This window comes from Ranitomeya variabilis, chromosome 4 (genome assembly GCF_051348905.1).
Source record: "Ranitomeya variabilis isolate aRanVar5 chromosome 4, aRanVar5.hap1, whole genome shotgun sequence".
Lineage (NCBI taxonomy): Eukaryota > Metazoa > Chordata > Amphibia > Anura > Dendrobatidae > Ranitomeya > Ranitomeya variabilis.
The window spans coordinates 194,338,752-194,482,930 of NC_135235.1; the positions used below are offsets into that span (position 1 = coordinate 194,338,752).

Here is a 144,179-nt window from a genome sequence, read left to right on the forward strand (position 1 = left end):
GCGTTGCAGTCCTGTCCGGGGCCTCCCATCTTCTTACGATGACGTCCTCTTCTTGTCTTCAAGCTGCGGCTCTGGTGCAAGCGTACTGTTATGATCCGGTGACCTTGGAGCCGCATGAGAGACTTTCTCAGGAGTAGGTGGTACCTGTACTGACCGCAAACCCTAAACTAACACCGCAACTAGAAGTAGCCGTGGGATGTACCTAACACGTTCTAGACACCTCGACACAGCCGGAGGACTAAATACCCCTATAGATGGAAATGGGAATTCTATCTTGCCTCAGAGCAGAACCCCAAAGGATAGGCAGCCCCCCACAAATATTGACTGTGAGTATAAGAGGAAAGACACACACAGGCAGAAAAACAGGATTTAGCAAAAGAGGCACTTCTAGCTAAATAGAAAAGGATAGGACAGAATTCTAAGCGGTCAGTATAAAAATCCTAAAAATATCCACAGCAGATAATACAAATATTCTACATCTAACTAAAGACATAGAAAGTATATCTGCATCTCCTGAGAATCCAGCATGACTGAAAAATCCAAAGTCTAAGCTGGACAAAAACACAATGAATTGCACTGAATTGCAAAGCACACTGCATGTGTGCACAGAGACAAAAAACAGACACTTATCTTAGCTGAATTTGGCAGCAGGGCATGAGGAACCAGAGAGAGATGCAATCCCTCCAAGTACAATGGACAACTGGCACGGACTCATGGATCCTGCACACCTAAATACCTAATAGAGCTGCAATCAGCAGAAACACCTGCCCTGGATTACAACCCCAAGACAACTGCACTACCACCAACAACCACCGGAGGGAGCCCAAGAGCAGAATTCACAACAGCGTACTTTGTCTGCCCTGTTGAGGGCAGAGCAAAATACTGCAGTGCGCAGGCGCCGGGCCTCTCTGACTCTGATTCTCAGAAGAGGCAATTTGCATATTTAATTTCCCAGAGGAGCATTGCACAGCGAATAAGCCTCCTTACCTTGACAAGCCAGCTGGTATGTCACTCTCCATAAGGAGAAACGTTATCCCTTAGACCCCAGTCCAGAGCCTCTCACCTAGCCAAATCAGTTCTCATGCTTCGCACTGACGAGGGCCAACAGCCCGAAACACTGTGTCTGCGAATTGAGATACTGATTTGGCCTTTATCCTAAGTCATATTGCACGACTCGTGAAAGGGTTGATAATGACTTGTAGGATCGCTACTTCCAACAGGTGGCGCTATAGAGTTTAAGTCCTCTTTTTCTCTGAAGAGGCAATTTGCATATTTAATTTCCCAGAGGAGCATTGCACGGTAAATAAGCCTCCTTACCTTGACAAGCCAGCTGGTATGTCACTCTCCATAAGGAGACACATTACCCCTTAGACCCCAGTCCAGAGCCTCTCACCTAGCCAAATCAGTTCTCATGCTTCGCACTGACGAGGGCCAACAGCCTGAAACACTGTGTCTGCGAATTGAGATACTGATTTGGCTTTTATCCTAAGTCATATTGCACGACTCGTTAAAGGGTTGATTGTGACTTGTAGGATCGCTACTTCCAACAGGTGGCGCTATAGAGTTTAAGTCCTCTTTTTCTCTGAAGAGGCAATTTGCATATATAATTCTTGTACTTCTCCCTTCTTTCTTTTGAGTAAAGATCGTTAATGTTAGCAGTTACAGACTTTTTTTTACTGTTTAGAGAACAATTTATTACGACGATTTTTTATTTCCTGGATTTATACTGACTGTCTAGAAGTTTTTTCAGGGCACAAATAGTTTATCAGGGCATTATCTCCTTAAAGTCCTCCTGAGTAAGTCTTTGATCTGCTCCAGTTGCATGTAGGACACCTAGGATGGAGGTTGGGCCACCCAGGGATTTAAGGATATTAGCCTTCTCCCTAATGCCATTTGCAGACCAAGTTGCTAGAACAAGAGAGGAGTTGACTAACCACAGAAGAGGATTTGATAATTACAGAGGGAGGTGACATTAGAAATGCAGCAAATCAGATTTTAAATTCCTTTGAATGTCATTTCTCTCCTAAGAGGGACAATTGAAGCACGGGAAGACAGAGAGCCAGTCAGAAAGGACTATACTTTCACCTTCTCCAAAAACTGATATATTCCTCAGATAAAATGAAGCTTTTCTCACTTTTAGTTTTACTTAATGTTTTTCTCATACAAATTTGCATGGGAGAATATTCTCTTCCAAAATTTGTTTGCACCCCAATGCCTTTAGATATGGACTGCCAGCCAAACGTGCAGCGTCATAGTCCAAGTGGTGGAGGGCACTTTGTGGGCATGCAAGAAGAAGCAAAGGAAACCATTCTACATCTTCGTGAGACAGTTGTTCATCAGAAGGAAACAATCCTAGATCAGAGAGAAACTATCAGAGAGCTAACTGTGAAACTTAGTCGTTGTGAAGGTTATCCTCATAATAAAGGACATGAAGAAGGCTATGGTCATTCTTCTGAGCATGGACAAGAAAGAGAACATGGATATAATGAAAAATTTGGACATGAAAGCGCTCATGGGCATGAAAGTCCCCATGGACATGAAAGTGGACATGGACATGAAAGAGAAAATGGTCATAAAAGGGAACATGGTCATGAGTGGGAAGAAGGGCATGACAGAGAACATGGGCATGAATGGGAGCATGGCAAAGAGAAAGAACATGGAAACAAAAGAGAACATGGACATGAATGGGAAGAGGGTCACGAAAGAGACTATGGACATGAGAGGGATCATGGACATGAGCAAGTACATAGCTATGACAGAGAGCATCCTCATAGTTTTGATGATGTACATGGACATGTCAGAGATCATGATTATCATCATGTCAACCATCGGGCTTACCGGGAACAGCCTGCTCATGTTTCTAATTATCGCAAATCAAGTTTTCCACCAAACACGATGGAGGACCCCCCAGAAGTAACCCCACCTGGTGCTCCTCAAATGGAGAGAATGCTGGAATCACTGAAGGACAGACTGGATCATTTACAGGTAGCATATCTAGATTTTGCGTACATATTTTTAAACCTAAGGCATAATTTCTAAAATTGTTTAGTATTTGTTTTTAATATAGAAAAATCAAAACAGTAATGTATTTCTTGTCCTGATAGTTCTTCATGGTACCTAATACATGATAGGTCTAACCGCGTTTGATTTAAAACCAAAGAAAAATAATAATCCTTTTCACTAGGAGTCGTATTGCCAAAACTGATGCGTTTCTGGCATGGCAGACACGCCCTTTGTCCTAAGACTAAGTTATTAGCCCTGTGACTATGGGCACATGTGTCATGCCAGGAACACATCAGGTTTCTTTAATTCCCTGATTTGAATGGTTTTCTAATATATTTATTTTAACCTGGTTGGTTGTGCTGGATCATTTCCACGATTTCTCTACTTTGGTTTTGCTCACCAGCGGGATCGTCACCCACCGTTGGCATTCCTACCTCAACCTATTCATCATGCATCGTGGTGAGCTTCCAACCTACCTCCTTCTTCCTCCCATACACATGAAATCTCAATCAAGTGTTCTTGTGTTCTTTGTGTAAAGGCCATTTTCAGACTCCTTTGCCAGTGGTTTATCTCCAACCTGAACAAAAGGATCGGCAGCTGAAATTCAACAGGTTAGAGCCCCAACCTCAACTATTGGGGAAAGTTGAATGCCCCCATACATATTAGACTCTTGGCCAATCCAACTGGTTTAGACAACTTTAATCTATGGGAGCATTAAGCTCTATAGGTCATATTTATGAATACATTGAGAATAATGTAACTAGTACAGTGTAGCGTACACCGTATTCCTGAAGACTGCATACACTGATAAATATTAAAAAAAGTGATGAGGGACTTGATAAACATATAATAATTAATGGAATTTCTTTGATAGATAGGCTTGTCTTCTGTGTTTTAAAAGTGTTATTGTCTAGGATTGAACTCAAACTGCAAAAGTTTTTGTCTTCCTTTGTCTGCTTTTCTTCTAAGTGCTAGTTCTCAAGCAGTTCTTTAGGAGTAAAAAAAAAAGTTTGCAATTTTCAGTCCTTATGTCCAGACAAAGAAATCTCTTGTGACCTCTCGTGCCTTTTGTTTAAGCCTAGTTCACAGCTGTTAATCCACAACGAGCCCTTTTCCGTAAAAGAACTGTATCACCAAGGTGCAGACGATTTTATCTGTGTAAATAGCAGACATTAGTCTATGTTATTAAATTACATAAAATATAAACTTTTGAATACCAAGCACTAAAAATACAATTTCAGAAAAAAAAACAGGAAATTCCTAAGGGAAGAACTGCGTTTAGCAGCATCCATACCAAGAAACTTCCTTTCTACTCTCTTTGCATTAAGCTTCTGGGACAGATTTACTATTCCTGGGTTAAAAGTTAGACAGCCTAAGCTTGGACTTAAAATGCACTAAATTTATCACAGTGGATCATGCTGGGTGATAAATCTTATGTCTAGTGTAAGTTTTTACCACCTATTAGTGGACAACTTTTTAAGCCAAAAATAAAACCCGGAGGAAACCTTTAATAAATTTGCTGTATTTTAGAAAAAAAACCACTTAGCAACACTCGATAAGAACGGTTGACTATCCTCCAATGGTAGGTGTCACAGAAAAGAGCTTTTGGTCATGTTTGATTTGAACATAACTGGTTCCTCAAAATAATAGAAAGCTATTGGATGTGTTTCACCAGATTTTCTGTGCCCAGTCTCTTTGTGAATACATCAACGTACCAGGTTGACCTGGCAGATAAGAGACGTGCTTTAATATAAACTGATGGGGAAAAAATACCCTTGTGCAAAATGGCCATCTACTGGTTGACTACCTGCAGAAAAGAAGACAACAAGACTTTTTCAGCAGTCATATGGTGGGTTGCAAAATCTTGAAACGGTGATTACCGGTGGCTAAGATGGTTGAAAAAGTAATTATTTTTATAAAATGACTTTTAAAGCAGATCTGCGAGAGGAACCCCAGACAATATGAAAATCATCCTTAGACTGGACGAAGTTGGCGAATTTTAAAATTGTCATCCTCATAAAAAATAAGTCTTTTTACGAGTTCATAAAATGTTCATTTTAAAATTAAAGGGAACCTGTCACACCCCCCCCCCCCCAGTCATTTCAAACTAAAAGAGCCACCTTGTGCAGCAGTAATGCTGCATTCTGACAAGATGGCTCTTTTAGTTCTGGGTGCTGTAACTAGAGAAATAATCAGTTTTATAATTTGTCAGAAATACCTGGTCTTCAGTCGAGGAGGCCGGCCTTTCCCCCCTGCTTCAGACGCCACACAGCTGTCACTCACATCTTCTTGGCGCCAGGCGCCGCCTCCTCCTCACCGCTGTTTTGAAAATAGCCAGCGCCTGCGCTCTTTTCCCCTGCCTGGTGCAGGCGCAGTGAGCGCTGCCTGTCTTTCCTCATATGCAGTCTCGGTGACTGCGCCTGCGCGGCTGCCCTGCTTGTGATTCCCAGCCCCGCAGTGACTTCTGATTTATTCACATTGCGGGGCTGGGATTCACAGGCAGGGCGGCCGCACGGGCGCAGTCACCGAGACTGCATATGAGGAAAGACAGGCAGCGCTCACTGCGCCTGCACCAGGCAGGGGAAAAGAGCGCAGGCGCCGGCTATTTTCAAAACAGCGGTGAGGAGGAGGCGGCGCCTGCGCCAAGAAGATGTGAGTCACAGCTGTGTGGCGTCTAAAGCAGGGGGGAAAGGCCTGCCTCCAGGACTGAAGACAAGGTATCTCTGACAAATTATAAAACTGATTATTTCCGCAGTTACAGCACCCAGAACTAAAAGAGCCACCTTGTCAGAATGCTGCATTACTGCTGCACAAGGTGGCTCTTTTAGTTTGAAACGACTTGGGGGGGGGGTGACAGGTTCCCTTTAAGAAAGAAAACTTTTAAAAGTGATTTTACAGTCATTCTGTCATAGAATTTCAAAGTAAAAGCACCAAACCCATAATGTCTAAGAGACCTATTTATTAATGTACTACAGTTTGGATTGTGAAATCTTGTGACAGATCAACTTAAGGTAGAACGTTAGAAATGGCCTTCAAGCTAAAATATTTCTTCTTTACCGTCATCACCTTATCTGATGTTTCCTATGTGGTGCAACTCACTTGAAGAAATTTTGGTAAAAAATAAGAGCTGGGGAAGATTTATACAAGCTCGATGTGTCAAATAACATCCTCTGATAATTCACAAATTCACTTATGAATTGACTCGTCCTAGCAGTACTGATTCCATGTAGCATATATTAGGGGGCACGTGGAATATTGGGGTGTTACATTACAGCACCCCATTTTTGGTTTAGTAAATTAATTAGGGATTAATTACCCATACACTAATAATGATTGGATTGTCAGGTTTTGATGCAATTTAAAAAAAGTAATCCTAAAGCGATTTCCTCAACTTCAGACCTAGGCGCAATGGAAGTCAACAACGTTAGAATTTTTTAATATGGTTTTAGGCCCTTTAATTCTGTTCAGGTCGGTGAGGATCAGGATCCCAAAACCCACACGGCTGCTTGAAAGACAGCTTAGAAGTGCCCAGATCAGGATTCAGCTCTTGTCTGAGAACTCGGAGAAAGCGGAGTACTGACTCAATAGAGAGTCATAGGCTGTGCACTTCTAAGAGATCTTTTAGTGATCAGTGGGGGTCTCATTACCTTGATATTCACCAGACTGCCCAGATATACATGGCCTACAATATATACAATATTCCTCGATGAGACCACTTCCTTCGCGATACCTATATTTATGCTTAAAATTGGTTTCAAAGGTGAACTTAGTAGGAGATCCAACAGTGTCCAAACCAATTGGAAAACCTTTATATAAGTTGGATAGTAGAAGCAGTATTAGAGCATCACTCAGATACCTGGGCACAATTTATATGGCTTTTATACTATAAAATTATACCTGGTGATCAGACAGGGATATCAGTAACCAAGATTCTGGTGAATTTGGATTTCACCGTCTCTAAAAGGATGGTGGATCCGGCTTCTTTCACTTCCGTCACCAGCGCATACTGAACGTGGATTACAAGTGCTATCTTAAAAAATAACCACGCATCTTTAATCAAATGCCCACTGGCAGAAGTTGTCATCTGCTATCTCTTCTTTCTAACAGAGGACCAGAAACTCCAGTCTCTTTTCGACATCTTTAAGAGATACCCTCCAAAAGAAGATCAGTATCTTGGAGCATCAACTCCACGAAAGTCATAACACAACAGAGCACAATGAGAAAAACCATGATCATGAAGACCACGTAAGGCACAAGATGGATAATGTTCTTCATGGAAGCGAAAAAGGTAAGACCCCAAATTAAGACAGTTTGATCTGATTACATATAGGACCATAAAAATCACAAAGGTCGTAAATTGCATTAGTGTATATAGAAATCATAGGGCCCCATAGCAAAAGACTCAAGTGGTCCAAACTCATGCCGCTCCACCCAAATAAAACTATTCTTTTGGTGGGGTCACTATTAGCCCCAACAGATACCCTATAGAATCCCCTCATAGTTCAATTGCCCATTCATTGCATCTGGACAGTAGGATGTCTACTGATGCAGTCTGACATTTCCCCTATGCCCCTTCTCACAGTATGCCCCACAAATTGCCACCAACAGAGTATGATATCCCCATAGAGAATTACCTAAATATAGTGCCCCCACATGCATACTATAATACCCCCGTAGTGCATTCCCCACACACTTTATAATGTTCCAAGTGCCCCCAGAACATCATCATGCCATCACAAGGCACCAATACAGTATGATTCCCCCAGTGTGCTTCCCAAACCAGTATGATGTCCCAAAAGCAGCCCCAATACAGTAGAGAGTCACCACTGCACCCCGCAATACAGTAACGATGCTCCCAGAGTGGCCCCCAATACAATATGGTGAACGTACTCCCCTTGCAGAGAAATGCACTCACACAATAGAAAAAATACAAACATTGCCCGTTCCCAAGATTAGCCGATCTGGTCTCTGGTGTGTGTAGACTGACTGAGGCTCCGAGCAGCAGGCGAGATCTAGTGACTTCATTGCTCCTGCTGCTCATGGAGCTGACGGCTTCCAGCTCCACCATTGCATTCATTGAAATTCATTACATTGCAATGAAATAGGGGGAAACAATTAAAGGAATTTTCCAGGCCAATATTGATGGGTTATATATGGATGCAGATATCAGTAAACAATATTTTCCCATTTAAACCATCAACCAACGACAAGGTGGTCTCAAAACTGATGGGTCCTAATGTGTCTAATGTGAATACCTCTCTAAGACTGAAATCTGAATTCCTGGGTAGATGTGACTACCTCTCTTCCAAGTCTGTTTTTTGGGGTAAGTAGGACTCTACTGCAATTAAAATCCACCACATGCTGAAGGGTGGAGTGCTCTGTCAGAGAACTAATATACAATGATAAAAAGACTGACTGGCACTTCCAAGCTAATGTGAACAGGTGCCAACTAGGAGCAGCTACCTCTATATACAATAAACAAAAAAAAGTTAAACTCTGTAGTGCTAAAGCATGTCAATGTGAAATATATGAAATATGAATAGAAATACTGCTTCTGGATACTAGGAAAAAATGAGATGCTTAGAACATAATTTGGCCAATTAATGCCTGCCCATCAACCAACGACAAGGTGGACTCAAAACTAGATTCTACGTTCTTGCATATAGCTTGAATATTACAATTTACATTTTCACCTGAAACATTACATTATTTAAATTATATTCTTTGTCCAAATTGGAGTATTTGAAGATAAACAGAAAACAATCCTGAAGAGGAAAACTTGATAATGTACATGGGGTATCACATCCTTTCTATAGCTGCATAGGAAGATTACCTTACAATACAAGAATATGCTGCACAAGCAAGATAAAATTACACTTCCACACAGTAATGCACACTGTAAGGCTGGGTTTATACCTAACTCCGTCTTGGCCTTCCGTTTGAATCCCATAAAAATGGGATACAGATTTTCCCCTGACAAAGCCGTATGGTTTGATTCACTATTGCATTTTTGTTTTGTTGAGATTTTGGCGTTTTGTGCCTTTATTGTTGCACATTCACCTTTCTCTTTGTATCTTTTTAAGTCTATTTTACGTATTCTCCTTTTTCACCACTCTGGACGTGGTTTTAGGTTTTCAGATGTTTCCTCCTAATTGATCATTTGCAACTTTTCAAAAAGTTGCAAAATTTATTGTAAATGTTCTACGGTTCCTCCTGAGTGATTCTACATATGACAGAACTTTTTACACAATTTTTGCCACATTTCGAGAAATATGTGACTTTTTGCTTTAAAAACTCGCAAAAACAGTTAAAGGTGACCTGTCATGTCCCCAAATGCTATTAACATACACATGTTAATCAACAGGTTAATAGTGTTACAATGCTGTCCGGTCACCTTACTGAAAGTGCAGATGGGACAAAATGAACTTTAGACCTTCTGGGAACAGCCGGCTTTCAGTGATAGAGGTGTTCCCGATGTGGCTACAGTCAACGCTCAGTACATACCGAGTGGTGGCTGTGAGCACTCACTGACACTGATTGACAGCAGGCTCAGAGCAGATGTGCTGCAGAGCGAGCTGTCAAAGTGCTTATAGCTGCCACTCACTATATGACTGAAAGCCGGCGGCTCCCGGAAGGAATAAAGTTTATTTGCTCCTGGTAGCAATACTTTCAGTATGGACAGCATCATAACACTTTTATCCTACAGGTTAACCCCTTGTTGTTTGATGTGGTCTGAGCCCAGCTTATTTGTTCCAGAAGCCATGTAACGACATTCTATATACTGCTTGTCATACATCCCATACGCTTAATCATTAACTATAGGATGAGTTTTATACATGTTAAGCAAATATTAAACAAGGGCTTTTTGGCCTCGATGTTTGACTATCATGTTTATTTAAGACTAAATGGCAAACTCATTCTTCCTCATTTCTTATCACATTTCAATAGGACATAAAACGGAGAAAAAGTCAAATGATTTCAGAGTCAGTTTCCCTCTCAGAACAAATTATATGTATGCCAAGGTGAAAAGGACTCTCTACCACGAGATCTTCGCATTTACCATCTGCTTGTGGTTGAAGTCCACCTCGTCCCCGGGAGTGGGCACACCTTTTTCATATTCTGTCCCAGGCCAGGCCAATGAAATAGTGCTGATCGAGTGGGGAAAAAATCCCATGGAATTGCTTATTAATGACAAGGTAATTGATCACATACATCTATTATATTTATGATGTTTAATTGTCTGGGATTTATTGTATTTTGAACCTTTAACTACAAAATTGACTTACGAAATTTAACTCTAAGACCTGAGTTTTTTTTAATTAAACGGCATTGAAGCAAAGTTAATGTTATGACTTTAATTTGCATTTCAGATTTTTCAAATAACTTAAAAGCAAAATTTTATTACTATGTTGAGTTGGTTTTAATGATGTGGTAACTTGTGGGTTGTGTAGTATCTGTCCAGTGAGTTTAAAAATGTTTGGGGCCTTTAGAAAACCGTCTCTGACTAGGAGCTCATTCAGACGTCTGATTTTTCCACATATGAGAAAACAGACCGATTATTCTGATCAGACTCTGATCATAGTTTGAGTGATCCAGTGTCATTATATTTTATCGTATGCAGAGAAATTAAAAAAATGTTTTTCCACTTTCTCCATTCTGACAGTCAGTGAAAATCAGACTGTACTCAGATGTCATCTTGCGTTGTCGATTTTGATCCTTGAAAATCATGGATAGCAGTGGTGTGCAAAAATTGCATGCCTGAATAAGCCCTTTAACCCCTTCCCGACATGTGACGGTATAGTACGTCACATGTCGGGACCCCCGCTTTGATGTGCGCTCCGGCGGTGAGCGCACATCAAAGTCGCGACATGTCAGCTGTTTTCTACAGCTGACATGTGCGCGCAATAGCGGCGGGTGAAATCGCGATCACCCGCCGCTATTAACTAGTTAAATGCCGCTGTCAAGCGCAGACAGCGGCATTTAACTACCGCATCCGGCCGTGCGGCCGGATATGAGCGCATCGCCGACCCCTGTCACATGATCGGGGGTCGGCGATGCTCCTCCATTGTAACCATAGAGGTCCTTGAGACCTCTATGGTTACTGATTGCCGGTGGCTGTGAGCGCCCCCCTGTGGTCGGCGCTCATAGCACACCTGCATTTTAGCTACATAACAGCGATCTGATGATCGCTGTTATGTAGCAGAGCCGATCGGGCTGTGCCTGCTTCTAGCCTCCCATGGAGGCTATAGAAGCATGGCAAAAGTAAAAAAAAAAAGTTTTTAAAAATGTGAAAAAAATAAAAAAAACATAAAAGTTTAAATCACCCCCCTTTCGCCCCAATCAAAATAAATCAATAAAAAAAACCAAAAACCTACACATATTTGGTATCGCCGCGTTCAGAATCGCCCGATCTATCAATTAAAAAAAAGCATTAACCTGATCGCTAAATGGCGTAATGAGAAAAAAATTCGAAACGCCAGATTTACGTTTTTTTGGTCGCCACGACATTGCATTAAAATGCAATAACGGGCGATCAAAAGAACGTATCTACACCAAAATGCTATCATTAAAAACGCCAGCTCGGCACGCAAAAAATAAGCCCTCACCTGACCCCAGATCACGAAAAATGGAGACGCTACGAGTATCGGAAAATGGCGCAATTTTGTTTTGTTTTGTTTTTTGCAAAGTTTGGAATTTTTTTTCACCACTTAGGTGAAAAATAACCTAGTCATGTTAGGTGTCTATGAACTCGTAGTGACCTGGAGAATCATAATGGCAGGTCAGTTTTAGCATTTAGTGAACCTAGCAAAATAGGCAAGCAAAAAACAAGTGTGGGATTGCACTTTTTTTGCAATTTCACTGCACTTGGAATTTTTTTCCCGTTTTCTAGTACACGACATGCTAAAACCAATGATGTCGTTCAAAAGTACAACTCGTCCCGCAAAAAATAAGCCCTCACATGGCCAAATTGACGGAAAAATAAAAAAGTTATGGCTCTGGGAAGGAGGGTAGCGAAAAACGAAAACGGAAAAACGGAAAAAGCTCCGGGGGTGAAGGGGTTAAGGGAACTGTCACCAGGTTTCCCCAATGTAAACTAATTTACCCCTTTAACTGCTTTATTACCACTGTCCACCAACCTGTATATAAGTTACTAATCCCCCTTGCATATCCAAAAAATACTTTTAATACGACTCCCGCACTATATGCTATTCAGCACTGTGCTGTCCAATGGGCGGTGCTGGTCTGTGGTCTGTGATGCTTCTATCTGCAAAAATGCCATTCTCCTGCCTTGATGTGGATGATGTGTCCTATATCATCCACAGATCGATCAAAATCTTGCGCCTGCGCAGTCTCACTTTTCGTTGGCATCTATCAACTGGAAGTGAAGTTGGCACCGTTGCCAGCGCGTTACTGAACTTTTCTCTGCCCTTAGTACAGCGCCCCTCAACTCTAGTCCTCAAGAGCCACCAACGGATCATGTTTTCAGGATTTCTTTGGTGATAATTGCAGAAACTGCACAGGCATAATTCTATCACCCAAGCAGTGCTAAGGAAATCTTGAAAACATGACCTGTTGGAGGCTCTTGAAAACTGGAGTTGGGGAGCACTGCCTTAGTAGGACAGAGGAAAGCACACCCGTGCAGGTGCAAGATTCCCGGTGATCTGTGGAAGACATCGGACTAGTGATGGGCGAGCACTAAAATGCTTGGGTGCTTGTTACTCGAATCAAGCAAAACGTTATGCTCGGGGGCTCATTTTGAATGGGAAACTCAAGCATTTTTCTGATAGATCCTACCTGGAGGTCTGGGTGGGGTGAAAAATTGATGAAATGGATGGAAACACCACTGAAATGGCATGGGAACAGCATGGGTAAGACCCCTGGATGCATCTCTGATTCCCAGGTTGCTGTTGGGAACAATTTTAGAATACTACGCCACGTTTACGCACTGCCAATAAAATATACAAAACGAAGATTAAATGGACTTTACAGGACAAAAAAGTTTAGGAAACATTCTTTCCTGTACAATGACTTGTAAATAAGGCAAAAGAAAAAGAGAAGGAAAAAAATGCCATCTCTCACCTTATTTCCTTGTCATTTTTAGCAATAAGTAAATAAATAATTTTAAAAAATGATGTGGGGTCCCTCCTATTATTAATAACCAGCTAAGGTAAATCAGACAGGCTGGTAAGGTCTATGGTTATTGGCCTCTTCCCAGCCTAAAAATACACACCAGCAGTAGCCACAGAACTGGCACATCACATTAGATGCCCCAATTCTGGCTCCCTTTCTCAGCTCTTGCCGATTGACCTGGTGGAAATCTGGGTAATGGGATTTGTCAAAAATCACAACTGGAATCAACCCCTGCAGTTAGTAATGGAGAGGTGTAGAGATGTCTGTCAAACACCCCCATTAATAAACGAATAAGAAAAAGGGAAAAAACAGACACAAAAATCTCTTATTTACAAAAACACTCCCGACAAATGCCCTTGTTCTCCCACTTAATAAAAAAAATCCCATGCAGTTCCAAACTAGTCCAACAATCCTGCGATGTCCCACATCATCTGAAATGTATAGAGTGACGTAACGAGGCTCCATAGGCTTTCGCAGTTGCCACTGCCAGGCACTCTGCTCCGTGAGACTGGCTGGCTATGAAGTAATGTAACCTCAGTGACATTAGTGAAGTTACATCAGTTCACAACCACGAAACACCATGACCGGCAGTCCAGCAATCATCGTGTCCTGCGAGAATCGCTGTAGTCTGTCGGACTTCCAGACTGTGCTGCTGCTGGGTCCTGCAGACTACCAGACTGCGCTCTTCATGACCCAGTGACTGTGAGGCCCGATAACCTTAAGGGAACCTTTAAGGGAGACTAAGGTTACTGAAGTTCCCAGCTGCTAAAACACCTCTAAGCTGTAAACACTAGTAACCTTAGTTCACAGCCTTCAGGTGTACCAGCAGCTTGGAGGCTCCTTTAACGTTTCCGGGCCTCACAGCTGCCAGGAGACTCAGTGGCTGTGAACTCTGGTACCCTAAGGCCATGTGCACACGTTCAGGATTTTTAGCGTTTTTTTCGCGTTTTTTCGCTATAAAAACGTGATAAAAACGCGAAAAAAACGCTAACATATGCCTCCTATTATTTACAGTGTATTCCGCATTTTTTGTGCAAATGTTGCGATTTTTTCCGCGAAAAAATCGCATCGCGGAAAAAAAAGCAACATGTTCATTAAAAATGCGGAATTGCGAGGATTCCGCACACCTAGGAGTGCATTGATCTGCTTACTTCCCGCACGGGGCTGTGCACACCATGCGGGAAGTAAGCAGATTATGTGCGGTTGGTACCCAGGGTGGAGGAGAGGAGATTCTCCTCCACGGACTGGGCACCATATAATTGGTAAAAAAAAAAGAATTAAAATAAAAAATAGTCCTATACTCACCCTCGATGTCTTCCCGCCTCACCGCTGCATGCTGCCGCTTCGGTTCCTATAGCTGCTGTGCGGTGAAGGACCTGCCGATGACGTCACTGTCTTGTGATTGGTCGTGAGCGGTCATGTGACCGCTCACGTGACCGCTCACGTGACCGCTCACATGACCGCGACGTCATGGAAGGTCCTGCGCGCACACACCAGCTATAGGAAGAGGAACGGACGCCGCTGATGAGATGTCTGGGTGAGTATAACCATTTTTTTAATTATTTTTAAACATTCTATCTTTTACTATAGATGCTGCATAAGCTGCATCTATGGTAAAAAGTTGGTCACACTTGTCAAACAGTATGTTTGACAAGTGTGACTGTAGCAATATGTTATATCTTCATGTGGCCTCTAGGGGTCTCACTACTTTTATGTGTGTTCTATATTCTTTGTTTGGAACTTGTTGGATGTTGTTGTTCACTTGATTCATGTAATGGAGGTTGAGGCATGATGTGAATAAAGAGCCTGGAGATACTCAAAGAGTGTGATTCATGACAGAATTCGTCAAACAGAACATGGTGGCAGCCGGGCACAGAACTACAAATTCTCAGAGCTTATATGAGGCTGGAACTGCACAGATCACTGCAACTGTAAGTACAGATTCCCTGACAGTACAGCAAAATGGAGACTGGTCTGAAGCCCCCTCAGAGACTGGATGTCACTTCATGTAATCTGTCCCAGACCTGGAGACATTGGAAGGAAGAATTTACACTGTATGTGGATCTGACTGTGGGCCCCACTGATGACAAACGGAAAGTAAAGCTGTTTTATTACCTAATTGGGGAAAATGGCAGAGAATTAGCCCACACCTTGCTCCCATACACAGACAACCTCCTCCTAGCAGACATTGTGCAGGCATTTGATAAACACTGTGACCCAAAGAAGAATGAGACAGTGGAAAGAGTTTTTCACAAGACATCAGGAGGATGGTGAAAATGTGGACAGATATCTGACAGAGCTGAGGAGACTTGCAGAAACATGTGTAACTACCTTGCAGTGTCAAAAGAAAAGGTCAAGCAAATCCAGACTTCTACAGAGAAGGATAAAAGTCTCCAGAGTTTAAAGACTGTCATCTTGCAGGGCTGGCCAAAATACAAGCAGCATGCTCCGAGGGAAGTCTCACCATTCTTCCACATAAGAGATGAATTGTCAGTGCAGCAAGGAATCATCTTTAAAGGAGACAGGGCTGTTATACCTGAAGTTCTCAGAAGAGACATATTGAAAACATTGCACTCTTCTCACTTAGGCATGGAAGGATGCCTACGTCGTGCACGAGAATCAGTTTATTGGCCAGGAATGAATGACCACATAAAAATTTACATAGCACAATGTGAAATATGTGCATCCTGCAATGATAAGCAACCAAAGGAGACATTGCAACCTCATGAAATTCCACATAGGCCTTGGTCAAAAATAGGAACAGACTTGTTCACATGGAATGACAAAGAATACTTGATTACAGTGGACTATTTCTCTAACTTCTGGGAGGTTGATTTGGTGCAGGACACAAGGGCGAGAACAGTGATTAAAAAACTCAAGGCCCATTTTGCCAGGTATGGCATTCCAGATATCGTTTTCTCTGACAATGCGGCACAGTTTACGTCGGAAGAATTCAAAACTTTCAGTAAGAAGTGGGAATTTGAACACCAGACGTCTTCTCCGAGATATCCTCAGAGTAATGGGAAAGCAGAGTCAGCAGTAAAAATGGCCAAAAGACTCATGCAGAAAGCAAACCAGGCGGGTGCTGATGTATATCTGTCTATACTGGATCATAGAAACACACCCACCCAAGGCCTAGACAGCAGTCCGGCACAGAGGCTCATGAGTAGGCGTACAAAGACACTCGTACCAACTGCGTGTCATCTGTTAGAGCCAAAGCTGCTGGGAAACATCAAAGCTAAATTACAGAAGAATCAAGCGAGGCAAGCTTTCTATTACAATAAATCGGCAAAGGATCTGCCTGAGCTCCAGAGAAATTACAACATTCGGCTGCAGCCAAGCAGCACATTTGACAAACACTGGCAAAAGGCAAAGGTTGTCCAGAAACTGGGACCTCGGTCCTACGAAATTCTAACAGACGACGGAAGAAGACTAAGGAGGAATCGGAGATATTTGAGGAAAACGCAAGAAAGAGATGATTCATGGCCTTTTGAACAGTATCCAGACACCCAAGACAACGAGGCAGAAAGTACAAGTCAGGCACCAACAGTGACAGCTGATCATCAGGATGAGGACTCTGGCCAGAGACAGACAATATCAGAAGAACTACCAGATGTACCAGATGTAGAAAGTGACACATCGTATATTACCAGAGCTGGCAGAATTAGCAAAAAGCCGGCGCACCTCAAAGATTATATCTAACTGGACGGACTAGGTTAATTTCTAACTTTGTCATAGTATACTTTAGTTTAGTATCTTTTATTGTTCCTCCAGTTAAAAGAGAAAGGATGTAGCAATATGTTATATGTTCATGTGGCCTCTAGGGGTCTCACTACTTTTATGTGTGTTCTATATTCTTTGTTTGGAACTTGTTGGATGTTGTTGTTCACTTGATTCATGTAATGGAGGTTGAGGCATGATGTGAATAAAGAGCCTGGAGATACACAAAGAGTGTGATTCATGACAGAATTCGTCAAACAGAACAGTGACCAACCTGTCAGTCAGTTTTCCAAGTGATGCTACAGATCGCTTGGAAAACTTTAGCATTCTGCAAGCTAATTACGCTTGCAGAATGCTAAAAAAAACGTGAAAAAAACGGAAAAAAAACGCAAAAAAAAAATGCGGATTTCTTGCAGAAAATTTCCAGTTTTCTTCAGGAAATTTCTGCAAGAAATCCGGACGTGTGCACATACCCTAAAGGTTAAGAAATTGCATAGCAAAAAAGGGATAAACAGCCTGAAAATACCAGCTCTCCGCCGCCCCAGAATTGGCACATTAGATGTGCAAATTCTGGTACCCCATCTTAGCTCTTCTCGACTGCCCTGATGCGGTGGCAATCAGGGTAATAAGATTAGGGGTTGATGTCAGCAGCTGGTGCTGACATCAAGCCTTGGGGTTGGTAATGGAGAGGTGTAAGTTAGACACCCTCATTACTAACCCTGTAAGTAAAAATCAATAAACACACACAAAAAGAAAAGTTCTTTATTTAAAAAAAACAGACACTTTCTTTCACCAATTTATTCCCCCCCAAAAATCCCACGCTGGTCAGCTGTAGTCCAATGGATCCACTGTAATCCACATCGATCTCCCACAACACGCCCAGTCCAAAATTCCTGCAAATGGAGCCCCGTTCACCAGCACACACTGCCAAATCTCATAGCATTTCATGATAGCCAGCAGTGTCTGTGACCAGTGGTGACATCACTAAGATTACCGCCGATCACAGATGCTGCTTCCCCGCTGTCAGTGTCTGTGAATGGTGCTAACCTTCCTGACGTTACCGCCGGTCACAGCTGCCATCTCTCCCTCTACCCTCAGTAGAGAACCGGCAGCTGCTACTAGAGCATATCAAGCTTTGTTCTGTGAACAAGGTACCATATGCTGCAGACGTCGGGGCGGTGATCAAGGTGCCGTGGACTATGTGAGACTTGTGCGGTACCTATACTTTCTAATAAATGGCTAAATGAGGGGATTTTTTTGGCGAGTGTTTTTTAAATAAAGGACTTTTGTATCTGTTTAACTGCTTTTAAATAACTCATCTGCCAGTTAAGCAGATGTTAAATACTTAATGAATATTCACTGCTTCCCCCTCCTCTCTCTCCATGCCAAGAGTTGGGAGGGGGAAGCAGTGAATATGCAATTTATTCTCTGATTTCAGAGATCAGTGGGTTGAGCATCGGGTCTCCACGTCTTAGATACCAGATGACGCGATGCAGCCAGCCAATCACAGTAATGCCAGAAGCTAACATGGCTACTGCATACTGTGTATGGCAGGCAATCCCCATGTGTTGATTGGCTAACAGCCACAAAACATGACAGACAAGGACTTGAACATTGTGCTCGAGCATTCCTGATCCTCAGCCAAGTAATGAGCATGCCAGAGCACACTAATGCTCGATCGAGTAACAAGCAGTGCCGAGCACGATCACTCAACACTACTCTAGGATGCATCATCCACATCAATCAAGGCAGGAGGAGAGTGATTCTGCTGATAGAGGAGGTGCAGACCACAGACCAGAGATGCCAATCGGACTAGTCTGTTCTGATTAGCGTACAGATCGGGAGATGAACTGTGGTAGCACGGTGGCTCAGTGGTTAGCACTGCAGCCTTGCAGCGCTGGGGTCCTGGGTTCAAATTCCACCAAGAACAACATCGGCAAGGAGTCTGTATGTTCTCCCCATGTTTGCGTGGGTTTCCTCCCACACCCCGAAGACATACTGATCTAGATGGTGAGCCCCAATGGGGACAGTGATGATAATGTCTGTAGTACGCACCACAATATGATAGCGCTATATAAGCAATGCATATTAAAAATAAATGACTGCAGTACAAGAGTAGTTAAAGATGGCGGCTTTTGCTTACGGTATATTGCAAAAAACAGGTAATATGTTCCCTTTAGAATTAAAAAAAAGTTAAGGTAATTTATCCTAATAGCTTTTTACCATAAGTGGCAATTTTCTTAGTAAAAATACTTTAGGAAATTTCTCTATAATGGCGTATTGAAGCAATAGGGAGATTTCTGTTAAACGTCTATTAGGTCACCTTTCAAAACAACTTTTATTTATACTTAAATCCATGTATTTTGGGATAAGTATTAGGTTTCATTACAAATTTTGTGCTATTTGCTTTTTATAGTCTCAGTATTTCACTGTCCATTGCTGGCTGCATAATGCATTAATTGAGAATTTGGCGCAAAGACGTCCCTATGGAGAGTGTATAATTCTTTTATCTGTCTTTTTCCGAGCTCCCCTCTGCTGATTTTTGACCGCAGACCACATTAAAGTTGAATGTGTAGTGAAATAAAGAGCAATAAATCAATAAAGAGCAGCATGCAATAGCCAAATGGTGCAACATTTTTAATGAAACCCAACAGTAAAAATTATTTTTCGCCCCAATTATATAAAATGTGCATTTTAGTAAAAAAATATATATATATAGTTCCCAAAGGTGTATAATCCCTTTAAGCTAATGTAGGGTCACATGAGTTTGTACGTTACATTGATTCGCATTGATTTGAGTGGTTGTCTGTGATTACCTACATGATTGGAAACTTGTCAGTAAGATCAACCCCCCAAACCTCATATAGAGGCATAGAGGTCATTGAAATGTAAATCCATCAACACCTATAGGTCTTCAATCTGTTGCTGCATTCCAGAGGAATGTGCATTTTAATCCATATGTAAATGGACGTGACATAGCACTTAACTAGCCTTTTCCTCCTGAGGTTGTCTCTCCGCTCAGCACCAACCTCTATAGCTTTATTAATAGCTCACTGTCTGAGTGATATCTGGCTCTGGGTAAATAAATCAGAAGTGAATTATCAATCAAGCTATAGAGGCTGCTGCTGGCAGTGAAAGCAAATGCATGGTAAGTGCTCTGTCACCTCCAGAGCACTTAATGCATCATTTGCTTATGACTAAAGATCAAGACCAGACTGCCCCCTAGGTATGATAAAAGCTATTTTTTGTGTTATGCAGAGCACATTGGGGACATATATAATTCTAGAATGCTGTATATAAGGGCGTACATATGCTGGCCCTACTTTATATGGGAGAACCCTGGTGACAGGTTCCCTTTAGGACTAAATCTTCCCATAGTGGTGGCAAAGTCTTGCAAACCTACTTTTTATCTATACTGTACATATAATAAAAATACATATTTTTGTGATACAGGCTGTGACTCTCCCACTAGCCATTAATGATGCTAAATGGCACCATGTCTGCGTCACCTGGTCTTCCAGGGATGGATTATGGGAGTCATATCTGGATGGCGTGAGGCGTGGAAACGGTGAAAACTTGGCACCTTGGCACCCAATAAAACCCGGAGGAATATTCATTTTGGGACAAGAACAGGTAAAATAAAAATTATTATTTTAGAATTTATTACAAGAATGTCTGTAAGGAACATAACATAATATGTTAATTTTCAGAGAATGCGAAAAAAAAAATTTTCATGTTTTTTTCAGCCATAAATATTTTTCTCATTTAGTTCTTTTTCAAAGCTGTACAGATTTTGATGACCTTGCTTATAAAGTATCTTTATGCAAAGTAATTCATATTTGATGATCATGATTGAATTGTGTTTCCAACAATTAGGACACCTTGGGAGGAAGATTTGATTCCACGCAAGCCTTTGTGGGAGAAATCTCTGACTTTGATATGTGGAGCCACGTCTTAACTTCTGGTGAGATTTACAAGCTGGCGACCTGCGCTGCCCACTCCACTGGTGATGTCATAGAGTGGACCGAGTCATCCCTGGAGCTCCACGGTGGTGTGACCAAACTACCATTCAACTCTTGCCAATGACATGACGAGTCCCTCCACGGGCAGCATGCTCTGATATGGAGCCCAGACATGGAATGGTTTCTCCATACCCCAATGACTTATTCTTCTAATGGAGTTAGACATCATTGTCTACCATTGTTTCCTCAACAACCTGGTGACACTCATTTATTGTATATTTATTCTTGATCCTAATCCAATGCTTTCTTTACAATAAAGTATTTTATAGATGTTATGCGGTTTGCATAGTATCCACTCGCATTTTTGTACTGCAAGTCTAACACTGGAATAATTTTTTTTATACACGGTGTTCAAAACACTGAAGATTGATCTCTGAAGGATCTTCTGGAAGTATCCGAGAAATGCTCTTCTTGTGACTTCTTTGAGATCGATGTGGCATATTCTGAATTGATGCCTGATATAGAGATAAGTTGGATGAGGTTGACCATACACATTTCATGTTTACTAGTCAATCCCACCCGATATCCTTAGGGCTCTCATGGGCCTTCCGACTCTTGACTCTTCCCTCAATGGCAACCAGATTGGACAGTTGGAGTTCACCTGCCTGATTGGATTATCACTCAGAGAACAAAACAATAACAGATGTTCCTGGCAGTGATTTACTCCACTCTGCCCTTTCAATACATATTCATGCCCCACCCATGCGGAGTATGCATGTGTACCTGGTGTGTTTGGAGAGATAGTTTTCACCGAAATGAGTATTCAGTTGACAGCCTTAAGGTATGTGCACACAACATCTTTTTCAGGCGGCAGATTCCCACTGTAACCTGCCTGAAAAAGTGCTAAAAAGAATGAACACATGCGCCGCAATATCAAAACGACGTGTTGTGCAGATAATCCATCTTTTTTAACCGCTTTAGGCTTCAAAAGCAACTTGAAAGCTGCTACTGTCTTATATATAAAAATTTAAAAGAAAACATTGGCAGCAAACAAGATATAAAACAACAGAAAAGAAGGCAAAGACGACACTTCAGGAAAAATACCATAAGCATTTTCCTGAAGTGTTTTCTGCTACAAGAATAATATGGGTAAGCCGGCATTCAAAAAACACAGGCCCAAATTAGTCAAAACCAGTAATCTTCATGCTGCTCCTAACCAGAGGTCGAGGTGGAGTGCGAGGCTCTTGCCTCCTAATGAATCAGGAGCGTCCAACAACTGGCGGCGCCTCAACACAAATCTTACTCCATTCCCTGTTGGGGTAAGATATGAGGAGTAGTGAATATCACCGCTCATCATGATTTTGACTAGCAGCATTGTTCCACCCCAGCTCCATCAATTAGATGGCGTGAGAACGCCAAATATCGCAAAATTTAGGTGCAGATTTGAGTTGTGCCAAAACTTTGAGACCTTTCAAAGCTTTTACACTAGAATTTTGGCATAAAAGCTTCGATGAATGGAGCTCACAGTGGGCATATACCTGAAATGTGACTCATTTTAAAGTTGCAAGCCCTCACTCCTGTGTTCTTTATGTCAGTCGTTGTCAGACTATCTCACTGAGAAGAAAAGAATCAGTTGTCCAATATCGGATATGCTGGATCTTTGACTCTTCTGAAATCATTTGTCGGGGAAATGTCGGGAGGCCCTATACAATTGACAGCTGATATGGTTTTGGCTAAAGTTAGTCTAATATACATGGGTGCTTTAAAGGGGTTGTCCAGCCCTGATTGGCAAGTCTGCAGTCACTCTATGTCATTACAGACTTGTGAATCCTCACAGCATGCAGTGTGCGGGCTCCGAAATCAAGTGGGCTTCTGACATCAAAAATAACATTGTCACATGCCAACTAGACGTGCACGGCCTCGCTCAATGCTAGTGAATTGATCAAGGCCAGACAAGTCTAGTTGTAATATGGCCCAAAATATGCAACTCCCATTCTTGTAGTCACAAGACAGTCTGCTCCCAGAATCAGCACTGGAGATTCCTGACAGCGTGCACACTACACGCCGAAAGTTTTCACAATTCTGCAGTCACAGAGTGACTTCAGACTTGCTGCCGAAATCTGAACAATCCGTTTAAAAGAAACAAAATGAGACATTTGATGTTTAAGAGAGGAGTGGAATAAATTTGTCTTGAAAGCGGTTGCATGGTTACCCAATCACCAATGAGCACCGATATATTGACGATGTATTTTCGCAGCAAAGTATCTGCTTCTCACAATGAGACAAAAGTATTAACCACATGACTTCTGTGGTTGTATTGTCTTTGCATGGTTTGCACCTGGCCTTTAATTAGATGGTGTGATGTCGTTTGGTTTCCGATTGCTTTATTCATGTACATATCTTTTAAGTGGGTGTGCTGTGTGTGATATTGCTTGTATTTTGGGGATTTCAGAATATAATGTATTATAAGACAAACGTCAGATCAACAACGACTGGTGACCATTTTCCTATATTTGTTGAATGTGGAGGATCATGTCCGTGAGTTGTATACTGTGTACATATTTGTGAATTGTGATTCTTCTCCACCATCCTGTATTGCCATGTATGTGTTTACATCATATATGCTGAGAACTTTTAACTTGGTGTCTTTCTCAATGTGATGAAAGCGTTGACTTTTCTAATTTCACCATGCTTAATATGGAATGATGCAAAGTGTAGCTCGTGTTTTCACAATAGAATTGCTCTGGTTTGCACAGAGCTGAGATCTACTTGACTGTCTTGTTTTTTTTTTTTTTTTTCTGGAAGGCAAAGGAAGTCCTAAAGATTTATAATAATGACTACAGAAAAAAATCTACCTTGAGATAGAAATAATAATTAAAAAAAAAGATTAATAAGTCGCCCTCATGAAAATTTGACATATCTGTGCTATATGAAAACATTATTATGGTGCCTATGGAAATCTAGGTCCCTTATGTACAGTCTTGTGCCTTTGATTACATAGAGGCTCGAAGAAATGTATCTCATGTATTTAAAATGAATCTGTCAGTAGGATCAATTTACTAAGTCGTCTATATGACATGTAGGTCATAGGAAGCTGAATAAAAGGATACCTTGATATCTTTCATCCAATGTCTTATTCCAGAGAAATCCACATTTTTCTTAACATGTAAATGAGCAGTTAAGATCTGAGGGCCGGACATAGATCTCCCTGAGAATCTGCTCCAGATATTTTAATTAAGAGCGGACATTACAATTGTGAGACATGTAAAGACTGACAGTTTGCTTTTCTGTAAAGCAGTACAACTGAGCTGAACTTTGTTTCATTACAAACACATCTGCAATAGTTTTCCGGATTAGGGAAAGGGGCCCTGAACCATCCCTAGGACTGGGGCTCTAACTATCCTTGCTCCCAAAGGTACCTCTGAAGGTGAGGAGGTTTGGGTCTCCAGCCTTACTGTTCTTACTGTTATTCCCTAAGACTTCTTTCACACTTGCGTCGGTACGGGTCCGTCGCTAAGTGTCGGTGCGATGTACCAACGCACGTTGTGAAAATTATACACAACATGGGCAGCTTATGCAGTTTTTCAACGCATCCGCTGCCCATTCTAAAGTCCGGGGAGGAGGGGACGGAGTTCCGGCCGCGCATGCGCGGTAGAAAATGGCAGACGCGAACATTCCATTGAACCATTTTTTCATGCCAACAGTCCGCCAAAACACGACGCATCCAGTGCATGGCGGACGTGATGTATAACCATACGTCGAGATCCGTCGGCAATACAAGTCTATGGGGAAAAAAAACGCATCCTGCGGGCACATTTGCAAGATCCGTTTTTTTCCCAAAAATGACGGATTGCGACTTGCGTCGTGAAAGAAGCCTAAGCTGTCACTTCTCGCTCCTCTAGAAGGCCTGGGACAGGAAGGCTAGTGTATTAACAAGCAAGACAGACAGGGATAACAGAAAGCAACAGATATACAAAAACACTCACCAATGGTAGAACGGTATAAAGGGAGTGATAGGAATGTACCAACCAAATGGGAATAGGACAATGAGGAAAGCTTACACCCAGAAACAACACCAACAATCTCCAGTAGCAACAACGATCTCCAATTCAACACAGCATTTCCAAGGAGCTAGGAAGCAAAGGTTTCACTGGCAAGGCAGAGAAGGTCTGACCAGATTTTATAGGGTGAGGAAATTACCAGGTCAGGAACAACTTGAGAAACAAAATCCATTTAATATGAAACAAAAACACAGGCTAAAAGGAAAATCTGCAATTCACAATACATAGTGACTTTCTAACCCCAAATCTCTCAGGAGGACATGACCCGCTCGTGACTCAACACAGTACAGCAGAGTTGAATCTTGTCTCATTACAAACATATTTGCAGCAGCAGTTGTCTTCTCACAGTGCTGTCATCTCTGCTGTACCTTCGCCCTGCTGACGGTCTTGAGATGCAAGCTAAAGCACTGTGAGAGGACAACTGCAGCTGCAGATGTGTTTATAATAAAAAAAAGTTCCCATATGCTGTCCTGAATTAGATAGATCGTGAGAGTAGGCTGTCAATCATTACATGGTTCTCACTGGTAACACCCCATTTAATTTAAAATAATCTGAAGGAAGATTCTTGGGGAGATCTATGTCTGGGCCATAGATCTTAACAGCTCATTTACAATTTTTTTTTTAAATACGGATTTTTCCTGGAATAAGACATTGGATTGCAGAGATCAAGGTATCATTTTATTCAGCTTCCTATGACCTGCATGCCCATATAGACGGCTTAGGAGGGTAGATCCTACTGACAGATTTCCTTTAAAAGAGTACGCTAGCAAAAAAAATAAGAATAAAAAAGGTTTGTTTACAAACTATAGCATAGACATTATTACATAATACCACATTTCCTTTGATGATCCGTCTTTGCATGTCAGAAATTACATGACACCACTGCTCATAAAGAGGAGGAGAATGTATGGCTGCAACTAAGCTGGGATGGTAAAAATTACACTAGAATATTACTGGTAAATTAAGATTAAAAGTGCACGAGAAAAGAATGGTATGTGCCAATAGACCATATATTGGGGCAGTATTCTGTCTCCAAACATTTCTTCTGGGGTAAATTAATGGATGGTCATTATTTAAGGAATTTTAACAAGCTATGTACAGTTGTTCTCCAAAGTTTACATACCCCGGCAGAATTTTTGCTTTCTTGGCCTTTTTTCAGAGAATATGAATGAGAACACCAAATCTTTTTCACCACTCATGGGCAGTGGTTGGGTGAAGCCATTTATTGTCAAACTACTGTGTTTTCTCTTTTTAAATCATGAGAACCCAAATCCTCCAAATGACTGATAAAGTTCACACACCCTGGTGATTTTGGCCTGATAACATGCACAGAAGTTGACACAAATGGGTATGAATGGCTATTAAAGGTAACATCTTCACCTGTGACCTGTTTGCTTGTAATCAGTGTGTGTGCATAAAAGCTGAGTGAGTTTCTGGGATCCAGACAGACTCTTGCATTTTTCATCCAGCCACTGCCGTTTTTGTATCGTGAGTCATGGGGAACGCAAAAGAATTGTCAACGGATCTACAGGAAAAAGTAGCTGAACTGTATAAAACAGGAAAGGGATACAAAAATATATCCAAGGAATTGATGATGCCAGTCAGCAGCGTTCAAACTGTGATTAACAAATGGAAAATCAGGGGTCTGTAAGAACGAAACCATGGTCACGTAGACCAACAAAAATGTTGTCCACAACTGCCAGGAAAATTGTTCAGGATGCAAAGAAATACCCACAAATAACATCAGCTGAAATACAGGACTCTCTAAAAACTAGCGGTGTGGCTGTTTCAAGATGCACCATAAGGAGGGACTTGAAGCAAAATGTGAGAGTCACCAGAAGAAAGCCATTACTGCCCAAATGCTACAAAGTATCTCGCCTACAATACGCAAAACAGCACAGAGACATGCCTCAAAACTTCTGGAACACGGTAATTTGGAGTGTTGATACCAAAAATGAACGTTTTGTCCACAACCATAAATGTTACATTTGGAGAGAGGTCAACAAGGCCTATGATGTAAGGAACACCATTCCTACTGAAAAGCACTAAGGTGGATCGCTGATGTTTTGGGGATGTGTGAGCTACAAAGGCACAGGAAACTTGGTCAAAGTTGAAGGAAAGATGAATGCAGCACGTTATAGCAAATACTGGAGGCAAATTTGCAATCATCAGCCTGGAAGCTGCACATGGGACGTATTTGGATGTTCCAACATGACAACGATCCAAAACACAAGGCCAAATCGACCTGTCATTGGCTACAGCAGAACAAAGTGAAGTTTCTGTAGTGGCCACCTCAGTCTCCTGACCTCAATATCATTGAGCCACTCTGGGGAGATCTCAAGCATGCAGTTCATGCTAGACAGACCAGGAATTAGCAGGAACTGGAGGCTTTTTACCAAGAAGAGTGAGAAGCTTTACCATCTGAGAAAATAAAGAACCTCATCTACAACTACCACAAAAGACTTCAAGCTGTCATTGATGTTAGAGGGGGCAATACATGGTGTTAAGAAATGGGGTATATGAACCTTTGATCAGGGTTATTTGGATGTTTTGGGTTGTCATTATGATTTAAAAAGAGAAAACACAGTAGTTTGACAATAAATGGCTTCACCCAACCACTAACCATGAGTTGAGAGACAGTTATGGTGTTATCATTCACATTCTCTGAAAGAAGGCCAAGAAAGCAAAAATTCTGCCAGGGTATGTAAACTTTTGAGCACAACTGTATCTGGTAGTAACTAATAAAGTTCCCATAGAATGACTGCAAGTATAGAAATTGTACAAATGTACATTACAAATAAGCTTAAATTGCTGATACCATTCTGCCCCGAGTCCAAATGCTTAAAACAAGAGAAGGCAGTCAGACTAGCAAGCGTGTGCCAGATTGTCACCGTAGTAATGACGTCCTAGTAATAAATCCTTCATTGTAAGTAAACATCACACAGCCTGACATGTGACACATCGCTGATTTCAGTGTTTTAACCCCTGAATCATGCAGTCCTCAGATTACATCGCAAAAACCTGCTAACCAATTCCATTTAAGAGGACAGTAATATTTATCTATTGATCCGCCCACACAGTTTCCGAGGAGGTGACTACAAGGGGCTGGAATTGTTCTTCTGTGACCTATCCTGACATCTGCTTGCACATTATTAACGAGGTTTGTCATCGCCTCTGTTGGATTCTCATTCCCCTGCCATTTCTTCATCTAAGAAAAAAAAAACATTTTGTAGTGTTTATGACTCATCAGGAAGTCTATAAAGTATTTATATTAATGTAATGTTTGGTTCTTGTAGACAAAAACCTCTATATGCGGTTTCCGGTTTGTGTATAATTCCAGGAACATAAGACCCAGAAACCACAAATGTTCCAACCACATGTAACACTGGACGGCGGCCGGTGGAACATGTGAAAGCGGTGTCTGCATGTGTGTCTATGTCTCAGGGTCATCTTCACAAAGAATAGCTGTCCATGACTGGTTTACCTAGCACAACCTTATTGCTATTCGATACCTTGGCATTGAAGCTTCTACATCTTAGATGGCGGTCCTGGACTTTAGTTTTTGCATGGGGCCATTGACTTACATTGGAAGTCTGATTCTCCAGATGGAAAAAAAAGAAGAAAAAAATATGGCAAATGAGTTCCATACATTTTAATGGCATTCCTATGCATGACCCATTGGGACGAGTGTCTCCGAAATGTCTGCCCAAAATCTGTCAGCAGATTCCTTCTTCCCGTGGTTTGGGCAGCATGTATCTAATTTTTCTTCTCTAAAACGCGCTGGAATTTCAGAGAAAGCATGGGCCCAGATTCATCAAAGTCATTACACCAGAATTCTTGTGTAAATTGCTTTGAAAAGTGGCAAACATTATAACTTTTGGCATTTTGATGCCAGTTTTGCTCAGATACGGCAAAATGGGCAGAGCTGGGGTGTGGACAGCTCGTCTAAGTCATGAGGAGCTGTGGTGTTTCTTATGACAAATCTTACTCCGGTCATCGACTGGAGTAAGATATGTGATGAGGCGCACACCACTTCTCAGACACTCCCGAGTCATTACAAAGCATGCGACTCTGAATGAATAGGGAGTGTCTAATACACCCCCTTATCAAGACTGGCGCAAAAATGTCAAGTCTTGACGAATCAAGGCCTTATAGATCTGGCTGGTGACCATAGCTGGAGACCAGACAAGTCTGGCACTGCTGCAAATGATTAATAGGTCTCTATATTCTATAGAGAGAAACCTGACAATCATCTTCTAAAGCGCTGTGAAGAGCCGGCCAAGGGCAGAGAAGGACTAGTCTAGAGTCAGGCTATGCTCCTCAGACAGATTACTAAATTATGTTTTCTCTAAAATGCTGGAGTATTTCAGAGGGGGGGAATACCAGGAAAAAATGATACAGCCAGACTCCAATTCATGCTGCACATGTCAGCAGAAATCAGGTGACAAGTTCCCCTTAAAATCATTAACTATACAAAACCATTAGCAACCGAGATTGATTCCGTAGATCCAAGATCCCTTCCTAGTCAATAAAATGAAAATGGTGTTTATTATTATTCCTCCCTTGTCACCCAAGATTCATAGTTTTTTTTAAACTACCGCATCCTTTTTTTGTTTATTAACAATAATTTTTTTAAAAAGTGAAAACTTTACAAAAAGAAATTTGTTTTGTATCACCGTCTTCTCAGATCCTTCACTTATTTATTTTTCCATCAATGGAGCTACATCAGGGTAGTTTTTTTTATCTGGCAACTGGTATTATTTTAGGCACATATCACGTTTTTATTGCATTTTTGGGGAAGGTGTGGAGAAACAATAAAATAGGAATTATGGCGTTTTAATTTTTTAAGGATTTAAATAGTTTTATATCTTAGTTAAACTTTTACAGACATAGCAATAACACTTTTTATTTCTCAATTTTTGGACAGTTATTTTTTTCATTCTTGTATTTGACTTCTTGTTACGTATTTCTTTTAGTCTTTGTAGGAAACTTGAACCTTCAATTGCTTGTACTATATGTATGGAGCAGGCTCAGCACCTGAGGTTGCTCCTTACACTTGCTCCTGATGTGTAACCTACATGTCCAGTGCATGAGAAGGGTGAAGGTGCCCATACCCTTCCCAAGCTGTCAGCCGATGGAGCTGGGAGAGGTAGCACTGATACACATGCACGCTCGATCACCAGTTTGTGTGTTCTCTATGGGGATTAGATTTAACCAATATTAATAAAAATCATAACTTAAGGGTATTTTTTTGTAAATGGTATGTACTATGCCCCTACTTCATAGAATTTTGTACGAGATAAGTGATATCGAAGACCACGGCAGGGTTCCGGTCAGGGACAATTAACACCGACTCATGGCTGAATTATGCCAATCTAGAGGAAAATCCGACAGGAACAACTGGCATATCCATCCTGAAGAACCTCTACAAGGAGCTCAATAATTGTTACAAAAACTAACTAAAATCCTGGTGGGAAACAAAAGCCTTAGAAAACTATATTAATAGTATAGTACCAAAAGGCCTGCGTATACGTAATTGTCCCTCCCCGCTGAGAGCAAGTAGCCCCAAACTCCTAAAGGCCTGGCATGAGGAGTCTATAGCCTCTTCACTCAGATTTATGAAAATTCTGTTAGAGGAGGAAAAACACATTCAGGGCAACAACTAATAAATTAAACAACATTATTGACAAATCCTTAAAATTAAGTTAGATCCAGAATTTGAGAGACGGGAGAGTTTGCTCCAAGTCTCCTTTGGAAGATATCAAATAACTGAAGGAAAGAAAACAAGGGCAATTTTGACATGATATGGGGGAGTTTAGGGAGAATAAAGTATTTGACTTCCTCAATAATCCGATTAGGACTTGTGAACAATCCTTCTCAGAGGAAGATACATCAGTTAAGGAAAAATCAAGGTGTCAAAACAGCTGGAGAAAGAAGGAGAAAGGGATAATCATAGAGGGGGAGATGGAGAGGTCAGAGATGAATGCAGGAAAGAAGTCTCAGATTTACAGGACCAAAGAGAAGGGATTTTTCAGCATCACACCAAGTAGATGCTTACTCCTCTACAACATCTTTTTTTAAACCAAAGGGTCCCGGTAGGATACGACCGGAGAAAGAGTAATCAAGAAATGGTTTATATAGAAACCAAATCATTAATTTGAGCTCCCACAATTTTACAAAAGGAAGAACTTTAAGTATTAGAGAAAGGACTTCCGTTTGTACCAACAACCCCCTATAATAATTTTAAATAAGTGAAAAACATTAACCTATTCTGCCGTACGCTGAAATGGAGAAAACATTTTTAAGGGGAACGACCGGGAACAATGCCTGAGATAGGGATTATCGGAAAAAGAGTTGGAAGGAGAAGATATTAGAAGAGGATGAAAAAGACAGAGGGTTGAGACCATTAACTGAATTAAAGAGTAAATGTACTAATTTCCCACACACAGGGGACTTTAGTAACTGATATTTTCCTGTAAGTAGTAAAGGAGGATTTAAAAAAACAAAACTGAGGATAGTGAACGATAGACGAAACCCCAATTTATCTACTGAGGAGTGGGAGACCTACAAAGGGTTAGAGAGTAACTCGGGAATTATACTGAAAACCTCTGATAATGTGTATGTCCCTCCTTAAGGACACCGAGACATACAGCCTGTTGAGCTCTGATTCCACGACCATTTTCCAAGAAGCGCTTAGATCAATATACAGAGGGGTTGTAGAAAAAAAAACTTTTATCAGAGAATTAATTTAAATTTATGGAACCCACCCATCCCACAATCGATCCCTACCTTCTACACACTCCCCAAGATACACAAAAGGTCCGAGTCCCCTAAAGGTTTCGGGTAGGATCCATCAGTCAGAATTGTAGGGATCTATCTTGATAACGTATTATGTACCTTTGTGACGGCATTGCTGTCGTACATCAGGGATACATCTGACCTCCTCCTAAAACTGGATGGTGTAACAATGGAAAATGAAACCTTTCTGGCCTCTATAGTTGTGGAAGCACTCAATAGCAGTATTCCACACAAGATGGGACTCAGATCTATCAAGTATTACCTATCCATGAGAGAAAGTCATTTTAGGAGGCATAATAGGTTTGTTTTGGGTCTGATGGACTTCATGCTGACACATGACTACTTTATCTTCAATTCAAAGTAATACCACCAGTGCAGGGGAATGGCCATGGGGTGCCATGTGCTCCCTCATACGCCAATCTCCTCCTGGGCTGGTGGGAAGAAACAATTGTGCTCAGAGGCAGGATAAAATAGCCTTCTGGGCAAGGTTTATTGATGACATCCTAATCTTATGGACAGGGTATTCTATTAATGCTTGAGATAAGCGATAGCATGTAATTATGGTTGTTTTCATCATCCTTTTCTGTGCATGAATTATCAGTTAACTGTGTTATTACATATATATGAAAACTAATTTGCAACATTACAGTTGGGATATAAATCTATATTTTTTTATTTGGTGATTCACATATGTGATATGACCTATTAGTCCAAGGAGAAGTGTATTAACACATACCTACACCATCCGTGGTCATAGAGGGTAAACCAGGGATAGTGAGCATGAGCCGCTGTAGAGAAGGGGCACCAATTCGTGTCCCCTAGGGAGCTAACCTCCACTGGTAGGTAGGGGGAAGACATTGAGAGCGTATCCCCGAGTGTTCATAAACATTGAATTTATGTTATTGAGGTTATGATACCATATCTGGTCCTATTTGGTGGCTTGACTGTCCTATATACAGTCCTCTATGCTTTCTGATGGTATTGATAGGTCTACTGAACAGTATCAGTGAAATCCCGCTCGGTGACAGACAGGGTTAATATCCCTCCTTAGTTGTGCCTATATTTATTAAACTTTGGCACTAAGGGTGTCTAACTATCCCAAATTTTAGTCTTACAATTAGAATATTGATAACATACCTATAATTTTCCCAAATGTATAGGGTAAATTAGGCGTAATGAGGGTGGAACGGTGGCACCATTTCGAGTCTCCAAAGGGGCCAACTTCCACTGGTAAGCAGGGATTCATCTTTAGTCCAGCATAGAGAAGAAATCCCTGTGTATATATGTAATTATCCATGAATGCCAAATTTAGATAATTTCATATTTAATGTGTGCAAATTGTTGTCATGGGAATTCGATTTAAATCTATATTAATAAAGTTATAACTCTTGGGGGTAGTTTTTGTAAATCATATGTATTATCACCCTACTTCATATAATTTTGTAAGAAATAAGTGCTCTATGGGAAGGGAATAGAACGCTGCTGCTGGGCTCCTCCGACAGCTGCTCATCTCCCCAGGAGAACAAAATGATCAACTGCTTCAATTAAAATTGCCCCAACATTCGCTCCTCCAACAAAAGGCCCCCATATACAATAGATGGTGGGCTGGAATCGGTGGGTTCAGATGACTTTAGTGAGCATTTGATGGTCTCCATGTAACTAAACTGCCATAAAACAGGACTAAACATTTAACGCCTATCCATCAAGGACTGAGAAAGTGCAGAGAAGTTTATTTGTAGGATCACTGGCCACTTAAGAAGCCAGTTTTAGCTTCTGCTGATCATCTCATTAGTGAGAGGATCAGTACTGATGTCATCTCCTACCAAAGACAAGGTCAAGACGATGAATACAGGTAAGCCCTGTGTATGTCAAATAAACCATGTACTAGTGCAATCCTTCTAGAATGGATACAAGATAAAGTACCAACTGAAGAACATAGAGGCCTTTGTAATCGCCAAGTTGTGTGCAAACTGCATTACTGCTATATAGGATATACTTGTAAGCATGTAGTGTACACATTGGCCACCAGGCATGACGTGTACTTTTCTCTAACGGACCCTAACCACTTCTAGTCTAAGAGTATCACAGGATCACATTTTATTGAAGTCTTCTTGAGTTAAAGGAGTTGACCAGTACTTTTATATTGATGGCCTATACTTAGGATATGTCATTAATAGTAGATTAGCAGGGGTGCAACAGCCAACACTCCAGCCAATCAGCTGCTCCCAGTACCTGAACATCACATCTTCAACTGCCTCCTCGATGGTACGCCCTTGGGGAGGGAAGTGCCATGGCTGAATGTCTGCGGCCACCCAGCATCTTACTCCGGCCGCAGACATTCAGCACTCCGACATTCCTCACTAACCTGCACCCCAGCTGTCGCTACCTCCCTGCACTCAATTGTATTTGCGTCTATCAAATTGTGCAATACCCAGCCGCGAACCATCCTAGCATTACAACCTGAATATAAAAGTAATGGGCAACCCATGTTAAGAGTAAGTGTGGGGGCACTGAAGGAGTGAACTGGTCTTAGAAAGCCATGATGTAAAACCACGTTAGACACCAATTGTCTATTGAAGTCTTGTTAATCAGTTTAGCGGAGGTGGATTCCTGCAGTTATACAGGTGTGCTCCAGCCTTGTAGGGTATATTGATAAAACCAAACCAGGACAAAAATGATGTGGGGCACTGGGCATACAGATGGAACAAAAGGTCTGTTTCCATACATTGATCTATAAAATAAACTCAATGGCCAACTACAGAATCATTTGTTACCCCCCAGCTGCCCCAATAGTGCTCCACTCTTATTGGTAGCCATATACTGTACAACAGGATCCCTCCATTAATTTCTCTGAGCTCTGGGGATTGTACACCGAAACCACCATAAACTAACCCTGTAAGGGTACATCCATTCATAAGATGGACCACACACAGACCCAATGTAAGCTTGTGCACATAGGGTTTGTGTGAAATCTAGCCTATTTGCCCCTAGGGTTTACACTATGTTCCAAATTATTATGCAAATGACATTTTTATCGGATTTTCCTAAATGGTCAGTGTAAATGACAGTCAGTCTAATAAAAGTCATCACCCCTTAGAGTATACATCGAATTTTATTGAAGAAACCTCCCAATGATAACAGTATAATCTCCAAAATGAATAAAAACTCATAATGCACTGTTCCAAATTATTAGGCACAGTAGTATTTCTAAACATTTGATATGCTTTAAAGAACTGAAAATGCTCATTTGTGGAATTTGCAGCATTAGGAGGTCACATTCACTGAACAAAAAAGCTATTTAACTCCAAAACATCCTAACAGGCCAAGTTACATGTTAACATAGGACCCCTTCTTTGATATCACCTTCACAATTCTTGCATCCATTGAACTTGTGAGTTTTTGGAGAGTTTCTGCTTGTATTTCTTTGCATGAAGTCAGAATAGCCTCCCAGAGCTGCTGTTTTGATGTGAACTGCCTCCCACCCTCATAGATCTTTTGTTTGATGATACTCCAAAGGTTCTCTATAGGGTTGAGGTCAGGGGAAGATGGTGACGACACCATGAGATTATCTCCTTTTATGCCCATAGCAGCCAATTACTCAGAGGTACTCATTGTCATGCATGAAGATGATTTTGTTCCTGAAGGCACGTTTCTGCTTTTTAGACCATGAAAGAAAGTTGTCAGTCAGAAACTCTATTTACTTTGCTGAGGTCATTTTCACACCTTCAGGAACCTTAAAGGGCTCTACCAGCTGGTTCCCCATGATTCCAGCCCAAAACATGACTCCTCCACCTCCTTGCTGACATTGCAGTCTTGTTGGGACATGGTGGCCATCCACCAACCATCCACTACTCCATCCATCTGGCCGGCCAGGGTTGCTCGACACTCATCAGTAAACAAGACTGTTTGAAAATTAGTCTTCATGTATGTCTGGGCCCACTGCAACCGTTTCTGCTTGTGAACACTGTTTAGGAGTGGCCGAATAGTAGGTTTATGCACCACAGCAAGCCTTTGAAGGATCCTACACCTTGAGGTTCGAGGGACTCCAGACGCACCAGCAGCTTCAAATAACTGTTTGCTGCTTTGTAATGGTATTTTGGCAGCTGGTCTCTTAATCCAATGAATTTGTCTGGCAGAAAACTTCCTCATTATGCCTTTATTTGCATGAACTCTGTCTGTGCTCTGTTTCAGTCACAAATCTCATCAGAGTTAGATGATCACTCTGAAGTTTTCGTGAAATATCTAATTTTTTCATACCTTGTCCAAGGCATTGCACTATTTAACGCTTTTCAGCAGTAGAGAGATCCTTTTTATTTCCCATATTGCTTGAAACCTGTGACCTGCATAATAATGTGGAACATCATTTTTGATTTTTGAGTTTTCCTTTAACCCCTTCCCGACCTGTGACACAGCGTATGCGTCATGAAAGTCGGTGCCAATCCGACCTGTGACGCATATGCTGTGTCACAGAATGATCGCGTCCCTGCAGATCGGGTGAAAGGGTTAACTCCTATTTCACCCGATCTGCAGGGAGAGGGGGAGTTGTACTTCAGCCCAGGGGGGGGTGGCTTTGCCCCCACGTGGCTACAATCGCTCTGATTGGCTGTTGAAAGTGCAATAGCCAATCAGAGCAATTTGCAATATTTCACGTATGAAAATGGTGAAATATTGCAATCCAGCCATGGCCGATGCTGCAATAGCATCTGCCATGGCTGTAAATCATGTTCTGCCCCCCCCACCGCCCCCCGATCTCCTCCCCAGTCCTCCGTGCTGTCCGGTACCCCCCTCCGTCCCCCTGTCCGCTCCCCCGTGCTCCTGTCCGCTCCCCCCATCCTCCGATCCCCCCCCCCTGTGCTCCGATCCACCCCCCTGTGCTCTGATCCACCCCCCCACCACCCCCTCATACTTACCGAGCCTCCCGAAGTCGGTCCGTCTTCTCCCTGGGCGCCGCCATCTTCCAATATGGCGGGCGCATGCTCAGTCCTCCCGCCGAATCTGCCGGCCGATGCGTTCCATGTACATTTTGATCACTGTGGTAAACTTATCACAGTGATCAAAATAAAAAAATAGTAAATGACCCCCCCCCCCCCCTCCTTTATCACCCCCATAGGTAGGGACAATAATAAAATAAAGAAAATATTTTTTTTTCCCACTAGGGTTAGAACTAGGGTTAGGGTTTTAGGGGTAGGGTTAGGGGTAGGGTTAGCGTTAGAATTAGGCTATGTGCACACTGTGCGGATTTGGCTGCGGATCCGCAGCGGATTGGCCGCTGCAGATTCATAGCAGTGTTCCATCAGGTTTACAGTACCATGTAAACCTATGGAAAACCAAATCCGCTGTGCCCATGGTGCGGAAAATACCGCGCGGAAATGCTGCGCTGTATTTTCAGCAGTATGTCAATTCTTTGTGTGGATTTCGCAGTGTTTTACAGCTGTTCCTCAATAGGAATCCGCATAAAAAACACTGGAAATCCGCAGGTAAAACGCAGTGCCTTTTACCTGCGGATTTTTCAAAAATGGTGCGGAAAAATCTCACACGAATCCGCAACGTGGGCACATAGCCTTAGGGTTGGAATTAGAGTTAGGGTTGGAATTAGGGCTAGGGTTGGAAATAGGATTAAGAATAGGCTTGTGGTTAGGGTTATGGTTAGGGTTATGGGTGTGTTGGGGTTAAAGTTGTGGTTGGGATTAGGGTTAGGGTTGGGATTAGGGTTAGGGGTGTGTTGGGGTTGGGTTGTGATTAGGGTTATGGCTAGAGTTGGGATTAGGGTTAGGGGTGTGTTGGGGTTAGGGTTGGGATTAGGGTTGTGTTGGGGTTAGTGTTGGAGTTAGAATTGAGGGGTTTCCACTGTTTAGGCACATCAGGGGTCTCCAAACGCAACGTGGCTCCACCATTGATTCCAGCCAATCTTGCGTTCAAAAAGTCAAATGGTGCTCCCTCCCTTCCGAGCCCCGACGTGTGCCCAAACAGTGGTTTACCCCAACATATGGGGTACCAGCATACTCAGGACAAACTGGGCAACAATTATCGGGGTCCAATTTCTCCTGTTACCCTTGCGAAAATAAAACATTGCTTGCTAAAACATAATTTTAGAGGAATGAAAAATGATTTTTTATTTTCACGGCTCTGCGTTATAAACTTCTGTGAAGCACTTGGGGGTTCAAAGTGCTCACTATACATCTAGATAAGTTCCTTGGGGGGGTCTAGTTTCCAAAATGGGGTCACTTGTGGGGGTTTCTACTGTTTAGGCACATCAGGGGCTCTGGAAATGGAATGTGACGCACGCAGACCACTCCATCAAAGCCTGCATTTCAAAACATCACTACCTCCCTTCCGAGCCCCGACTTGTGCCCAAACAGTGGTTTACCCCCACATATGGGGTATCAGCGTACTCAGGAGAAACTGGACAACAACTTTTGGGGTCCAATTTCTCCTGCTACCCTTGGGAAAATAAAAAATTGTGGGCTAAAAAATCATTTTTGAGAAAAGAAAAATTATTTTTTATTTTCATGGCTCTGCGTTATAAACTTCTGTGAAGCACTTGGGGGTTCAAAGTGCTCACCACACATCTAGATTAGTTCCTTGGGAGGTCTAGTTTCCAAAATGGGGTCACTTGTGGGGGAGCTCCAATGTTTAGGCACACAGGGGCTCTCCAAACGCGACATGGTGTCCGCTAATGATTGAAGCTAATCTTCCATTCAAAAAGTCAAATGGCGCTCCTTCCCTTCCGAGCCTTACCATGTGCCCAAACAGTGGTTTACCCCCACATGTGAGGTATCGGTGTACTCAGGAGAAATTGCCCAACAAATTTTAGGATCCATTTTATCCTGTTGCCCATGTGAAAATGAAAAAATTGAGGCTAAAATAATTTTTTTGTGAAAAAGAAGTACTTTTTCATTTTTACGGATCAATTTGTGAAGCACCTGGGGGTTTAAAGTGCTCACTATGCTTCTAGATAAGTTCCTTGGGGGGTCTAGTTTCCAAAATGGGGTCACTTGTGGGGAAGCTCCAATGTTTAGGCACACGGGGGCTCTCCAAACGCGACATGGTGTCCGCTAAAGATTGGAGCCAATTTTTCATTCAAAAAGTCAAATGGCGCTCCTTTCCTTCCGAGCCCTGCCGTGCACCCAAACAGTGGTTTACCCCCACATATGAGGCATCAGCGTACTCAGGACAAATTGGACAACAACGTTCGTGGTCCAGTTTCTCCTTTTACCCTTGGGAAAATAAAAAAATTGTTGCTAAAAGATCATTTTTGTGACTAAAAAGTTAAATGTTCATTTTTTACTTCCATGTTGCTTCTGCTGCTGTGAAACACCTGAAGGGTTAATAAACTTCTTGAATGTGGTTTTGAGCACCTTGAGGGGTGCAGTTTTTAGATCCCTAAAAAAATGGTTTTGTAAATTTTGTTGTAAAAATGAGAAATCACTGGTCAAATTTTAACCCTTATAACTTCCTAGCAAAAAAAAAAAATTGTTTCCAAAATTGTGCTGATGTAAAGTAGACATGTGGGAAATGTTATTTATTAACTATTTTGTGTCACATAACTCTCTGGTTTAACAGAATAAAAATTCAAAATGTGAAAATTGCGAAATTTTCAAAATTTTCGCCAAATTTCCGTTTTTTTCACAAATAAACTCAGAAATTATCGACCTAAATTTACCACTAACATGAAGCCCAATATGTCACGAAAAAACAATCTCAGAATCACTGGGATCAGTTGAAGCGTTCCTGAGTTATTACCTCATAAAGGGACACTGGTCAGAATTGCAAAAAACGGCAAGGTCTTAAGGCCAAAATAGGCTGGGTCATGAAGGGGTTAATTAGAATCAACTGGAAAACTAATTATCACGTGTTTAAGATTGTTTTCAGTGATTCATTGAACCCTGAGACACAATACCATCCACGAGTTTATTTGAAAAACAAAACAAATCTTTATGACACTTAAATCCAATTTGCATAATAATTTGGAACACAGTGTATTTGCTAAGCAGCCATCGCTTGTACTGCACTAAATGTAGAAAATCATGAAGACGTGTCAAAACTTTTTTTTTATGCTCATCTATATTATTAAAAAGTTGTCCATCACTGGTGAAATCTTGGGCAAACCCTGCAGCTTGCTGAATCCTAATGGTGTGTAAGGTGCACACTGTTAACCTCTTCACCCAAGCCTGTTTTCACGTTCCCGACCGGGGCAATTTTTGTAATTCTAACCACTGTCACTTTATGAGGTCATAACTCTGGAACACTTCAACGGATCCCGGTGATTCTGAGACTGGTGTTTCGTGATATAGTGTGCTTCGTGATAGTGATAAAATTTGTTCAATATGACTTGTGTTTATTTGTGAAAATATCAGAAATCTGGTGAAGAATTTAGAAATGTTCACAATTTTGTCAAACTTAATTGTTAGATCAGACATATGTCACACAAAAAAGTTAATAAATAACATTTCCCACATGTCTAATTTACATCAGAACAATTTTTGAAACCATTTTCTTGTTAGGAAGTTCTAAGTGTTAAAAGTTTGTTTTTGATTTTTTTAAGGACCACCTCACATTTTCACTTTGAGGGGTCTATATGACAGAAAATACCCAAAAGTGACACCATTCTAAAAACGGCACCCTTCAAGGTGCTCAAAACCACATTCAAGATGTTTATTAACCCTTCAAGTGCTTCACAGGAATTTTACAAACTACACCTCAATTACATTTTTACCACTAAAATCTTGTTTTAGCCCCTAATGTTATTAAGGGCCAATAGGAAAACATGGACCTCACAGTTTGTTGTGCAATTTCCCCCGAGTGGGCCAATATCCTACATGTAAATCAGGAAAAAGTTTTCAGGCACAGTGCAAAGCTCAGAAGGCAAGGAGCACCAGATTTTACTGTTATAGATTGCCGATGCCATGACCCACTAGGAGAGCCCATGAGGTGCCAGAACAGCAGAACCCCCCATAAGTGACCCCAATTTACAAACTACACCTCTCAATGAATTCATCTAGGGGTGCAGTGATCATATTGACACCATGGGTGTGTCACAGAATTTTTATACCATTGGGCAGTGAAGAAAAAATAACTACAGGGCATGTTAGGTTAGGCTATGGGTTGAACTAGATGGTCTTGAACTGTCTTCTCACCTCTCCTCCTGCTCCCTCTTTGATCGATTACAATCTGGCTTCCGTTCCCATCACTCAACTGAAACTGCCCTAACTAAAGTCACCAATGACCTACTAACTGCCAGGAGCAAGCGACACTACTCGGTCCTCCTTCTCCTGGACCTGTATTCTGCCTTTGACACTGTGGACCACTCCCTTCTGCTACAAATCATCTCATCTCTTGGCATCACAGACTTGGCCCTTTCCTGGATCTCATCATATCTGACAGATCGGACATTCAGTGTCTCCCTCCGCCATACCACCTCCTCACCTCGCCCCTTGTCAGTCGGTGTTCCTCAAGGCTCTGTTCTAGGACCCCTACTCTTCTCCATCTACACCTTCGGTCTGGGACAGCTCATAGAATCCCACGGTATGCAGTACCATCTCTATGCTGATGACACGCAGATCTACCTATCCGGACCTGACCTCACCTCCTTACTTACCAAAATCCCGCACTGTCTGTCTGCCATTTCAGCCTTCTTTTCTGCTCGCTTTCTACAACTGAACATGGACAAAACAGAATTCATCATCTTTCCCCCATCTCACTCTACCCCTCCACCAGACCTATCCATCAATGTCAATGGCTGCTCACTTTCCCCAGTCCCACACGCCCGGTGCCTCGGGGTGATCCTCGACTCTGCCCTTTCTTTCAAGCCACATTTCCAAGCCCTTGCCTCCTCCTGCCGCCTCAAACTCAAAAACATTGCCCGGATCCGCACATTCCTTGACCGCGACACTGCAAAAACACTAGTGCATGCCCTTATCATCTCCCGCCTCGACTACTGCAACCTCCTACTCTCAGGACTCACCGCTAGCACTCTGGCACCACTCCAATCCATCCTACACTCTGCTGCTCGACTAATCTACCTGTCTCCCCGCTATTCCCCAGCCTCTCCCCTATGCCAAGCCCTTCACTGGCTTCCTATCGCCCAGAGACTCCAGTTCAAAACCCTCACAATGACCTACAAAGCCATCCACAACCTATCTCCTCCATACATCTGTGACATGATCTCCCGGTACCTACCAACACGCAACCTCCGATTCTCTCAAGACCTCCTTCTCTACTCCCCTCTCATCTCTTCTTCTCACAACCGCATCCAAGACTTCTCCCGTGCTTCCCCCAGACTCTGAAACTCTCTACCCCAGCACATCAGACTCTCGCCTACCATAGAAACCTTCAAAAAGAACCTGAAGACTCACCTCTTCCGACAAGCCTACAGCCTGCAGTGATCCTGAACCTACTGAACTGCCGCACAACCAGCTCTACCCTCTCCTAGTGTATCATCACCCACCCCCTGCAGACTGTGAGCCCTCGCGGGCAGGGTCCTCCCTCCTTATGTACCCGTGTGCCTTGTTTTTGCTCATGTTTAATGTATTTGTCTATATTTGCCCCGTATTTCACATGTAAAGCACCATGGAATAAATGGCGCTATAAAAATGAATAATAATAATAAACTTAAAGTCTTCCTTCAACCTTAATAACTATGTTACTATGTTACATTTTAACAGCCAAAATATTGTTTTGGCCCCAGATTTTACATCTCCATACAAGGAAACTGGAAAAAAAAAAAATGGTAGCCAAAATGGGTCCCACAAATTCTGCTGAATGTAGAAATACCCCATATGTGGCTGTCCTGGATTGCTTAGCCATACGGAAAGACTTGGGAGGGAAGGAGCGCTACTTGCTTCCTGGTACGCAGATTTTCCTAGAATTGTTTGCGAACTCCACATACACAGTCCCCAAGTGCTAGAAGAGCAAAATCCTCCCTCAAGAGACCCCACTTTGGAAATTATACCCCTTTGGGAATATCTACAGGTGCAGTGACGATTTTGACTCCATGGATGTTTTCCAGAAACAAGCAGCAGTTGATGTTGCAGAGTGAAGATTGCAAACTGTCGTTGTAGTGCTTAGCATGTTGTAGTGACCAGTACATTGGGCCCAGCTCATGCTTCTGGAGTCATGCACCCGGAAATTAGGCGGGCTCTCATCATTACAGAAATGCCAAAACATGGCACTAAATGTGGTTTAGACACACTGGAGCTCAGAAGGATTTGGAAGCAAGAGTGCAGAATTCACAGAATTTCCTTTGAGGAGCGAGGAGCCATTTTGCTTTTCCAGGCCTTTGTGCTACCAGTAATGTGGAAGTCCCCTATATTTCCATTGACAGATGATGGACCTGAGTGGGGGCTAGGGTTTTTTTGTGGATCGAGTTGAAGCTTTTGTTAGGAATATTTTACATAACATTTGTGTTGACATTTATCCTGTGCTCTATGTTGAGCACTTACATCAGGATTTACATCTAAATCTCTGAGTGATGTGATTTAGATGAATCCCCCAAAGGATCCATTCACTATAATGAGGCATCAGAGTTAGTCTGAACTCAGTCAGGCCTGTGTTAAGAATTGTCTTTATTTTTGGGGCACTGATAGGAGGGGAGAGGGAGCAAAATGTTGCCAGCGCGTTGCTATGCCAGCGCGATCGTCAGAACGTATCCGTAAGTCCAAGGTTGGCAACCACTTCCCAGGCAGGATGTATGTATAAGTCTAAGGTTGTGAAGGAGTTGAAATACAAAACTACAATGAAAACTAATTAGGTTACAATTTTGAAACAATCAGAAATAATTGCGCAAAATAAAAAAATATATATACTCCTATTAACAGTTTGTTTTTTTATTAACGTGTGTACAGTATATTAAATAGAAAAAAATGTTTACAAACAAAATTCCAACCCAATAATCCCAAGTCTTACCCCTTCAAAGATGAGGTATTCACTCCTGAATCATTTTCACAGCATTTGAGCGAATGTAACGGACAGGCACGGTGCAGCGGGGGGACAGGAGGCGGCACCCCGCTTTGGCACAACAAATACACAACCTGCCAAATATGTCACATTACAAAACGGAATCATGGTTAATGCCCCTGAAACGTCTCCAAAAATCAAGATGTGCTTTCAGTTCCTCCAGATTGTCTCATGACGAGGATAGATGCATGCACGGTCAGTGTTATTACGAGGCACGGCCACTTTCATCCCATTGTAGTGTTTTCTTACCTATTGACAATGGCGCATAGTAGGTGTAAAGGTGGTTTCAACATGTTCCCAAAAAAAAGAAGTAACCACCAAAGAACCTGAAAATTTCAGGTCAAGTCTTATTTTTTTTTCTTAAAAGAGCTACCAAACCTATAGTGCAGCCAATAAAAAAAATCTGCTAATAACAATCACACATGAATGTAAGGATTTTTAGAGGTTTTCGACTGTAAAAACATGAAGACTTCCTGCGACTTATCCCAATTCTCACAGTGAACAATTAATGAGCAAGCAGAAATAGACTTCAGCTTCTAGAGGATCAAACTAGAAGAACATTGCCTAACGGGGCTCTCCGGTGGGGGGGGGGGGGAGTTATCACTGCTACAGTGTATGGGTAAATGTTATTGTTGGGGGTCCGACTGTTGGGACCTGCGCTGATAAGTAGAAGTGGTGGTAATGCACCTGCTCAACCGCAGCTCTAGTCATTCCCCATGGGGCTGGCGGAAAAAAGCAGAGGGCGGCGTTCAGCAACCCCATAGAGGATGAGAGCAGCGTCCATTCTAATGGGGAGAAAAATTCCCCGTTCTGCTAATCGGTGCGGGTCCCACGGGCCAAACCACGGATCAATAACTCGTCAGTTATCCTGTAGATAAGCGGTAACATGTTTTCACTGGACAACGCCATAAAGTTGCCATACACGGACTAAATTCTGCTGAACCCACTGATATCAACCGACAGTCTAAAGTGTACAACACTCCGACAGATGATGTCAAGGGGACAAGAAGGATTTGTCTTATGGAGTTTTATGGCTGATCCCTTTATTTAGGGAGGAGATAAGCCACTGCCGGAAGACTGAATCGAATGATCATTCAGCCGACCGCTACGCAATGTATGGGAGCCTTTATGGACAACAATATATCAAGAAGAATGTATTCATTTCTGTCCACAAAAATGGAGCACTGGTGTTTTATACCCCGTAAGATAGAAAGAAGCAGCTGCATCCGGGTTCTAAAAAGAACATGTGCATAACAATAGTAAAGGTCAATGCCATAAGTAATAACGTAGAGAAAACCAAAATGATTTATCAGTAGCACTCAGGACCTCGCTCCATACTCCAGTACTTGTGGTGCAAGGATTTCTGAAATCTAGAAAAGCCTAAAAAAAGGTTATACTATATTGACCATAGCACAAGTCTGATGATATGAAAAAAAAAAAAAATTAGCAAAGTATAAAAATAAGAAAAAAAAAAAATCTTATAATGTTAAGTTTAGAAATAAATATATAATGAAGTGCAGCTACATAAAAAAAACAACAAAACACAAAACAGTTCTGCTTTATGACAACCTAGAAAAGATATGTTGGTTAGTGCTTCTTTCCTATTTTTGCAGATAATGCAGGTATCCAGGCATTGGGTGATGTATAATGCATTCTGTGAGGTTCCCGCACATTATTATACGACTGTGGGCCCATACCAATAAATAACGTGTTGCTCTGCACCAGCTGGGAAGGAGTTTTAGCTAAAGATGTAAAGCTGATCGGAGTACTCACCCTCACCGATCTTCCACAGCTCTTGTTCTGATGCTCACCTTGTCCTTGAAGGTCTCCATTTCTTGATGCCAACCCGACCCACCAGCCAGGACACCTTTGCCAATCACTAGCTGAGGCAGGTCACTGCTTTGGCCAATGATTGGCTTTTTTGATGTTCAGACAGGACCAAGAAGTAGAGACCGTCAGGGAGCAGAAACGCAATAAGAAGGGACCATGCCACCAAATAAGCCTCAGTTAATTGCTTGCTACATGGTGAGCCGTCTCCGCTCTCGGTCACTTTAGAGCTTCAACATAGACCAACAAGGAGCCTTCTACCCCCTCCACCGACCGGATGGTTGATTCAGTAACATGGTTGTACTATACTATGGGCACAGCGATTTCTATCAACACTAGTGCAGTCCGAACGATGCCGGAAACTAGATGACAATGTGCCATCATTGCCTCCAGCCAAGACTGTCTTATTACATCCGCTGTGCGACGGCAGACGGACACTGAACATTCTAGCTGATACATAAAGAAAAATCGAAAAATTGGTGCTTCACCCCCCCCCCCCATCCCATAAATCAATAGCACCAATGAAAAGAAGAATCCTTGTGATATCTGATCAGAGAAACCGGCTTTCTCCCCCAGGACTGATCTTTCATTCTCAAAATTTCTCAATTCTTGGATAAAAATCTGTATGCAGCGAAGACAGATTTTCTCATTGACAAAGTTGCTTATTTTCACGTGTGCTAATGATTTATACAATTAAGTATCAGAAGGAATAAACCAAGATGCTTCTTCAGGGTCCGTTTTTGCCCACAGACCATATGATGCCAACGCAAGGAATAAGCAGAGCCCTTAAGGCGCACTCACCCCAACATGGTAGAAGATTATGAAAAAAATGAAATGTTTCTATTAGGAGCCAGATACTGGAAAAATAATGTGAATCTGACTTTGTGCAGTGGCAACAGAAATGTTTTGGGTCGTATTGCTTTGTCATGCACATTTTCACACCACATGTAAGTCTAATAGGCTTAGAGTTCTAAAAAAAAATTACAAAAAGGGAACAAAAAAAAAAAGAAGTCAAAATCCAACAGAGTCCTCGATGCAGCTGTACTCGGTGAACAAAGCCCTAGGAGCTCCGCTGAGGACAGGCTGGAAGTGTCGGAGGCTGGATGAAGTTCGGCTATGCTCTAGTATAACCAGGCGTCCAGTGCAGGGCAGTTCTTCGTTTCCATCATACACTGCCCATCAGCAGCGGCAATCGTCACCATCCTCATCTGGCAATGGAGGGCTCAGGAGTGGTTGCCAGCTAGGAGAGGCTCGTATCCCAAAGCGACACACGTCCTCTAAGACTGTTCTTGGTCCTGCTGCTGCATCTGTTTTTTCTTGACGGAGATCCTTTTCTTCCTGGCAGCCAACATCTCATAGAAGGGGTCCACGCTCACTGCAGCCCTACGGAGGGAGGGGGACAAGGCACGTGAGAGGCTTTCCTTCAGGTTACACTGTGCAAAACAAACCATAAACTACTGCACCCAAAATGGAATAGCGCAGCTAAACGGCACGATGTGAGGGTCACCACCCTGGGGTCCTCGCCTCCTACTCACATCATAAATCCACACGTGTTGAATTAGCCAGACTAGTCGCAGCCACAATATGGTGGCGGGCACTGGATCCGTGTGCACAGCGGACGTTTGCAGGTTAATAGTGTTCCAAACCTGCCTGATGCCGGCACTTAGACCCCAGCAGCGGAGAGGAAATTAAGGAGGTATTCCCAAGAGCCTGTCCCAATAGGTAGTAAGTCTAATATTAATATTAGCAAATATCTCCACTTAGAAATGTAGCATAGTTTTTCTGATTTGCTGTCTCTTTCCTCATGAGCAGGCATTGCAGGACCTTAGGTATCCATGGTTACGACCACGGATATAGTGGCAGTTAGCTAGTTGCTAGTGGTTGTAACCATGGATACCTAAGGTCCTGCAATGCCTGCTCATGAGGAAAGAAACATAGCGAATCAGAAAAACTATATTTTTAATTGGAGGAATTTGCTACTACTACTATACTCCTCCTCCACCTCCTACTACTACTATCCACTACTATCCTCCTCCTACTACTACTACCACCACCATCTACTACTATCCTCCTCCTCCTACTACTACTACTATCCTCCCCCTACTATCCTCTTACTACTACCCTCCTCCTCCTACTACTCTCCTGATACTACTACTACCCTCCTCCTCCTACTATCCTCCTCCTACTACTACTACTATCCTCCTCCTCCTATCCTCCTCCTCCTCCTACTACTACCCTCCTCCTCCTACTATCCTCCTCCTACTACTACCATCATCCTCCTACTACTACCACCCTCCTACTACTATCCTCCTACTACTCCCCTCCTCCTACTCCTACTCCTACTACCCTCCTCCTCCTACTACCCTCCTCCTCCTACCCTCCTCCTACTACTACCACCATCCTCCTACTACTACTACCCTCCTCCTCCTACTACCCTCCTACTACTACTACCCTCCTCCTCCTACTACTACCACCATCCTCCTCCTACTACTACCCTCCTCCTACTACTATCCTCCTCCTACTATCCTCCTCCTACTACTACTATCCTCCTCCTACTACTACTACTATCCTCCTCCTCCTCCTCCTACTATCCTCCTCCTCCTACTATCCTCCTCCTACTACTACCCTCCTCCTACTATCCTGATACTACTACTATCCTCCTCCTCCTACCACTATCCTCCTACTACTACTATCCTCCTCCTCCTACCCTCCTCCTACTACTACCACCCTCTTCCTCCTACCACTCTCCTCCTCCTACTATCCTCCTCCTCCCCTCCTCCTCCTACTACTACTACCCTCCTCCTCCTTTTACTACTATCCTCCTCCTCCTACTATCCTCCTCCTCCTATCCTCCTCCTGCTACTACCCTCCTCCTCCTACTATCCTCCTCCTTCTCCGCTCCTCCTACTACTACTATCCTCCTCCTACCCTCCTCCTACTACTACCCTCCTACTACTACCCTCCTACTACTACTATCCTCCTCCTCCTCCTACTATCCTCCTCCTACTATCCTCCTCCTACTATCCTCCTCCTACTATCCTCCTCCTATCCTCCTACCCTCCTCCTACTATCCTCCTCCTGCTACTACCCTCCTCCTCCTACTATCCTCCTCCTCCCCTCCTCCTCCTACCACTATCATCCTCCTACCACTATCATCCTCCTCCTCCTCCCCCTACTACTCTCTTACTATCCTCCTCCTACTACTATCCTCCTCCTACTACTAGTATCCTCCTCCTCCCCTCCTACAATCCTCCTCCTACTATCCTCCTCCTCCTACTATCATCCTCCTACCCTCCTCCTACTACTACTATCCTCCTCCTCCTACTACTACTACTATCCTCCTCCTACTACTACTATCCTCCTCCTACTACTACTACTACTATCACTACTACTACTATCCTCCTCCTGCTACTACCCTCCTCCTACTACTACTCTCCTACTACTACTACTATCCTCCTCCTGCTACTACCCTCCTCCTACTACTACCCTCCTCCTACTACTACTATCACTACTACTACTATCCTCCTCCTGCTACTACCCTCCTCCTACTACTACCCTTCTACTACTACTACCCTCCTCCTACTACTAATATCCTCCTACTACCCTCCTCCTCCTACTACTACTACTATCCTCCTCCTACTACTATCCTCCTCCTCCTACTACTACCCTCCTCCTGCTACTACTACTATCCTCCTCCTACTACTACCCTCCTCCTACTACTACCCTCCTCCTGCTACTACTACTATCCTCCTCCTACTATTACCCTCCTCCTACTACTACCCTCCTCCTACTACCCTCCTCCTACTACTACTACTACTACCCTCCTCCTCCTACTACTACTGTCCTCATACTACTACTACCCTCCTCCTACTATCCTCCTCCTACTACTAATATCCTCCTACTACTACTATCCTCCTACTATCCTCCTCCTACTACTACTACTATCCTCCTCCTACTACTACTACTATCCTCCTCCTACTATCCTCCTCCTCCTCCTACCCTCCTCCTGCTACTACTACTATCCTCCTCCTATTACCCTCCTCCTACTACTACCCTCCTCCTACTACTATCCTCCTACTACTACTACCCTCCTCCTCCTACTACTGTCCTCATACTACTACTACCCTCCTCCTACTATCCTCCTCCTACTACTATTACCCTCCTACTACTACTACTATCCTCCTCCTACCCTCCTCCTACTACTACTGTCCTCCTCCTCCTACTACTGTCCTCATACTACTACTACCCTCCTCCTACTACTACTACTACTATCCTCCTACTACTACTACTACTATCCTCCTACTACTACTACTACTATCCTCCTACTACTACTATCCTCCTACTACTACTACTACTATCCTCCTCCTACTACTACTACTATCCTCCTACTACTACTACTACTATCCTCCTACTACTACTACTACTATCCTCCTACTACTACTATCCTCCTACTACTACTACTACTATCCTCCTACTACTACTACTATCCTCCTACTACTATCCTCCTACTACTACTACTACTATCCTCCTACTACTACTACTACTACTATCCTCCTACTACTACTACTACTATCCTCCTACTACTACTACTATCCTCCTACTACTCCTCCTACTATCCTCCTACTACTACTATCCTCCTCCTACTACTATCCTCCTCCTACTACTATTACCCTCCTACTACTACTACTATCCTCCTCCTACCCTCCTCCTACTACTACTGTCCTCCTCCTCCTACTACTGTCCTCATACTACTACTACCCTCCTCCTACTACTATCCTCCTACTACTACTACTACTACTATCCTCCTACTACTACTACTACTATCCTACTACTACTACTACTACTATCCTCCTCCTACTACTACTACTATCCTCCTACTACTACTACTACTATCCTCCTCCTACTACTACTACTATCCTCCTACTACTACTACTACCCTCCTACTACTACTATCCTCCTACTACTACTACTACTATCCTCCTACTACTACTACTATCCTCCTACTACTATCCTCCTACTACTACTACTACTATCCTCCTACTACTACTACTACTATCCTCCTACTACTACTACTATCCTCCTACTACTCCTCCTACTATCCTCCTACTACTACTATCCTCCTCCTACTACTATCCTCCTACTACTACTACTATCCTCCTACTACTACTACTACTATCCTCCTACTACTACTACTACTATCCTCCTACTACTACTACTACTATCCTCCTACTACTACTACTACTATCCTCCTACTACTACTATCCTCCTCCTACTCCTCCTACTATCCTCCTCCTACTACTATCCTCCTCCTACTATCCTCCGCCTACTACTATCCTCCGCCTACTACTATCCTCCGCCTACTACTATCCTCCGCCTACTACTATCCTCCGCCTACTACTATCCTCCGCCTACTACTATCCTCCGCCTACTACTATCCTCCGCCTACTACTATCCTCCGCCTACTACTATCCTCCGCCTACTCCACTTTATATATTTTGGGATAGGATCTCGGAGAGGGGAGTACCTCTCTAACTTTATTCCTTCTGGTAGCGTTCTAGCCTCAGTAACGGGATGGCGCTGGCACAGTCTCCGCTCAGTGTGTAGAGAGCGGTGGTTGTCACCGCGCCTCCGGCAATGACTGACAGCTGCGCATTAGGGCCGGGTGTCAAGTAATGGGAGCGCGGTATATTAGCACTCCACATTTAGTAACGACATTACTAATCTTCAACACATGAACCTTCTTTGGCGGCTGGTGAAAACGGTACAGAACCCCAGGAGGAAGCAATAATGTACGTGGTAACGTGTTGTCCGCTTCCTTTTTTTTTTTTCTTTGCTTGTCCAATACTATACGTGTAGAATGGGTCTTTACTTTATAGATTTGATCCATTCTTCTTTCTCCTCTGGAGTTGGGGCAGAGATTTTGTAGACATTATGGTTGCCTTCAACTACTCTCCCATCAGCCTCCGTTTTGCACGCTTTAATTAGCTGTCCCTTGTTGTTTGGTATATAAAGCTCAAAGCAGTTCTGTAACAGAAGGAGAAAATTACTTTGTCAACATATTGGTACCAATCAGGTTATTATTTGGGTTGTTTTTTTTTTTGGAACATGTGCGGGTTTTTGTTTTTCAATAGATCATCGACATATTACAATTCATCTGCCCTTCCAAAAAGGTCCTTTTTTGCAGACTAATTGATATTAGCATTTTACATTTCATTGAAGGTCCACAGGGATCTTCAGAGCGTGGTCATGCCCTCTCCTGCATGCTTATCAAAGCTAAGCTGCACTGCAATCCGACTGTGAGATCAATGAGGATGGAGTGTGGCGGGCGGCTGTACAGTTAGGCAGGGTCATTAGGTGCATTTGCAGCTAGTATCAGTGTGATCATCTTCCTCCTGTAGACATTTCAGAGCCGAGATGTGCTGCAACCTGCCAGTCATATCAATGAGGATGGAGTGTGGCGGGTGGCTGTACTGTTAGGCAGGGTCAGTAGGTGAATCTGCAGCTTGTATCAATGTGATCAAACTGTGATCATCTCCCTCCTGCTGACACTGCACAGCTGAGCTGTGCTGCAATCTGGCAGTCATATCAATGAGGATGGAGAGTGGCGGGCAGCTGTACTGTAGGGCAGGGTCATTAGGTGCATCTGCAGCTAGTATCAGTGTGATCATCTTCCTCCTGTAGACATTTCAGAGCTGAGATGTGCTGCAACCTGCCAGTCATATCAATGAGGATGGAGAGTGGCGGGCGGCTGTACTGTTAGGCAGGGTTAGTAGGTGCATCTGCAGCTTGTATCAATGTGATCAAAGTGTGATCATCTCCCTCCTGCTGACACTGCACAGCTGAGCTGCAATCTGGCAGTCATATCAATGAGGATGGAGAGTGGCGGGCGGCTGTACTGTTAGGCAGGGTTAGTAGGTGCATCTGCAGCTTGTATCAATGTGATCAAAGTGTGATCATCTCCCTCCTGCTGACACTGCACAGCTGAGCTGTGCTGCAATCTGGCAGTCATATCAATGAGGATGGAGTGTGGCGGGCGGCTGTAAGGTTTGACAGGGTCATTAGGTGCATCTGCAGCTGGAATCTGTAGGATCAGAGCATGATCATCTCCCTCCTGCCGACACTGCACAGCTGAAATGCACAAATGGATCCAGCACAGAAAAGAAACTGGCCGATACGTGAAACCACAACGTACCGGTTTCCTGGGATCTTCAACTTCTCGAATGCTGAGGTTCTCCAGAGGGATGATACCTCTGGGCTCTTTATCCTGAGTAACAAGAATGGGGCAGAATTTAGCTGAAATTAAAACGATATATTGCATAGACAGGACATGGGATGAGCTTACCGTGGTGTACTCAAAATAATACAGACAGTTGTCAGTGAGGATGAACCAGCGCCTCTTCCATGTTTTCACCCGGCCACCTGGAAAAAGGGGGAGTGGGAATTATTGGAGAGGACTTCAGTCTTTGCAAATCTTAGTGGGGAGCCAAGCAGACGTCACACAGCCGTCCAAAGAAAACCACAGAAACACCATAGGAACGTCTACGGTCAATGATGGAGGTGCAAGGAAGGCCTCATTCAGACGTCCCATTTTCACAGACAGAACATGTACCCATTATATTCAATGTGGATGATTACATGACTGTTTTGCAGACACAGACACGTTCATTTTTAATGTCTCTTGGTATTTGACATTTTTTGCATCGAATTCTTAAAAATGGCGCACTCCGTTCTTGAACTTGGCGCAAAATAAAAAAATGCTCTTTATTTTGGTCTTTTACCGATATCCTTTGAATAGTGACATGGTTTTTTTCTAAAAATGCTCCAAACTGGAGTAATGTATGCCAAAAAATAAAAATAAAATAAAACAATTCTGACTTATCAAATGTTGCACTTCATAAATATGTGTAAGGATAATATTAAAGAGCAATGATGGATCGTGAAAACCACGAACACATTAATGCCATCGGTATGCAATCTGTGTGCGGTCGGTTTTAAAATGGTAAAAAAATAGAAATAAAATAGATGAAGCTTAGCAATTTTTTTTTTAATTTAGCTATGAGAAAATTGATGACAAAAATGGACACTGATGAAAATTATAAAAAGGACCCATTTTCTATAGGTACAGGAAAAACAAAAACGGACGTCTGAATGAGGTCTAAAAAGCCCCAATATCTGATTGGAAATCCTAGGAGAAAACGAACATCGTGGAATGAGATGTGAACACTTATTTTAGTCATTTGCTGTCAATGAATTAAGATTCTGAGATTTGAAATTAGTCCACATGGAAGCAAATAAAAAAACAAAAAACACATGAGTGTGAGAACTAAAGGGGAGCCATCACCAAAACTAAGCACATGGTATTCCCAGCTATATGGGGTTGTCCTAAATGGGACCACGCTGCTAGTGGGGTGCATGTGAAAAAGTCCCATTTTGCTGACAGGAAGCACAGGCATGGCCCCAGGGAAGGGCAGTAATGCAGTTTTTCGCATTCACTTGTGTGCACGAGACCTTACTGACATTTCATTATATAGAAGCAGATATTTAGTCTGGAGATTACATTATATAAAGGACTAGCAGACCCCCCCCCAGAGCTGCCCTGTGTTACTGCAGCCGGTGACTACCATTACATCAGGATACACCCTGCCATTTAGGGACATTTATAGGGAATGTCATCAGAAAACTACCCAAAGTAATATATAAAAAAAAAAAAAGGTTTGTGTTACCTGTCATTTTAATCCTGCCTCTGATGATTGTGAGAATGCTGAAAACTCTTCCTGGAAGGACAGGAAGTACGAGTCTAAAATAGCCCCATTGGCCAGTGTGAAAATGGCCTTACACTATAAAATTTAATAGGGTTCTAGAAGGAAAACATAACCCTGGAGGATCGAAAATACGATCTCTCCTTTACCAGAAAGCATGCCTCCTCTTTGCAGCACAGTAGATGTGACTGGGGGACCCTAACTGACTGTGTCCATGTGCTCCAATAGGGCACAGACATGGGTCACCCTGACGTTTGAACCTATAGAATGGCACAGAAGTGGTTTTTCAGCTATTGACAATCTATTTTTACGACGTATAGTTCCTATTAACAACCCTAAGTAGGGGTCTAAGAGACATCCGTCACTTGAAAAAGCACTCCCATCAACGTTTTTATCCTCTTCATAGCACTGCGCACTTACAATTGCTCAATTTACCTTTCTACCCAATTAATTCTTCTCTTTTCTCTGCTCTATGTAGAAACAGGAGGTCTCTTTTCCCTGCAGAGATCATTCCCCTCTTCACCTCCTGTTTCTACATAAAGCTTAGAGGGATTAGCTAGCCAGTTGAGGTCCTAGACAAAACAATTAACTGGGTAGAAAAGCAAAATGAGCAATTGTAAGTAAACAGTGCTGTATAATACGACAACTGCAATATATTACGAAGATAAAAAGGTTGATGGGAGGAGGAGGGCTTCTTTATTAACATGAAGGTCCAGAGAGCTCATCATCTAAGTAGGCCAACTGCTCGTGTGAACGCCGCAATTATCGATTTTCACTGTGGAAGGTGCCACTCGGACATTACAGGCTTAGTTGAAACGATAGACCCCCGTCAGGCACATAAAATAAAACATGTGATCATCCGATGATTGCTGCACGCACAGATCTTCTAAACACACAACTATGATGACGGAAGAAGAAATGCCGAGCTCTACCTACCTCCTGGGGAGTTATTGTGAGAAGACGAGAGCAAATGTCATCAGCGGCCGAGTACACAAGGTACAGAAGAATAAAAAAAGAAAAAGCGGGGGACAAAGAAAGAGGGATACACGATGAGGAGAGGGAGAGAGGGCAGGCAGGCGGGCGAGTCAGGAGAAAGAGAAAAGGAAAAATAAGTTACATAAACGGAAGGTGGAAATCAAGGCACATACAAATCCTCTAGGCACAGTCAGCACTACAGCAAGGAACCTGGCGAAGAGCCCGCCGTGGGGACCAGGCAAGGAGCGCATGTATCGCCAGGCCCCGGAGAAGAGGATCCTCCGCCATATGTCACACACTGCGTGCACATCGGAGGTCCAGGCTGGAAGGACGGGCCCTAGCAATACCTACGCATATTGGAATCCATACACTGACGGTTTTGGTTTTATGGGAACAATCTTCACGTCTGTGCCCCCCTCCCATCAGCTTGTGCTATACGCAGCCCCTGCACAGAATAGAACATTATTACGCGTAGGGGTCGGATCTGACAAATTAGGAAATCTGTCTTTAATCTGCCCCAATTCACACTCCATGCATGTGATCGGCTTCCCACAGTCCATGCTACATATACATAAAATTTGGGGTGAATTTCTCAAGTTACTCCACTATGTGATCGAAGCAGGGCAGCTCAAACTGAAAATCCGCTGCAGAAAGTAGAGTCTGCCGCCAGTTTAACAAAACGCCACAGACCAAAATTACAATAAGAAGTCAGGTAAATGTGATTTCATTTTTTATTAGGTTATAACTTATCCTATGTTCCCAATACATTTATGTACCCACCAGAGGAAGCGCTACCTCCCAGGACGCCATTATCCCCCAGGGCCGCATACGCACCACGCTGCGGTAAGACTACACAGATTTGGAAAGAGGACTGCATTTCAGGTTACGTGGCTCCAGAGGAACGGGGCAGGAGGGCAATAGAGGACGCCGGAGAGCACAGAGGAGCAGAGCGGACACAGTTAATTGTCTTACCCAATTTAAGAAGCCAGCCTTCTCGGTCAGGATTGAAGAAGGTGTGAGTCAGGTCGTTCCCATCGTCTTCTGGGATCTTAAATGGCTCATTTCTGATACTATCATACAAGTTCTATATAAAAAATAAATAAATATAATAGTAATACTACAGTGGAAGCCTCAAAAATCAGTGTAAAAGGGTAGACCACCTTTGTGGTCCATTTTTTTTTTAACACTTAAATACAAGTATTTGGGGTTAAAAATTATTTTGTGCGATTTGGTGTAATTAAAAACTTAGCACCATTTACCTTCTATAGCCTCTGTGCTGCACTGTCTATTACTGGCTGCAGAATGAGCAAACTGAAAATCCATCAGAGAGCCTATTCATTCAGATTTATTAAGAAATGCATTGCATCTGCAAAAGGAGGACAACCCCCTTGATGAATGACAGTTCTGGACAAGTGCATTTTATTGTAAGTGTAATTAAAGGGACGAGCCGGGCTGCATGATTGCGGTCAGGTATATTTTCAGAGAAAGCACAGCTTGAAAATCCGCCTGGGAACCATAGGGAGAGGCGACACTAGTCCGGTGCTGCCCCCTGCTGGCTTCTCCTTGCACCGCTCCAGCTGATTGACAGGTCCCTCCGGTGTGTACATAGGGAGACACCTAACCACTACCTGGAGAGGATTGGGGAGAAGCCGGCAAGGGCCCCGGACTGATCAGATCTCTCCTTTTAGAGCTTCAAACTAGGGTTTATCTGAAACGCCTCAACGTTTCCGCGTTAAGCCCATCTGTAATAGCGGAGTCAGGCCCAGATCCGTGCTGCGGTTGGTTTGCGGCAGCGTGAATCTAGTAACAGGATCCCTTTCCATATTTCGGTAAGACTTAACAGTTAACGAGTCTTACCCGAAGCAGTTCCTCGGGAAGGTCACCTCCGTCATTAATGCCCCTGTTCATAGAGATGAATCTTTCCACGCTGGGTTTGTCTCGAACATTGGGATTATGCAGACTAGTGTTCAACATGATGACCGCAAAAGACAAGACGTAGCAGGTGTCTGTGCAGGAAACAAGCAAAAACACAGCAAATAAATAATCGAGTATTTAACTAATCAGGTCAGCGCTGTGCGGTGATTATCACACGCTTTGTTATCACACATTGCTACGGGTCTATTATAATTGACTAGTAGACTAAAGGAATGGTAGTAATACATAGAGCAACCCTGGTCACACCCGGCAATATGGCCAACATCATGTCAGGGTAAGAAGACCTTTCACCACATTTTTCATGCTGAACTGGACACAGGACATAATTCGCCTCTCAGTTGTGGAGATATTAGCAAAGTATTTGGCATTTACTGAGTTAACATCCACTTGGATTAAAAAAGAAAAAGGTACCAGACAATTTTCACTGGGGCGTGTCCTACTTCTCCCTGTATGATGATGACCAACCATAATGAGACAGCAAAAATCAGGAGTAAAAGAACATGCCCCCATCCTAGCTTAGAGCAGGTTTCTCAGTCTGAGGTCTATTGATCTTCTGGGCTGACCTCCTGCATTAGTTAGTGTGGGGAGAGAAACTGTGCAACCGAGTTTAGCTGTGTCACATTACAAGCCCTTCTATCAGAGCGCATGATTACAGCTCAGGTAATTCATACTTGCTCTCCAGGGACAGCAGACTTTCACTATGTCTCACACAGGAGTAACCTGCCTGTTCTGCTCTACTCCTGTGTGAGACATAACACTGCAGAGTGATTACAAGATGATCAGAGAATACACAAATGTGATTTCTGAAACATCTCCAGATGGGGCTGTACAATTACTAGTGCTGTCAGACAGATGCCTACTATCTAACACAGCTGGCACCTGCAGGGTATGAGCCTGCACCACACATGGGGACCAAACAGCACGTAATAGCATGTGCAATATGTGCAGATGGTTAAAAGACAGATACTGAAATATTTTTTCTATTTTCTGTACAGGATTTCAGCGTCGGCCATCATGTCTGAACAGCCATTACCAGAACATGAAAGATCTTCTCTACAGCAGTTTCAGCAGACTTTGGAGGTGAATACTTATATTTACTTTTTTCCTCAATATATTTTTTTTTATATAGAAAAGCAAGTCAAAAGTCCATCCATCATCCATCCATACCTGTGGACTGAAACACCCCTGGATTACACATACAATATCTTTGAGCAAAAGCCTCCATCATGCGGTCAATCTTCTGAGCTTCTCCCGGCAGACGAAAACTCCACAGAAATTGCCTGAACATATGAAAGAAAAAACAAAAGCAAAATGAAATTCTGCCACATTTGCTGCAGACATTAAGATAAGATATTAATTGTGCACAGGGGGTCTCAAATGTATTTGAAAATAGGTTGTCTGAAAAGTAAAAAAACAAACAAAATGTGTTGGGCAGGAGTAGCAGAACATATAACTATCTGCACATACTTGCACAAACCCACATCTGAAGAGGAAAGGCGAGCCTGCTGCACTATACGTGTAGGGTGCGATCAGTACGCGCCATCAGGCGGCCACTGCGGCCTTCACTGCTTCCTGAATAAGACTTTTGCTTATGCTGTGGTCCGATGACCGCTTCCTCTTTCACACAAACGTTCCCGTTTCTTTGCACAGGGCTAACAATAAGAAGCAGCTCCGTGGCTCGGCGGCAACATATGAGCTTTAATAATGGCAGTCACTGACCTGAGCGCTTGGACAAGGTTTAAATCTGTAAATTCATGGAGATCCACGAAGGCGTGAAGAACAGAAATATTAAAATCCTCCCTAAAAAGCATAAAAAGAGAAAGTTTTAAACAGATGCAAAGCAGTGCTAACATAAGAATATGGGGGTGATAGATGAAGAATTAGCAGGGGAAATCTGTGCTGACCATTAGGTGCACAATCAGATTTGCAGAAGACAATATATTTATGCTGACTGTCGAAAGCCTTGGTCAAGTCGACAAAAGGTAATGAAAAGGTTCCTACGTTACTCCTGGCACTTTTCCTGGAGGTGATGCGCCGTAAACACCATATCTGCCATCCCACGTTCAGCACAGAAGCCACATTGGCTTTCAGGTAGTAGAGTTTGCTCAAGGTGGTGGAGGAGGCGGTTGAGCAAGAGGTGGGCCAGAATCTTCCCAGCAGTGGACAGAAGGGAGATGACTCAATGGCCGTCACAAGATTGAAAGTTGCCTTTTTTCCTTGTAGATGTGGATTATGCTGGATGTGGATTATCTTTAAACTGTTGTGGAACCTGTTCCTTTTCCCATATGGACTGGAGTAGTTTAGTCATCATATGTATCAGGATAGAGCTCCTGCCTTGTATAACTCGGCAGGTATAGGATCGTTTCCAGGAGCTTTGTCACAGGAGAATGGTTTTACCGCCTTCCTGACTTCATTTTCACTGGGAAGAACAGCAAGGTCCTTGTTAATTTCTACATGCGACAGGCGAGCAATAGCCTCGTCGTTTGTAATGGCAGAACAATTAAGGACACTGCTGAAGTGCTCAACCCACCGTTCCAGAATCTGTTTCTTTTCTGTCAGCAGCTTGGTTCTATCCACGTTGAGGAGAGATAAGGAGTTGGATGATTGGGGTCCATATACAGCCTTTAGCACATCATAGAAGCGCTTGAGGTCACCACACATGGCTCTCAATCAAAGTCCATCCTATCCCACTTCCTGGCAATGAAGTAGTCAATGATGCCAGTGCCTCAAGTGTGGGTGCATCCACAATGTCTTCTTGACAGTGGGTAGACGGAACAGCGTGTTGGTGATGAGAAGGTCATGTGTGGCACACGTCTTGAGGACCAGAAGGCCATTGCTGTTACACTTTGCCAATGCAGTATCTCCTAAGGACTCCTCAGTTTTGATAGTCTGTTCCCACTCTAGCATTAAAGTTTCTGAGTATAATGAGCTTTTCTGACTGTGGGAATACCGAGATAAATGTGTCAAGTTCATCATAGAACTTATCCTTAATGTCACTTAGATTAGTCATGGTGGAAGCACTAATCAGTGTAGCACGCCTCTTGTTTGGAAGTGGGAATTGAAGAGTTGATCGTTGATGCCCTTCTGAAGCTGGATAAGAACAAGGCGAGATTTGATGGCAAATACCAGAACTTCTTCTCGTCTTTCAGCATTGCCTCGACCACTCCAGAAAAGTGTGTATCCACCACTATGCTCTGTCAGTTCGCCCTTATCTGCTGAGCATGTTTCGCTGAGAGCTGCTATGTCCACGTTGTAGAGCGTTAGCTCCTTAGCAACCAGTGCCGATCTTCTCTCAGGTCTGTCTGCCTTGAAATTTTCTAGCAGAGTTCTTGCATTCCATGTGCCAAGGTTGAGCACCATCATTTTCTTCTTTGTGTGTAAACCGCTATGAGCCTACCCTAGCTGTGGTAGGCTGGCCAGGGCAAGGTGAAGTAGACTAGGAGGCACATTTTCTAGCTCTTCCTCAACGGAGGTGAGCAGAGTGATCTTAAAGAGGACTGTTCTGACACTCTGGGCTGCCAAACTCCACTGCAGCTTCGGCCCCTATGCCCTGGGCGGCCTCTGTGCAGGTTCATGACTATAGCTTACAGTGATTCCACACCTGCTGCTTTGCCACTTCCCCCTCGCCACAGGACTTTGAATTACTTAGATTAAAGTGAGGAAGAGTTGTGCAGGTCGTTAGGCTCACTGTGTCGTCCGTGCCTATTGAGTCCCAGTGGCAAGAGCTAGTCGAGACAAATGGAAATAGGTGGGCATTAAATAGCTGGCCAGCTGTATCCTATACGTGCCTCGCTGCGATCGCTCAGTGCTCCATAACGCTTTGCTGGGAATCGCTTTTCTGTCTGTTGAATCTTATATAGTTTCTTCGGTACAATCTGCGGAATCCATCCTTCACATGCACGGGTACGCAAACCATCGCCTCAAAACCATCGGCTACCCTCACCTGGTTTGGCCCACCCGCCAAGGCGATGTTCCATTGTGTACCCACTGCCGCATACTAGCAGCTACTTGGAGGTACAGGTGAGAGTTGAGTACCAAAGATGTGCGAGCGGTCCTAAGAGAACACGGCAAGCCCTCCACCAGAGGTGCTACCTCTTATCTGGACACTCCATACACACAACAACTAATTTGGTCACAGCACGTCCCTCAAAAAATGCGATTTAAACATTGTTTATATCCAAAAAAGGGTATCATTAAAAATTATTATTTTATTTATACAGATGCATTTCCTACTATGGTGGTGGTGCACAAAAAGAAAAACAAAAAAAAAAATCTTAGAACTCTTGGAAAGCGGGGAGACGTAAACGAAAGTACAAAAATGAAAACTGGCTGCTACAGGAAAGAGTTAATAGAGTACATCCAATATATTATATTGCATAATATGATATTAGTGAACATGAAAAGCATGGATTGTCTTCCTCCAATTTCCACGAAGCTCAGGGTTACCTCTCTCCTAAGTAGTCCCCAATAGCGGTCTTGTTCAGCCCTTCCCCTTTGTACAAGAAGCGCGCTATGTCTTCTGCAGTGTTCCTCAGTAACTCATTCTCCTGGAGATAGACGATGCCCTAAAAAGTAGACAAAAAAATTAATAAAAATCTTAAGGCCAATGTTCCCAAGTCCAACAACGCTTGCTGATTTTTTTCCTGATGTCTACATGAAATTATGCAACGGCGATCTGCTTTGATTATCACATTTTTCTATACATTCCTGGCGGAGAAACACAGGGATTTTGCACTTAATCCAGCACTTTTTATTTTAAACTATGAGCCAACTACCTGCCTGGTCTACCCAGCACCGGCTCAGAGTGGTCACCAACGGCTCCTGCCAGAGTTTCAGCTGCTCTACATTAACAAAGCAGCTCTTCCCCTTCCACTCCGACTGCTGGCTCCCTGCAGTTACACAGTGGGGAGCCGGCTGTCAATTATGACTTCGGCAGTCATGCTCCATCCAACAGAGCAGAAGAGTGGAGACATGGCCTCATAGTCTTAAGACGCTGGTTTTCCTAGTTCGTGAATATAGATATCAAAGGAAAACAGCTGATAAAGTGTAGCGAGAGCCGTGCATTTCCTGGTGAATTGGCCATCTGACTCCAGGGGTATAAATGCTGGGAGTGGTGGCATAATGTAGCGTGTTTACTGCCTGACATGTACCGTTCAGCTACACTTTACAGGTCGGATAAAGTGCAGCCATCATTATAATCAGGAACACAAATCAATGGATAACCACTGTAACATGGTCCCTTAATCAGTCCGGCCGGCTTCACGACACCGCAGCTCTATGGAGGTGCTGTACTGCAAGAAGAAGCTTGAGACCAGTCAAAAGATAATTTTACCTTTTTAGGATCCATATTAAACTTTTTTCTGCCCATCCCTATTTTACGGTTTCTTTGCAAAGTTTTGCTGAGAAAAAAAAAAGAGAAAAGATATTAGTATATGTATACTTTTCACACTTGCTTATATAATGCTATTAAATACAGAAAGAATTCATGGAGAACTTTATTGTGGGATCCAACTTGGAGGAGGTCAATCTTAATATTGACATTTATTAGAGTTCACCTTGTGTGTAAGACTATTAGAGCCATAGATACCTTCCCTCGTTGGCCTCCAGGCCTTCCACCTCATTCATAGCCTCGCTCAGCTCATCGCGCAGCCTCTGGATCTCCTCCAGAAGCTCCTGCTTCCTGCGGCGGATGTTCTCCAGCTCGATACGTTCTTCTGGAGTCAGGTCAGCAGGGACTACAGAGGAAGTCACAACACAAACATACTCAGGACCTATTATGGTCAGCTGCCAAGTATTTGTAGCGGAGAGAAAAAAAAAAGTAGTATAGTTAGTGGGAAAGCAGCTCCGTTCTGACAAGTCACCCCACCAGTCTTCCCGAGAATTAGTTCCCATCTCCAAGGAGTGTGCGGGGAGCTGCAGGACAAGTATGTGCAGGTATGACTGCACGATCTGACGTTACCGACGACCTCAGGCTGGACTCGTGCACAGAGAAGAAACTCCCTGGGGTCTACAGAGGGTGTACTTATAAATAAACTGCACTGGGACGCTCATTCCGGGCAGGCCTGATATCACCGAAAGGATGCTGCATCTTTCACGATCCCAGTATAAAACAAATAAATTGACTATTAATGCAGATGTGCACAACCTGTTGCCCGGGGGCCACATTCTGAATGGCTAGCACACAACGCTGTACGGTAAGTTGCAAGCCAGCTGAGCTTCCCCGGCCAGCAGAGGCACAGTTCACAATTAGAACATGTTCTCCGTCAGACAAAGCCCCTAAATGGAGGCAAGCAGGAAGCCCGCTCCTAGGGAGTTCGGTTTTTATGGCTGGTACTGTCTTCCTTGATCATTTTGCCGCTTACCACATACAATGCCATGTATTCAGCAGACTCTGATTTGCCACTATTATTACAGACTGAATTTGCATTGTTAGTGAAAAAGCGAGAGAATCAAATCTAAAAGCTCGGGTCATAGATTTCCAACCATTTATTAGAGACCCAAGAACTGGCTCTTTGTACACTGATATAAATATTTCACAGCTGCTACGAAAAACACAGAAGTCATTGTGCTTTTTGTTTTATGGAAGCAAAAAAATAAATAAATAAATAAATCCCCTCTATAACCAGACAATTCTCATCATACAGTAAAACAAAGTCCTATTTGATACGATAAGGCTACATTTAATACATGTTCTCATTTATACCAATAATTACAATATTATGCTCCATGCTGATGGAATTAGCTGTATGTATGTAGAATGTGAATTAGCTGTAATCACTGGTGAACTGTAAACAAAGGACGATCATCGCACCTTGTAGGAGGTTCGAGAGTACTCGTCATCATAGGCGAAGGCAATCTGGGCTACCACCTGGGGCCCGGGGCTCCAGGACAGCATGGCCGGATTGACTCATCATAATGCACATGGCACACATCTTCGGGAAGGGAACTTTCCCGCAATGCAATATCGCAGAGCAGTTCGAGGGGAGCTCCTGTCGCCTCTTCTGACACATGCCTCCCCGATGTCATCAGTCAGCACCATCATGTACGTACCAGCCACAAGAAAAAAAATGGAGCCCCAGAGACTGTAGCAGAGCGCTGAGGGAATGGGAGTGAGGGTAGTATGTGTTTTGTCTTTTTTAAATACATGTATGGGTGCCTACATATGCGCGGGGAGCTCGCCCTGTACATGTCGGGAGGCCGCGCGGGAAGCTTGTCCTGTATATAGGGTGCAGCGCAAGAAGCTCACCCTGTATATAGGGGGCAGCGCTAGAAGCTCACCCTATATATAGGGGGCAGCGCAAGAAGCTCCCCCTATATATACGGGGCAGCGCAAGAAGCTCCCCCTATATATACGGGGCAGCGCAAGAAGCTAATCCTGTATATAGGGGACTGATATAGTATCAGTCAGCATACTTCATTCTGCTCAATATTCAGAAATATTCATATAAAATTAGAATATCAATAATATTTAACAGAATTAATTTCAGCCTATTGATTCGGCCCTCCACAACAGTCACATTCTCCATTCTGCTAGTCCATGAAAAATCGGACCACACGGATTTCTTTTTTCAAATAGACCCATACACTTGCCTAAGATAAGATTTCGATCCAACACTCAAATCAAAATTAGACATGTCTGTTTTTCCGAGGAAGAGAAAAGTAAACACAGACATGTCTGATTGTTTTTCCGAGGAAGAGGAAAAAAAAAACAACAATTGGACATGTGCACATCCCAACAGAATAGGATAGGTATAAGTGCCATCTGCGTAAACCATGGATAGCATTTAAATGAGAAAAATCTGCTGTATGCACCAGCTGTTTAGGTTATCGGCCACCTCTGCAATCCATCAGCGGTGGTAGGTCTCATAGGCAGTAAGCGCTGCTCTGAATCTTCCATGATCCTTGTGGCCCCGATAGCACACAAGTTCAGTTGTGATGATGCTGCTGCTCCAAACCATTAATCATTTAGGAGTGCACCGCCCCGGGCGAGCAGGAGGCCAAAAGGTAGGATAGCGGTGCTCCCCTGAAAATCAATCATGAGACAACTTCTTTGAGCCTACACGAAAAAAGGGTGACCAGCTGATCAGTTTTACTTCATCGTTTCATGCCTGTGGAGATCTCCTAAACATTTTATAGACATGCTTATATGTAATTCTTGGGTCACTAGCTGCTCACTGTGGTGACAGATGTCCTAAGGACCATTGTTCTCCAGAACAAAACGATCAGATATCAGATTTCTATCTCAGCCAATTCTTAGCAAAACCTAACATGAATAGCCACCAGCAGACAGGTCCTTCCACTGTGGGAAGGAAAAGCCCGGCGCCTGTGCCTCCTCAGATGATGACGTACTTGGGTAGCTGAGGGTTTTAGCTGTGGACTAAAATTATTTGTCCGACATCAGATTCCTATGATCAGCTTATGCAAAACACGGAAACAGCACACGTAACTCTACATCCAGAAAAACTGCCCGGCAGAAAACAGGAAGGACGTCTGAAAGTTACGTGTCCTGAGGGAAAGCACAAGGTTCTCAAATCAAAAAGCGAAGCTGTTAGGAGCTTCAGGGTCACTAATTACTCTGCTTGGTAGGTAGGGTATTAAAAACCTTGGAAAAACAGATCTCCCTGACTGCAAATAGAGAAAATTAACTTTGAATGCATTTGTATGTGAGGCAGATTCATGGCTAGCCTGCATTATCCCTCAGCAAGCACCATCACAGCTCATTGACTTGACCGTCACCTCCAATACATTATTTTACTCACTTGTATAGCTCCATTAATTCCATAGCGCCTTACAGACATCATCACTGTCCCTATTGGGGCTCACAATCTAGATTGCCTATCAGTATGTCTTTGGAGTGTGGGAGGAAACCGGAGAACCTGGAGGAAACCCACGCAAACACGGGGCGAACATACAAGATCCTTGCAGATTGTGTCCGTGGTGGGATTTTAACCCAAGACCCCAGTGGTGCAAGTCTACAGTGTTAACCACTGAGCCATTATGTTATCTATAGCCCATGAAACTAGTGACTTTCAAGTACATGCACAGCACTCTCCATTCTGTATGTCAAGACACCGCTAAATACTTGGGAAAGTAGTGGAGACTTCAAGGGCGAAACCATTGATGTACTGTCACAGAAGAGATGTTAATCAAGCACATGAGGGTGACACTCGATGATACATAATGAGGAGGATCCCGTGCACTGATCAGAGACCTGCCGCCACATTCACACAAATCCATTAACCTTAGTGGGGCCACTACAAGTAAACGCGGTAAGTTCTCAATTCCCTCGTCTGTACAACAAAGTTCAACCCTGGGCTATAAAAGAATGCCAAAGTTCGGCACTTGGAACTTGCTTTCCCTGGATGATAAAACGCTGATGTTTCACATCAAGCTTTGGCATTATTTTTATAACTTGGTGTTGAAGTGACACAGACTGTATGAACCTTGTAACATTTCCATAAAAAAATATTTCATTTTCTGTGAAAGCAAATCCATGTGTGGCCAGGAAGGCGATTTTGAGCTAGTCTTCTACTACACAGTAATGAGATAAAAGCTTTAAATAGTGACCAAACTTAACAGGATCCCTTTAAAAATAAAAAAAGAACATCTTGGGAGATTTATATTTATGGGGGCTTAGGTTTGTTCTCAACCCAGACCCCACCAATAAAGCACTTAGAGGCCCCAACACTATAAATTTCGGTTTCACAAACCCTCAGATTTTGTCGGAAGTTGACAGCCATGTAACGTATATGGTGGCCTTCAGACACTTCCCCAGAAGATACTTCTAGGGGGAGATCAGGAACGGGTGGCTTGAATTCACACCAGATCCTTTTGCTCTTCCAGGCAGATAAGTCATTGCCAGTTGTCCGGTAGCGGCTCCTCTCCTTTCCCAATGGAGAGCTTTCAGCAGAGCAGTCGTGTCTATGGCGAGCGAAGAGGGAAAGATGTTGACTGTCGGCCAACAGTTGGCCAAGTATGTATGGACATCGGAAGTCTTCATAACACAGTCTACTGCAGCAAATGTATTAAAATGCCACCTGTGCACTTTGTTATAAGAAGAAGCAGAACGCTTCGTGTTACTCTGATTTCCTTTCTTCCCTACTTGACTCCAGTCCGGCCAGTTGGAGCCACCAGTCCAGGAATGGATGTAATATATTTACTAGCTTTGTCTGCGATATCACCATATCACACGAGAACGTGCAGTTCCTCCTTCTCTCATGACAAAGAGGTTTTATACCAATAAGGACTTGTAGACGGTCTGCAGAAGAGTACAAGGTATTCTCCCACTAACCATCTCAGAAAAAAACAACGACATTTCAGGATGGATGCCAAACTTCAGGCTGATTACCCCTTTGACATTTGGTAAACGAGAGGGCTAAATAAGAGGAGCCATTGTGTCCAGACACGCTGGATGGGTAACCGCGAAGTCAAGATGCAAATTATCTGCGGATACTTCAGATACCAAAGCGGTGCATGCCCTCGACAAAGCAATCTTTATCCTGAAATCCAGATCCTGGCACCGCGCTGACGAACACTTTGCCGGATTTTGTGGGGGGTTTCACGTAATAAAAGTGGCCTTTCTGCACATTATCTCCAGATTACAGCTTGTGTAACCTTACTATTAAGTCATAGGCAGGAAATGTGAGGAATGGAGGGCACACTAAACACAATGGAGGAACATGCGTCATATCCACAGCAGACCAATATCAGAGGGTGCTTTCACTTTGCGCTTTTCTCCACGCTCGCGGGTCCCATCAGGGCCTGAGTGCCTTCTTCCCTCAAAACGGGATCTGGACGTATGACTGGGCCATAGACTATAATGGTGCCGGCAGAGAGGAGAACATGCGCTGTCGTGCATCATTTTTAGGGTCGCATACGCCAACTGGAGGCGGACACCCTGACGCGGTATACTATCCCTTTAACTTAAGGGAGGCTTCTGTCCCATACAAAGAGGTCACAGGTCACTTCCAATCTGTTAGGGGATACACAGAAGCCATGAAACATTAACAGACACTACAACCACATCCTGTTTTCTAGGGTTACAATATAGAAGCCACATCTATGGATTTCTCAAGGGTCCCTATGTAGGTTCCCAGCCGCCCACAGGGGGCGCTGTGCGTGAGGGCTGGTACCATGCAGAGCTGGACATATGGCAGTCAGTGATGGATACTATATTAGCTGATGGTTTCGGTGCTGTATGGAGGACACCCGGCCTAAGCAGAGATTATGTATTACAGATAAGCCGGGGGCTAATGAAGCAATAAGTAGCCATCACTGGGATGATTATCGCTGGCATTATATCCTTTCCATCTGATGCTAGAAAGGCTGGGATACTAATCTTTTGCATGAGCACAGTCATAGTTTATAGACATGTGGAAAAACACGCACAACAAAATATCAAGATAACAGAAAGCGAAATATAAAGTATCAAGAAGGTGTTTTACAGTTCAGAGGGAAAAATGGGCATCTAACGATTCCTGCACAAGATATTTATTTTTAACGATTTATCTGGCAGGCAGAATTGAGGGGATGGCTTTGTATACCTGCCCATTATAACAGAACAGTGGGGGGAGGCTCCTGCTGCAGCTACCAGCCTTACTGAACATGGCCTATTTTCCATCAGTATCTGTAAGCCAAAGCCAGGAATGGGTGATAAATACAAAGGTGGTGACGTGTTTCTACTATACTTTTCCTCTGATTGTTCCATTCCTGATTTCGGCTTACAAATACTGAACATGTGAACACGGCCTTACAGCCAGGCAGGTATGACATTTCATCCTTTAGGAAATCAACTGAATGGTTACGTCTACATGGCTGTATAGAGCGCAGTACTCGGGCGCCAAGGGCCCACCAGTAACGAACTCCTGGGCCCCACTTTTCAGCTATATGCAAATATGACATTATCTTCAATCACAAATTAATATAACAATGATCTGGGTAGATTGGTAAATGAATAAGATGCTGCCTCTGTCTATACAAAGTGATTCCAGTATATTGTGCCAAGTACTGCTCATATGAGAGGGTGGTGGCCCACCGGAGGATTCTCCTGTGAGCCAGTCAAAACCAATCTGTAAATTGACAGATTGTGGGCAGACTCAAACTGGGGATACGCATAGAATTTGGCCACGACACCTGTCACGTGGCTAGAGTTGGCCATGTGTCGCTGCTCCATCACAGTGCAATACAAGTGAGCAGAGTCACACTGTGACATGAAGTCTTAGTGCGTTGGATTTTGTGTGACTTGACTGTTATGGTACCCTCAGGGGTTGCAATGTGACCCCATTATCTTTTATTGACCTGTGATGTAGCAGAACCCACCAAGTATCCCCAGCCTTATTCTCGCAGTTTCGATCGATTGCTGTGAAGGTCTGTGCACACAAGGATGGCCCATCACTGGGCTTAATACAGAAACCAGCATCATCAACAAGATTGCTCATCTGAGGGCACACTGGTGAAAGATTTGGCGTTGACTGATGGCCGTCAATAACTAAGCAAGGACTCTTAGATACTCTTCTGTCAGCTGCTCCTGCTGAGGATGTCGTGTTCAATTTGACGAGTTCATATTAAGTAGATTCTTTCTGTTCTATAAAATGCAACCGGTAGAGAGAACAGCAACTTCAACATGACAGGTTCTCTTTAAGGAAGTGGTGTGTGGAAAAAGCTACAGACAGGAAAACTAGCAGTAAAAAGTCTGAGGGGGAAAACCTACTCACATATAAATAGAAGAAGTAGTGAAAACATTGACTACCAAAAGGTTCTAAAGAACAATGCCCAGAGACCAAAGGGTACCACAACAGTAAAATACGTTTTCCGACTGAAACTAGAAGACTCTGGAGCCTGATCTGCTTCCAAACTGCTCATCTTCAGACAGCAGGTAGTAACATACCATCTCCAAGAAGCCACCATGCCCCCACCTGACATTGTGCTGTACTCTGAGGAAAGGTGGCAAGGGGTAGAGCACCCCATCATTTGGTTGGTACAGCAGTCTTAGAACCAGATCAGCCGCATTTGTATTTTTTCTTTATTTTCTGGTCTTACGCCCACATCTCTGAAACATATTTAGGGTGACTAGTTAAGCAGTCCAACACACAAGGCGGGGACCACATGTACTTCCTCTGTGAACCACTGTGACGCAGTCCCCGACACAATGGGTTTTTAATTCAGCCACATTTGCATCATTTCTAGTCAGTCAAAGTTGCTGGACACAGCGTCCGTACTACCCTCCCTATATATGATGGAGCAAGTATGGCGTTCTCCACCAAAGAGCAGAAAGTTCAGCATTCATGCTTTCCTGCAACTAAAGAACGTGGAAAAAAAATATTTTGAAATTCTTTCATTTTCCAGTTTGTTCCAGTTGGTGGCTTAAATCTGAAAAATAAGAAGTTCTGACTGAGTTACATGAACAGCTTAGCTGAGAATTATTGAGCCAGGAACACCAAAGAGACTTTTATCACAAAAGAAGTTTATATAAATTTATACGACCCAAACCTGACCTGGTGGAAGTGCAGAAAAGGAGAGCCAAGTATGTGACAACCCACTCATGTCTGTGATTGGGTTTCCGAACCCGGATTCACAGTCAGTAACGCAATCCCATAGCCACCTTCCCATTGTTACGCCCGAGGCCAAGGAGGAGGCCACGGCCGACCAAGGCCAAGGAGGAGGCCACGGCCGCCCGAGGCCAAGGAGGAGGCCACGGCCGCCCGAGGCCAAGGAGGAGGCCACGGCCGCCCGAGGCCAAAAGGAGCCCGCCGAGGCCAAGTAGTCCTGTTCTTGTTGCAAATTTCAGCAGAATTATTGTGGGAACATGAACTTGTAGTAATGGGTCGCGTATTTCTTAGCATGGAGGATTATAAGGGAAATTGATACAAACGTGATTGATAGGTCATACAATACAGCACCTACTAACAATTAACACCTTCCTATTAATACCTCCACAACATAAGTCTGCAGCTGTTGTACACTCCAACAGTTGTTAGGATTGGCTGAGTATCAACCATTGCAGGAATTCCCTATTAAGTTGGATAGGAAAATCAAAAAGGCACAAGATACCCTGGAGTTACTGCTCTTGCTGCAGATCATCCACAGAACTAAACAAAGGTCGATGAGTTGTGTTAACGAAAAACACACTTTCCTTAAAGGGGTTGTCCAGGCTTGGTGTTAAAGTACGGGGTACAAAATACGCATTCAGCATTCACAAGTCTGCAGTCACAGAGTAACAGCAGACTCGAGAATCCTCAAAGCGTATTTTCATGCAGAAAAAACACAGCATATTACGCGTTTCATTTTTTTTTTGCAGCAGAAATGCTGCTTTTTACATTACCAGTAAAGCAAATAAGATTGCAAAGATATTCACGCTCCTTTTCCCTTGCGATTTTTATGAGCTGATGTGAACTTCTTGAAAGAAGCAATATGTCAATTCTTCAAGCGTTTTTCATCCGTTCAAATAAATGGAAAAAAAAAAAATGCATATGCAATATGCATCACAAGTGAGAACATACTCCGTGTCTTCCAAAACAAAGCTGCAGCGGTTTTCTGACTTCCGAATAGTGCGGGTATAGCTTCTGGAGCAGCCGGTGCTGGATCCAAGGCCAATTAGGTCTTAAAATAAATAAAACCAAGCCCATCTATGCATGAAAAGTGTCAGTCACCTTTGCAGCACCTCCACTGATGGTATAGGAGTGGCGCACTCTATGCCAGGCTATTCCTGACAACTCTTCCACACCGTATGATAGCAGATTCCCTGTAGACAGTTGTCAGCCATACCTACATTCCTTCTGCCGTGCTTCCAACGTGAGGCAGTCATTTTTGTGATTCACGACGATTATTTTGTAATCTCTATTTTGTACAGCCCCAGGGGAGATTATGCAAAGTGCTATTATAATAATGGCGATGTACTTTGCTTCTTAGTAATCTGCAGTCCGTGCCGCGGTGACAGTTTGGAGGAATTGATTAGTGGTTTATGGCACAAGTTATGTGGTATATGGCAAACTTCTGAAGGGAGCCGTTATGTCTCCGGACAGGTCTATGGTAAGGCGTCTCAGCTCGGGAGACTTCTCATAACTCTGCAACGTACCGATCCTATGTTATTGCTCTAAGAAATGTATAAAAACAATGACAACCGAGTGGCACGACGAACAGAAACAAGCAAGCCCACAGACCTACAGAGGATGTCATCAGGTTCTACACAGTGGTGCATCCGCTGTGTGCAGAGCAATTATTCCTATCAAAAAGGATAGAGAAAAACTCACACCACACGCATCGAATTGGATTGGTTGGATTACTCTGAAACGATGCGGCACTTCAGAGATAACATACTTTTCTTAGCCAAGTGGGGATGATGTTGCTCTGAGGACTAGTCCGAGGAGAGGGCCGGGAACCCTGCGGGCATCCCCTCAACTGAGGACTACTCCGAGAGGGCCAGGCGCCCGGCAGCCATCACTTTGGCTCTGAGAACTACTCCAAGAGGGCCAGGCGCCCGGCAGAATCCCCTCGGCTCTGAGGACTACTCCGAGAGGGCCAAGTGGCATCCCCTCAGCTCTGAGGACTACTCCGAGAGGGCCAGGCGCCCAGCAGCCATCACTTTGGCTCTGAGAACTACTCCGAGAGGGCCAGGTGCCCCGCAGAATCCCCTCGGCTCTGAGGACTACTCCGAGAGGGCCAGGTGCCCCGCAGAATCCCCTCGGCTCTGAGGACTACTCCGAGAGGGCCAGGTGCCCCGCAGAATCCCCTCGGCTCTGAGGACTACTCCGAGAGGGCCAGGTGCCCCGCAGAATCCCCTCGGCTCTGAGGACTACTCCGAGAGGGCCAGGTGCCCCGCAGAATCCCCTCGGCTCTGAGGACTACTCCGAGAGGGCCAGGTGCCCCGCAGAATCCCCTCGGCTCTGAGGACTACTCCGAGAGGGCCAGGTGCCCCGCAGAATCCCCTCGGCTCTGAGGACTACTCCGAGAGGGCCGGGAGCCCAGTGGCTTCTCCTTGACTCTGACTAATCAGAGAGGCCCAGGCGGCATCCCCTCGGCTCTGAGGACTACTTGTAGAGGGCAGGCGCACGGTGGAATCCCCTCGGCTCTGAGGAATAGTCTGACAGGGCCGTTGCCCGGTGGCTTCTTCTCTCCCTGCTCCCCATGAGTGTACAGAAAGACCGATCTGACTAGGTGCCCGGGGTAAAGAGAAGACCAGCTTTTGCGAGTACTCATCCTAGTCTCAACATCACTGGCCAACTTTTAAGAGTGCACTGCTGCGGAATGAAATACAAAAAAGGCTGCGACGGGGGAGCCAGTGTCAGATTCATGCGACGGGGGAGCCAGTGTCAGATTCATGCGACGGGGGAGCCAGTGTCAGATTCATGCGACGGGGGAGCCAGTGTCAGATTCATGCGACGGGGGAGCCAGTGTCAGATTCATGCGACGGGGGAGCCAGTGTCAGATTCATGCGACGGGGGAGCCAGTGTCAGATTCATGCGACGGGGGAGCCAGTGTCAGATTCATGCGACGGGGGAGCCAGTGTCAGATTCATGCGACGGGGGAGCCAGTGTCAGATTCATGCGACGGGGGAGCCAGTGTTGGATTAATCCCGTCGTGGGGCCGCATGAATCAGTTGTCATGTTCCCTTTAACTGTTCCATCAGTGATAGCTGCGGTCCCACATGGCTGTCATGTGACCACTGCCACCGATCACCAGCCTCGGGGCCACCGCTCATGTCTGGCGCATACTGAACCTAGCGATTGTCCAACGCTGCCACCAGACAGACTGTCAGGACCCTCCAGAGCGGCGCTGGTGCACATGACTTTTACACGGTCACCATGGTTACACAAATTATCAATATATCCGTCCAATAGGGATGCAGCTTGTTAAAGGGCCACACTGCAATAAAATATGGGAACCCTGCGCCCCGATACGTCCTGGTCATTATCGCGGTGTAATGGGGGCGGAGTACAGGGGCTATTACCAGCTTACAGCCGGACACCAGAGGGCCACAGGCCGCCATGAGCACCTGTGTGCGGAGAGTCACCCTCATAACAAAAGCCTCCGCTTCCCTGTCAGATGTGAGGCCGATAACAGTCTGCACAGCACAGGCCCGGTCACCAGCACAGCACAGGCCCGGTCACCAGCACAGCACAGGCCCGGTCACCAGCTCGTCTGTCCGGCCTCCCCCCACACCGACAACATGGACCGCTCTCCACACACAATACACCCCCCATCCTAGGACATGAAATGGAGCATCCTGTCCTCTCCCGGTTGACGCCAATACACAGGAAAGAACCAAAGAGACCGAAAGAGGGTCCGTCTGAATGAGAGCGCACACGCCGATCACTGCCCCTAACTGCGGGCGCACTCACTTACTGTAAATGGTATCGTCCATGATCAGGAAGGTGACAAGTCCGAGGGCCGCAAATCGCGACTTCACGTCAGTCTCGTCCTCCGTCCAGCGCTACACACACGGCGCTGATCAGCGGCTATCCCACCGAGCGCTCACCGGCTCGCCACCCCCGACACCAGGCTCCTCTAAGCCCCACCCACTGCCTCCATAGCAGCCTCCCGCTACCGTCGCCGCCCACTTTAGCAACCGACAGTAGCGTTATCCAATCACGTCGCGATTGTAACTCAGGGTCAGGTATTTTTGGGCGGGATCATTGAGCCTCTTTGTTTCGAGGATGCGCATTCCTTCTTGATTGACAGGCAGGTTGGCCAGTCCTAGACTCGGACTGTGGCAGGAGGGCGGGAGAACGCCGACCACTGACCAATAGGATGCAGAGGTATGCCCGGAGCGGAGCCGCACTGAGCCTGATAAGGGCGGGGAATCCGGGGAGATCCTGAGAGGAAATGCTGAGGGGGTTAATCATCAGTGCGATGTCTGCAGCTTCTGTGTACGGGAAAGCCCTCACACCGAGACCCTCCCCGTCACACCGCGACCCCCCTCACGCACCGAGACCCCCCCCGTCACACCGCGACCCCCCTCACACACCGAGACCCCCCCCGTCACACCGAGACCCCCCTCCCACACCGAGACCCCCCTCACACCGATACCCCCCTCACACCACGACCCCTCACACCGAGACCCCCTTCACACCGAGACCCCCTTCACACCGAGACCCCCTCACACCGAGACCCCCTCCCACACCGAGACCCCCTCCCACACCGAGACCCCCTCCCACACCGAGACTCCCTCCCACACCGAGACCCCCCCTCACACCGAGACCCCCCTCCCACACCGAGACCCCCCTCCCACACCGAGACCCCCCCTCACACCGAGACCCCCCTCCCACACCGAGACCCCCCCTCACACCGAGACCCCCCTCCCACACCGAGATCCCCCCTCACACCGAGACCCCCCTCACACCGCAACCCCCCTCATACCGAGACCCCCCTGTCACACCGAGACCCCTTCTCACACTGAGACCCCCCTGACATCTAGACCCTCCCACACCGAGACCCCCCTGTCACACCGAGACCCCCTTCACACCGTGAACCCTCACACTGAGACCCCCCTGACACCGAGACCCTCCCGTCACACCGAGACCCCCGTCATACTGAGACACATCCCTCACACCGAGACCCCCCTCACACCGAGAGCCCCCCCCCCCCGTCACACCGAGACCCCCGTCATACTGAGACACCCCTGTCATACTGGGACCCCCCTCCCGTCACACCGAGGCCCCCCCTGACACACTGAGCCTTCTCACACCGAGACCCCTTCTGCTGTCTTGTCTTTTTCAGTTGATACTTGTAAATCTATGAATAAAACTGACAAATGACTAGAGGGTATGTTCAGACGATCAGTAATGCTGCCGGTCTAAGGCTACGTTCACATTAGCGGCGGGCGCCGCAGTGGCGCCGCATGCGTCATGCGCCCCTATATTTAACATGGGGGCGCATGGACATGCGTCGCACTTGCGTTTTGCGTCGCTGCGGCGCCCGGCCGCAGAGGACGCAGCAAGTTGCATTTTTGCTGCGTCCAACTTTCGGCCAAAAAGGACGCATGCGGCGCAAAACGCAGCGTTTTAGCGTGCGTTTTGCCGCGTTTTTGTTTGCGTTGTGCGCTGCGGCGCCGACGCTGCGGTGCACAACGCAAATGTGAACGTAGCCTTACGCTGTGTACTTGTGCACGAAGCTGCAGTTGGTTTCTTATTCTCACTTTCTTATTCAGCAATTTTTTCTTTTCTGTTTTTTATAGGTTTAAAGCAAACCTGTCACCCCCAAAATCGATGGTGAGGTAAGCTCACCGGCATCGGGGGCTTATCTACAGCATTCTGGAATGCTGTAGATAAGCTGCCAATGTTACCTGAAAGAGGAGAAAAAGAGGTTATATTATACTCACCCAGGGGCGGTCCCGCTCCGATGGGCGTCTCAGGTCCGGGGCCTCCCATCTTCATTCCATGACGTCCTCTTCTTGTCTTCACGCCGCGGCTCCGGTGCAGGCGTACTTTGCCCTGAAGTGCGCAGGCGCCGGAAAGGTCAGAGAGGCCCAGCGCCTGCGCACTGCAGTACTTTGCTCTGCCCTCATCAGGACAGACAAAGTACGCCTGCCCCGGAGCCGCGGTGTGAAGACCAGAAGAGGACGTCATGGAATGAAGATAGGAGGCGCCGGACCGGACCTGAGACACCCATTTCACCTGACTGCCGCTGGGTGAGTATAATATATTGTAACCTCTTTTTCTCCTCTTTCAGGTTACATCAGGGGCTTATCTACAGCATTACAGAATGCTGAACAACCCAAACAACCAGAAAATAGATCCACGGAGAAACATCAAACAGGGAATAAATTATAAAATGCCTTTATTATATAAAACTGGCAACAATATTAATCAATCATATGTGCGTATAATAGGACTAGGAGCCGACTTATATGCTCCAATATGCAATGTAATGGCAAACCTGTTTACATATGATAAATCCCTCAAAAATGCAAGTAAAAAAAAGTGCAGCTGTGCAAAATTATGAAGATCCTAAATCCAAAGTGCTGCTGTGCAAAAATATAAAAATACTAGATACACAGAGTGTGTTTTTTGTATATAGGCCAAAGTGCCTTGTGCCTCAACACATTTTAGTGTAACCGAAACAATCATATACCAGGGTTAAAATAAAGTGCAGAGTGCAATCAAAAGAGAGAGGGTGTAAACCAGGGAATATATCCAAAGTATTCCCTTACAAGGTCGCCACGTCCTATTTAACCCCTTCACCCCCAAGGGTGGTTTGCACGTTATGGACCGGGCCAATTTTTACAATTCTGACCACTGTCCCTTTATGAGGTTATAACTCTGGAACGCTTTAACGGATCCTGGTGATTCTGACACTGTTTTCTCGTGACATATTGTACTTCATGATAGTGGTAAAATTTCTTTGATATTACCTGCGTTTATTTGTGAAAAAAAATGGAAGTTTGGCGAAAATTTTGAAAATTTCGCAATTTTCCAAATTTGAAATTTTATGCAATTAAATCACAGTGATATGTCACACAAAATACTTAATAAGTAACATTTCCCACATGTCTACTTTACAGCAGCACCATTTTGGAACCAAAATTTTTTTTTGTTAGGGAGTTATAAGGGTTAAAAGTTGACCAGCAATTTCTCATTTTTACAACACCATTTTTTTTTAGGGACCACATCTCATTTGAAGTCATTTTGAGGGGTCTATATGATAGAAAATACCCAAGTGTGACACCATTCTAAAAACTACACCCCTCAAGGTGCTCAAAACCACATTCAAAAAGTTTATTAACCCTTCAGGTGTTTCACAGGAATTTTTGGAATGTTTAAATAAAAATGAACATTTAACTTTTTTTCACACAAAATTTACTTCAGCTCCAATTTGTTTTATTTTACCAAGGGTAACAGGAAAAAATGGACCCCAAAAGATGTTATACAATTTGTCCTGAGTACGCCGATACTCCATATGTGGGGGTAAACCACTGTTTGGGCGCATGACAGAGCTCGGAAGCGAAGGAGCGCCGTTTGACTTTTCACTGCAAAATTGACAGGAATTGAGATGGGACGCCATGTTGCGTTTGGAGAGCCACTGATGTGCCTAAACATTGAAACCCCCCACAAGTGACACCATTTTGGAAAGTAGACCCCTAAGGAACTTATCTAGATGTGTGGTGAGCACTTTGACCCACCAAGTGCTTCACAGAAGTTTATAATGCAGAACCGTAAAAATAAAAAATCATATTTTTTCACAAAAATGATATTTTCGCCCCCAATTTTTTATTTTCCCAAGGGTAAGAGAAGAAATTGGACCCCAAAAGTTGTTGTACAATTTGTCCTGAGTGCGCCGATACCCCATATGTTGGGGTAAACCACTGTTTGGGCGCATGACAGAGCTCGGAAGCGAAGGAGCGCCGTTTGACTTTTCACTGCAAAATTGACAGGAATTGAGATGGGACGCCATGTTGCGTTTGGAGAGCCACTGATGTGCCTAAACATTGAAGCCCCCCCACAAGTGACACCATTTTGGAAAGTAGACCCCCTAAGGAACTTATCTAGATGTGTGGTGAGCACTTTGACCCACCAAGTGCTTCACAGAAGTTTATAATGCAGAGCCGTAAAAATAAAACAAAATTTTTTTCCCACAAAAATTATTTTTTAGCCCCCAGTTTTGTATTTTCCCGAGGGTAACAGGAGAAATTGGACCCCAATAGTTGTTGTCCAATTTGTCCTGAGTACGCTGATACCCCATATGTGGGGGGGAACCACCGTTTGGGCACATGGGAGGGCTCGGAAGGGATGGAGCGCCATTTGGAATGCAGACTTAGATGGAATGGTCTGCAGGCATCACATTGCGTTTGCAGAGCCCCTAATGTACCTAAACAGTAAACCCCCCCAAAAGTGACACCATTTTGGAAAGTAGACCCCCTAAGGAACTCATCTAGATGTGTTGTGAGAGCTTTGAACCCCCAAGTGTTTCACTACAGTTTATAACGCAGAGCCGTGCAAATAAAAAATATTTTTTTTCCACAAAAATTATTTTTTAGCCCCCAGTTTTGTATTTTTCCAAGGGTAACAGGAGAAATTGGACCCTATATATTGTTGTCCAATTTGTCCTGAGTACGCTGATACCTGATATCTGGGGGGGAACCACCGTTTGAGCGCATGGCAGAGCTCGGAAGGGAAGGATCATCATTTGCAATGCAGACTTAGATGGATTGGTCTACAGGCGTCACATTGCGTTTGCAGAGCCCCTAATGTACCTAAACAGTATAAACCCCCCACAAGTGACCCAATATTGGAAACTAGACCCCCCAAGGAACTTATCTAGTTGTGTTGTGAGAACTTTGAACCCCCAAGTGTTTCACTACAGTTTATAACGCAGAGCGGTGAAGATAAAAAAAATAAAAAATTTCCCCAAAAAATTATTTTTTAGCCCCCAGTTTTGTATTTTCCCAATGGTAACAGGAGAAATTGGACCCCAAAAGTTGTTGTCCAATTTGTCTTGAGTACGCTGATACCCCATATGTGGGGGGGAACCACCGTTTGGGCGCATGGGAGGGCTCGGAAAGGAAGGAGCGCCATTTGGAATGCAGACTTAGATGGAATGGTCTGCAGGCGTCACATTGCGTTTGCAGAGCCCCTAATGTACCTAAACAGTAGAAACCCCCCACAAGTGACACCATTTTGGAAAGTAGAACCCCTAAGGAACTCATCTAGATGTGTTGTGAGAGCTTTGAACCCCCAAGTGTTTCACTACAGTTTATAACGCAGATCCATGCAAATAAAAAAAAAAAATTTTTCCACAAAAATTATTTTTTAGCCCCTAGTTTTGTATTTTCCCAAGGGTAACAGGAGAAATTGGACCCCAAAAGTTGTTCTCCAATGTGTTCCGAGTACGCTGATGCCCCATATGTTGGGGTAAACCCCTGTTTGGGCGCACGGGAGAGCTTGGAAGGGAAGAAGCACTGTTTTACTTTTTCAACGCAGAATTGGCTGGAATTGAAATCGGACGCCATGTCACGTTTGGAGAGCCCCTGATTTGCCTAAACAGTGGAAACCCCCCAATTATAACTGAAACCCTAATCCAAACACACCCCTAACCCTAATCCCAACGGTAACCCTAACCACACCTCTAACCCAGACACACCCCTAACCCTAATCCCAACCCTATTCCCAACCGTAAATGTAATCCAAACCCTAACCCTAACTTTAGCCCCAGCTCTAGCCCTAATCCTAACCCTAGCCCTTACCCTATTGGGAAAATGGAAATAAATACATTTTTTACATTTTTTTAATTTTTCCCTAACTAAGCGGGTGATGAAGGGGGGTTTGATTTACTATCATAGCGGGTTTTTTAGCGGATTTTTATGATTGGCAGCTGTCACACACTGAAAGACGCTTTTTATTACAAAAAATATTTTTTGCGTTACCACATTTTGAGAGCTATAATTTTTCCATATTTGAGACCACAGAGTCATGTGAGGTCTTTTTTTTTGTGGGACGAGTTGACGTTTTTATTGGTAACATTTTCGGACACGTGACATTTTTTGATCGCTTTTTATTCCGATTTTTGTGAGGCAGAATGACCAAAAACCAGCTATTCATGAATTTCTTTTGGGGGAGGCGTTTATACCGTTCCACATTTGGTAAAATTGATAAAGCAGTTTTATTCGTCGGGTCAGTACGATTACAGCGATATCTCATTTATATAATTTTTTTTTGTTTTGGCGCTTTTATACGATAAAAGCTATTTTATAGAAAAAATAATTATTTTGGCATCGCTTTATTCTGAGGACTATAACTTTTTTATTATTTCGCTCATGATGGTGTATGGCGGCTCGTTTTTTGCGGGACAAGATGACGTTTTCAGCGGTACCATGGTTATTTATATCCATCTTTTTGATCGCGTGTTATTCCACTTTTTGTTTGGCGGTATGAGAATAAAGCGTTGTTTTTTGCCTCGTTTTTTTTTTTTTTTTTTTTACGGTGTTCACTGAAGGGGTTAACTAGTGATATAGTTTTATAGGTGGGGTCGTTACGGACGCGGCGATACTAAATATGTGTACTTTTATTGTTTCATTTTTTTTTTATTTAGATAAAGAAATGTATTTATGGGAATATTTTTTTTTTATTATTTATTTATTTAGGAATTTTTTTTTTATTTTTTTTTTACACATGTGGACGTTTTTTTTTTACTTTTTTACTTTGTCCCAGGGGGGGACATCACAGATTGATGATCTGGCAGTGTGCACAGCACTCTGCCAGATCTGCGATCTGCTGTGCAGGGCTGCAGGCTTACCAAGTGTCTGCACTGAGCAGACACTCGGTAAGCCACCTCTGTTGTGAAATTGGATTTTGGGCTCCCCCGGTGGCCACTGGTGGAATTGAACTGGTGTGCATCATCCCCTCTGTTCACCTGTTTCCATCAGGATGTGGGAGTCGCTATTTAACCTTGCTCCTCTGTCACTTCCATGCCGGTCAACATTGTAATCAGAAGCCTTTCTGTGCATGTTCCTGCTGCTAGACAACTCCCAGCTAAGTTGGACTTTAGTCCTCGTTTGTTTTTGCATTTTGTTCCAGTTCACAGCTGTAGTGTCGTTTCTGTGTCTGGAAAGCTCTTGTGATCTGAAATTGCCACTCTGATGTTATGAGTTAATACTAGAGTCTTAAAGTAATTTCAGGATGGTATTTTGATAGGGTTTTCAGCTGACCATGAAAGTGCCCTTTCTGTCTTCCTGCTATCTAGTAAGCGGACCTCAATTTTGCTAAACCTATTTTCATACTACGTTTGTCATTTCATCTAAAATCACCGCCAATATATGTGGGGGCCTCTGTCTGCCTATCGGGGAAATTTCTCTAGAGGTGAGCCAGGACTATATTTTCCTCTGCCAGGATTAGTTAGTCCTCCGGCCGGCGCTGGGCGTCTAGGGATAAAAACGTAGGCAACGCTACCCGGCTACTGTTAGTTGTGCGGCAGGTTTAGTTCATGGTCAGTTTAGTTTCCATCCTTCCAAGAGCTAGTACTTATGTTTGCTGGGCTATGTTCTCTTGCCATTGAGAACCATAACAGGTTGACCGGCCAAAAAAGGGTTAAATTAATTGATAGAGAAAGGAGAGAAAAGAGAAGTCTGCTGAAGATTTTTTTTTTTTTTTTTTCCCTTCCCTTCAGTTCTGAGTGTGCTTGTAATTGAATCTCTTGCAAGTCTGCCTATATTGCAGCCTTTCTCTCTCTCTCTCTCCTTCTAATCCTGGAATGGCTCTGTGTTCACCTGTTTAAAATGGATATTCAGAGTTTAGCTGCAGGTTTGAATAATCTCACCACGAAAGTTCAAAATTTACAAGATTTTGTTGTTCATGTTCCTATATCTGAACCTAGAATTCCTTTGCCTGAATTTTTCTCGGGGAATAGATCTTGCTTTCAAAATTTCAAAAATAATTGCAAGTTGTTTTTGTCCCTGAAATCTCGCTCTGCTGGAGATCCTGCTCAGCAGGTCAGGATTGTGATTTCCTTGCTCTGGGGCGACCCTCAGGATTGGGCTTTTGCATTGGCTCCAGGGGATCCTGCGTTGCTCAATGTGGATGCGTTTTTTCTGGCCTTGGGGTTGCTTTATGAGGAACCTCACTTAGAGCTTCAGGCGGAAAAGGCCTTGATGTCCCTATCTCAGGGGCAAGACGAAGCTGAAATATACTGCCAGAAATTCCGTAAATGGGCTGTGCTTACTCAGTGGAATGAGTGCGCCCTGGCGGCGAATTTCAGAGAGGGTCTCTCTGATGCCATTAAGGATGTTATGGTGGGGTTCCCTGTGCCTGCGGGTCTGAATGAGTCCATAACAATGGCTATCCAGATCGATAGGCGTCTGCGGGAGCGCAAACCTGTGCACCATTTGGCGGTGTCTACTGAGAAGACGCCAGAGAATATGCAATGTGATAGAATTCTGTCCAGAAGTGAACGGCAGAATTTAAGACGAAAAAATGGGTTGTGCTTCTATTGCGGTGATTCAACTCATGTTATATCAGCATGCTCTAAGCGTACTAAGAAGCTTGATAAGTCTGTTTCAATTGGCACTTTACAGTCTAAGTTTATTCTATCTGTGACCCTGATTTGTTCTTTATCATCTATTACCGCGGATGCCTATGTCGACTCTGGCGCCGCTTTGAGTCTTATGGATTGGTCCTTTGCCAAACGCTGTGGGTATGATTTGGAGCCTCTTGAAACTCCTATACCCCTGAAGGGGATTGACTCCACCCCATTGGCTAGTAATAAACCACAATACTGGACACAAGTAACTATGCGGATTAATCCGGATCATCAGGAGATTATTCGCTTTCTTGTGCTGTATAACCTACATGATGTGTTGGTGCTTGGATTGCCATGGCTGCAATCTCATAACCCAGTCCTTGACTGGAAAGCTATGTCTGTGTTAAGCTGGGGATGTAAGGGGACGCATGGGGACGTACCTGTGGTTTCCATTTCATCATCTATTCCCTCTGAGATTCCTGAATTCTTGACTGAATATCGTGACGTTTTTGAAGAACCTAAGCTTGGTTCATTACCTCCGCACCGGGAGTGCGATTGTGCCATAGATTTGATTCCGGGTAGTAAATACCCTAAGGGTCGTTTATTTAATCTGTCTGTGCCTGAACATGCTGCTATGCGAGAATATATAAAGGAGTCCTTGGAAAAGGGACATATTCGTCCTTCGTCATCTCCCTTAGGAGCCGTTTTTTTCTTTGTGGCTAAGAAAGATGGCTCTTTGAGACCGTGTATTGATTATCGGCTTTTGAATAAAATCACGGTTAAATATCAATATCCGTTGCCACTGCTGACTGATTTGTTTGCTCGCATAAAGGGGGCCAAGTGGTTCTCTAAGATAGATCTCCGTGGGGCGTATAATTTGGTGCGAATTAAGCAGGGGGATGAGTGGAAGACCGCATTTAATACGCCCGAGGGCCACTTTGAGTATTTGGTGATGCCTTTTGGTCTTTCAAATGCCCCTTCAGTCTTTCAGTCCTTTATGCATGACATTTTCCGTGATTATTTGGATAAATTTATGATTGTGTATCTGGATGATATTTTGATTTTTTCGGATGACTGGGACTCTCATGTCCAGCAGGTCAGGAGGGTTTTTTAGGTTTTGCGGTCTAATTCCTTGTGTGTGAAGGGTTCTAAGTGCGTTTTTGGGGTTCAAAAGATTTCCTTTTTGGGATATATTTTTTCCCCCTCTTCCATCGAGATGGATCCTGTCAAGGTTCAGGCTATTTGTGATTGGACGCAACCCTCTTCTCTTAAGAGTCTTCAGAAATTTTTGGGCTTTGCTAACTTTTATCGTCGATTTATTGCTGGTTTTTCTGATGTTGTTAAACCATTGACTGATTTGACTAAGAAGGGTGCTGATGTTGCTGATTGGTCCCCTGCTGCTGTGGAGGCCTTTCGGGAGCTTAAGCGCCGCTTTTCTTCCGCCCCTGTGTTGCGTCAGCCTGATGTTGCTCTTCCTTTTCAGGTTGAGGTCGACGCTTCTGAAATCGGAGCTGGGGCAGTTTTGTCGCAGAGAAGTTCCGATTGTTCCGTGATGAGACCTTGTGCCTTTTTCTCGCGTAAATTTTCGCCCGCCGAGCGGAATTATGATGTTGGGAATCGGGAGCTTTTGGCCATGAAGTGGGCTTTTGAGGAGTGGCGTCATTGGCTTGAGGGGGCTAGACATCAGGTGGTGGTATTGACTGACCACAAAAATCTAATTTATCTTGAGTCCGCCAGACGCCTGAATCCTAGACAGGCGCGCTGGTCGTTGTTTTTCTCTCGGTTTAATTTTGTGGTGTCCTACCTGCCGGGTTCTAAGAATGTTAAGGCGGATGCCCTTTCTAGGAGTTTTGAGCCTGACTCCCCTGGTAACTCTGAACCTACAGGTATCCTTAAGGATGGAGTGATATTGTCTGCCGTTTCTCCAGACCTGCGGCGGGCCTTGCAGGAGTTTCAGGCGGATAGACCTGATCGTTGCCCACCTGGTAGACTGTTTGTTCCTGATGATTGGACCAGTAAAGTCATTTCTGAGGTTCATTCTTCTGCGTTGACAGGTCATCCTGGAATCTTTGGTACCAGGGATTTGGTGGCAAGGTCCTTCTGGTGGCCTTCCCTGTCTCGAGATGTGCGAGGCTTTGTGCAGTCTTGTGACGTTTGTGCTCGGGCCAAGCCTTGTTGTTCTCGGGCTAGTGGATTGTTGTTGCCCTTGCCTATCCTGAAGAGGCCCTGGACGCACATCTCGATGGATTTTATTTCGGATCTTCCTGTTTCTCAGAAGATGTCTGTCATCTGGGTGGTGTGTGACCGTTTCTCTAAGATGGTCCATTTGGTTCCCCTGCCTAAGTTGCCTTCTTCTTCCGAGTTGGTTCCTCTGTTTTTTCAAAATGTGGTCCGTTTGCATGGTATTCCGGAGAATATCGTTTCTGACAGAGGAACCCAATTCGTGTCTAGATTTTGGCGAGCATTCTGTGCTAGGATGGGCATAGATTTGTCTTTCTCGTCTGCTTTCCATCCTCAGACAAATGGCCAGACCGAGCGGACGAATCAGACCTTGGAGACATATTTGAGGTGTTTTGTGTCTGCAGATCAGGATGATTGGGTTGCTTTTTTGCCTTTAGCAGAGTTTGCCCTCAATAATCGGGCCAGCTCTGCCACCTTGGTGTCTCCTTTTTTCTGTAATTCGGGGTTTCATCCTCGATTTTCTTCTGGTCAGGTGGAATCTTCGGATTGTCCTGGAGTGGATGCTGTGGTGGAGAGGTTGCATCAGATTTGGGGGCAGGTAGTGGACAATTTGAAGTTGTCCCAGGAGAAGACTCAGCTTTTTGCCAACCGCCGGCGTCGGGTTGGTCCTCGGCTTTGTGTTGGGGACTTGGTGTGGTTGTCTTCTCGTTTTGTCCCTATGAGGGTTTCTTCTCCTAAGTTTAAGCCTCGGTTCATCGGCCCGTACAAGATATTGGAGATTCTTAACCCTGTGTCCTTCCGTTTGGACCTCCCTGCATCTTTTTCTATTCATAATGTTTTTCATCGGTCATTGTTGCGCAGGTATGAGGTACCGGTTGTGCCTTCCGTTGAGCCTCCTGCTCCGGTGTTGGTTGAGGGCGAGTTGGAGTACGTTGTGGAAAAAATCTTGGACTCCCGTGTTTCCAGACGGAAACTCCAGTATCTGGTCAAATGGAAGGGATACGGTCAGGAGGATAATTCTTGGGTGACTGCCTCTGATGTTCATGCCTCCGATCTGGTCCGTGCCTTTCATAGGGCTCATCCTGATCGCCCTGGTGGTTCTGGTGAGGGTTCGGTGCCCCCTCCTTGAGGGGGGGGTACTGTTGTGAAATTGGATTTTGGGCTCCCCCGGTGGCCACTGGTGGAATTGAACTGGTGTGCATCATCCCCTCTGTTCACCTGTTTCCATCAGGATGTGGGAGTCGCTATTTAACCTTGCTCCTCTGTCACTTCCATGCCGGTCAACATTGTAATCAGAAGCCTTTCTGTGCATGTTCCTGCTGCTAGACAACTCCCAGCTAAGTTGGACTTTAGTCCTCGTTTGTTTTTGCATTTTGTTCCAGTTCACAGCTGTAGTGTCGTTTCTGTGTCTGGAAAGCTCTTGTGATCTGAAATTGCCACTCTGATGTTATGAGTTAATACTAGAGTCTTAAAGTAATTTCAGGATGGTATTTTGATAGGGTTTTCAGCTGACCATGAAAGTGCCCTTTCTGTCTTCCTGCTATCTAGTAAGCGGACCTCAATTTTGCTAAACCTATTTTCATACTACGTTTGTCATTTCATCTAAAATCACCGCCAATATATGTGGGGGCCTCTGTCTGCCTATCGGGGAAATTTCTCTAGAGGTGAGCCAGGACTATATTTTCCTCTGCCAGGATTAGTTAGTCCTCCGGCCGGCGCTGGGCGTCTAGGGATAAAAACGTAGGCAACGCTACCCGGCTACTGTTAGTTGTGCGGCAGGTTTAGTTCATGGTCAGTTTAGTTTCCATCCTTCCAAGAGCTAGTACTTATGTTTGCTGGGCTATGTTCTCTTGCCATTGAGAACCATAACACACCTCCCTCCCTGCAGGACCCGGATGCCGCGGCCATCTTGGATCCGGGACCTGCGGCGAGAAGGGAGGTAGGAGACCCTCAGAGCAACGCGATCACATCGCGTTGCTCCGGGGGTCTCAGGGAAGCCCGCAGGGAGCCCCCTCCCTGCGCGATGCTTCCCTATACCGCCGGCACACCGCGATCATGTTTGATCGCGGTGTGCCGGGGGTTAATGTGCCGGGGGCGGTCCGTGACCGCTCCTGGCACATAGTGCCGGATGTCAGCTGCGATAGTCAGCTGACACTCGGCCGCGCTCCCCCCGTGAGCGCGGCCGATCGCGTATGACGTACTATTCCGTCCTTGGGAAGTAGGGCCCACCCCACATGGACAGAATAGTATGTCTAATGACAGAAAGGGGTTAAAGCACCCCGACGCGCGTTTCGGACCTTTGTCCTTCAGGTGAACCCCTGACGAAGGACAAAGGTCCGAAACGCGCATCGGGGTGTGTTAAATAGGACGTGGCGACCTTGTAAGGTAATACTTTGGATATATTCCCTGGTTTACACCCTCTCTCTTTTGATAGCTCCTGCACTTTATTTTAACCCTGGTATATGATTGTTTCGGTTAGGCTGGGTTCACATTGCGTTCAGTGACTCCGTTAAACGGACTACGTTACACCGCGGCATAACGCGGTGTAACGTAGTCCGTTAACGCCGCCATTGAAAGCAATGTCGGACGCATCTAGGGATGTGCCGTCATTGATTGACGGACCCTGAGACGCGGGCTGCAGCGTTTCCGGGTCTGTCACTGATAGCGCAGATAGAGCTAGCAGATGCTCTATCTGCGCTAGCGCGCTGCAAACGTCGGCACTTGCGTTACAGCAGCCCGTTAGCGTATGTGCTGAACGGGCTGCTGCTAACACAGTGTGAACCTAGCCTTACACTAAAATGTGTCGAGGCACTTTGGCCTATATACAAAAAACACACTCTGTATCTAGGATTTTTATATTTTTGCACAGCTGCACTTTGGATTTAGGATCTTTATAATTTTGCACAGCTGCACTTTTTTTACTTGCATTTTTGAGGGATTTATCATATGTAAACAGGGTTGCCATTACATTGCATATTGGAGCATATAAGTCGGCTCCTAGTCCTATTACACGCACATATGATTGATTAATATTGTTGCCAGTTTTATATAATAAAGGCATTTTATAATTTATTCCCTGTTTGATGTTTCTCTGTGGATCTATTTTCTGGTTGTTTGGGTTGTTCGTCTTGCTGGGTAGTACTCACCCATTGTTTCACAGAGCACTGATATCACGTTTTATGGTCTTATACACATAGATACACACATATATATGTGTGCATATATATATATATATATATATATATATGTATATATAATATATATATATATATATATATATATATATATATATACCGTATTTTTCGGACTATAGGACGCACCGGACTATAAGGCGCACCCAGGGTTTAGAGGTGGAAAATAGGGGAAAAAAAATATTTGAAGCAAAAAAATGTGGTAAAATATTTAATAACATAAATAACATACTATTATATGTGGTGTTATTACATATAATAGTATGTTATTATGTTGGAAGCTGCAGGACCAGTGTGGTGTCTGTACAGTACTATATGAAGACACTGGAGGGTGAGTATAAGAATGGGGGCACAGGGCTTATATTGAAAGCACCACTCCAGCACTGCAAAATAACACTGGAGTGCTGCTTTAAAATCCCATGGGAGAACTATAACTCCCAGCATGTCCTGCAGATCCTATGACATGCTGGGAGTTATAGTTCACCACAGGAGTGGCAGAGTGCTTTATTGTGTATTGTAAAGACTAACCTCTTAATTGTGGCAGCCAGCCTGTGGTGAGGTGAAAAGCTGGAGCATCCCATGACTGCACACAGAGCCCTCCCTCTTGTTGCCTCTCCACAGCACAGGTTATGAGGAAGCTGCAGATTCTAGTGGGGAGCCTGAAGGACCTGTGAAGATGTCAAGAAAAGGGAGGGCTCTGAGCTGCCATGTGATGCTCCAGCCCGCGCACTTCTGACATCATCACAGGTCCTGTTTGTGCACAACACTCGGCGTCCAAGCATGGCAGGCAGGTACGCAGCGATCTCCTCTCTCCTCTGGCCCCTGCTGCTGCCTCCTCCCCAGGACACACAAATCTCCCTAGCTGCTGCAGGAGTCAGCAGCTGAGGAAGCCATGTGTGTCCCTGCTTAAGTGCAGCATTCATTTGCTGCTCTGCTCACCGCTCAGCTGATCAGTGGGCGGGGAGCAGCTAATAAATATTCACTGCACTTAATCAGCGGGGCCATGTGCTTTCCCCAGCAGCTGATTCTGGGCAGCGGGGACATCCTGAAGTGGGATAACAGTGCGATCCCACTCACTGCTGCCCCCCTCCCCACATGCTATATCCGTACTATAAGACGCACCCACACTTTCCTCCCAAATTTGGAGGAAAAAAGTGCGTCTTATAGTCCGAAAAATACGGTGTGTATATATATATATATATATATATATATATATATATATATATATATATATATATATATATATATATATATATATATATATATATATGTTTTATTGCTATATATTTTATTGGGGTAATCTGCAGTGTATCTGTGATTTTAATACATTACAGAATGCTGTAGATAAGCCCCTGATGACGGTGAGCTTACCTCACCATCGATTTTGGGGGTGACAGGTTCCCTTTAACCCCAAAAATAATCATCTCAATAATAACACACAATGCAGTGAGGAGCCCTGATGTGAATACACTTAAAAACAGCTACAAAAATTATAACACTGGCACAAAAATGGGCACCAAAGTCGGCACCAAAGAGCGTTAATCAAAGGGTTAAATGACTTTGGGCCACTGATCACACACTGCAGACATATAGAACAGGGAGCCCCACATCAAACCAGGTATCTCCAGCCTGGCCCAAATAGGTTCTGGGCATCAGAACTGGCATCAAAGCGGCCAAGCAGCCCATTTTGGCCATTTGAATAATTAACTGGTGTTTTTAAGGGGTTAAATGATTTTGTGCCACTGATCTCACACTAAGAATACACAGATAGTGATGCCCTGCACCAAACCCAGGACCCAAAGTCATTTAACCCCTTAAGAACACCAGTTATTCAAATGGCCAAAATCGACTGCCCAATTTGATGCCAGTTCTGATGCCCAGAAACCATTTGGGCCAGGCTGGAGATACCTGGTTTTGATGTGGGGCTCCCTGTTCTATATGTCTGCAGTGTGATATCAGTGGCCCAAAGTCATTTAACCCTTTGTAACGCCCTTCGGTGCCCACTTTGATGCCCATTTCTGTGCCAGTTTTATAATTTTTGTAGCTGTTTTTAAGTATATTCATGTGATGAGATGACAGAAAAACGACTGGCACATCCAAACTAGTGTGAACAGGTGCATACCAGGAGCAGCTACCTCCATATATAATATTTTAAGTGTATTCACATCAGGCCACCTTGTTGCATTGCATGTTATTATTGTGATGCTTATTTTTTGTTGTTAAACCTATAAAAAACAGAAAAGAAAAAATTGCTGAATAAGAAACTGACGAATAAGAAACCAACTTCAGCCTCGTTGCTTGTGCAGCGTCCAACCTGCAGCGGCCACATGTTACAGCATAGTGGATGGGATTTCAATAAATCCCATGCCCACTATGCGTGCACCGACGCCTGCAGATCACCTGCGGAGACGGACATGTGACACGTCTTTCTAGTCTGCAGCATGTCTATCTTGCTTAGACGCTGGAGAAATTTCACCCATAGAATGTATTGACGCAGTGAATCCACACGGTTCAGTGATCACATGCAGATTCACCTGCGTTTAATAGACGTCAGCGCTTTGGACGCAGCTAACGTGCACTGCATCCAAAGCGCTGTCACTTCCACACCGTCTGCACATACCCTTAGGCTGTGTGCGCATGTTGCAGATTTTGTGCGTTTTTTCCTTGCAGATTTTCTAGGTAAACCTGAAGCAATCCTGATGTTAGGTATCAGACCTTCATAATCCTGTACATGATATGCAGTATATGCATGAAAGACAATAATAGATAAAACATTTAGAACTTTGTTAGCAATAAACATTGTTCTCAGCAAAAAGCCACAATGATATCAACCTACATGTCATATCTGTAATAGTTTGTGAAAATAAAAGAGCCCTCAGCGCTTACACAGAACCGATATGACTATGTGCGTGGACCCTGAATGCAGACTCATCTCTAAACCTACATATAATGAAATATCTGCTGTCACAACTGTGTGGCCGATTGCGTCCATTATGTGAGGGCTCTTTCCCAATTGTGATGAAAAAATGTAATCCGATTAAAAATCAGATTGCATTTGGACCAATGTTATTCTATCATTTTGTGTTCATCTGCTTTTTTTTTCCAGCTCAGATCGGAGCACGATCAGACTGGAAAAAACTCACAGCATGCTGCAGTTGTAATTGGAAATCGGATTGCATCCCACAATAGAAGTCAATGGGTACGAGAAAAAAATCACACAGCACTTGGACCATGCAAGTGCTGTCCAATTTTTACACATCGATCTCCTTGGAAAAGTCGCCAATTCATGTGCCGCACACATTAAAATCACAGAGTGATAGGTTAGAATAGAATAGACATATACCGAAAATTTCCCACTACGCTCGCGCTGACGTCACATAGGTGAATTGAGTTCATTGGCTGTGAACTCGCAGGACCTGTCTGACAGTACTGCGAGCAGGAGTACTTTCTCACACTCGCGGTGCCCTTAGGGAGTAGGAGTTCACAGGGAGACACTGAGCACACGCTGCTCAGTGTCTCAGCTGGATGGCAGGCTGTATGGTCGCATCATGCAACCATGCAGCCTGCCATCTAGATGTAGCAGAGATAGACCCTTTGTCGGACAAATGTATTATCATCTCTGCGGAAAGGTGAGGAATATGTTTTTTTTTAACTCTTTTGCAAAAGACAATGGTGTCGATTTAATGGGCAGTTTACTACTACTACTACTACTACTGTAGGTTGTAGGCTTGTCGGAAGAGGTAGATCTTCAGGTTTCTCAAGAAGGTTCCCACGGTAGGCGAAAGTCTGATATGCTCGGGTACAGATTTCCAGAGTAGGGGGGGGTGCACGGGAAAAATCTTGTATGCTATTGTGAGAAGAGGGGAGTAGAGCAGGAGATCCTGTGAGAATCAGAGTTTGTGTGCAGGTAAGTTCCAGGAGGCTAGGTCACAGATGTATGGTGGAGACAGGTTGTGGATGGCTTTGTATGTTAGGATTTTGAACTGGAGTCTCTGGGCAATGAGGAGCCAGTGAAGGGATTGACAGAGGGGAGAGGCCGGGGAATAGCGGGGGGGAGGGAACTAGTGGATTACTCTGGCAGCAGTGTTAAGAATAGATTGGTGCAGTGAAAGAGTGTAAGGCTACTTTCACACTAGCGTCGGTATGGGGCCGTCGCCATGCGTCGGCCCGACGTACCGACGCATGCTGTGAAATAAATGCACAACGGAGGCAGCGGATGCAATTTTTCAACGCATCCTCTGCCCCATGGTAATGTCTGGGGAGGAGGGGGCGGAGTTTCGGCCACGCATGCGCGGTCGAAAATGGCGGACGCGACGCACAAAAAAACGTTACATGTAACTTTTTTTGTGCCGACGGTCCGCCAAAACACGACGCATCCGTCGCACGACGGATGCGACGTGTGGCAATCCGTCGCAATGCGTTGCTAATGCAAGTGTATGGAGAAAAAACGCATCCTGCGGGAAACTTTGCAGGATGCGTTTTTTCTCCAAAACGACGCATTGCGACGTACGCCTGATAACGCTAGTGTGAAAGTAGCCTTAGAAGGGAGGCCACAGAGCAGGAGGTTGCAGTAGTTAAGGCGAGAGATAATGAGGGCATGGAGTAGTGTTTTTGCAGTTTCTTCATTAAGGAATGTACAGATGTTGGAAATATTTTTGAGTTGGAGTCGACAGGAAGTGGAAAAGGCTTGGATATGTGGTTTGAAGGAGAAATTACAGTAGAATCCAGAGTTACCTTTAGGCAGCGAGCTTGCAAGACTGGAAGAGTGACAAGCCATTTACTTTAATGGATTGGTCTGTTTAGAGGGGATTGAGTGAGATGGGGAAAAAATGATGAATTCTGTTTTGTCCATGTTAAGTTTTAGAAATCTAGCTGAGAAGAAGATGAATTATCAGACAGACATTGTGGGATTCTGGTTAGTAAGGAGGTGATATCGGGTCCAGAGGAGGTAGATCTGTGTGTCATCAGCAGAGAAGTGATACTGAATGCCGTGGGACTCTATGAGCTGTCCCAGGCCTAGAGGGTAGATTGAGAAGAACAGGGGTCTTAGAACTGAACCTTGGGGGGCACTGACAGAGGGCGAGGTGAGGAGATGGTGTGTGAGTTGGAGATGCTGAATGTCCAATCTGTTAGGTATGAAGAGATCCAAGATAGGGCCAAGCCTGTGATGCCAAGAGATGAAAGAATCTGTAGGTACAAGGGAATGGTCAATTGTGTCAAAAACAGATGACAGGTACAGGAGGAGGAGCACAGAGTAGTGTTGCTTGGATTTGGCAGTTAGTAGGTGATTGAAGACTTTAGTCAGGGAAGTTTCAGGGGAATGATGCGGTCAGAAGCCAGACTGTAAGCAGTCAAAGAGGGAGCAGAAGGAGAGGTGGGAGGACAGTTCAAGATGGACGTGTTGTTCCAGTAGTTTTGAGGGATAGGGGAGAAGCGATATGGGGTGATAGCTAGACATAGAGGATGGGTCAAGGGAGGGCTTTTTGAAGTTGGTTGCGATTGATGCATGTTTGAAGCATGAGGGGAAAACACCAGTTGTTAGTGATAGGTTGAAGAGATGGGTTAGAGCTGGGATGAAGACTGGTGAGCTTTGGGATGAGGTGGGACATGATTGGTTTGAGTGCACTGATGGTGAGATGTGTTCTTGAGAGCATAGAAGAAAGTTGTTCTGTAATGCTGGAAAAGCTGGTTTTGGGGGAGGAGGGCTGAGTAGCTATGAGACGAGTATGGGTGCTGTAGGCAAAAGCTTTCGTTGATGTTATCGATCTTCTGCTTGAATGAGGCAAAGTCTTCCGCTAAAAGGAGAGTGAGGAGCTGCTTGGGTACGGAGGAAAGAATTGAAAGTGTTGAATAGCTGTTTAGGGTTGTGAGAGAGGGCGGATATGAGAGATGAGAAGTAAGTTTGTTTTGCTGAAGTGAGTATGGACTTGAAAGTGGTGGGGGACTGTTTGAATGAGATGAAGTACTCATTGGAGTGGAAACTTTTCCATCTCTGTCAAGCAACCTTGGGAGCTCGCCTCAGTTCTGGCTGGTGTGCCAGGGTTGCTTGTTAATTGTACAAGATTTGGTATGTGTGAGGGAGGATACCAATTCGAGAGGTGCAGCTGTTATGGTGTTCAATAAAGTGGTGGTAGCATCTGCATCATATAAAGAACTTATGTCTGCAAGAGGGAGACGGGACTCACAAAGTGAGTGTAAATTAAGGTGTTTGTGATTTCTGCGAGTGTGTGCAAGTTTGTGGAGTGGGGATTGTGCACCAAGATAGGAGAAGAAAGAGAATGTGAGTAGGTTATGGTAAGACAAATGGAGATGTTAGTTAGGGAACTTAGATAAGGTTTACTCAGCAAATCAAAACCCGAACAATCCGCTCTGGATTAATCTGGCCAATATAAATACACAATCCAGCATAGCCAGCTCCTAAACTAAGTAAAACTTAACATTTATTATGTATACATAAAACCATTGACAGTCAAAAATAAAGTGCTCGTGATTACCAGTGTGCTTAATAAAATGGTACAGTCTCACCCAATTGTTGTCTCCTGGTTCTCCAAGGTTCCGTGCAGGACCTGGATATGTGAGACCAAAATGTCGAGAGGAGGAGAATGGGGGGGGGGGGAGAATTCGGGGCCTAATTTCCCTGTCGTGCCCTCTGCAAAGAACTCACAAGGGCAGTACCCAAGTATGAGCCTACTTAGTGGTGCCCATGATAAATGTAGCCTCCCTGGATGATATGTCTTCCCTTCCCAACGCGTTTCCTCCCCTGTTCAGGGGGTTCATCAGGGGAAGTTGTCCAGGCTAATGGAGGTCTTCTGCAGTGGCAGATCTGACCTCCCTATGTGCAAAATGCCTCTATGCGAGGGTAAAAAAGTCTCTCTTCAGTACTTGCTGCCATTACATAGAGTAGTGGGCGGTACTTAGGTTCGGCGTCTGTCATCACTTCCCTTTTCTTTATAGGTCAAATATTAACCTACACCTGCTCCCTTTTCATAAATCATATACAAAATAATTAATAGTATTCGCACGCAACATCTCTTATTTCCTTTTTGTGTCTTTTATTCCCTTTATATCCTCTAGCTAAATGCCACATTGCGCATGCGCCTTATCATTCACTTGGTCACAGGTACTAATCGGCCGTTCTCCGGCAAGCCGCGCAAGCGCATTCGGACTATTCTTCTTGAACTCCAGTCATGTGACCGCAGGTCCTAGTCAATGCCGCTTCCATATGTGTCACTGCGCGTGCGCACCCCCTAGCAAAGCCGCAGGTCCTAGTCTACCCGCACGTCACATGACTGGAGCGCCAGAAGGCTAGCGCGCATGCGCTGAGCCGCTTTGCCAGGGGGTGCGCACGCGCAGTGATACATATGGAAGCGGCATTGACTAGGACCTGCGGTCACATGACCGGAGTTCAAGAAGAATAGTCCGAATGCGCTTGCGCGGCTTGCCGGAGAACGGCCGATTAGTACCTGTGACCAAGTGAATGATAAGGCGCATGCGCAATGTGGCATTTAGCTAGAGGATATAAAGGGAATAAAAGACACAAAAAGGAAATAAGAGATGTTGCGTGCGAATACTATTAATTATTTTGTATATGATTTATGAAAAGGGAGCAGGTGTAGGTTAATATTTGACCTATAAAGAAAAGGGAAGTGATGACAGAGGCCGAACCTAAGTACCGCCCACTACTCTATATAATGGCAGCAAGTACTGAATAGGAGAGAGACTTTTTTACCCTCGCATGGAGGCATTTTGCACATAGGGAGGTCAGATCTGCCACTGCAGAAGACCTCCATTAGCCTGGACAACTTCCCCTGATGAACCCCCTGAACAGGGGAGGAAATGCGTTGGGAAGGGAAAACATCATCCAGGGAGGCTACATTTATCATGGGCACCACTAAGAAGATGAGGTTTAGTGTGTGGCCATCTTTTCGAGTGGCTGCAGATGACCATTGAGCAAGGCCAAATGAGGAAGTGAGAGATAGAAGCTTAGATACGTCACAGTGCAACATGGGGATGTTGAAGTCACCCATGATGATAGTGGGGATGTGAGTGGAAGGGAAATTAAGTAGCCAGGTGGTGAAGTGGTCAAAAAAGGTGGTGGCTGGCCCTATGGGGTGGTAATTCACAGCCAGTTGGAGGGGGAGTAGATGCTTACACAGTACACCTCAAAAGAAGAGTAACAGATGGTGGTAGTGGAAGTGGGGTAAAGGAGCAGTTATCTCACAAGAGAAAACCAACTCCTCCACCATGCTTGCTGCTGGATTGAGGGTGTGCGAAAGATGGAGTCCCCCTTAAGAAAGTTCAGCTGTAGAGGCTGTGTCAGAGGGGATGAGCTAGGTTTCAAGGATGCCGAGGAAAGAAAGTTTGTCATTGATGAAAAGATCATGGATATATGAAAATTTGTTGCAGGCAAAGCGAGCGTTCCATAGAGCTCCTGTTAATGGGCTTGGTGATGCGAACGGGTATAAGGTTAGAAAGGTTGCGCAAATTTGTGATAGATTGTGGATGGAAGGTAGAAGTGACTGTGGGGATGTGGTGAGGAGGACCAGGATTTGGAGAGATATCACCAGCAGCGATGAGGAGCAGAGAAAGTGTTAGTAGGTAGTTGCTGGAGAGGGCATGAGGTGGCTGTCTGTGTTAGGAGACAAAGGATTGTATGTTGAGGAACAGATCTGAGGAAGAGGTGACATGGATGGGAGGATGGAGGGAGAGAAAACCAGTTCATTACTAGATGTAGGGAATAGAGGGTTTAGTATGAAGGGAAAGACTATGGGGTGAGCGTGAAGACAAACCGAAACATTGTTTACTGTAACCAAGTATCCAGTTACCTTCATTTGCCTTCTGGTTCTATTCTGGTTTAAAATCATTGCAATACGCTTAGGCTTCTTTCACACTAGCGTCGGGCTCGGCCCATCGCCGTGCCGAGGTCCCCGACGCTAGCGTTGTCCCCGCCGCACAACGGGGGCAGCGGATGCATTTTTCCAGCGCATCCGCTGCCCCATTGTGAGGTGCGGGGAAGTGCGGGGAGGTGGGGGCGGAGTTCCGGCGGAGTTCCGGCCACGCATGCGCGGTCGGAAAAAGCGTACCGTCGGGAGCAAAAAACGTTACATGTAAAGTTTTTTGCTCCCGACGGTCCGCCACAGCACGGCGCAACCGTCGCAGGACGGAATATATGTGCAAAGAAATGCTTTCAGGTGTGAAACAGAGGGGAGAGGCCTGAACTCAACTTTTTGATCAGTTAATCAAGTTGAGCAAGATGTAGGATATTGCAGTCAGAGTAAATAAACGAGTCTTAAAGAAAAGTGGGGAGGGGGTAGCAACATACCAGAGGTGGGTAGCAAAGACAAAATGATATCAGGATTTAGGAAAGCTGGATTGGTGCAGTGTCACACATACCTGCAGGAAGAGGAGATAAATAGACATGTTGATTAGAGAGCGATGGATGAAGATGACCAAGTGCATTCAGTATACATCATCATTAAATTCTGGTCTAATTCATTGCAATACACTTAGATTCTGCACTTAGAAGATGCACAAGCAGACTCCTCACTCATCTCTGTCTACCACCCTGCCCATCCTCCGCAGTGCTGTGAAAGGGGGCACAGGGCTGCTTGCGGTGGGCCGGAACTGCGTTCTCTTTGCCCTGAATCCCCTCTTGTAGACAGGAATAAGAGTTGAGTGTTATGTGCTGTGGGGTGTTTTCTTTACTGACTTGTTGTTTGGGAGTCCCTGTTACCCCTCTATCTATGGGACCAGTTACAGATATGACAGAATAGCTTAGGTCTGATCCAGCAGGTTCAGCTTTAGGCCGGGGTCACACTTAACGTATGAAAAATCGGTCCGATTCTCTCGGCGGAGAGTTGCACAAGTGTTCTCCATATGGTCATCCGTGTGTAATGCGTTTGCAATGCGATGATGCGATTTCCTCGCATCTAATTATCCTCATGACATCCGTATGACATGTGTATGACTACATTTGTCACTGCTTTTCCTCATTGAATTTAATGGCTGAAATGAGAAAAATGTGTGAGTATTTCTCGCGAGTCACACGGATGGTTCGTGTGGTGTCCGATTTTTTCTCGCACCTATAGACTTGCATTGGCAAGACTCGGTCAATACACGCATAGAATCGCAGCGTGCTGCGATTTCATTCATACGTAGAATACAATACATGCGGTTGTGGCACACAGAGTGAGACAGAATCCCCTCCAGATGATGTTCCCTTTGTCCAGTGTTCTATCAGTCCTTTACTCCGCTCTGCCCGACTTGCCCCTGCCTCAACAGCTCCTGTTGGTACCAGGGATCTTCTCTCTGACATAACAGCTTCCCTGAGGCCCACCATCCTTCTCTTTCGCTGAGATCCGGCCAATATCTTCCTCACAGGTGAGGCAGAGATATGGCACTCAATACTTCTTTCGGGCCCTAGGCCCACGACTGTCCCGGGGTTCTCATAAAGCTTAAGATGTGTTCTCATACTGTTTGGAGACTACCACTGACAGGACCCTTTCGCCTTTGCTGCATCCTCTGTCTTGGAACCTGTAGAAAGCTGTCACTATCTAGCACTTCCTTTGCACCCCACTCGCATACTTGACTCTGAACTTGACTCCTAAACTCCACACTTTCTCTGACTAAAGCAGGACATGCTTCCTTTAATAACTGATCTAACCCTTCCCAATTAGTGGCCTAACCCTATGTGTTAACTGTATGCTTCCTTGTGTAAAGTAAATGTTATCCCTATGCCTGTAATAGTTCGCCTAGTGAACAGACCTCCCCCCATTCCTACAAACGGCCTTGAGGCAAAGCCACCAGGAGAACCGAGACACAAACCTGCAATAAGGATAAAATGCAGCTCTCTATCAAACGTGTAATCATAACAAATTGACATATGGCACTTATTTACATCAGCTCCTTCTTGCTACGACGTCTTCAGTCTACAGCTGCACCATCCTACATCTCCACCCTCATCTCTGTTAATTACATTTTTACTACTAAAATGTCCAATTTCTACATCTCAATGTTATAAAATTCTGTGAGGCACCTATGGATTCAAAATACTACATCCCCAGATGAATTCCTTAGGCAGTGAAGTTTCCAATATTGGGTCAGTTGTGGGGGGTTTCTGTTCTGGCACTTCATGGGCTCAGCTAGTGGATCCCACAATCTATTCAAACAGGATCCCACAATCTATTCAGCCAAGTAGCGCTCCTACCCATCTGATCTCTGCCATGTGCTCAGACAGTGCTGTTCAACCACATATGGGGTACTGACACATTTGAGAGAAATTGCGGGGTCCAATTTCTCCCATTACCCCAAGTGTAAATTATATATTTGGTGCTAAAACAGTATTTTAGTGGGAAAAAAAATGATCACATCTAAATGTTATAAAGTTTTGTGAATCACCTGTAGGTTAAAAATGCTCAGTACACCCCTAGATGAATTCCTTGAGGGGTCTACTTTCCAAAATGGGGTCATTTGTGGGAGTTTCTGCTGTTTTCGCATGTCAGGAGCTCTCCAAATTCGACATGGCATTCACAATCTATTCCAGACAAATATCACTCTTTCCTTTCCTAGCCCTGCCATCTGCCCAAACAGAAGTTTTTGACCACATATGGGGTATCATTGCATTCGGGAAAAATTGCGTAACAAACTATTGGGTCAGTTTTAGCGTATTATTCATTGTGAAAATTACAAATTTGGGGCTAAAACAACATTTTTGTGAAAAAAAAATGAAAATATTTAATGTGACGACCTAATGTTATCACATTTTGTGTAGCACCTGTGAGTTCAAAATGCTCACTATACCCCTGGATAAAATATATGAGTGGTGTAGTTTCCAAAATGTGAAAAAAATTTTTGGAGTGCTAGATATCACAAAAAATGTACTCCACACCACGGAATACTGTATGGGTGAGTAATTGAACCCAGAAAAATGTTAGGTGCTTTTTTTGTAGTGTTAGATATCACAAAAATGTACCCCAGACCACAGAATACTGTATGGCTGAGAAATGTAACTCAAAAACATTTTTAATGCTTTTTTGGAGTGTTATACAGTGACAAGCAAAAGGGTAACAATGTTTTGAACTTTTATTTTTCAAGCTTTATATCTCACCATCCCCTACTGCTTTCATATTGAGACTACCATCATTTTATAGACAATCATCTTGGCTATATCATACATAAATTTGACTTCCAACTATAAAGCATGTTAGTAGTTATGCAGATTCTTGTCATGTCACTGCATTGTTACTGTTTTGCTCCTGGTTGTGGAAAAATATTTTTCTTCCTGAATACTACAAAATATAACCTGTTCTCACATTCCCTAATAGCTCAGTGTGTTATCAGATTGATTCCCAAATTAAAGGTCATTGGATCGAATCGAGGAGCTTCCATGAAAATGATTTCCCAAGAAAAGAGAAACAGCATCATGCCACTTATCGATAGCACTCTCTTGACCAAGAAAATTAACAAACTGCATGATGTTAGTTCCATGACAATTGGAAGAATACTAAATGAAGTCCGTCCATCCATTCAGAAGCCAGAAGGTGGACATCCAGACAAGATATCGGAATCAACAAGTCGGCTCATCAAAGGTGTATCAGTTTTAGTGCAACAAACACAGCAATGGAGGTGGCTTTTATGCTTCATAATAGTGAGATCACAGACATCAATGCAAGCACTATGCGATCTACATTACACAAATCTGGAGTGGAGGCTTGAGAAAAGGTGAAGAAGCCTCAACTCCTATATTGTCATAAGAAGCGTCAGTTTGAGTTTGCAATCAAGTATGAAAAGTGGACATTTAAAGGTTTGAAACTGGTGATTTGGAGCAATGACACAAAAGTCAATAGACTATGCTCTGATAGGTGCAAATAGTTCTGAAAGAATTAAGGGAAAAAGGGGCTAACGGATTGATAAATTGAAGGAAATGTCAAGTTCGGTGGAGGAAGCCTGATGATATGGGACTGTTTCACAACCAAAGGCATTTGATACTTGACCAGGATCGATGGTGGTCTCAATGCTGAGCTATATGTGAGTACCCTACAAGATGAGTTACTTCGTACACTCAAGTACTATGAGTATGAAAAGGAAGACAGTGTTCCAACAGGACAGCAACATGAAGTATACATCGAGATTGGAAAAGACATGGTTCAATGACAATGAAGTAGAGGTGCTGGAATGGCCCCACAGTCCCCAGATCTCAACCCAATCAAACATTTGTGAGTAGATTTGAAGAAATAGCTGTATACATACCCAAGTGAGTCAGCCAGTATTCACCAACTTTTGAAAGTGTAGAAGAGACCTGAGATCAAATTTCAGTCAACACATGTTTGAATCTGACCGAACGCATGCCCAGAACGATTAAAGCAGTGTTGAAAGCCAAAGGTAAATTTACAAAATATTAACAAAATAATAAAAATTAAAATTTTTATCTCTAGGAGCAAAACCATAACAATACAGTGACATCACAGGAATCTGCTAACTCATCATATGCTAAATAGCAGCAAGTCAAATTTAAGTATGAGATATCCAAGATGATTGTCTATAAAATGATGGCAGTCTCAAGTTCAAAGTAGACGTGGATGGTGAGATATGGAGACTGAAACTCAAAAGCTCAAAACATCGTTACCCTTTTGCTCTTCACTGTATATCACAGAAATGTACCCCAGACCATAGAAATGTCACGCCGTTCTATCTGTATCTGAACGGCGTGACATTTCTATGGTCTGGGGTACAGGGCGTGCAGTCACAGCCAGGTGCCCTGAGCCTCAGTTCCTGCACTGATTGTGCTGTAATGGTTTCTGTTTGTGCTAAGGACGTGCGCGGCCACACCTCCCCTGCTTTTATCAGGGTTAGTGTGTGTACTTGAAATGCTGTCCCCAGCCAATTGCTGAGAGGTAGCTCCTATATATAGTTCCCCTGCCCTATATGTGGGGCCTGTGCTACTCACAAAGCTCCTGAACCTTGCAATGTGTGTTTGTGTTCCTGCACCTCTCCTGTCTATGTTTTGGTACTAAAGTCATTGCCTTGATTCCTGTTTTGTCCTGTTCTGGCGCCTGTCCTGGAGGCGGTATATCCAGGCCCGAATCCTTGATCCTGTACCTGTCCTGTACCTGAACCTGTCTGAACTGTGTCTGCTGTGATTATGTTCCTGGAATCCCTCTGCATCTGGAGCTTCATTCCCAGTGACTTTGAGTCTCTTGTAACAGGTGTTTCTGCTGAGCATCTACTACTCTGTGCTCTGACTACCATGTGGTGTTAACCCCGTCTGGCCCACGTCCAGTACGGCGGTGCTTGCACTATCACGCTTGAGTTCCTTCCTAGGTCCGATGTCCGGAGCCTGACGACCGCAGTCTGGAACCTGATGACCACTGTCTGGAGCTTGGAGCCTGATGACTGGTGGTGCTTGTAGGTTGTGTCGAATGTCCAGAACCAAACTACTCCTGTCTGATGTCTGCCAGTGACCCTGGGTCCAGATGTCCTGATGTCCTGTCTGTACCCTGTAACCCTGCCTGTGTCCTGATTTCCTGATGTCCTGCCTGTGTCCTGATGACCTCATGGACCCTGATGTCCTGCCTATGTCCTGATGTCCCACCTATGTGTGCCTCGGTGATCCGTTGGTGCCTTGGGGTCCACTGGGTGGTACCCTTCTGAAGGTGTGGAATCGGGAGCCTGGCATAGTCATGTTTGGTTTATGTACTGTGTGACTTTACTTTAGTAAACTTTACTTTCTCTATACCTGAAGTTGTGCCGAGTAATCAAGTCCTACGTGTCTCTTTCCTTGTCCACATGCTCAGCTACCCCAGAACCCCGGTCTCTGCCCTCCCCTAGTTTGGATAGGTAGGCCCGGGTCCCCCTCTGCGGTATATAGTGTCCCTATTGCGTCCCTCATCCTTAGTTACCGGTATAATTCAATCCTATACATAGTTGAATATTAACTTCTAACTAATGTGTTATAGTCTTAGATTTCAAGCTTCTGATTAACATAGTGTGGGCATACTGCCATGGGGGGAATGTGTGTCTCAAACCTTGTCTATGTGAGCTGTGCAATGCATGCTTTCTCAGGGGAATGCCAAACTTTGCAGATTAAACATAATACCATAATGTTCCTTCTGAAGGTCAGTGCATATGGGCAAATGTATCTTAGAAATTCAACATTAAAACTTTTTACGTTTAAACATTATACAGAAAATGGATGTCATATTTATTTCTAAGATGGATGTCACAGTTACACCATCCTCTGCAAAGCCCTACATCGCCTCCCTTATCTCTATCATTCTATCTACCCATCCTCTGCCCTCTTACATCTCCTCCCTCATCTTGGTCTACCACCCTACTTGTGCCCTTTATTCTTCTAATGACTTAAGACTACCATCGACTTTAATCCAAACCTCTCACTCTCGTCATGAGGAATTCTCTCATGCTGCACCAGTTCTCTGGAATGCACTACCCAGGATAATCCAATTCCCATTTTCCCCACTTTTGAATGTGCTGTAAAACACATTTCTTTAGACTGATCTATCACCTATTCTTTGTTCTCCATTCCTAACTTTTCCTCAGAAACTAGTAGCTCCTATCAAGTGCTCCCACATCCTTCATGCACTCAGTAGCACTGTGTGTCTGCACTTACAGAGATACTGGCTGATGACGGCTCATGCAGGTTTGATAGCAAAGTCTGCAGTCACTCCATGTGATTCAGACTTCTGAATCTTGACAGTGTGCGCTATACACGCTGTCATGATTCCCCCCGGGGAGATGCAAGTGCCATGAGACTGACTGTCTGAGAGTACTGGGGGGGCTGGTTAAGCAGTGACTGAAGTTGACCATCCAGTGTGGGGGGTGGCACACTCAGGAGCCTGGCTACAATGTGATAGCCTAGGGGGAGAGGCATGCAGTGTCACGACACAACTGTCTGGGGACCTGGGACCAGGGGCTCCTTTTCTGGCCCTAACACTAAGGGTACCGTCACACAGTGCCATTTTGATCGCTACGACGGCACGATCCGTGACGTCGCAGCGATCGTATGATTATCGCTCCAGCGTCGTAGACTGCGGTCACACGTTGCAATCACGGCGCTGGAGCGATGCCGAAGTCCCCGGGTAACCAGGGTAAACATCGGGTTACTAAGCGCAGGGCCGCGCTTAGTAACCCGATGTTTACCGTGGTTACCAGCGTAAACGTAATAAAAACAAACAGTACATACTTACATTCCGGTGTCTGTCCTCCGGCGTCTCAGCTTCTCTGCACTGTGTAAGCACAGCGGCCGGAAAGCACAGCGGTGACGTCAGACGTCACCGCTGTGCTCGCTTTCTGGCTGGCCGGCGCTCACAGTGCAGAGAAGCTGAGACGCCGGAGGACAGACACCGGAATGTAAGTATGTACTGTTTGGTTTTTTTACGTTTACGCTGGTAACCACGGTAAACATCGGGTTACTAAGCGCGGCCCTGCGCTTAGTTACCCGATGTTTACCCTGGTTACAAGCGAACACATCGCTGGATCGCTGTCACACACAACGATCCAGCGATGTCAGCGGGTGATCAAGCGACGAAAGAAAGTTCCATACGATCTGCTACGACGTACGATTCTCAGCAGGATCCCTGATCGCTGCTGCGTGTCAGACACTGCGATATCGTAACGATATCGCTAGAACGTCACGAATCGTACCGTCGTAGCGATCAAAATGGCACTGTGTGACGGTACCCTAAGGTGCGCCCTAGCTCACCCTGTTCCCCAGGATACGTCAGATGGCGAAGACACCGGGGCCTCTGCTCTTGCCCTGTCTCCTAAATTAGCCCTCCGTCTGTTCTCCTCCCACCCAGGGAGAAGGGAGCGCTACTGTACATTGCAGTACACCAACCCGACAAACAGGGGAACAAAGACAAGGGGAAACTGAAAACTCCACACACACAAAATATACACTCACATATAACAGAGGAATCCACCAGGATGTACAGGAAGGGGAAGAAACCAAAAATAGGAAAGGATAGGGAATTTCCAAGTGTACAAACCGAACAACAGTCGCTTATAACTTCTCCAGCTCTCCTTCTAATACCAACTTCTCTCCTTCCTTTAGCCATGCAGCAAAAAGCTAACTCTGACAAGGATTAGTAATAAAGCCCAGATTATATAGGGAAAAGGAGTGGATAACCAAGCATTCTTGAATCATGCTGGGCACGTGATGGACAGGTGACCCTTTTTCACAATATAGTCAGAGGCAAAGAGTGAATAAACAGCTTCCTTATTATGGAGTTAAGGCAGAATGGTACGTACATAGAAAGTTGGTGGAAGTTTGTTCGATCACAGATTTAGCTGGAGGAGCAGAAATAAGTGACTACAGAGATGCGCTGGGAGGCTGTATTACTTCTCACTAGCAGCCTTCTTCACATCCCAGTGGTTATCAATTAAAAGAGCCGACTGTGACATTGAGTCACTTCTCACGGCCAAGCCATGAGACAGGATAGTCAGTAGTCCGTGGTCAAAAGCCAGGAGGGTAGGTCACAAACAGAAGAAAGAAAAAAAAGCCTAGTCAGGTAAGGTTCCAAGGTCAGAGTACCTGGAGAATAATGGATCACAGCAGAAGGGGTTAAACAGATGGATGGTTAGAACGAGGTCCAAAGTCAGGCAACAAAATATCTACAAACAGAACCCAAGGCACAAAGACAAACCACACAGTAGCTGAATGTACGTCTGGCAGAGGTCTGGTGGTAACAGCCAAGATAAGTAGCATGGCAATCACCTGGGATATTAACCTGGAAATAGCCAGGACCTCCCAGTCTCAGATTTCAAGACCAAGCTGTCAATCAACACACTGACAGCTCAGCACGCCCCGGCATCTGACTGGATGACTGAACTGTCAGTCAAAGTACTGACAGCTTCAGCATGCTTCTGTACCAGATTGGACGGCGGAGCTGTCAATCACAGCATCCCAGACACCCTGAGAGGTGGAACCGTGACACTGACACTTGCGCTTCAAAGCATTGGCAGGAGCAATTGTAAAAGAGAGCTAAGACTGTAATCTGAGCATGTGTGCTCGGACACCCTGTCAATCATTGAAAGGTGGCCCCATCCCCATCATTGATGTTCTCTTCTTATTTCATCCGATTCTGCTAGCCAGCTCGGAAGTAACAGACAGGTAGTAGTGGCTGTATGACAACAAAGGGTTATGTGACACTGATATGCGCTCATAGAAGCAGCACAGGTAATAAAAGTATATGAGAAAAGCAGTTGTTAAGAAGAGTTAGGACTTATCAAAGAGGGTCAAATATTAGTGGAAAATCCCTTAAACTTTCTCTTTTTTAGTAAAAGGAGGCAGCTTTTCGTGAGACCACCCCTTTGAGAAGCATGGAGCTGTTTTAAGCCCTGTTGCAAGTTATGCACCCAGAACCACTGATATATAACAAAGATACAGACTGAAAATTAGATTGTCTCTTATTCCTACCTGCATGTCTTGTTATATGCGTATTTGTTTGGCAGGACACACAGTACATCTTTTGAACACTAGTCATTTTTTCTTAACTAATGCATCTCCTTATATCTTAACTTTCCTTTGGTTAAGGTTGCTGGGAAACTGCTTGACATCTTGTATGGGTGACCACCGATTTAAAACCACAGGTAATAAAATAGTCACAGGAATATCCGTATACTAATTATCACACTGCTTCACATTTCTTCCATGTTGTTTAAGCTTGATTTAGGCTCAACTTAAATGGGTGTCGTCAAGTTTGAAAATTATTTCCTATCCATGGTGGATAGTGGATACATATCTAATTGCTTGGGGTCTGACTGCTGGGGCCCCCAACACTTCTGAGAACTGGGGCTCTGAAGGAGTCATTGGGAATGTTCCAGTCCATCCACCCATATTCCAATGATGGAGAGATGGTGAGCAGCAGGGAGGCAGTAGAAGTCAGCAATTGGGTGAGTATTCTGAGTTTTTTTGCTGGCCATGTTCCAATTTACATATAAATTTGGATTACAGAAAAATCTTTAGAATCTATCTAGCTTGTAACTCGGGGACCGCTTGTATTGATATCACAAGTATGTCATATCCTCCTGGGAAATCTGGGGTTAGAAGATCACTGCGTATTGTGAATTGCAGCGCTTCCATTTAGCTTGTGTGTTTGTGTCCCATATTAAATGGATTTGGTTTCATTTGGTGCTGAAGAGGTTAAAGACCCTTTCTATGCTGGTCAGAAACTTGCAGATCCATTTCAGCTGCTTTTGATCTGGTCATTACCTCTCCTTATAAAACCTGGCCAGACCTCCTCTGCCTTGTCAGCGAAAGCTTTGCTTCCTAGCTCTTTGGAGACGCTGTGATGAATTACAGATTGTTGTTGCCACTGGATATACTTGCGTGTTGTTGTTGTGTGTATGCTTTCCTAATTGTCCTATTCCTATTTGGTTGGTACATTCCTATCCCTCCTTATATACCTAACTACTGGAGATGGGCGGACACCTGGATGTTCAGGTCTGGAGGGTTCCGTCGAACAGTTACAAAAAGTTCAGGTTCTAGAACTCTACCCGAACCCAAACACAGACCACATTCACTTGAATGGGGGGCCCAAACATCCAGTGTTTGCCGCGCTGTCATGTGCATGACAGAGTAAAAAAAACCCCTCTGATCGGCAGTGAAATCACGTGTTCACTGAACCTTGTGGATTTACCGTGTTCAATACGTTCTACTGATGTAATTTCTCTTGAGGAGAAGCTAGCTAGTAGAAATTGGCATACTGCGGTCTGGAAAGACGTGCCGTATGTCAGCAACTCTGGATCGTGGGCACATACCCTTAGGCTATGTGCACACGTAGGGAGGGTCCTCTGCGGGTTCTCCCGCAGCGGATTTGATAAATCTGCAGGGCAAAACCGCTGCGGTTATCCCTGCAGATTTATCGCGGTTTGTCTTGCGGTTTCCGCTGCGGGTTTACTCCTATACTATTGATGCTGCATATGCAGCAATATGCAGCATCAATAGTAATGTTAAAAATAATTTAAAAAATGGTTATACTCACCCTCTGACGTCCCGATCTCCTCGGCGCTGCATGCGGCGGTCCGGTTCCAAAGATGCTGTGCGAGAAGGACCTTCGTGACATCACGGTCATGTGACCGCGACATCATCGCAGGCCCTGCTTGCACAGCAACCCTGAGACCGGACGGCCGCGTGCAGCGCTGAGAGGTGAGTATATCATTATTTTTTATTTTAATTCTTTTTTTTTTTACACAACTATGGTTCCCAGGGCCTGGAGGAGAGTCTCCTTTCCTCCACCCCGGGTACCATCTGCACATGATCCGCTTATTTCCCGCATCGTGGGCACAGCCCCATGCGGGAAGTAAGTGGATCAATGCATTCCTATGGGTGCAGAATCGCCGCGATTCTGCACAAAAGAAGTGACATGCTGCGGAATGTAAACCGCTGCCTTTCTGCGCGGTTTTTCCCGCAGCATGTGCACAGCGGATTGCGGTTTCCATAGGTTTACATGTAACTGTAAACGCAATGGAAACTGCGGTGGACCCGCAGCTACAGAAACGCTGTGGTTCCGCGGTAAAAACCGCAACGTGTGCACATAGCCTTACTCATTACAAGGTAAAGGGAACCTGTCAGCAGGATTGTGCTGAGTAACCTTCAGGTTGCCTCCGTTATACTGGTTAAAATGATACCTGGTGATGAAATCCGTCTTGTGGTTGTTGTTTAATCTTCATTTTCAGTTTTGAGTGAATGATATGCTCGTGCTCCAGGGTGGCCTGTGGGGGTCTTCATGTGGTGCTCTGATTATGTATTCATAATGTAGACTGCTGACAGGTCACTGATCCCTCACTGACCTGCCCCCTAGTTTACATAACGAATAATATATATATAAAATCACCTTCTACAGGCGGGCGTTGGCGTTGGTGCTTGTGCTGCAGCGTGATCCCATCTATAATGTGTATTTAATTATTATTTTTGATGGTATACATAAAGTTAAAAAAAATAAATCTGAAAATGGCGCCAGCCGCACCTGCGCAGAAGCAGTTATCGGCGATCCGATAGATGCTACTGCGCCATCTTGCTAGAGAAAAAAATATTGCCTCCCCCAAGATGGCTCCCCCCTGCATCTGTGCAGTAGCATCTATCTGATCACATATTAGTGTTAAAAAATGTCCTCTTACCTGACTTTAACAATATACAATATAATACGATCCACCCTAATGGAGACATGGCAGAAAAATAAACCTTCAAGTTACTTCCAGCTTCTAGGTAAAAGTTCACAATGCACCAAAAAAACAACAACAAGAATGCTGCGGAGAGAAGGAATAATTCCGAAACAATAAGGGAACAGGAACAAGATGCATTGCAAAGGTTCCCATAAAATGTGAGGTGTAATAGGGCATCTACAGTCACGTATACAATAATCTTTTCTGTAACTCTTTAGCAATTGCTTGATGAGGAAATAAGCATTCAAATGTTGATGATCAAACAACTTAAGAGAAAATGATACACCAGCCATTGTTTTACCAACAGTAGGACTATCAAGACCTTTTTTCAGAAAGCTGTATACAAAATAGCAAAGCAGCTCAGAACTTTTAATAATATCAATATTTCTAAAGGTACCTTCACACTAAGCGACTTAACAATGATAACGATAGCGATCCGTGACGTTGCAGCATCCTGGATAGCGATATCGTTGTGTTTGACACGCAGCAGCGATCAGGATCCTGCTGTGATATCGCTGGTCGTTGCTGAAAGTCCAGAACTTTATTTGGTCGTCAGATCGGCGTGTATCGTTGTGTTTGACAGTAAAAGCAACGATGCCAGCAATGTTTTACAATGGTAACCAGGGTAAATAACGGGTTACTAAGCGCAGGGCCGCGCTTAGTAACCCGATATTTACCCTGGTTACCATTGTAAAAGTAAAAAAAACACTACATACTCACCCTCTGATGTCTGTCACGTCCCCCGGCATCCGCGCTGCTGCTCAGAGCTTCCCGCACTGACTGTGAGTGCCGGCCGGAAAGTAAAAGCAGAGCGGTGACGTCACCGCTGCGCTCTGCTTTTACTTTACGGCCGGCACTCACAGTCAGTGCGGGAAGCGGACGGCGATGGACGTGACACCGGAATGTGAGTATGTACGGTTTGGTTTTTTTTACATTTACGATGGTAACCAGGGTAAACATCGGGTTACTAAGCGCGGCCCTGCGCTTAGTAACCCGATGTTTACCCTGGTTACCCGGGGACTTCGGCATCGTTGGTCGCTGGAGAGCTGTCTGTGTGACAGCTCCCCAGTGACCACACAACGACTTACCAACGATCACGGCCTTGTCGTATCGCTAGTTGTGATCGTTGGTAAATCGTTTAGTGTGAAGGTACCTTAACTGTACAAAAGTTTGGCTATTGCCCCCATGCTAACAAATAACTAGTCCAGATTGCCGCCTCCACTGACTATCGCACAAGCTCCAGAAGTAAGACCATATAAATACCCATAAATGTTCGGGGCAATATTCATCAATGGGTTCTGCCCAAAAGATGAGTCTGAAGAATTTGGTAAAGTGAAATCGAGAAAGTGCATCAGCTACAACATTAGTTTTACCAGGGATCTATACAGCTTTAAGCCATATGGTTAATTTCAAACTTAAAAATACTAAATGCCTCAGCAATTTTACCACAAAATCACATTTTGATGGCAAACTATTTAGAGCAAACATCACAACGTTATTATCTGTCTTCAAGAAAATGTGTTTGTTAACAGAATTCTGACCACAAAGCATCAAGCCAACCACTACAGGAAAGAGCTCAAGCAAAACAAGATTCTTGCAAACTCCATTTGACTCCCAAGCATGGTGCCATTGAGCTTCACCCCACTTGCTGTTCCAAAAAGAGCCAAAACCTTCTGAGCTTGTAGCATCTGTACACAAACTGAGCACCTCAACTGCTAGAAAAACATCTTGTCATAAAGCCCTACCATTAAAAAGGCACAACAATCTTAACCAGATAGCTAAGTCCTTCAAAATATCTCTAGTAACTCGCACATGAAATGCTGTTTTTTTTTTTATACCTGCAATACACATGTCTAAACGTCTGTGGAAAACTCTGTCCATTGACCTAACCCTAGAACAGATCTGGGCAACTGTGTCCTGTGGGTTACATCTGGCCCTCTGGACCAGACTGGATCAACCAAAGGGCCATATGTGGCCCACGGGCAGAGACTGCTGAAGGGCTAACATAGTGGCCACGGGCCAAACCCCACCCACCGTCCATCCACTGCCTCCTGCTGTCACTGCTGGTGGAGGAGACAGCTGTCGTGATTACATCATTTCATTGTGCCACTGCTGAGACTCAGTGCACAGGAGACCGACCAGAGCGCCGGGGGAACAGGAGCGAGGTGAGTATGTGTTGTTATTTCTTCCTTGTGTATGAGATATTTGTACGTATATAGAAGATTATGTGGGGCTCCCACTGTATATATATGGAGGCTATGTGGGGCTCACAGTGTATATGTGGAGGCCACAGTGGCTTGCTTTTTACCTATTTTGTTACATTACAAGTTACCTGTATTTAAATATTTTTATTTAATTTGTGTGTGATGCATGAGCACTAGTATATGTTGGTGAAGTGAAGTGAGAAAAATAAAGGCATAAATTAAATATACCCGTATTTTTCGGACTATAAGACGCACCGGACTATAAGGCGCACCCAGGTTTTTGAGGTGGAAAATAGGGAAAAAATATTTGAAGCAAAAAAATGTGGTAAAATATTTAATAACATAAATAACATACTATTATATGTGGTGTTATTATATATAATAGTATGTGTAACAACTCTGCTGGCATCACGGCATGGCCTCGCATTTCTCGCACTATCTTACCCACTGCTCCAGGTCATGATGTGGTTTCTGTTTCTTGCCAGCTCCATGTTCTGTGTCTCTGCTCTCTGCATGCTTCATGGTTCTGTGTATAGAGGGGCGGCGCCTGAACTCTCTGGTTCTTATAGGAATCAGGTGCATCTGTCCAATCTGTTCCTGACCAATTGTCAAGAGGCCTCCAGTATATAGTGCAGCTCCACCCAGTGTTCTGGGCCTGTGCAATGTGTTAGCTCAGTTAGTGTCTTGCTTCTGAGTTTGCCTGGCCTTTCTCTGAGTTACTCCCTCTCTGGAGGATTTTCTGTGTTATTTCCTTGGTCTTGTTGTCCGCCCACCAGGAGGCAGTATATCCTGGTCCCAGTGTCTTTGTCCTTGTGTCTTGTTCCATTGCTTGTCTGCACTTAGTCTTACCTCGGTCTCCTAGTCTTTGGCTTCCTTCCCTGTTGTCTTTCCTTGTATTCTCAGTCTGCTTTCACTCCGCACTCTTGCAGCTCTGCCTGCTCTGAACCTTTGTTACTTTACCTCTGCGCCTCACTTCTGCGTTTCTGCTCCTTTCTTCTCAGCTTATCTTCTGCTGTTGCAGTTATCCCTTGCTGCAGCTTCTCTCCACATTCCTTGTGGCTCTGCTCAGCTTTGCTGCAGAGACCTCTCCCGCAGCTCCTCTCCGCTCCTTGCGGTTCTACCTGGCTCCGCTCCTTGCGGTTCTACCTGGCTCCGCTCCTTGCGGTTCTACCTGGCTCCGCTCCTTGCGGTTCTACCTGGCTCCGCTCCTTGCGGTTCTACCTGGCTCCGCTCCTTGCGGTTCTACTTCTCCTGCACTTGGCTCCGCCGCCAGCTCTGGGCTCCGCCTCCTGCCTGTCTGCACTTGGCTCCGCCTCCAGCTCTTGGCTCCGCCTCCTGCGGTTTTGCACTTGGCTCCGCCTCCTGCTCTTGGCTCCGCCTCCTGCATTTCTGTTCTTGGCTCTAGCTCCTGTGCTTTCGCTCTGCATCCGCTCTTGCGGTCTTTATCTACTTATTCCTAGGTCCTCGTGTCTGAACAGGTTCTTACCCGTTCTACATACCTGCCTGCAGACCGGCCCCTACCGGTTCTTCCAGTGTACCAGTCTTGTCCACCAGTCCTGCCAGAGAGCCAGCCGTGCCCGCCTGCCTGACAGTGTTCCTGTTGTACCCGTCTGCCTGCCTATGTGCCAGCCGTGCCCGCTTGCTTGTCTATGTTCCGTTCCCCGGTGGGATCAGCAGCCACAACCAGACTCCACCCTGGAGTGGTACCTGGTAGCTTCCTATTGCACAAGTCTGACCTCACCATCAGAGGCTCCAGCGAACACCTAGGAAGCTACTTAGTTACGCCCCTTCCAGGGAGGTTTGGTCTGTGGTCCAGTGGGGCCACTCCCCCGCACACCCGCGCCAACCAGTCTGGGCGCGAGCATGTCAGTTTGCACAGGCCATGGCCTCCGCTGTATCCCATGTCCTACCGCTCGCAGAGCATGATGAACTTTCTCTCTGCCCGTATGAGCAACCTGATAAATTTGTTCCACCAAGGGTGGTTCAGATTGAAGAGACCTCTGACCCAATTATAGTCTCTAATGCTCTCTTCAAGCAACTTCAGGCCTATGAGGAGGAGCACTACCCAGCTGACCCACCTAGGTTCTATGGGAATCCTGAAGAATGCCAGGGGTTCCTGAAACAGTGCTTACGCTACATCCTGCAGAATGCAGCTTGTTTTCCCTCTGACTGGGTCAAGGTGGGTTACATCATGTCCTACCTGGCCTAAGATGCTCTAATATGGATAACTCCCCTCTGGGAAGCAGGGGATCCTATTGTCATGAACCTAGGGGCCTTCCTGGTGGCCTTCCGTAGAGTCTTTGACAAGCCTCGTCCTGCTACTCCTGTGAAGTCTTCCCCATCTAGATCCGAGAGGTGCTCCAGACGGGCGAAACCCGTGAATAAACCCCCACGTCAAGCCATGACCGTCTGTGACCCTCCTGTTCCTCTACCCGTTAAAACAGCTACCTGTGTGAAGCCTAAGAAGGTTGATGAGAGTGGGCTGGCAAAGCAGCAGCCTGAAATCAGCCATAAGAAGGGCATACAATGTCGCTGCTGTTGTGAGGAACACCTGGATGGCCTCTGTCCAGGGGATCTTAAGCTCCAAAACCTCAGGCCAGTTGGAGAGGCTGCCCCTGGCGAGAGTACTTCCTCTCCATCTAAGTTAATGACTGTTTCTCTGCCTTCTGGGAGCTTTGGTGTGTTTAAGCCGCCTATCATACAGAGTCGGTGTATGGTCTCCGTTCTTCAGCTCCAGAACCTGGTGTGGGCGTTGCCTGATAATGGCCAAACCCTGCTAAAGAACAGTCTAGTCCTGCAAGGACAACTACAGCTCCAAGTTGGAGCCTTATACACGAAGAAGTTCGTCTTCCACATGCTGTCTGTTATGCCCATGGGTCATTCTGAGCCAAGGACTCTACCACCCGCTCTGGTCAAGGGTTCCAGTAAAGTGCTTCGTTTGAACTTACACAGTCTTAAGAACTGTCTGGTTCCCATGCGTCAAAGACACTCAGCAGTGTCCTCTTCTTCAGCTGGTCTGCTAGTCGACGAGTCAAGGTGTGCTGACATCACCGAAGATGGGGAAACGGTGACGATGTCTCCATACATCTCCAGCGACTATACCAGTAAACACTTAGTCGTCGAGTCAAGGTGTGCTAATGTCACCGAACATGGGGAGGCGGTGACTATCTCTCCCCACATCTCCAACGACTATACCTGTAATCCGTTCCTAGGAACATCCCCGCCGCTTGGACGATTTCTTCTGGATAACGGGCAGAAGATGGTTCCTATGTTTATACCTTCAGCGTCCTTGTGGCCGGCTGGTGAAGACTTCAAAACAGAAGTTTGTTCTCCTCAACTTTTCTCTGACCCGGTGGAGCTGTTGTTCTCCACACTCATTTCTAGTGATTTTTCCTGTGTTCAGTACTCTAGAACATCTCTGCTATCTGAAAGTTTGTCTCTGGATATCGGGCAGAGGGTGTATCCTGTGAGTATTCATTCGGCTTCCATATGGCCGGCTGGTGAAGATAACAAGTCGGTAGCTTCCAAGTCCCTGCTTCTTGTCCACCCTGAGGAAATGGTCCAGTCCATTGAGAAGGCTAACCCTATTGGGTACAATGAGACTTTGCTATCCAAGATTTCTGATGAAGCTGAACCTGCAGAGCACAAAGAGACTTTGTTTTTTGAGATACCTGGTGACCCTCCTGCCGCCTTCTACCCTGAAGATATCATGTTGGCCTGGACTATGTATGCTCCCATCCTTCTTCTACAAGTTATTCTGGCGGGCTTGAAGAAGAGGGGCCGTAAAGGGGGGGGGTACTGTAACAACTCTGCTGGCATCACGGCATGGCCTCGCATTTCTCGCACTATCTTACCCACTGCTCCAGGTCATGATGTGGTTTCTGTTTCTTGCCAGCTCCATGTTCTGTGTCTCTGCTCTCTGCATGCTTCATGGTTCTGTGTATAGAGGGGCGGCGCCTGAACTCTCTGGTTCTTATAGGAATCAGGTGCATCTGTCCAATCTGTTCCTGACCAATTGTCAAGAGGCCTCCAGTATATAGTGCAGCTCCACCCAGTGTTCTGGGCCTGTGCAATGTGTTAGCTCAGTTAGTGTCTTGCTTCTGAGTTTGCCTGGCCTTTCTCTGAGTTACTCCCTCTCTGGAGGATTTTCTGTGTTATTTCCTTGGTCTTGTTGTCCGCCCACCAGGAGGCAGTATATCCTGGTCCCAGTGTCTTTGTCCTTGTGTCTTGTTCCATTGCTTGTCTGCACTTAGTCTTACCTCGGTCTCCTAGTCTTTGGCTTCCTTCCCTGTTGTCTTTCCTTGTATTCTCAGTCTGCTTTCACTCCGCACTCTTGCAGCTCTGCCTGCTCTGAACCTTTGTTACTTTACCTCTGCGCCTCACTTCTGCGTTTCTGCGACTTTCTTCTCAGCTTATCTTCTGCTGTTGCAGTTATCCCTTGCTGCAGCTTCTCTCCACATTCCTTGTGGCTCTGCTCAGCTTTGCTGCAGAGACCTCTCCCACAGCTCCTCTCCGCTCCTTGCGGTTCTACCTGGCTCCGCTCCTTGCGGTTCTACCTGGCTCCGCTCCTTGCGGTTCTACCTGGCTCCGCTCCTTGCGGTTCTACCTGGCTCCGCTCCTTGCGGTTCTACTTCTCCTGCACTTGGCTCCGCCGCCAGCTCTGGGCTCCGCCTCCTGCCTGTCTGCACTTGGCTCCGCCTCCAGCTCTTGGCTCCGCCTCCTGCCTGTCTGCACTTGGCTCCGCCTCCAGCTCTTGGCTCCGCCTCCTGCGGTTTTGCACTTGGCTCCGCCTCCTGCTCTTGGCTCCGCCTCCTGCATTTCTGTTCTTGGCTCTAGCTCCTGTGCTTTCGCTCTGCATCCGCTCTTGCGGTCTTTATCTACTTATTCCTAGGTCCTCGTGTCTGAACAGGTTCTTACCCATTCTACATAACCTGCCTGCAGACCGGCCCCTACCGGTTCTTCCAGTGTACCAGTCTTGTCCACCAGTCCTGCCAGAGAGCCAGCCGTGCCCGCCTGCCTGACAGTGTTCCTGTTGTACCCGTCTGCCTGCCTATGTGCCAGCCGTGCCCGCTTGCTTGTCTATGTTCCGTTCCCCGGTGGGATCAGCAGCCACAACCAGACTCCACCCTGGAGTGGTACCTGGTAGCTTCCTATTGCACAAGTCTGACCTCACCATCAGAGGCTCCAGCGAATACCTAGGAAGCTACTTAGTTACGCCCCTTCCAGGGAGGTTTGGTCTGTGGTCCAGTGGGGCCACTCCCCCGCACGCCCGCGCCAACCAGTCTGGGCGCGAGCATGACAGTATGTTATTATGTTGGAAGCTGCGGGACCAGTGTGGTGGCTGTAAAGTACTATATGAAGATGCTGGAGGATGAGTATAAGAATGGGGGCACAGGGCTTATATTGAAAGCACTGCAAAATAACACTGGAGTGCTGCTTTAAAATCCCATGGGAGAACTAACTCCCAGCATGTCCTGCAGATCCTATGACATGCTGGGAGTTATAGTTCACCAAAGGAGTGGCAGAGTGCTTTATTGTGTTTTGTAAAGACTAACCTCTTAATTGTGGCAGCCAGCCAGCCACTGTGGTGAGGTAAAAGCATCCCATGACTGCACACACAGAGTCCTCCCTCTTGTTGCCTTTCCACAGCACAGGTTATAAGAGGAAGCCTGCAGATTCTAGTGGGGAGTCTGAAGGACCTGTGATGATGTCAAGAAGAGGGAGGGCTCTGAGCTGCCATGTGATGCTCCAGCCCGCCCACTTCTGACATCACACAGGTCCTCCTTGTGCACAGCACTCAGCGTCCAGCCCAGGCAGGTATTAAGCGATCTCCTCTCCCCTGCTGCTGCTGCCTCCTCCTCCCCCAGACACACAGATCTCCCCAGCTGCTGCAGGAATACAGCGCTGAGGAAACCATGTGTGTCCCTGCTTAAGTGGAGTATTCATTTGCTGCTCCTGGCTCACTGCTCAGCTGATAGGTGGGCGGGGAGGCAGCTAATGAATATTCACTGCACTTAATCATCGGGACCACTTGGTTTCCCCAGTGCTGATTCCGGGCAGCGGGGACATTTTTCTGCCTCTTGAAGTGGGACAACAGTGCCCACTCGCTGCTGCCACCCTCCCCACATGCTATATCCTTACCATAAGACGCACCCACACTTTCCTCCCAAATTTGGAGGAAAAAAGTGCGTCTTATGGTTGGAAAAATACGGTATGCAACCAAATAGCTAAAAATTTGCATGTGCATATGTATTAAACCCTTTTGCTATGAAGCCCCTAAAAAAGGTCTGGTGCAAGCAATTACCTTCGTAATTCACATGCTTATTGACAGGACGTCCACCTGTGTGCAATCTGTCACATGATCTATCAGTATATACACACCTTTTCTGAAAGACCACAGAGGCTGCAACACCATTAAGCAAGAGGCATCACTAACCAAACAAGACCATGAAGACCAAGGATAGTAAGACCATGCAGGGCACATGCTGTGTATCAGAGACTATGTAGGGGCTCATGTTGTATATAGGAGGCCATGTAGCGGCTCATACTATATATAGGAGGCTATGTGAGGCCTCATATATATAGCGGCTATGTGGGGGCTCATACTGTTTAATAGGGAGCTAAGTTGGGGCTCATATTGTACAGTACAGAGCAAAAGTTTGGACACACCTTCTCATTTAAAGATTTTTCTGTATTTTCATGACTATGAAAAGTGTACATTCACACTGAAGGCATCAAAACTATGAATTAACACATGTGGAATTATATACTTAACAAAAAAGTGTGAAACAACTGAAATTATGTCTTATATTCTAGGTTCTTCAAAGTACAACTTTTGGTCTGTACTGTATATATGGGCTGCACGGGGATCGTACGATACAGAGGGTCTGTGTGAGCTCTTACATTATAAAAGGGCTGTGTGTGGACACATACGGCATATAAGGGGTCTATGTGCGGGCTCATACAATATATAGGGGATGTCAAATCAATGCTTCCTTACATTTACCAATCTTGGCTGCAGATAACCGATACTTCCTCCTAGGTGTATCAATAAAAATAAGAGGTACTCAATTCAGCTACATGCAAACACTGTCTTCTCTATTTCTAATCAAACACTAAATTACAGAACTATTTTTTTTTTTACTATGGGCTAAAAACGAATAGGCAAGTAATCGTTAACAGAGGCAACTGCCTGCTTGTTCTACCTGGTACTAGCTCAGAGCATTCACCAACCGTACCTGCCGGCGATTCTGCTGCTTCATATCAACTTGTTCTGGGCTGCTCTGCCAACAGAGCGTGACTACAGCTATCAAAAATGTAAATAAATTAATCCATTTGGTAAATAGCATAACTAGGAAAAAATATAAACGCCAAAATTACTATTTTTGGACAGCGTAACTACAAAAATATAAAAAGAAGCGATCAAAACATCAAATCTACCCAAAAATGATATCAATAAAATCATCAGCTCTGGGCACAGAAAAACAAGCCCTCATACAGCTCCATATCCCTAATGATAAAATGGATGGTATCATTTATTTATTTATTTATTTTGCTCACTTATATAGCACCACTAATTCTACAGTGCTTTACAGACATTGTTATCATTCAAAAGTACAACTTGCCCCATAAAAACTAGCCCTCACGCGGCTATGGGGATGGTAAAAATAAAAATGGTATGGCTCTTGGAATAAGGGAAGGAGAAAATGAAAGCGCAAAAATGAAAAAGATCTGCACAAGTTCTAAACCCTCTTTTATTTTTTGCTTCTTTATTCAAGTAACTTGATACATAGGTTCAGCACCTGGACTTCTGAATGCAGTTGCAGAAATAAGGAAGTGAAGTGAGTTCTGGAATTTCTTGTATGTCAGCCAAGATTATATACTGGTCATCATAAGTCTTGCATTTCCTGTTGACCTCCCACAAACACTTTACATGAGAATTTTTTTTTTATCATATTGCTGTTTATTAGTCCATTCAGGTATATAATGTGGAAAAGAATAATAACCTGAATAATAACAGGTGATGCCTGACTTTACCTTTTAAAATAAAGGATAGTTAAAATACTTTTTTTGTATGATGATGTAATATCCACTTCCAGTCATATCCAGTTTGGGTCTCGCTGAAAAAGCACATTTTTCTAATCTTTATATCTTTATTTTTAGTGCCTAAAAATATTTATACTTTGCAGCCGTGTGTGTGAGCAGCATACCTAAAAATAATTATACTCTGCTGCTGCGTCTGTGCAATTAGTGGGCCTAAAAGATAATTATGCTTTGCAGCCTTGTCTGCAAGAGTAGTGTGCCTAAAAAATAGTTAAACTCTGCAGCTGTGTCTATATGATTAGTGTGCCTAAAAAATAATTATGTTCTGCAGCCGTGTCTGTAAAAGTAATGTGCTTAAAAAACTTCTGCAGCCATTTCTGTACGAGTAGTGTGCCTAAAATGAATTGTCCATGTGTAACAAATGGTGGAGAAAAAAAACGGCACAACATCCCTGACAGCTGCCACTTGACTCATGAGACAGTAAAAAAACACTGATCAAAAGAGGAGCTTGGTTTCACACCAAAAAAAAACAAAAAAACATATGTCTAAAATAAGCAAAAAGAGGTGCCACTCATTGTCTATATAAAACTTTCTTTTATTGCATATCCTTAAAGGGAACCTGTCACCCCCAAAATCGTAAAATAAGCTAAGCCCACCAGCATCAGGGGCTTATCTACAGCATTCTGTAATGCTGTAGATAAGCCCCCAATGTAACCTGAAAGATGAGAAAAAGAGGTTAGATTATACTCACCCAGGGACAGTCCCTCTGTGGTCCATTCCGATGGGCGTCGCGGTCCGGGCCGGGACCTCCTATCTTCATAGGATGACGTCCTCTTCTTGTCCTCACGCTGCGGCTCCGGCGCAGGCATACTTTGTCTGCCCTGTTGAGGGCAGAGCAAAGTACTGCAGTGCACCACCTGTGCACTTGACCCGATCCCATCCCACTTCATCCCAAACCTCGCCACAGCCTTCATCCCAACCCTAACCCATCTCTTCAACCTATCACTAACAACTGGTGTTTTCCCCTCACGCTTTAACCATGCCTCAATCACACCTATCCCCAAAAAGCCCTCTCTTGACCCATCCTCTGTATCTAGCTATCGCCCTATATCACTTCTCCTCTATGCCTCAAAACTACTGGAACAACACGTCCATCCTGAACTGTCCTCCCATCTGCTCCCACTTCGACCGCTTACAATCAGGCTTCCAGTCACACCACTCCATTGAAACTGCCTTACCTAAGGTCACCAATGACCTATTAACCGCCAAGGCCAAGCGACACTACTCTATCCTCCTCCTCCTGGACCTGTCCTCTGCCTTTGACACAGTGGACCATTCCCTGTTGCTGCGGACCCTCTCATCCCTTGGCATCACAGACTTGGCCCTATCCTGGATCTCGCCATACCTAACTGACTGGACAGTCAGCGTCTCCCACTCACACACCCCCTCCTCACCTCGCCCCCTATCTGTCGGAGTCCCGCAAGGTTCAGTTCTAGGGCCCCTGCTCTTCTCCATCTACACCTTTGTCCTGGGACAGCTCATAGAATCTCACGGTTTTCAGTATCACCTCTATGCTGACGACACACAGATTTACATCTCTGCACCAGATATCACCACTCTACTAACCAGAATCCTTCAATGTCTGTCCGCTATTTCATCCTTCTTCTCCGCTAGATTTCTAAAACTTAACATGGACAAAACAGAATTCATCGTCTTCCCCCCATCTTACATGACCCCCCAACGAACCTATCCATTACAGTAAATGGCTGCCCACTCTCCCCAGTCCCACAAGCTCGCTGTCTTGGGGTAATCCTTGACACTGATCTCTCCTTCAAACCACATATCCAAGCCCTTTCCACTTCCTGCCGCCATAAACTCAAAAATATTTCACGGATCCGTACATTCCTAAACCAAGAATCTGCAAAAACCCTAGTCCATGCCCTCATCACCTCCCGCCTCGACTACTGTAACCTCCTGCTCTGTGGCCTCCCCTCTAACACTCTCGCACCCCTCCAATCTATTCTAAACTCTGCTGCCCGACTAAGCCACCTGTCCCCCCACTATTCCCCGGCGTCTCCCCTCTGTCAATCCCTTCACTGGCTCCCCATTACCCAGAGACTCCAGTACAAAAGCCTAACCATGACATACAAAGCCATCCACAATCTGTCTCCTCCATACATCTGTGACCTCGTCTCCCGGTACTTTCCTGCATGCAACCTCCGATCCTCACAAGATCTCCTTCTCTACTCCTCTCTTATCTCCTCTTCCCACAATCGCATGCAAGATTTCTCTCGCGCATCGCCCCTACTCTGGAACTCTCTACCACAACACATCAGACTCTCGCCTACCATTGAAACCTTCAAAAAGAACCTGAAGACCTACAGTACCTCTTCCGACAAGCCTACAACCTGCAGTAACCACCGATCGACCAAACCGCTGTACAACCAGCTCTACCCTCGCCTACTGTATCCTCACCCATCCCTTGTAGATTTAGAGCCATCATGGGCAGGGTCCTCTCTCCTCCTGTACCAGTTGTGACTTGTATTGTTCAAGATTATTGTACTTGTTTTTATTATGTATACCCCTCCTAACATGTAAAGTGCCATGGAATAACTGGCGCTATAATAATAAATAATAATAATAATACTAACAAGGTGGAACTCCACCTTGCATTTGCTGGAGAGACTGTGAGAGCAGCAGCAGCAGACAATAGTGGAGTTTCAGCTGCAGCACGCTTGGCTAAGTCGCTCTGCAGAATAACACCATTTCACCACCAATAAGTGGGCTTCTGTGCGGTACGTGTGTGCTGTGAATACTCCATCAACATGATCAGCGCTGATGACGCCATCGGGAGCCTTACTATAACACTTCTTTTCTTGTTGGAAAAAACACTTCATGCGATGATGAGAACAGGATTATGATGGCACAGGAGAAAGAAGAACAGGAGGAATAGGGATCATTTACAACGTTATAAAGCCTGGTATCCACACATGGCTCAGATGGTGGGTTCCAAGTACCAACAGCAGCCATGTACACAACTGTCCAACCCGGGGACAGTTTTGGAGAAGGACGAACCATGTTCACAGCAGGGTGACACTCAGATCAACTCACAGACATCACTGGAGCATGGCAGGGGAGAAACAAAGGACCCAAACCATCATCTACCTGCACTACTGCGCTACTAGGCTGCAGCATCTCAGAAGAGGTCGAGGGAGGAGGGCTCACTGCACGGGACAGCATGGCTTCAGCAGGGAGCTGACATGAGCCCTCTCTGCTGTGCCCCCATCCCCCACAGTGGGTTCTGCAGCCCTCTCTAGCTGATCTCTGCTGTATGAGGCCGACCTCCTCCACAGCTCATCTGAACACCTGATACTATAGATTAGTATGTGTGTGTATGTATATGTACATATGTGTATGTATGTGTGTATCTATCTGCATGCATCTATTTGTGTGTATGTATGTGGGTGCATGTATGTACAGTATATATGTGTGTGCATCTGTGTATGTATGTATGTGTATCTATCTGTATGTACGGTATATGTGTGTGTATCTAAGTACGGTATATGTGTGTGTATGTACGGTATATGTGTGTATGGTATGTGTATACTATATGTGTATATAAGTGTGTGTATTGTGAGATAGTGCTCACCGCATGTGTTGGGGGACACTCGCTTGATCGCGATATTCAGGCATACGGGCACGGTTTTTCACACAAAACAGTCTATTTGGTTTATTAAAGACTCATAAACCATATCATGAACAGTCTATTACACAATCTGTCAGGACATCACATTAAGTTTCACATTATTAAGTCTGTCATAACTAGCCCTGCAAGCCTCCCTTTACAATTATACAAACAACACAATTACTTGTGGGACTACAGGTCCTAGAACATCCTTACTTCAGGCTGACAGTGCAAAGTATCTTCCTCTTTGACTGTTGTGAATTCTGCTCTTGGGTTCCCTTCGGTGGTTGTTGATAGTAATGCAGTTGTTCCTGGGTTGCAATCCTGGGCAGGTGTCCCTGCTGATTGCAGCTCTGACTGGGATATTTAGGTGTGCAGGATTCTTTAGCCCTTGCCAGTTGTCCATTGTTCTTGGAGGTTTTGCATCTCTGGTTTCTCCTGCCCTGCTTCCAAATCAGCAAAGATAAGTGTCTGGTTTTTGTTTCTACAGCACACATGCTGTGTGCTTTACAATTCAGTGCTATTCATGTTTTTTTCTTGTCCAGCTTAGACTGTGTTTGGATATTTTCAGTCAAGTTGGATTCTCAGGAGAAGCAGATATACATTCCATGTCTTTAGTTAGATGGTGGAATTTTTGTATTATCTGCTGTGGATATTTTTAGGGTTTTAATACTGACCGCTTAGTATTCTGTCCTATCCTTTCCTATTTAGCTAGCGTGGCCTCTTTTGCTAAATCCTGATTTCTGCCTGCGTGTGTCTTTTCCTCTAATACTCACAGTCAATATTTGTGGGGGGCTGCCTATCCTTTGGGGTTCTGCTCTGAGGCAAGATAGAATTCCCATTTCCATCTATAGGGGTATTTAGTCCTCCGGCTGTGTCGAGGTGTCTAGGATGTGTTAGGTACACCCCACGGCTACTTCTAGTTGCGGTGTCAGTTTAGGGTTTGCGGTCAGTACAGGTTCCACCTTCTCCTGAGAAAGTTCCATGCGGCTCCAATGTCACCAGATCATAACATTGACACACATACCGGCCATTCACAATAATGCCGGACTTTGACTCATCACCACAGTTATGCCTGCAATTGCCATGCATTCCTATGGCTTCAATACACCTCCATGCGTATTCCGGGAAGACCAAGCAGCGCCCCCTACCTGTAACATGGGTCACTGCATCACATTATGTATGGTATATGTATGTGTGTGTATGTATGTACGGTATATATTTGTACAGTGTATGTGTGTATGTATGGTTTGTGTATGTACCGGGTCTGGTACTCAAAGGGGGATGTCACGGTGGCGGCAACCCGGTCCATGGCCCTGGGCGCCCATGTTAAAGGGAATGTCCTTTAGCCCTTTACCCCAAGGGTGGTTTGCACGTTAATGACCGTGCCAATTTTTACAATCCTGACCACTGTCCCTTTATGAGGTTATAACTCTGGAATGCTTCAATGGATCCCGGTGATTCTGACATTGTTTTCTCGTGACATATTGTACTTCATGATAGTGGTAAAATTTCTTTGATATTACCTGCGTTTATTTGTGAAAAAAACGGAAATTTGGCGAAAATTTTGCAATTTTCCAACTTTGAATTTTTATACAATTAAATCACAGAGATATATCACACAAAATACTTAATAAGTAACATTTCCCACATGTCTACTTTACATCAGCACAATTTTGGTTAGGGAGTTATAAGGGTTAAAATTTGACCAGCAATTTCTCATTTTTACAACACCATTTTTTTTTAGGGACCACATCTCATTTGAAGTCATTTTGAGGGGTCTATATGACAGAAAATACCAAAGTGTGACACCATTCTAAAAACTGCACCCCTCAAGGTACTCACAACCACATTCAAAAAGTTTATTAACCCTTCAGGTGTTTCACAGGAATTTTTGGAATATTTAAATAAAAATGAACATTTAACTTTTTTACACAAAAAATTTACTTCAGCTCCAATTTGTTTTATTTTACTAAGGGTAACAGAAGAAAATGGACCCCAAAAGTTGTTGTACAATTTGTCCTGAGTACGCCAATACCCCATATGTAGGGGTAAACCACTGTTTGGGCGCATGGCAGAGCTCGGAAGCGAAGGAGCGCCATTTGACTTTTCAATGCAAAATTGACTGGAATTCAGATGGGACGCCATGTTGTGTTTGGAGAGCCCCTGATGTGCCTAAACATTGAAACCCCCCACAAGTGACACCATTTTGGAAAGTAGACCCCCTAAGGAACTTATCTAGATGTGTGGTGAGCACTTTGACCCATTAAGTGATTCATAGAAGTTTACTTTTTTTAATTTTTTAATTTTTCGTAAATAAGGGGGTGATGAATTACTTTTATAGCGCGTTTTCTAGCGGATTTTTATGATTGGCAGCTGTTTTTTGCATTACCACATTTTGAGTGCTATAATTTTTCCATATTTTGGTCCACAGAGTCATGTGAGGTCTTGTTTTTTGCGGGACGAGTTGACATTTTTATTGGTAACATTTTCGGGCACTTGACATTTTTTGATCGCTATTTATTCCGATTTTTGTGAGGCAGAATGACCAAAAACCAGCTAATCATGAAATTCTTTTTGGGGAGGCGTTTATACAGTTCTGCGTTTGGTAAAATGGATAAAGCAGTTTTATTCTTCGGGTCAGTACAATTACAGCGATACCTCATTTATATAATTTTTTTATGCTTTGGCGCTTTTATACGATAAAAACTATTTTATAGAAAAAATAATTATTTTTGCATCGCTTTATTCTGAGGACTATAACTTTTTTATTTTTTCGCTGATGATGCTGTATGGTGGCTTGCTTTTTGCGGGACAAGATGACGTTTTCAGCGGTACCATGGTTATTTATATCCGTCTTTTTGATCGCATGTTATTCCACTTTTTGTTCGGCAGTATGGTAATAAAGCGTTGTTTTTTGCCCCGTTTTTTCTTTTCTTTTTTACGGTGTTCACTGAAGGGGTTAACTAGTGGACAGTTTTATAGGTCGAGTCGTTTTGGATGCGGTGATACTAAATATGTGTACTTTTATTGTTTTTTTTAATTTATTTATTTAGCTAAAGGAATGTATTCATTGGAACAATATTTTTTTATTATTATTATTTATTTAGGATTTTTTTTTTTTTTAACACATGAAATTTTTTTTTTCTTCATTTTTACTTTGCCGCAGGGGGGGCATCACAGTAAAGTGACAGATCGCCAATCTGACACTTTGCTGTGCACTGTGCCAGATCGGCGATCTGACGTGCACAGCTCCAGGCTTCTGAGCAGGCGCTGTGAAGCCACCTCCCTGCAGGACCCGGATGCAGCCCCGTGGCCATTTTGGATCCGGGGCCTGCAAGGAGGAGACGCTCGGTACAAGGTGAGCACATCGCCTTGTACCGATCGTCTCAGGGAATGCTTTCCTGTACTGCCGGAACACTGCGATCATCTTTGATCGCAGTGTGCCGGGGGCGGTCCGTGACTGCTACTGGCAAATAGTGCTGGATGTCAGCTGCGATAGTCAGCTGACACTCGGCCACGCTCCCCCCGTGAGCGCGGCCGATCGCTCTGGACGTACTATTCCGTTCTTGGGAAGTAGGGCCCACCCCACATGGACGGAATAGTACGTCCAATGACAGAAAGGGGTTAAAAGGGTTTTGAATAAAGTTTGTGTTCGTGACGCCACCTGTAGTATTCGGTGAGAGGGGACTGATGCTGCTTAACCCCTTCATGACCCAGCCTATTTTGGCCTTAATGACCTTGCCGTTTTTTGCAATTCTGACCAGTGTCCCTTTATGAGGTAATAACTCAGGAACGCTTCAACGGATCCTAGCGATTCTGAGATTGTTTTTCGTGACATATTGGGCTTCATGTTAGTGGTAAATTTAGGTCGATAATTTCTGAGTTTATTTGTGAAAAAAACGGAAATTTGGCAAAAATTTTTAAAATTTCGCAATTTTCACATTTTGAATTTTTATTCTGTTAAACCAGAGAGTTATGTGACACAAAATAGTTAATAAATAACATTTCCCACATGTCTACTTTACATCAGCACAATTTTGGAAACAAATTTTTTTTTTGCTAGGAAGTTATAAGGGTTAAAATTTGACCAGTGATTTCTCATTTTTACAACAAAATTTACAAAACCATTTTTTTTAGGGACCACCTCACATTTGAAGTCAGTTTGAGGATTCTATATGGCTGAAAATACCCAAAAGTGACACCATTCTAAAAACTGCACCCCTCAAGGTGCTCAAAACCACATTCAAGAAGTTTATTAACCCTTCAGGTGTTTCACAGCAGCAGTAGCAACATGGAAGTAAAAAATGAACATTTAACTTTTTAGTCACAAAAATGATCTTTTAGCAACAATTTTTTATTTTCCCAAGGGTAAAAGGAGAAACTGGACCACGGACGTTGTTGTCCAATTTGTCCTGAGTACGCTGATACCTCATATGTGGGGGTAAACCACTGTTTGGGCGCACGGCAGGGCTCGGAAGGGAAGGAGCGCCATTTGACTTTTTCAATGAAAAATTGGCTCCACTCTTTAGCGGACACCATGTCGCGTTTGGAGAGCCCCCGTGTGCCTAAACATTGGAGCTCCCCAACAAGTGACCCCATTTTGGAAACTAGACCCCCCAAGGAACTTATCTAGAAGCATAGTGAGCACTTTAAACCCCCAGGTGCTTCACAAATTGATCCGTAAAAATGAAAAAGTACTTTTTTTTTTCACAAAAAAATTATTTTAGCCTCAATTTTTTCATTTTCACATGGGCAACAGGATAAAATGGATCCTAAAATTTGTTGGGCAATTTCTCCTGAGTACGCCGATACCTCATATGTGGGGGTAAACCACTGTTTGGGTGCACGGCAAGGCTCGGAAGGGGAGGCGTGCCATTTGACTTTTTGAATGGAAAATTAGCTCCAATCGTTAGCAGACACCATGTCGCGTTTGGAGAGCTCCTGTGTGCCTAAACATTGGAGCTCCCCTACAAGTGACCCCATTTTGGAAACTAGACCCCCCAAGGAACTTATCTAGATGCATAGTGAGCACTTATAACCCCCAGGTGCTTCACAGAAGTTTTATAACGCAGAGCCGTCAAAATAAAAAATAATTTTTCTTTCCTCAAAAATGATTTTTAGCCCAGAATTTTTTATTTTCCCAAGGGTAATAGGAGAAATTGGACCCCAAATGTTGTTGTCCAGTTTGTCCTGAGTACGATTATACCCCATATGTGGGGGTAAACCACTGTTTGGGCGCACCGCAGGGCTCGGAAGGGAAGGCACGCCATTTGGCTTTTTGAATGGAAAATTAGCTCCAATCATTAGCGGACACCATGTCGCGTTTGGAGAGCCCCTGTGTGCCTAAACATTGGAGCTCCCGCACAAGTGACCCCATTTTGGAAACTAGACCTCCCAAGGAACTAATCTAGATGTGTGGTGAGCACTTTGAACCCCCAAGTGCTTCACAGAAGTTTATAACGCAGAGCCATGAAAATAAAAAATAATTTTTCTTTTCTCAAAAATGATTTTTTTAGCCCGCAATTTTTTATTTTCCCAAGGGTAACAGGAGAAATTGGACCCCAAAAGTTGTTGTCCAGTTTCTCCTGAGTACGCTGATACCCCATATGTGGGGGTAAACCACTGTTTTGGCACACGTCGGGGTTTGGAAGGGAAGTAGTGACGTTTTGAAATGCAGACTTTGATGGAATGCTCTGCGGGCGTCAGGTTGCGTTTGCAGAGCCCCTGATGTGCCTAAACAGTAGGAACTCCCCACAAGTGACTCCATTTTGGAAACTAGACCCCCAAGGGAACTTATCTAGATGTGTGGTGAGCACTTTGAACCCCCAACTGCTTCACAGAAGTTTATAACGCAGAGCCGTGAAAATAATAAATGTGTTTCCTTTCCTCAAAAATATTTTTTTAGCCCAGAATTTTTTATTTTTGCAAGGGTAACAGGAGAAATTTGACCCCAAAAGTTGTTGTCCAGTTTCTCCTGAGTACGCTGATACCCCATATGTGGGGGTAAACCACTGTTTGGGCACATGCCGGGGCTCGGAAGGGAAGTAGTGACGTTTTGGAATGCAGACTTTGATGGAATGGTCTGCGGGCATCATGCTACGTTTGCAGAGCCCCTGATATGCCTAAACAGTAGAAACCCCCAAAAAGTGACCTGTTGTGATCCGCTTTTTGGGCTCCCCTAGTGGTGGCTGGTGGTACTGGAGACTTGTGTGTTCTTTTCTGCCTCAGCTCACCTGCTTCCATCAGTTTTGGGAGTTCCCTATTTAGCCTTGCTCTCCAGTCACTTCCTTGCCGGTCATCATTGTAACCTGAGTCTTTCAGTTGCATGTTCCTGTTACCAGTCTGCTGATCAGCTAAGTGGACTCTTGTCCTTTTTGTTTTGTATTTTTTGTCCAGTTTACAGTTTGTCATTTCCTGTTACTGGAAGCTCTTGTGGACTGAAATTGCCACTCCTGTGTCATGAGTTGACACAGGAGTCTTAAAGTAATTTCAGGATGGGTTTTTGAAAGGGTTTTTCAGCTGACCGTGAAGTCCTCTTTTGTATCCTTCCTCTATCTAGTAAGTGGACCTCGCTTTGCTAAATCTACCTTCATACTGTGTATGTCTTTTCCTCTGAACTCACCGTTAATATATGTGGGGGCTACTATCATCTTTGGGGAATTTCACTAGAGGTAAGCCAGGTCTGTTCCTTCCTCTTCCAGGTGTAGTTAGTTCTCCGGCTGGCGCATGGCATCTAGGCAGCCGTAGGAATGCTTCCTGGCTACTGTTAGTTGTGTGGTAGATTTAGGTCACGGTCAGCTTGAGTTTCCATCACCCGAGGGCTAGTCTGTTATTTTGTGTTTCTGATGTTCCCATGCCATTGGGGAATCATGACAGTATGACCGGCCACTGTTAAAGTAATTGGCAGAAGAAAGGAGAGTAAAAGAAGTCTGTAGATTTTTTTTTTTTTTTCCTCACTTGTTTGCTACTTGGTTGGCTCAGTTGTATTTCTGCTCTATTTACAGCCTTGCCTTTCTCTCCTTCTAATCCTTGAATGGCTCTGATCTCTCCGGTTTAAGGATGGACTCTCAGAGTTTGGCTGCAGGTTTAAATAATCTTGCTACGAAGGTTCAGAATTTACAAGATTATGTTATACGTACTCCTATTTCTGAACCTAAGAGGTATTTTCCGGAGATAGATCTCGGTTTCAGAATTTCAAATGTAATTGTAAATTATTCCTTTCTCTTAGACCTCACTCCTCTGGAGATCCTGTTCAGCAGGTTAAGATTGTGATTTCTTTGCTGCGAGGTGACCCTCAAAATTGGGCATTTTCATTTACACCAGGGGATCCTGCGTTGCTCAATGTGGATGCATTTTTTCTGGCTTTAGGGTTGCTGTATGAGGAACCTAATTTGGAGATTCAAGCTGAAAAAGCTTTAATAGCCCTGTCTCAAGGGCAAGATGAAGCTGAGATATACTGCCAAAAATTTCGTAAATGGTCTGTGCTTACTCAGTGGAATGAGTGTGCCCTAGCGGCAATTTTCAGAGAAGGCCTTTCTGATGCCGTTAAGGATGTCATGGTGGGGTTTCCTACGCCCACAGGTCTGAATGAGTCCATCACAATGGCGATTCAGATTGATCGGCGTTTGCGGGAGCGCAAACCCGTGCACCATTTGGCGGTATCTTCTGAAGGGACGCCAGAGAAAATGCAATGTGACAGAATTCTGTCAAGAAGCGAGCGGCAGAATTATAGGCGCAAAAATGGCTTGTGCTTCTACTGTGGTGATTCCGCGCATGTTATATCAGCATGCTCTAAACGTACTAGGAAGGTTGACAAGTCTGTTTCTATTGGCACTTTACAGTCTAAATTTCTTCTGTCTGTAACTCTGATTTGTTCATTATCAGTTATTACCGTGGATGCCTATGTGGACTCTGGCGCCGCTCTGAGTCTCATGGATTGGTCCTTCGCCAGGCGCTGTGGGTTTGATTTGGAGCCTCTGGAAGTTCCTATACCTCTGAAGGGTATTGATTCTACACCTCTGGCTTGTAATAGACCACAGTTCTGGACGCAAGTGACTATGCGTATGACTCCAGACCATCAGGAGATGATTCGCTTCCTCGTGTTGCATAATTTACATGATGTGTTAGTGCTTGGATTACCATGGTTGCAATCTCATAACCCAGTACTGGACTGGAAAACTATGTCTGTGTTAAGCTGGGGATGTCGGGGGGCTCATGGGGACATACCTTTGGTTTCTATCTCGTCATCTATTCCCTCTGAGGTTCCGGCATTTTTGTCGGATTTTGGGGATATTTTTGAAGAGCCTAAAATTGGTTCTCTCCCTCCCCACAGAGAGTGTGATTGCGCCATAGATCTGATTCCAGGCAGTAAATTTCCAAAGGGTCATTTGTTTAACCTATCTGTACCTGAGCATGCTGCCATGCGAGAGTATGTTAAGGAGTCCCTGGAAAAGGGACATATTCGTCCTTCTTCATCACCTTTAGGAACTGGGTTTTTCTTTGTCTCTAAAAAGGATGGCTCGCTGAGGCCTTGTATTGATTATCGACTCCTGAATAAAATTACTGTCAAATATCAGTATCCGTTGCCGCTGCTTACTGATTTGTTTGCTCGCATAAGGGGGGCTAAGTGGTTCTCCAAGATTGATCTCCGTGGGGCGTATAATTTGGTGCGAATTAAGCAAGGGGATGAGTGGAAAACCGCATTTAATACGCCTGAGGGCCACTTTGAGTATTTAGTAATGCCTTTCGGCCTTTCTAATGCACCTTCAGTTTTTCAGTCCTTTATGCATGATATTTTCCGTGAATATCTGGATAAATTTATGATTGTGTATTTGGACGATATTTTGATTTTTTCTGAGGACTGGGAGTCTCATGTTCAGCAGGTCAGGAGGGTTTTTCAGGTCTTGCTGGAGAATTCTCTGTGTGTAAAGGGTTCTAAGTGTGTTTTTGGGGTTCAAAAGATTTCCTTTTTGGGGTACATTTTTTCCCCTTCTTCTGTTGAGATGGACCCTGTCAAGGTTCGGGCTATTTGTGACTGGACGCAGCCTACTTCTCTAAAGGGTCTTCAGAAGTTCTTGGGCTTTGCTAATTTTTATCGTCGATTTATAACTGGTTTTTCTGGTGTTGCTAAGCCTCTTACGGATTTGACTAAGAAGGGTGCTGATGTTGCCAATTGGTCCTCTGCCGCTGTGGAGGCCTTTCGGGAACTTAAGCGCCGCTTTTCGTCTGCCCCTGTGTTGCGCCAGCCTGATGTCTCTCTTCCCTTTCAGGTTGAGGTCGATGCTTCCGAGATCGGAGCGGGGGCGGTTTTGTCGCAGAAAAGTTCCGATTGCTCAGTGATGAGACCTTGTGCGTTCTTTTCTCGAAAATTTTCTGCCGCCGAAAGAAATTATGATGTCGGTAATCGGGAGCTTTTGGCCATGAAGTGGGCATTTGAGGAGTGGCGTCATTGGCTTGAGGGTGCTAGACATCAGGTGGTGGTTTTGACTGATCACAAGAATCTGATTTATCTTGAGTCTGCCAGGCGCCTGAATCCTAGACAGGCGCGCTGGTCGTTGTTTTTCTCTCGGTTTAATTTTGTGGTCTCATATCTACCAGGTTCTAAGAATGTGAAGGCAGATGCCCTTTCTAGGAGTTTTGAGCCTGATTCCCCTGGTGATTCGGAACCTACAGGTATCCTTAAGGATGGGGTGATATTATCCGCTATTTCCCCAGATCTGCGACGTGCTTTGCAAGAGTTTCAGGCGGATAGACCTGATCGCTGTCCACCTGGTAGACTGTTTGTTCCTGATGATTGGACCAGTAGAATCATCTCGGAGGTTCATTCTTCTACGCTGGCGGGTCATCCTGGAATTTTTGGTACCAGGGATTTGGTGGCTAGATCCTTCTGGTGGCCATCTCTGTCTCGAGATGTGCGTGTTTTTGTGCAGTCTTGTGATGTGTGTGCTCGGGCCAAGCCTTGTTGTTCTAGGGCTAGCGGGTTGTTGCCCTTGCCTATTCCGAAGAGGCCTTGGACGCACATCTCGATGGACTTTATTTCTGATCTTCCTGTCTCTCAGAGGATGTCTGTTATCTGGGTGGTGTGTGACCGTTTTTCTAAGATGGTTCATTTGGTGCCATTGCCGAAGTTGCCTTCCTCGTCTGAGTTGGTTCCTTTGTTTTTTCAAAATGTGGTTCGCTTGCATGGTATTCCTGAAAATATCGTTTCTGATAGGGGTACCCAGTTCGTTTCTAGATTTTGGCGGGCATTCTGTGCCAGGTTGGGCATTGATTTGTCTTTTTCGTCTGCCTTCCATCCTCAGACTAATGGCCAGACGGAGCGAACTAATCAGACTTTGGAGATGTATTTGAGGTGTTTTGTGTCTGCGGATCAGGATGATTGGGTTGCCTTTTTGCCGTTGGCGGAGTTTGCTCTTAATAATCGGGCTAGTTCGGCCACTTTGGTTTCCCCTTTCTTTTGCAATTCGGGGTTTCATCCCCGTTTTTCTTCTGGTCAGGCGGAGTCTTCGGATTGTCCTGGAGTAGATGCTGTGGTGGATCGGTTGTATCGGATTTGGGAACAAGTGGTGGACAATTTGAATTTGTCCCAGGAGAGGACTCAGCGGTTTGCTAACCGCCAGCGTCGGGTTGGTCCTCGCCTTCGTGTTGGGGACTTGGTGTGGTTGTCTTCCCGTTTTGTCCCAATGAGGGTTTCTTCTCCTAAATTTAAGCCTCGGTTCATCGGTCCCTATAGGATTTTGGAGATTATTAACCCTGTTTCCTTTCGTTTGGACCTCCCGGCATCTTTCGCTATCCATAATGTGTTCCATCGGTCGTTGTTGCGGAGATACGAGGTGCCGGTGGTTCCTTCTGCTGAGCCTCCTGCTCCTGTGCTGGTTGAGGGTGAATTGGAGTACGTTATAGAGAAGATCTTGGACTCCCGTATTTCCAGGCGGAGACTCCAGTATCTGGTTAAATGGAAGGGCTATGGTCAGGAAGATAATTCTTGGGTAACTGCCTCTGATGTTCATGCCTCGGATTTGGTTCGTGCCTTTCATAGGGCTCATCCAGGTCGCCCTGGCGGTTCTTGTGAGGGTTCGGTGCCCCCTCCTTAAGGGGGGGGTACTGTTGTGATCCGCTTTTTGGGCTCCCCTAGTGGTGGCTGGTGGTACTGGAGACTTGTGTGTTCTTTTCTGCCTCAGCTCACCTGCTTCCATCAGTTTTGGGAGTTCCCTATTTAGCCTTGCTCTCCAGTCACTTCCTTGCCGGTCATCATTGTAACCTGAGTCTTTCAGTTGCATGTTCCTGCTACCAGTCTGCTGATCAGCTAAGTGGACTCTTGTCCTTTTTGTTTTGTATTTTTTGTCCAGTTTACAGTTTGTCATTTCCTGTTACTGGAAGCTCTTGTGGACTGAAATTGCCACTCCTGTGTCATGAGTTGACACAGGAGTCTTAAAGTAATTTCAGGATGGGTTTTTGAAAGGGTTTTTCAGCTGACCGTGAAGTCCTCTTTTGTATCCTTCCTCTATCTAGTAAGTGGACCTCGCTTTGCTAAATCTACCTTCATACTGTGTATGTCTTTTCCTCTGAACTCACCGTTAATATATGTAGGGGCTACTATCATCTTTGGGGAATTTCACTAGAGGTAAGCCAGGTCTGTTCCTTCCTCTTCCAGGTGTAGTTAGTTCTCCGGCTGGCGCATGGCATCTAGGCAGCCGTAGGAATGCTTCCTGGCTACTGTTAGTTGTGTGGTAGATTTAGGTCACGGTCAGCTTGAGTTTCCATCACCCGAGGGCTAGTCTGTTATTTTGTGTTTCTGATGTTCCCATGCCATTGGGGAATCATGACAGTGACCCCATTTTTGAAACTAGACCCCCCAAGGAACTTATCTAGATGTGTGGTGAGCACGTTCAACCCCCAAGAGCTTCACAGAAGTTTACAACGCAGAGCCGTGAAAATAAAAAATAATTTTTCTTTCCTCAAAAAAGATGTTTTAGCAAGCAATTTTTTATTTTCACAAGGGTAACAGGAGAAATTGGACCACAATATTTGTTGCCCAGTTTGTTGTGAGTACGCTGATACCCCATATGTGGGGGTAAACCACTGTTTGGGCACACGTCAGGGCTCGGAAGGGAAGTAGTGACATTTGAAATGCAGACTTTGATGGAATGGTCTGCGGGCGTCACATTGCATTTGCAGAGCCCCTGATGTGCCTAAACAGTAGAAACACCCCACAAGTGACCCCATTTTGGAAACTAGACCCCCCAAGGAACTTATCTAGATGTGTGATGAGCACGTTCAGCCCCCAAGTGCTTCACAGAAGTTTACAACGCAGAGCCGTGAAAATAAAAAATCATTTTTCTTTCCTCAAAAAAGATGTTTTAGCAAGCAATTTTTTATTTTCATAAGGGTAACAGGAGAAATTGGGCCCCAATATTTGTTGCCCAGTTTGTTGTGAGTGTGCTGGTACCCCATATGTGGGGGTAAACCACTGTTTGGGCGCACGTCATGGCTCGGAAGGGAAGTAGTGACATTTGAAATGCAGACTTTGATGGAATGATCTGCGGGCATCACGTTGCATTTGCAGAGCCCCTGATGTGCCTAAATAGTAGAAACACCCCACAAGTGACCCCATTTTGGAAACTAGACCCCCGAAGGAACGATCTAGATGTGTGGTGAGCACTTTCAACCCCCAAGTGCTTCACAGAAGTTAATAATGCAGAGCCATGAAAATAAAAAATAATTGTTTTTCTCAAAAATTATGTTTTAGCAAGTAATTTTTTATTTTTGCAAGGGTAACAGGAGAAATTGGACCCCAACAGTTGTTGCCCAGTTTGTCCTGAGTACGCTGGTACCTCAAATGTGGGGGTACACCACTGTTTGGGCGCACGTCGGGGCTTAGAAGGGAGGGAGCACCATTTGACTTTTTGAACGCAAGATTGGCTGGAATCAATGGTGGCGCCAAGTTGCGTTTGGAGACCCCTGATGTGCCTAAACAGTGGAAACCCCTCAATTCTAACTTCAACACTAACCCCAACACACCCCTAATCCTAATCCCAACTGTAGCCATAACCCTAATCACAACCCTAACCCCAACACACCCCTAACCACAACCCTAACCCCAACACACCCATAACCCTAATTCCAACCCTAACCCTAATCCTAACCCTAATCCCAACCCTAACCCTAATCCCAACCCTAACCACAACTGTAACCCCAACACACCCCTAACCCTATCCGTAACCCTAACCACAAGCCTAATCTTAACCCTATTTCCAACCCTAGCCCTAATTCCAACCCTAACTCTAATTCCAACCCTAACCCTAAGGCTATGTGCCCACGTTGCAGATTCGTGTGAGATTTTTCCGCACGATTTTTAAAAAATCTGCAGGTAAAAGGCACTGCGCTTTACCTGCGGATTTACAGTGGATTTCCAGTGTTTTTTTGTGCGGATTTCACCTGCGGATACCTATTGAGGAACAGGTGTAAAACGCTGCGGAATCCGCACAAAGAATTGACATGCTGCGGAAAATACAACGCAGCGTTTCTGCACGGAATTTTCCGCACCATGGGCACAGCGGATTTGGTTTTCTATAGGTGTACATGGTACTGTAAACCTGATGGAAAACTGCTACGAATTCGCAGCGGCCAATCCGCTGCGGATCCGCTGCGGATCCGCGGCCAATCCGCTGCGGATCCGCGGCCAATCCGCTGCGGATCCGCGGCCAATCCGCTGCGGATCCGCGGCCAATCCGCGGCCAAATCCGCACTGTGTGCACATGCCATAACCCTAACCCTACCCCTAACCCTACCCCTAGTTCTAGTTCTAACCCTAGTTCTAACCCTAACCCTAGTGGAAAAAAAATATATATATATTTTCTTTATTTTATTATTGTCCCTACCTATGGGGGTGATAAAGGGGGGGGTTTATTTATTATTTTTTTATTTTGATCGCTGTGATAGAACCTACCACAGCGATCAAAATGTACTTTGCCGGCCGGCAGATTTGGCGGGCGCACTGCGCATGCGCCCGCCATTTTGGAAGATGGCGGCACCCAGGGAGAAGACGGACCGACTTCGGGAGGCTCGGTAAGTATGAGGGGGTGGTGGGGGGGTGGATCGGAGCACGGGGGGGGGGGATCGGAGGACCGGGGGAGCGGACAGGAGCACGGGGAGCGGACAGGAGCACGGGGGAGCGGACAGGGGGACGGAGGGGGGTACCGGACAGAACGGAGGACTGGGGAGGAGATCGGGGGCGGTGGGGGGGGGCAGAACATGATTTCCAGCCATGGCAGATGCTATTGCAGCATTGGCCATGGCTGGATTGCAATATTTCACCATTTTCATAGGTGAAATATTGCAAATTGCTCTGATTGGCTGTTGCACTTTCAACAGCCAATCAGAGCGATCGTAGCCACGTGGGGGCAAAGCCACCCCCCCTGGGCTGAAGTACAACTCCCCCTCTCCCTGCAGATCAGGTAAAATAGGAGTTAACCCTTTCACCCGATCTGCAGGGACGCGATCATTCTATGACGCCACATAGGCGTCATGGGTCGGATTGGCACCGACTTTCATGATGCCTACGTGGCGTCAAAGGTCGGGAAGGGGTTAAAGGGGTCCGCTGGGGTGATGTTATGGCAGCTAGATGGTATAACTTCCCACAGGTGAAGTAGGTCCCCAGGGTTCCCGATGTATAGATGAGGATGGTGAGTGGTGCAGTAAAGAATGGAGGACACAGGTGTGCAGTCTCTTTACCTGGTTTACTGAAGACTTCAGGCAGCCACAGTCCAGGGCACAAGATCTCAGGTAAGGCAGAGTCCCGCCAGCTTGGAAGCGAGTTCAGAGTCCCCTTTACCAGGTGGAGTAAAAAGCCTTCCTCACAGCGCAGTGGTATTGTAGTCCCTTACGGCCTATGGCTTCTAGCAAGGTCCTCACAGTTCTCTCTGTCCTCCATAAAGGTGGGACCCAAACCTGTATGACAGGTGGCTCGAGCCTTTTTATAGGGTCTCTATCACGACCCGGGCTCTATGTGCCACTGTGCTTCCCGGGTATTAGGGCAGACAGGTCACGTATAGTCCAGCTGTCCTGCCAGTTTCTGCTGTGCCTCTTAGAGTCCGACACAACCTCGGTCTTCCGGCTACCGGTATCTGCGCTCTGCCAGGGAGGTAGCCCAGTCGCAGCTGTCCTCCCCTGGTGTCACTCACCTGTGCTCCTCTCTCCTGCACGCTCTCTACAAACTGTTCTTTCTTTCTGTAAGTTGCTATCCGGGAGCTGCAGCACCTCTGGCTGCACGGCTCCTCACACGTCTTCCTGCCTCAGACTCCTCCAGTCTGCTGTCCGGCACTAACTAACTACCTTTCCCTCCAGAACCAGAATTTATATATAGGGGAGCAACCCTTAAGCAGGATCAGAGCTCCCACTTCTGGCCTGGAGTGTGAACTGTTGCATGTTTGTGTTTACCTGATAGAAGAGATATTCCCTTGCTTCCAAGCGTGACATCACTCTCCCCATGAGGACAGCAATGCCACTGTGACAACCAGGACCCTGGGGCATCACACTCCCCCCCTGTTAAATCCAGTACTCTCGGGCTGGGAAAAGATGAACAATAGTTACAGGTTAATAAAAAGACATACAAAATGTTTAAATGCTGTAAACTGTTAAAACAGGTGAATTAATGTAAACTTTGGCTTCCCTTTATGGGAGGAATTAATACTTGAATGTTACAAGAACATATATACATAGTATGCATACCTTTCAAAAATAGAACTTTTACTATGAAACCGCGACTACCCTTATGGGTATACTACTTTCAGGCCTTCTTTATTCAAAGTGCAAAACCTTCATTATCATTTTCATTACAATTCTCAATACTATCTGCATATTATTATACTAACTCACTAATCACTTTCTTAAAGTGCAACAAATCTGAACATTCTCTTAATATAGTTAAAGGTGCAAACATTTTTCAAGTCATTCAACACTTTCTGAGTACTTTTCCTATCTAGCATACAAAACACTATTTACTTCCCTTTCAGGGTAACTTTTCTGGCAATATTAAACACTACCAATTTTATTAAACTAATTGCCACAAACTCAATGTCCATTTGAAAGTGCAATCAATATTCAAGTCAATCATATATTAACATTTAAACAGCAGCAACGATGCGAGGGACCCATAATAAACCCTCAACGTAGGACTTGAGCGGGCTACAAGCCGCATCTGGAACAACCCGATCTACAGTTATATGAAAAAGTTTGGGCACCCCTATTAATCTTAAGCTTAATGTTTTATAAAAATTGGTTTTTTTTGCAACAGCTATTTCAGTTTCATATATCTAATAACTGTTGGACACAGTAATGTTTCTGCCTTGAAATGAGGTTTATTGTGCTAACAGAAAATGTGCAATCTGCATTCAAACAAAATTTGACAGGTGCATAAGTATGGGCACCCTTATCATTTTCTTGTTTAAAATACTCCTACCTACTTTTTACTGACTTACTAAAGCCCTTTTTTGGGTTTTGTAACCTCATTGAGCTTTGAACTTCATAGCCAGGTGTATGCAATCATGAGAAAAGCTACTTAACCCCTTCACCCCCGGAGCTTTTTCCGTTTTTCCGTTTTCGTTTTTCGCTCCCCTCCTTCCCAGAGCCATAACTTTTTTATTTTTCCGTCAATTTGGGGCCATATGAGGGCTTATTTTTTGCGGGACGAGTTGTACTTTTGAACGACATCATTGGTTTTACCATGTCGTGTACTAGAAAACGGGAAAAAAATTCCAAGTGCAGTGAAATTGCAAAAAAAGTGCAATCCCACACTTGTTTTTTGCTTGCCTATTTTGCTAGGTTCACTAAATGCTAAAACTGACCTGCCATTATGATTCTCCAGGTCAGTACGAGTTCATAGACACCTAACATGACTAGGTTATTTTTCACCTAAGTGGTGAAAAAAAATTCCAAACTTTGCAAAAAACAAAACAAAACAAAACAAAATTGCGCCATTTTCCGATACTCGTAGCGTCTCCATTTTTCGTGATCTGGGGTCAGGTGAGGGCTTATTTTTTGCGTGCCGAGCTGGCATTTTTAATGATAGCATTTTGGTGCAGATACGTTCTTTTGATCGCCCGTTATTGCATTTTAATGCAATGTCGTGGCGACCAAAAAAACGTAAATCTGGCGTTTCGATTTTTTTTCTCATTACGCCGTTTAGCGATCAGGTTAATGCTTTTTTTTTATTGATAGATCGGGCGATTCTGAACGCGGCGATACCAAATACAGTGCCTACAAGTAGTATTCAACCCCCTGCAGATTTAGCAGGTTTACACATTTGGAATTAACTTGGCATTGTGACATTTGGACTGTAGATCAGCCTGGAAGTGTGAAATGCACTGCAGCAAAAAAGAATGTTATTTCTTTGTTTATTTTTTTTTTAAATTGTGAAAAGTCTTTTCAGAGGGTCATTTATTATTCAACCCCTCAACCCACCAGAATTCTGTTTGGTTCCCCTAAAGTATTAAGAAGTAGTTCAGGCACAAAGAACAATGAGCTTCACATGTTTGGATTAATTATCTCTTTTTACAGCCTTTTCTGACTATTTAAGACCCTCCCCAAACTTGTGAACAGCACTCAAACATGGTCAACATGGGAAAGACAAAGGAGCATTCCAAGGCCATCAGAGACAAGATCGTGGAGGGTCACAAGGCTGGCAAGGGGTACAAAACCCTTTCTAAGGAGTTGGGCCTACCTGTCTCCACTGTTGGGAGCATCATCCGGAAGTGGAAGGCTTATGGAACTACTGTTAGCCTTCCACGGCCTGGACAGCCTTTGAAAGTTTCCTCCCGTGCCGAGGCCAGGCTTGTCCGAAGAGTCAAGGCTAACCCAAGGAAAACAAGGAAGGAGCTCCAGGAAGATCTCATGGCAGTGGGGACATTGGTTTCAGTCAATACCATAAGTAACGTACTCCACCGCAATGGTCTCCGTTCCAGACGAGCCCATAAGGTACCTTTACTTTCAAAGCGTCATGTCAAGGCTCGTCTACAGTTTGCTCATGATCACTTGGAGGACTCTGAGACTGACTGGTTCAAGGTTCTCTGGTCTGATGAGACCAAGATCGAGATCTTTGGTGCCAACCACACACGTGACGTTTGGAGACTGGATGGCACTGCATACGACCCCAAGAATACCATCCCTACAGTCAAGCATGGTGGTGGCAGCATCATGCTGTGGGGCTGTTTCTCAGCCAAGGGGCCTGGCCATCTGGTCCGCATCCATGGGAAGATGGATAGCACGGCCTACCTGGAGATTTTGGCCAAGAACCTCCGCTCCTCCATCAAGGATCTTAAGATGGGTCGTCATTTCATCTTCCAACAAGACAACGACCCAAAGCACACAGCCAAGAAAACCAAGGCCTGGTTCAAGAGGCAAAAAATCAAGGTGTTGCAGTGGCCTAGTCAGTCTCCTGACCTTAACCCAATTGAAAACTTGTGGAAGGAGCTCAAGATTAAAGTCCACATGAGACACCCAAAGTACCTAGATAACTTGGAGAAGATCTGCATGGAGGAGTGGGCCAAGATAACTCCAGAGACCTGTGCCAGCCTGATCAGGTCTTAGAAAAGACGATTATTAGCTGTAATTGCAAACAAAGGTTATTCCACAAAATATTAAACCTAGGGGTTGAATAATAATTGACCCACACTTTTATGTTTAAAATTTATAAAAACGTAACTGAGCAACAAAACTTTTTGGTTTGTAAGATTTATGCATCCGTTAATAAATCCTGCTCTTGTTTGAAGTTTGAAGGCTCTAACTTATTTGCTTCTTATTAAACCTGCTAAATCTGCAGGGGGTTGAATACTACTTGTAGGCACTGTATGTGTAGGTTGGGGGTTTTATTTATTGATTTATTTTGATTGGGGCGAAAGGGGGGTGATTTAAACTTTTATAATTTTTTTATTTTTTTCACATTTTTTTTTTACTTTTGCCATGCTTCTATAGCCTCCATGGGAGGCTAGAAGCAGGCACAGCCCGATCGGCTCTGCTACATAACAGCGATCATCAGATCGCTGTTATGTAGCTAAAATGCAGGTGTGCTGTGAGCGCCGACCACAGGGTGGCGCTCACAGCCACCGGCGATCAGTAACCATAGAGGTCTCCAGGACCTCTATGGTTACAATGTACAAGCATCGCCGACCCCCGATCATGTGACGGGGGTCGGCGATGCGCTCATATCCGGCCGCACGGCCGGATGCGGTAGTTAAATGCCGCTGTCTGCGTTTGACAGCGGCATTTAACTAGTTAATAGCGGCGGGTGATCGCGATTTCACCCGCCGCTATTGCGCGCACATGTCAGCTGTAAAAAACAGCTGACATGTCGCGACTTTGATGTGCGCTCACCGCCGGAGCGCACATCAAAGCAGGGGACCCGACATCTGACGTACTATAACGTCAGATGTCGGGAAGGGGTTAAAGTGGCCACTTGCAAGTTGTTCTCCTGTTTGAATCTCCTCTGACGAGTGGCATCATGGGCTCCTCAAAACAACTGTCACATGATCTGAAAACAAAGATTATTCAACATAGTTGTTCAGGGGAAGGATACAAAAAGCTGTCTCAGAGATTTAACCTGTCAATTTCCACTGTGAGGAACATAGTAAGGAAATGGAAGAACACAGGTACGGTTCTTGTTAAGGCCAGAAGTGGCAGGCCAAGAAAAACATCAGAAAGGCAGAGAAGAAGAATGGTGAGATCAGTCAAGGACAATCCTCAGACCACCTCCAGAGAGCTGCAGCATCAACTTGCTGCAGATGGTGTCACTGTGCATCGGTCAACTATACAACGCACTTTGCACAAGGAGAAGCTGTATGGGAGAGTGATGCGAAAGAAGCCATTTCTGCAAGCACACCACAAACAGAGTCGGCTGAGGTATGCAAAAGCACATTTGGAGAAGCCAATTTCATTTTGGAAGAAGGTCCTGTGGACTGATGAAACCAAGATTGAGTTGTTTGGTCATACAAAAAGGCGTTATGCATGGTGGCAAAAAAACACAGTGCGATGTATAGTTGACAGATGCACAGTGATACCATCTGCAGCAAGTTGATGCTGCAGCTCTCTGGAGGTGGTCTGAGGATTGTCCTTGACTGATCTCACCATTCTTCTTCTCTGCCTTTCTGATGTTTTTCTTGGCCTGCCACTTCTGGCCTTAACAAGAACTGTACCTGTGTTCTTCCATTTCCTTACTATGTTCCTCACAGTGGAAATTGACAGGTTAAACCTCTGAGACAGCTTTTTGTATCCTTCCCCTGAACAACTATGTTGAATAATCTTTGTTTTCAGATCATTTGACAGTTTTTTTGAGGAGCCCATGATACCTCTCTTCGGAGGAGATTCAAACAGGAGAACAACTTGCAAGTGGCCACTTTAAGTAGCTTTTCTCATGATTGCATACACCTGGCTATGAAGTTCAAAGCTCAATGAGGTTACAAAACCAAAAAAAGTGCTTTAGTAAGTTAGTAAAAAGTAGGTAGGAGTATTTAAAACAAGAAAATGATAAGGGTGCCCATACTTATGCACCTGTCAAATTTTGTTTGAATGCAGACTGCACATTTTCTGTTAGTACAATAAACCTCATTTCAAGGCAGAAACATTACTGTG

At 44.6% G+C, this 144,179-nt stretch overlaps 2 protein-coding genes across 2 annotated transcripts; one reads left to right on the forward strand and one right to left on the reverse strand.

Annotated features, from left to right (window-relative positions):
- The first annotated feature begins 1,861 nt into the window (after positions 1 to 1,861).
- Positions 1,862 to 21,566, forward strand: LOC143768576 (neuronal pentraxin-2-like). The gene is made up of 5 exons (XM_077257216.1): positions 1,862 to 2,985; positions 7,111 to 7,291; positions 9,952 to 10,199; positions 20,308 to 20,487; positions 20,731 to 21,566. Exons 1-5 carry the CDS (start codon positions 2,119 to 2,121, stop codon positions 20,938 to 20,940), a joined length of 1,686 nt encoding a protein of 561 aa, XP_077113331.1. The 5' UTR covers positions 1,862 to 2,118; the 3' UTR covers positions 20,941 to 21,566.
- A 21,913-nt stretch (positions 21,567 to 43,479) lies between these two features.
- Positions 43,480 to 74,741, reverse strand: CYTH2 (cytohesin 2). Its single transcript, XM_077259520.1, has 12 exons — positions 74,467 to 74,741; positions 62,714 to 62,861; positions 62,459 to 62,525; positions 61,573 to 61,691; positions 58,846 to 58,926; positions 58,294 to 58,406; positions 57,049 to 57,197; positions 56,164 to 56,275; positions 52,800 to 52,876; positions 52,650 to 52,721; positions 51,327 to 51,481; positions 43,480 to 46,840 (listed from the first exon to the last, which is right to left on the reverse strand). The coding sequence occupies exons 1-12, from the start codon at positions 74,483 to 74,485 to the stop codon at positions 46,735 to 46,737; spliced, it is 1,218 nt and encodes a 405-aa protein (XP_077115635.1). The 5' UTR covers positions 74,486 to 74,741; the 3' UTR covers positions 43,480 to 46,734.
- Between the last annotated feature and the right edge of the window lie 69,438 nt (positions 74,742 to 144,179).

Bases quoted from the DNA above. Each gene is read 5' to 3' on its own strand.
- LOC143768576 (XM_077257216.1), top strand. From the start codon at position 2,119: ATGAAGCTTTTCTCACTTTTAGTTTTACTTAATGTTTTTCTCATACAA. The intron at 2,986-7,110 runs GTAGCATATCTA...TCTTTCTAACAG, and splicing joins ACAGACTGGATCATTTACAG to AGGACCAGAAACTCCAGTCT. The intron at 20,488-20,730 runs GTAAAATAAAAA...TCCAACAATTAG, and splicing joins TCATTTTGGGACAAGAACAG to GACACCTTGGGAGGAAGATT.
- CYTH2 (XM_077259520.1), bottom strand. The intron at 57,198-58,293 runs GTATGGATGGAT...TTTCCTGCACAG, and splicing joins AGGGGTGTTTCAGTCCACAG to ACACCTGCTACGTCTTGTCT. The intron at 52,722-52,799 runs GTAAGCTCATCC...CTTGTTACTCAG, and splicing joins ATTATTTTGAGTACACCACG to GATAAAGAGCCCAGAGGTAT.